A 136,673-nucleotide genomic window follows, 5' to 3' on the forward strand; every position below is an offset into this window, starting at 1 on the left:
ATCAATCGCTACTAAGCCAATTTCTGTTAAATCTATAAAAATGGCAGTACCTATGTTCTTCTTTCACGCAGCACATGTATTACGCTGTTTAAAATCCACTTGCAGGAATCCAGGAGTAATATTTTCAGCAAAATTTATTTCAAACCAGCCCTTGGGGAGATCTTTTTTTTTAACTCCAGGGCTGGGCTCTGGGATCCCCATCGCTCCATACAGGACACCTGAAGGTGGGGGTGGCTGGTGGGGGGCACGGGAGGGAGGGGATCCGGGTGGGATGTGACATGCACCAGCAGCGGCCCGATAATTCAGATCTCTCCCCGCTTCTTCTTTTGCTCCAGGAGACGAGGTGAAGCACCAAGGAGAAGGCGCTGGAGGCAGGACGGGGCTGGGAAGGGCAGAGGGCAGGAGGCTGCCGGCTGGGAGCAGGACAGAGGTTAATGCACCCGCTGGGAATGTTCCTGGAAAGCCCGGCCCTCACCGGAGGCTGCGTCCCCAAGGCCAGAGGATGGGGATCCCTTTCCCTCTGCCTTTTCCCCTTAAACGACACTTCCGCGTGTAACTCGAGACAAGTTAGGGAAGAAAAAAAGAGGAAGGGAAAAAAAAAAAAAAAAGGGAAAAATAGCGCAGTTATTCCCGCCTCCGCCGCCTCCTCCTCCTCCCTCTCCTCCCTGGCCAGCCAGGAGCCACGTCACCGTCACCCAGCGCTGGCTTCGGGGCTGCTCAGCAGGCTCGGCCGGGGGCTCTCCAAGGGACAAACCCCAACTTTCTGCCTGGAGCAGGGAGAGGAAGGCCCTGGGCAGGGGGAAGAGAGAAAATCCACCTTGAGGGGAAAAGTAAGCAAGGGAGACGTCCAGCTTGGGCGCCTGGCAGCGGAAAGGCGCTCGCGGCCAGGAGAGAGAGGAGCCTGAACTTTTCTCCGCCAGAAGAGAGGGCTCCGTACTGAGGGAAAAAGGAAAGTTGAGCCGGAGGAGAGCGTTTGCTCGGCTGAAGCTTGGGGGGAAAAAGCCTCCCTGCCTTCGCCCACTCCGCCTGCAGAAAGTGCTCCACTCCCTTCGCCTCGGAGGAGCCCCCCCCGGCGCCATGAACATCTTCCGCATCCTGGGGGATATCTCCCACTTGCTGGCCATCATCATCCTCCTGGTGAAGATCCACAAGTCCAAGTCCTGCGCCGGTGAGTGCTCCCATGCCCCGAGGAAGGAGGGGGATCCTTCTTGGAGGGCGGCTCAGTGAGGGGTGTGAGGAAAACGGGTACCAAAAAGGCTAGCGATAGCCCATGCAAGCTGGCAGCCCTCCCTGGTGGACTCTTTGAGGGAAGTCAACCCTCTCCAGGAGGTGTCCCTGCCAGAAGGAGAAGGCTGCATTGGAAGGATGTGATGTGGCAAGGCGCAGGGCCTCAGGCAGGTGTTAGTGTCTGGGTGGTGAAGCGAAGGGGAGGGCAGAAAGGCAGGAAGGAGGTCGAAAATGAGTACGAAAAGTTGTGGCGGCACCAAAACAGATGACCTCAAGAGAAAGCTGCTTTAGGTCAGAGGACGTACCTGCGGGCAGGCGGGTACCAGAGGCTGCCCCATCCCTGGGCAAGGAAGTCAGGGCAGCAGCTTCCCGCAGGAGGATTTTGCTCGGAGTTCATGGTTCCCTCCTCAGGAGACTTTGGGGCTGGGCTGCAGCACTGCGGCCATCATCACAGGTAGAGAAATGGGGAGGGTCTCTCTCCCTCTCCCCGCCAGCGGTGATTAAGCTCCACCAGCGTCCCTGGGCTGGTCCCTGATCCCGCAGCTCTTCCCTGGTGCGGCAGATGTCACATCACACAACCCCCCGGCGAGGTGGGCAGGCGAAGAGGGCGAGGGAGGGAAGAGAAAGGCATTTTGATGACAGTAAGGACTGAATTGGACAAAGCAGTGAACGTGCCCGGTCCCTGTGACCCAAGGCAGGGCTCAGGGGCATCAGCAGGATCCTGCCCTGTCACCTGAGAGGCTCCAGCCAGTCCTGGGATAGATCTAGAGCTACCACAGCACCTCCATGCCAGACCAGGCTCACAAAGCGACACGCATCTATACAACCCTTTCCAAAAAGTTATAAGGGGAAACCACCATTAAGGGTCCTTCCTCTCATCCGCCTTACCTTCCTTTCTTCTCCCTACCATGCAGGTATCTCTGGGAAGAGTCAGATTCTTTTCGCCCTCGTCTTCACAACCCGCTATCTGGACCTGTTCACCACCTTCATCTCTGCCTATAACACCGTGATGAAGGTAAGGAGGGCGCAGTGCAAAAGCAGAGGTTCCCCTCACCTCACCACAGGTTCTCAGGGAAGCGAGCGTGCACGGTCAATAAGGTTTTCAGACAGAGGGAAGAAGGGGCAATTCCATCTTCTTCACTTGTCACCAATGCTACAGGGGGTTATACACAGGATAAAGATGCTTCCTTTGGTGTCACTGGCCCTCCATTGACCAAAAAACCCACCACCACAGTCAGTGAGTGAGCTGAGCCTGACACATTTAGTACCACCAAAACCAGAACGAGAGATCATGAATCAAGCCTGGGTGCCCTTGCACAGCAGGAGCATTAAGAGACAGCTGCCACCAAGCCAACCCCTTCACACAGAGCCCTAGAGGGCTCAAGCAAGTGTGATCCTCATGGTGGGGCCATCTTTAGTTGACCGCTGGAGTATCTCCAGCAGAAGTCAATCCAGAAGCCGGCGCAGAAAAAGTGATTACCACTATCTCGCCCTGGCACAGCCCTACTAGAACCGGGTCAAAAGATCTTGACTTTGGCAAAGCCATCCTCTCTTCAAGCACAGAAGGTGTAATCACAGATAAGGTCTTGCCGTTTCCCTTCCCTCCCCCAGGTCATTTTTTTGATATGTGCCTACGTCACCGTGTACATGATCTATGTGAAATTCCGGAAAACCTTTGACAGCGAGAATGACTCCTTTCGCCTCGAGTTCCTGCTGGTCCCCGTCACAGGGCTGTCGTTTCTGGAGAACCACAGCTTCACCCCCTTGGAGGTAAGGAAAACCTGAGGCAGGAAAGGGGAGGGGAAGCAGCTGCCTGACACCAGGCAGCAGAGTTCGCAGCACATTGAATAGCTGAGATTTTTAACAGCAAAAGCTGGCAGGAAAGGCAAGGTTGGCAGGCCTTGAAGACCCTACCATCTATAGGGCAGCTCAGTGCTGTGTCCTCTCAGTCCCAGCAGAGCAGGCTCATTTTCTCCAACTCCAGCAGCACTATCCACCCCCCACTCTCGCATATCAATGCTCTGCAAAATTAAAGCTTTGGCTCTTAACGCGTATAAATCAGCACCAAGACTCTCCACTGCCTTTGTTTCGCATCTCACAGATACTCTGGACCTTCTCCATCTACCTGGAGTCCGTGGCTATCCTTCCTCAGCTCTTCATGATCAGCAAGACGGGGGAAGCGGAGACCATCACGACCCACTACCTTTTCTTCCTGGGCCTCTACCGCGCCCTCTACATTGCCAACTGGGTCTGGCGCTACTACACCGAGAACTTCTACGACCAGATCGCTGTAGTTTCCGGGGTGGTACAAACCATCTTCTACTGCGACTTCTTCTATCTCTACGTTACCAAAGGTAGGTAAAGGGGTTGGTATAAATCCGAATCGTTTATTCGGCACTCATCCAACGTACCGTGGAGCTGCAGCTTGCCTTGTGTTAATCCTTAACATGACTTTATTCTTTGCTGTATCTGCGATGCACACTGTCCACCTAAAACCCAGTTTAAAAAAAGGTATCTGTTGAACGCAAGTGGGCATCTCTGCTCACAAGGCTCTAGATGTGCAAGTGAAACAAAGCAGAAGTTAAACCAGAGCTAAGCCTGGCCTAACCCCACCTCGCAAAGTTAACAATTGAGGTATATTCAATTCTACATGCATTTTGAAAGATTATGAATCACGCAAAAAAATTCTGAGGGGGGGGGGGGGGAAATAGCTGTAGGCAGACAATGCACCTGAGAAGCAACATATGGAAAGATTATTAAGCCTACTTTTTCTTTTGATGGAAAAGACGTAACGTTCCCAAGAACTGATTCCGTAGGAAGACAGGCATCTGCGCGGACAAGACATCCCTTTCTGTTCCCCAAAATCCCCTCCACTTCAGGGCCGTGCTTTTGGTAAACAGCTGTGAACCAGAGCCAACAAGTGCATCAAGGGCATAAAATCTGGTAGAACTTGCTACGGTTTGATGACGATCTAAAACACTTTTCTGTTGGGGAGGATGGAATTTGGTGAAATCTAGCTGAGGGAACAGATATTTTCTTCCTCCTTCACATTCCCAAAGCAGTCTGCCGAAAGCAGGAGCGACGGCCCGGCATTTGATGTTTCAAGGGCTGGATCTCTGGTAGCTTCATGCAATATACCTGCTGATAGAGAGGTGACAGGAGCACTGAGCGGGTGGCTGGCCTGGGCAGATTAAGATTTCCTTCTGTCATTAAAACATTTTTGGAGCCAGAAAAGTACTTTGTAAAACGGCCATCAAGGTGCTCCACGTCAATTGCTTTTTTTTTTTTTTTTTTTAAACTAATTCCCATTTTAGCTTCACTCAATTCATGCATCCCGTGTCCTTCTCTATTTTGTGAGAAATCCGTACCCTTTGTGTTTGCGGATGGTGGAACAAAAAGGGGGGAAAAAAAAACAACTGCTGGCTTTCAGTCTCACATTGCTAGTGATATAACTGCAAAATTTAGACAATACAGGAGGCAGAAGAAAAAACGTTTGTCCCTGGGACATCACAGCAGGAAGAGAATTGCCTTTTTTTTTTTTCTTTTGCACAAATGTTCTGAAAAGGTGACCGAAGATATGCAAATGCTTTGCAGTCATTTATGAAAACCAGCAATATCATAGCAGGTCGCATCTCTCTCACGCTCTCGCAAAAAAAAAAAAACCCATCTTTTCAAAATATTTCTAACACAGAAGAGCTCAGACAAAAGGGCAGCCATGCTGAAAAAAAAAAAGCAAAAAAAAAAGCGAAGAGGTGTTATATAAAGAAATGTATTTAATAACACTTCAGAGCCTACACCGGAGCATCGCAAAGGGATTTTTATAGAATGCAACTTCTCTTTATCTTGTTTTCAAAACTAGACGAGCTCCTTTCTCTTTAACACAAGGACCTGAAAGACATTCCGCGGAAGCTTTCAGCTCCCAAAAGCTTGCATTTCACAGAAGGGCTGAGGTTGGGAGTAACTGGGGGGGGACAAAATCATCTAATCCTGCTCCCAGCAGGGTCACCTAGAGCAGGTTGTTCAAGGTCCTGTCCAGTCAGGTTTCGAGTATCTCCAGGATGGAGGCACCACAGCCTCACTGAGCAACCTGGGCTGGTGTCTGACCACCCTCAGTAAAAAATTGTGATTTTTTTTTTTTCTTATTTATTTCCCATTGCCCCGTCACTGGGCACCACTGAGCAGAGTCTGGCTCTGCCTCCTTTGCCCCCCACATCGGGCATTTATACACACGGAGAAGATCCCCCCCAGCCTTCTCCAGGCTGAGCAGTCTCAGATCTCAGCCTGTGCTCTTACATCAGATGTCCCAGTCCCTTCATCATCCTCGTGGTCGTTCTGGGATTGCTCCAGTATGTCCCCATCTCTTGGAGTGGGGAGCCCAGAGCTGGACCCATCACTCCAGCTGTGGCCTCACCAGGGCCAAGAAGAGAGGAAGGACCACCTCCCTCCCAGCTCAGGAGGCTGTTTGCATTCTTTGCCACAAGGGCACAGTGGTGGCTCATGGTCAACTCCGTGTCCACCAGCACACCCAGGGCCTTTTCTGCCAAGCCGCTTCCCAGCTGGGCAGCCCCCAGCACATACTGGTACATGGGAGCACTCTGCTCCAGGAGCAGGATGTAGAATTTCCCTTTGCTGACTTTCATGAGGACCCTGTCAAGCCCTTTTCTCTGGCCTGTCACGGTCCCTCTGACCCCATCTGGTGTTATCAGCCACTCCCCTTTGTTGCGCATCATCAGCAAATCACTGAGGGCATGTTCTGCCCTTTCCTCAGACACCAAAGACCTTGAGCAGTACTGGCCCCAGTTCCCACCTCAAGGGTAAACATCATAGAATAGCATCATAGAATCTTCATGGTTGGAAAGGACCTTTGAGATCACCGAGTACAACCATACACACACAAAAAACCACCTACAATCTCTGCCACTAGAGCATGCCCTGAAGTGCCACATCTACACTTAAGGTGTTTCTTAAACACCTCTAGGGATGGTGACTCAGCCACCTCCCTGGGCAGGCTGTTCCAGTGCCTGACCACTCTTTCAGTAAAGTAATTCTTCCTAATATCTAATCTAAACCTCCCCTGCCGCGACTTCAGACCATTTCCTCTGGTCCTGTCATTATTCACTTGGGAGAAGAGGCCAACACCCACCTCTCTCCAACCTCCTTTCAGGTAGTTGTAGAGGGCAATGAGGTCTCCTCTCAGCCTCCTCTTCTCCAAGCTAAACATGCCCAGCTCCCTCAGCCTCTCCTCATATGACCTGGTCTCCAGACCCCTCACCAGCCTGGTGGCTCTCCTCTGGACACGCTCCAGCGCTTCAATGTCCCTCTTGCACAGAGGGGGCCAGAACTGAACACAGTACTCAAGGTGGGGCCTCACCAGTGCCAAGTACAGAGGGACGATCACTTCCCTACTGCTGCTGGTCACGCTATTCCTGATACAAGCCAGAATGCTGTTGGCCTTCTTGGCCACCTGGGCACACTGCTGGCTCATGTTAAGCTGGGCGTCCACCAGCACCCCCAGGTCCTTTTCTGCTGGGCAGCTTTCCAGCCACTCTTCCCCAAGCCTGCAGCGTTGCTTTGGGTTGTTGTGACCGAAATGCAGGACCCGGCACTTGGCCTTATTAAACCCCATACACTTGGCCTTGGCCCATGGATCCAGCCTGTCCAGGTCCCTCTGTAGAGCCTTCCTACCCTCAAGCAGATCAACACTCCTACCTACTTTGGTGTCATCTGCAAACTTACTGAGGGTGCACTCAATCCCCTCATATCCAGATCATTGATAAAGATATTAAACAAAACTGGCCCCAAAACTGAGCCCTGAGGGACATCACTGGTGACGGGCCGCCAAGAGAATTTCACCCCATTAATCGCAACTCTCTGGGCACAGCCATCCAGTTTTTAACCCAGCGAAGAGTACACTTGTCTATGCCACAATTCGCCAGCTTCTCCAGGAGAATGCTACGGGGGACGGTGTTAAAGGCCTTACCAAAGTCCAGATAGACAACGTCCACAGCCTTCCCCGCATGCAGAAGGTGGGTCACATGGTCATAGAAAGAGATCAGGTTGGTTAAGCAGGACCTCCCTTTCCTAAACCCACGCTGGCTGGCCCTGATCCCTTGGCTGCCCTGCGCTTGCCGTGAGAGCTCACTCAAGATGATCCTCTCCATGATCTTTCCTGGTATCGAGGTCAGGCTGACAGGCCTGTAGTTCCCCGGATCCTCCTTCCAACCCTTCTTGTAGATGGGCGTCACATTAGCCACCCTCCAGTCATCTGGTACCTCCCCTGTTGACCAAGATCGTTGATAAATGATGGAGGGAGGCTTGGTGAGCTCTTCCGCCAGCTCCCTGAGTACTCTTGGCTGAATCCCATCCGGCCCCATAGACTTATGTGCATCTAGGTGCAGAAGCAGATCATTGACTACTTCCTCCTGGATTATGAGTGGGTTGTTCTGCTCTCCATCCTTATCTTCCAGCTCAGGAGGCTGAACACCCTGGGGATAGCTGGTCTGACTATTGAAGACAGAGGCAAAGAAGGCATTCAGTATCTCAGCCTTCTCCTCGTCCTTGGTTGCAACTTTCCCCCCCGCATCCAGTAAGGGATGGAGATTCTCCCTGGCTCTCTTTTTGTTGATGTATTTATAAAAGCTTTTTTTGTTGTCCTTCATTTAAGTGGCCAAGTTGAGCTCCAGCTAGGCTTTTGCCTTCCTAATTTTCTCTCTGTATAACCTAACGAGATCTCTGTACTCCTCCTGAGTTGCCTGTCCCTTCTTCCAAAGGCAGTAAACCCACCTTTTATTCTTAAGTCCCATCAGAAGTTCCTTATTCATCCAGACTGGCCATTTTCCCCGCCCTTTAGACTTGCGACACTTGGGGACAGCCTGCTCCTGGGCCTTTAAGATTTCCTTCTTGAAGAGCATCCAGCCTTCCTGGACCCCTTTGCCTTCCGGACTATCTCCCAAGGGACTCTCTCAACCAGTGTTCTGAACAAGCCAAAGTCCGCCCTCCGGAAGTCCAAGGCAGAGGTTTTGCTAACCCCCCTCCTTACATCACTATGAATTGAAAACTTGACCATTTCGTGACCACTAAACCCAAGACGACCTTCGACCACCACATCTCCCACTAGTCCTTCACTGTTTGTGAACCACCAGTACCAGGCCACCAGCTGGACTCCACACCGCTAACCACCACACAGCCAGGGCACACACTTCTCCATCCACCTCATCTAAACCTGTGGGCCCCTGGCATATCCAAGAGGCCTCCCATCCCAGCTTCCAGATCAGATAAGGTGGGCCAGTGGTCACAGACCTCTCATTGAGGTCATGTTCTTTATTAAAAGATGCGGAGGTGTGGGGTTGTGCACTGGAGGGTCCACACATTAGAAAGAGTAACCACCAAAGAGAAAACAAGAACATTTTCCTTCAGCGTAAAGGCGAATAAATAGATTTTGGGCATTTCTCCCCTTCAAAGCAATTTTGTAGTGGTTGCCTCCCATCAACGATCACATAAATTCTTCCCTTTTCTCTGGGTTACCCGAAGCCAGCACGGCTCTATTCCTACTAGCCTACAGTCGCACATGGAAGATGCCCAAGGTGACCCATTGGGCTGCCAGATTTGCAAATGGCAATGAAATTACGGCTATCTATCTAGCTCTCTTAATAGCAAGTGCAGAGAAATATTTGTTGAAACAATGACACAGTTTAAATTCCCCCTAAGTTCCTTCATTACCTTCTCTTTCTCTTTGCACAGTCCTAAAAGGAAAGAAGCTAAGTCTTCCCATGCCTGTTTGAAGACATTTCCACAGACAACGCAAGAAATTCTGAAGATGAAGCTCTTAAGATCACAGCTTTCCTTTCCTGGCCCTTTTTGACCAACGGATGGCTCAGACGAGTTTCATTCCTGTGCCAGGAAGACAGTGAGGCCCGGGAAGCTGGTGCGCCTTTCATCTGTACAAGACCTTCCCTCTTTTTATTTTTTTTTGTTTCTTCTTACTTGAATTTGGTGCTAGTAAGTAGTGCTGGCCAATACTGAAGTAGTGCAAAATATTCTCTCCCAGCTCTTCCCAGCATCTACCTCCAAAACACACCTCCTCCACCTTGACCCTAAGACAGCACAAGGAGTGTAAGGGAAACTGTCACTACCTTTAGTCCTTCGGTCCTTTAACGAGTGCCGGTGGTTAAGGGAACATGGGACTATTAAGTCTGGTAACACACACAAAGGCCACTGACCCATTTCACACACGGCCACATCTGGCACAGCAGACGCTACAAATTATTACTTTAACTCTGTATAAACTAATATCCTCCTGAAAGTTAACTCTGCCTGACTCCCATTCTATTCAAGTCCCATAACATTTGGGAAAAATACATTCCCTTCCAATGACATGAATCTTCCAATTCCACAGGTATTCAAACATCCTTCCCCCCCTACTTTCAGTGACAGCAGTTCCTCCTACTCTACAAAGGGGATAATTTCAATTAAAATTCAGTGGGTTGCCAACAGGTGTTTCCAACTCCTTGAATTTGACTTTTTTTTTTTTTTTTTTAAGAACTGGGAAGAACGGGGGCAAAGACAGTTTTACACTCCAAAAATAAAGACAAAGTTCATAATTTATTGACAACAGTGTTTTTATTTATACCTACAAAAGAAAACAAGATGGTATCAAAAGGACAATTTACAAACTAAGAATAGTAACATAGCTTTTAGTATCCTGTGTCTGAACACCACAGATCTATGAATCTCTCAATTCAAGTCTTCGTTAATACAACAGGAATGTGTTCAGAGACCAGCAGGCGTGTGAAACAAGCCGCTGATCCCACACAAAGCCACTAACCCTTCCATCGTTCAGAGAAGTCCAAACAGCAAACTGCTTCGGGAAGTGGGAGGGGAGGAGACACCCAACTCATTCGACACCTCCCACGAACTTTTACAGATTGAAAACAACATGAACAATACTAGATGCTAATGCTTGTATCAACAAGGGCCCTCCGGCTGGTACATGGAACAGAGCGCAGCGAGCACCAGGTGGGACGGGGGCAGCACATGCCACGGTGCGTTTAGGCGTTCAACAGCCTGGTTAACACTCCGAACTGAACCAAGACCCTGGACTTCAGCTGACCTCCACGGCAATAAAGCACTGAAAGACCTGGCACAGATGTTTACGCGTGCACAAGTCCTCCCCAAAAGAAGTGAAAAGCTATAGCAGACTATAAGGCAGCTTTGGCGGCCCAGAGACCCTTTTTAAAGTCAGTCAGTGAGATGTCCTACTCCTACACCCTTTAAACACATTTCTGCATCGAACTCGCAATTTAAAAAAAAAAAAAAAGAAAAAAAAAGAAAAAAGCTCTGCATTTGCTTGCGAGGGAGGCCAAAGACAAATCAGAAGTGCCTGGATAAACGAAATGTTTCTGGCTTTCACTTAACACAAGCAAAGGAACTTCCTGCCCAAGCACTGGAATTAGAAGATGGGACAAGAGAACCAAAGTTCTGGAACATCTCTCCCTTCTCCCTCTGTGTCAGCAACCTACCTGTGTACTGCACACAAAAAAATGCGCATCCATGCCTCAAAATTTTACTCTGGGAAGAAATCAAATTAAAAAAGAAATCACTTCTGTATAAGCAAGCTCTTCCTGGGCTATAAGAAGTTCCACTCTGCTACAAGAGAAGCGGGCTGCCTTGTTCATCCATATGCGAAAACGCCAACAGAAAAAAAAACCCAAAACCCTGCACTCTCATAACGCAAAGATTATGCCTCAGAAACCAGATGTATCCATTGTCATATTATGAAATCAAGAGCAGCCAACTCCTGTTATCATCTACTGTCTCTGAACCGTCTGGTATTAGAAATAACAAGTCAACAACATGCTTTACTAAAGAGAAAACCCCCCTCACACCCACCTTAGCCTGTAAAATAAACAAGTTTTATTTACGTATTTACTAAAAATTTCACTCTTCTCTAACATTTTCTAAAATGCTACCTACCTGCGAGAGCTCAGCTCAAAGGGACCAATGGAGCAGGGAAATGCACTCAAAAGCCAGGAAAAGCAAGTCAGAGCAAGGTACAAAAGAAATAAAGCTTCAGAATCAAGATGCACTAACCAGCTCACGGCTTACCTCATGAAAAGGAGATTCCAGGCAATCTCCTCCTCCACCCCTCCTCCCCTTGCCCTCCCCCCAGCCCACCCTATTCACACCTCTTAAATTTTAGTGTGGAAAACTCTGTCACATTTTATTCAGCGTAGCGGCCTTCAGAACCTTCCCCATGGCAAAAGGTAGCTTGTAGGTGAAGGACAGACAAACGAGATACGCTGCTCATCATCTCGGTTCTGTTTAGTTTCTGGGCTCTCAAATAAGACTTCTCTCAATAAATTCAACAATAGGAATTTGAAAGCAGAAACTAATTTAAGGATACTCCACGCTTTTGCGATGCTGCAATTTAACAATCGTAGGGAAAGAACTTACTTGGCTAAACGTTACAGCAGCGGTACCTACAGCAACTATCTGGTTTTCAGGTATCGAATCCAAGGCAGGTTTGATTTCTGACCCTGGGGCTTTAATCCCAGCTTCCCTACTGCAGGCTGCTACAGGTACCAGAAGATGGAGCAGCTGCTTCCAGAGCTGCAGAAAACATCAACACTTTACCTGGGGCATTACTCTGAACACCGCCCAGCTCAGACAAATGACCAGAGTTTTCCTATAGAATGTCACCTATGATAGATTACAAGCAGTAATAGTGAGCTATTTAAAAAAAAAATAATAATTAAGATTAGGAGAAGTGAGCATTGCTCCCTTGCATTTATCATTTTAAATGAAGTGCTTTTTGGCTCCCCAAAGTTTCCCACCTCTCTTGATACTTCCTGAAATTAAGTTAACATGTTACAGAATAGAAACTTCCTCCCCTCAAAAGCGAATTTTCACACAAACCTTAGACACCAAGATGATCGAGCTGGGACCTATCTGCCTTATACCCATTTCTTTTAGAGAAAATAAAATTTCCGATTTCCTCAACATGCAAGACAAAAAAAATAATAAGTTTTCCAGTCAACTATATATATATCTCTTAAAAAAAAAAAAAAAAAAGAAAAAAAGAGGACAGGGTCAGTAATGTGGACTGGGGGTCATTTTTGCTGGGCTCGAGGGATTCAAATGGTGAATTCTAAGTCTAACCTGCATGAGAGAGACATCACAATGGGAAAGAAGAGAAAGAAAAGGTTCCTTTAAATGCAAGAGGTCTACACTGGTCACCAGCGGGTGAATGGTCTCATTTGCGTGAGGGGGGAGGGGGCGGGGGAGGGGGCGGATACTGGTAGGTGGCAGTCTGTCCCATATAGCCCATCACGTTAGTGGCAGGGGGCTGCGGAAACTGTTGTGACATGAGCGGCTGTGGCTGCTGGCCCGAGCGCCCCACCATCCCTGCATACTGCTGTTGGGTAGTGCTCTGTGAGGTTCTCCCAGCGGTGGCAGCTGTGGTGCTGGCACCATAGCCACTAGCACTGTACTCTGCAGTGCCATAGCCACTCGTGCCATAGGCAGCTGCTCCATAGCTCCCTTGAGTGTAACCATACTGGCTCTGTGCTGCCCCAAAAGCAGAATTTGGGCTCCCGTAGGCACTGCCATAGGTCTTGTTGGCTCCGTTGGCATAACTGTCACCACGCTCACGGTCTCTGAAGCCACCCGAGTCTCTCCGGCCCTCTTTCACTCCCCGGAGCCTCCTGTCACACTCTTCCTGGTACATCAGGTTAGGGTTGTTTACTGAACTGCTCGTTCGGTAACGAGAACGACCTCCTGGCGATGAATATATTAAGATTTAGTACCGTGAACAAGCCTTAAACAATGAACTCTGGTACAATTATGCCACCCTTTCTCCCCCTTCTACATCCACAATTTTGCCCACAAGGAGCAAGTTCTCTTGACTAACTTCCCTGCACAGCTCTGCATGCATCTCTTCATTTTGTTCAAGGTGTAAATACAAAGTTCAAAAGGGGTTCTTAATGCATGTATTTGGAGTCTAAAGAAACTGAAGAAATTCAGGACCAACTTGGAAATGTAACGAAACTTACTATTCCTTCAGGGAATGAGAGAAAAAATAGTTTCAAGCCCCTGAAGGTAAAGTCAGTGTATCCCCTTCAGTGATTTCAATTTTGCATGTGTATGCACACACATCCTGTTACCTGTGCTCAGGTAGGAACTGCAAGGAATTCATTAATTTAAGCAAAATTAGCTCTGTGAGGACCTTATCAGGAGAAAAAAAACCAAACTAATAGCTAAGGTAAAACAGTCAACTCCTCTTTTTCGGACAGGAATACTACAGGTACATAATGTACTGATATCTCAGCTATGAAACGGCTTTATTACCAGTCTACTGTTTGCTATCTTACTACTTCCTGCCCTCTTCCCTCCCTCAAAGTAGGGAACCTATTTCCTGTGTAGCCCTTTTCCCATGTGCCTTTACCTCCACCACCACCTCCTCCTCCTCTGTGGTCCACAAGCTGCATCAGCTTTGGATTGATGGCTTGATTGGCTTCTTCCAACACTTTGATAAGCTCCCTGGCTTGTTTCAGGTTTCCTGGTGTGAAGAAGGTGTAGGCAGTACCTTTGTTGGTACTACGTGCGGTACGGCCAATACGGTGGACATAATCTTCAGAGCTGTTCGGATAGTCGTAGTTTATCACAAATTTAACATCTTCCACATCTTGTGAAGTGCCCAGGTGCGAAGCACAGTGAAGGGGTGGGGTTGAGGAAAGGGGAGAAGAAGAGAGGACGTGCCAACGAAAGGTGGGGAGCACGAATGCAGGTGACAGTAATAAGAAAAAAAAATACAAAGTTAGTAATTGCACGGAATAAATACAAGACAGACTCATCCCAAAAGAGTAGAAGACTCACATTAAAGATTATCAGGAACAAAGATCGCTGTCCTGAAAAGCTGGTAATTTTAAAGCAGTTTTGCCCTGCACTCAAATTCACCCTCCCCGGAATGATTTCTCTGTCTTTATGTGTCAAAGACACTGATGTTTGTGAATGAGCTAACTGAATTTCATCTTTTTTTAAAAAAACAAAACCAAAAACAAAAAACCACCACAAACTGGGAAGTGAAAATGTCGTTATCAGACAGAGCAAACTAGGGTGGAGGAAGGGCAGAACTGCCACAGTAAAGCTTTTACTCTGTTGGGAGAAGTCTAACAAATAGTAACGGTAATGAGATCACTTACCTTCCACTTGGTAACATGAAATAAAAGGCAATCTTAAAAATATTTACTTTTACAGTCCTAATAAAATAGAGCAAACTACTTTCCCTAGCCTAAAGCTTAATATACTCCAGTTACATTAGTATTATTCAGCCAACTTATTAAAAATTACTCAGACCTAGAATATCTTAACTCAGCTTCGTAGTTATCACCAGAATGCATTGCACTAACATTTCACCATGCTGTTCCGTCCAGTTCTGTCAAGCTTTTGTAATTTGGACAATCCTGAAATCCATTAACAATTCCCCACTTCCAGTGTCAGACGGAAATGATCAAAATTGCTTTGTATACAAAATAATATTAAAACTTAGGATATCAGAACTGCATGCCTTACAGGAACTCAAGACTTCATAAACTTATGGGACAGAAACTAAAGTAAATGTTAGTGTAATACTTCAGTGAAAGCACCTCAAGTACCAAAAGCACCTATTTGCTATAGTATACAGTATTTTAAAAAAGCATGGTATTACAATAAGTACCCTAACAGCTCATAAAAAAAATTAAAAATCTGCATTTTAAGAAGAATATTCTGAAAATATCCCAAATAAAACACAGATTTTTGTGATTTCCTTTCCTCTTTTTTTTTTTTTTGTTTTAAAGAGAGAAACATTCTCTGTTTGTTACCAGACCGATGCACACTCCCTCCTCCTGTGGGAAACCGCTGCAGCCGATCCCGTCTCTTTGCCTTTTATTTTTGGCGGCCTCCTTTCGAAAACTCCGCCCTCTGACACGGGACCACTGGAGCGCGGGGAGCATGCATCAAGGGTCCATGGCAGCGAGAAGTCCCCACACACGCTCGCTCTGTGAACTGGCTTAGATGCTTCTCTGTAGCCCCATTTGGTTGTGAAGCGCCGGAGAACCTGGGTTCAGGTAAAAGTTTCAGGTCCTCCAACGCTTTTTGTCCCCTATTCGGGGTTCTTAGGGGCAATTGTCAAAAAAATGAAGATACAAAAATTACATCCAAAGGGTCAGACTGCATCTATTGCCCAGACTGCATCAATTTCAAGGGGGTTGTAGGAAAAATAAAAACAAGAGGGATGTAGTGACAAGAGGGGGACTTTATGTCTGTTTCTTATTACAGCAAAGGGGGGGGCTCCTCAGTCTTTGCTGACTCCAAAGTCCTGAATCACACCAAAAAAAGGGAGTGAGAAGGCAGGTTTCACAGGGGGCTGCGCGAGTCTCCAGCTAGGGTCCTTGATGCAACAGGTTTTTTTTAAAAAGGGGAAAGTGAAGTAAAGAGAGGAGTACGTATGACAGATTGCATCTTCACAGCCAGGGTGTAACTAGTCTGTCAAGCTGCAGGCTACATGATCCTCAGTCAGTCCCGTTTTGCGCATCCATCAGTAGCAAAGCGACTTGGAATTACCACAGAGGATACAAGGACGTGCTTTCCCAGCAGAAAGCACAGGGAATTGTAGCTACCGATGTAGGCGGAACTGACTTCACTGGGGAGGAGCGGGAAGAATGGGAAGGCAGGAAGAGGAAAATGCAAGGGTGTTTTCCAGACTAGAAAGTGGTCCTGGTAGAGCACACAAGCTTGCTGAAGAGAGACCAGAGCAAGTACAAGACTCTGCTTCTCCAGTCTAGCATGCTCCAAAGCGTTTGCGCACGCTCGCAATCTTCCTGCGCTTTTAGAAGATAACGTAGCAGGATCAAGAACTGAAACTGTAATTCATTTTTGACAGCTACCTGGGAAACATTCCCTTTGTGAGACCATCAGAATGGCACAGTCTCCGATTATTAATCGGGAGAGATACAAACTAGCAAACATGCTAGTCTAGAGAGCTGTTGAGACCATCAATGTAGATGTGCCCCCACCCCTGCACTGAGAATGATCTGCAGCTGATATGAAAGCTTCTGTTAAAGAAAACAAAACAAAACAAATTCAATGTTTTTAGTTTAATAGACTGAACAAAAAAATAAAGTAAAAAAAAAAATTAAAAATCAGTGCAGAGAGAGGACCTCACTCCAGGGAATTATCACAAAGAAGTCATTATGGGACTCAGAACTTACCTGGAAGAAGCTTTTTTGAAACCAATGTTCCATTAGGAAGAGGGAAAGCCCTGGTGACTCAGCCAAAAGGCGCGCGCCCCTGTTTTATGTTATTTAGGTAGAAGCCTTCACTTGCCAGGATCTTGGAGGAAGTCGTCCAGAAGTTTGCCAGTTAAGTGACTTATTTTAAGAAGCAGCAAACTCAGGGCCCCAAAATAAGCAGAGATGTTGTTCAGTAACAAGAAACAGACTCTGGTACCTTTCCCCCTTAGCTCAGGTGAAGTGGAGGACAGGAAGTGGGGAGACTGTTTTCTGAAGTGTTATCCAATTGAGTAGTTTTCGGGGGGGAGTGTTTTTTTGAGGGGGGTGAGGTTGTTTTAAATGTCTAGGCAAGATGCACAAAGAAGCTACCAGCACATAGCAAGCCTGTTTAAAAAATGCTGCTAGAGAAAGCAGCTCTCTTTCATACAAACTAGTTTCAGGCCTCAGTCCCTTCTCCCAACAGGCCCAAGTTCTAACTGCACAGGTCCAGACATGACCCTAGAGGGCAGAGACTGAAGTCCATATAATCACCTCTCTGAGGAAGTGTTGGACATTTTTTGAGGGGGGGAGGGGAAGGAGGGGTGAAGGTTGTGTGAACAAAGGCTGCCAAGTCTAGTAATGGTCTGCCTGTATTAAAGTGACCATGTGATGCACAGCACAGCCACCCTTTCAGCATACGAAAAGAGCTCAGACAACTGAGATTTTTTAACAGCTGGAGATTTTTCTGAGCTTCTTCGTAGTGACTTGCAATCATTTTGTCTAAATTTTACTACAATGAGACACGGACTCCCAAGTAGTTTGTCCTCTACCAAACTCAGGGAGGGTGCAATATTCAACGTTCTTTATTAAACTCAGAGCACTTCAGAAGTCATCCTCCTCTTCTAGAGTGGACAGATGTGTAAGAACTGTGCTCAGCACAAAGTGTTTCACCATACAAATACGCTTATTAAAAAAGGGGGCACAACTGATGCATCCAGACAGATCATTTTCATACCGCTAGAATAGAGCTGTGCAATTTTGATTCAATTACACATTTGGGTAACATGATGTTAAAGGCCATATATAATCTCAGTGGTCCTGCCTAGAAGGAACACAGAGGAGGGAAGGTTACATGTCAAGACCAGAGATCCGGAGCAGTGCTTTCTCAGATGCGAATACATCTGTGGGGTAAACATGCGTGTACACTGGGGTTGGTATGTTCGAATCTGTGGTGTGTCATACGGGGAGAATATTAGCTATTCGCTGTTGAAATGCTCTCCCACAGCTTCCTACTTGAACTTTATCTGACACGCTCTGAACTGAGAGCAATCCATCCCTATCACCCAGCAACAAAAGCTGGATTTGGGGGAAGAAGTGAGTGTGGTGGAAGGGTTGGGTTGCATAATTGGACGTCTCTTCTCCCTCTTGGCGATCGATTGGTCATGCCTAGGCCTTGCTGCAGACCAAAGCCTGTTCATTAGGAGCAGGAAGAGACTTTGAATATGAAAGAAAAAAAAAAGATTAATGTTAAAAAACGTATTTCACATGTGGGGGAAAATCACGCTTTGAATTTTTTTTTTTAAAAGAAAACATATTTCAGTCCAAAGAAGAAAAATATGCAGCAGTAGGCAAGAGTGGTCTATGTGTACAAACCTAGCCCACGAGATGCAACGTCGGTAGCAATGAGGATAGGAGCCTTTCCAGAACGAAACTCTGTAAAACAAAGCATGCTATGAAGTAAGACTTTTCAAAAAGATAAAGTTACCTGAACTTGATTTACACTAAATGCTCATTTTCCAGAATCTAGGTAAGAGGGGTCAGTCAATTTCAGAAACCCCAGCAAGTCAGGATATAACGTGTCAAGTATTTTTCAAATTCCAGCTCTTTGGTTTAAGCAATTTTCCCCACTGTGTTCTTGTCATCCCATCCCCCCCCAAAAAAAAAAAAAAACAAAGCCAAGGCACATACAAGCACTGAAATTAACAGTGCAAAGGCAGTTCTTTTGAAATGTATCTATCAGGCAGAGAGAGAAAAAGAAAAAAAAAAAAAAGACAACTGGACAAAAGCACGTTTTGGTAAATTACATACAGCAGCCCGAGTTAGTCTCCCCTCAGCAATGGACTCACCATTAAGCACCCAATCTCTTTCTGGCTGACTCTTGTCTCCATGGATACACATAGCTGGCCAACTGCCAAACAGAGATGCACATTAGTATAGACAGAAAGTACACATATTAAAGGCAACAGGAAGCTTTATTGGCATTTCAGTAAAAAGGAAAAAAAAAAAAAAAAAGACTTGAGAAATATTTTATTTCCTGTCCTCCTATGACCTGTATTTACCTAGCATGTATACTGGTTTGTTTCTTGCATGTTAAACCCACTACCTACATCAACAACCATCTAAGCCAAATCACATTTGCTATATTGACACAATCCCAATCAGCAGATCAGTACTCCGATACACTAAAAGCTGCCAAGCTTACAAATATTCTCTCTCTCCTGCACTAATGCTTTGATGGACTGAAACCTTCTGGGAAACTAAGACTGAATTCAGCCAAGAAACAAATGGATGAGTTGTTCCCAACGACAGCATCATGAACATTTAAACCTTACTGCTTCTGATTACAATTTCTGTTTCCCACTAGAAACAAGGGGAGGGAGGGAGAAGCTAATCACCCATCTCTGCGCATCCTTCGAGTGAGATCATCACATCTCCTCTTTGTCTCCACAAAGATGATAGTCTTGTTCTCCTTCTCTGCCATGATTTCTTCCATCAGTTGTATCAGTCTAAAATAGACACAAGAGCCAAGATGTATATCCACATATACAAGAATATAGGAGCATTTACATTAAGAACATACACAATATGCCTCCCCATAAATAAGTCAGTGTCACTCACACAGAATTTATATGTGTTGTACGACAGTATGGCTAGAATATATGCCATAGACTAGTTAATTACAGGACTTATTTTGTACTATTCAAGGGTTAAATAATACGGCAAGTAACTTCACATATTTGGCTTTCAAAGCAATGTAGATTTTTTAAGCACAACAAAAAAATGAAATGGTAGGAAAATCAACTTACTTGTGGTCTTTCTCGCTTTCCATGCATACATCCACTATCTGCAGGATATTGTGGTTGGCACTCAGCTCTAAGTTTCCCACATTGATCTGAACATAGTCCTGCAGGAAGTCCTCGGCAAGCTGGCGCACTTCTTTTGGCCAGGTGGCACTCCACATCAGAGTCTGTCTGTCAGGCTAAGAAAAAAGGAAAACAGATTTATTTGAGGCACAGGACTTTGAATAGGAAACCGAAGGAGGCTGTCCTTTTAAGAGGTTCACGCACCCTTATCTGGTCCACAATTTTACGAATTTGGGGTTCAAATCCCATGTCCAACATCCTGTCTGCTTCATCCAGCACCAGGTACGTACACCGTCGAAGGTTGGTTTTTCCTGCCTCGAGGAAGTCAATCAAGCGACCTGGTGTAGCAATGCAGATCTCCACACCTTCAAAACAGAATGAGGAAAAAGAGTAAGGCTCTTCATTTGAATGTCAATTGGTATTTTTAGTCAGAATGAATCACCTTCTAGAGCAAAATTGTTAAAAAAAAAAAAAAGCACCACCCTCATTCGTATCCAAGATTGAGTCACTTCAGTAGAAGCCCTAGTTTCAATATTTTTTTTCCATTCTGAAATTACTGTTACAGTGCCATTAGAATAATAAATGCAGTATAGAATCTAAAAGCTTGCTGTCAGAAAACACCAGCAAAGACCTGTCCAAAAATCAGAAGTAAAATAAGCTTCTACTCAAGCCTGACCCACCTACATCCAGAATTATGCAGTCCAAAGAGCTCTGCAGAAAAGTAAAAGCAAACTCCATCTAAACTCCCTATGTTAAGCAAACATTAAGTGCTCCTCTTGCTATACAGGTCAAATTACTTCCACTTACACCATTTTTTTCAAATACGTACCAATAGTGACAGACAACCATCCTGCCCATATCTACTAGCGTAAAAACAGAATTCAAGTATTCATAAACTAGGATCAGTTATGATGCTTTATACATTCCTTAAAAAGAGGAATTGGTTTCCACCGATTCACAAATCTTACAGACAAGTCCTTCAGTGTCACTGAAATGTCCACAGAAGCTAAGTTTAGGTAAGCAGTAAGGTGAAAGAGAGCAAAACCCCAACAGCGTTCTTGATACTGCACTGATAGATGCAGACTATTTCGTGGCAACCCTGACCTTTTTGTCTGTATCAACCTGGACTCCTCAGAGCTGTCAAAGCTGGGCATTCTTTTACTTTCTATAAAGCTCATGCAAGAATTAGATTTCTAATGGAGCCATTAGTCTGCGAGGAAGACTGAAGAAACTGCAATTTCTGTTGTCAAGAATGTACTCCTCCATAGTAAATTCACTAAATATACTGAAAAAAAAAAAATCACAATTGAGAAGAAAAAACCCACGTTTTCTGGACTTTAGCTATTTAACAATCTTTGCTGCAGAAAATACTAAGCAATCATCCAAAGACAGTAACACCTGAAAGGACTGAAAGCACTGAACCCGCTCACATGCTCTAACCAAATGGTTTTCTTCCTAAGCCAGAGAAAACCTGTTTTACAGCACTCCAGAAAGGTGTGAAAAAACCCACCAAGCTCATCCTCCCAAGGTCTCTTCATGTAACCTTTGACTCTTCCATTGAAGATGCTACTTTTGAATTGGAATGCGCTACCATTTTCTTGAAGAGAGCTATCCCACAGCCTTCTACCATGCATACCTTTATTCCGTTACCGCAGTTTTCAATAATGACTCTGCAAACCGCAGTGCTAAGTAAAATTTTCAGGTTTCTTGAGTTGATTTGTGTGTGTGTGTGTGTATATATATATATATATATATATACATATATATATATATATAAAAAGCTTACCTTGAAAATACTTCTTTCATCTTTTCACATAATTCTATTACATTTTTTTAATCTAGTAAAGATGAAAGCCATCAGCACATTCCCGCATTTGAAATTGTACATAACTAGCCCTTGACATGAAAGTTAGGTCACCTGAGCACTACCGTGTTACAGTGCTTGCTGTAGAACCAGGGTTCCTCATCATTCCCCACTCCAGCTCCTTGCTATGTACAGAAAGGCAGTTACAGAACATTATGGGGTTCATGAACAGAAATAGAGCTTAGTGCTTAAGAACAATAAAAAAAAAAACACAAGAAAACCCACTGCATAAAGAAGTTTCTATACATTCAGAAATCCAGTTTGATTATTTGAACATGCCTGTGGAGAAAACTTGCGATCTAGCTTACGAAAAATCCTTCAATACGCTTGCTACTACTGCATTTCCTCAAAATAACCTCTTCTCAAACTGCCAACAGCAATTTTAAAATTACCTCTTTCTAGATCTCTGATCTGGGGACCTTTGGGTGCTCCTCCATATATGCAGGTACTCTTCAGTCTTGAACATTTGCCATAATCATCAGCCACCTGCTGCACTTGCTGGGCCAACTCTCTCGTAGGTGCTAGAACCAGACACTGCAAAAGGAATCGATTCAGGATAGCCAAGCTGCATGTACATCCCTAACTTAAGGGCTCCACATGGATACCATAAGCAAAGCTGGACCATCTGCTCTTTATTAGCTAAAACATTTAAGTATCTTTAGACTATGTCAGCAATTGCACAGCATTTCGACTAATGAGTGGGATGTTCACATTGTGATAGTAAACATTTCTCTACTTACTATTCAGACATACCAATTAAATAAAGTACACATCTCATTAACAACTCCATGCCGCACACAAAAAAAGCAACAGAACTGACAAGCACTTACAATTGGGCCATCTCCTCTCTCCAAATATGGCTGGTGGTTGATGTGAACAATTGCAGGCAACAAGTACTAAAAGAGAAGAACTTCAAGTCAAGACAGAGGACTTCAATATTCGGTGCCAATGATCATCTGCCGTGACAACTGGACCACAGCAAAAGCCCCCTTAGCCTAACATCCCTTCAAGAAGCCAAAACCTCATGTGAAAGACAGCGAGAAACCTTGGCTATATAGTGATCAGGATTATGCAAAATCAGATACTTGTTATCCAACAGAACATAAGATTTTCAGAGCTGCTGACGAGCCATACCTGCTTTGACATGAGCACAAAACACAGGTGCTCAGCACCTCTGAAAGAAAGGCTCGTTTAAATTTGGAATCCAAGTTAGTGGAATTCAGCAATCTTGTCTCTAACCAATGCTTCTCATAAAGGATAAAATTCCTTCTTAACCACTGCAGATAAAATTAATCTATACCTTGAAGACTCAACCTTTACTTATTCTTTACTTTAACTTGCACAGTTAATAAAACAAATATGCTAAAGAGCACATGCTGGTTTTTAAACCACAGTGTAAGCACAGACCAAAGAGAAGCGACTAAGCAACCAAAAAGAAAGGTATGCTGTGAATACAAAATACATGCCTATGAATAAGATAGGCTAGTTGAGACTTAAGTCTCAGCCATGATGCAATAAAGCATGCTTTAAAAACATGTAATCATCTCACTTTATGTTTGCAGTACTGACAAGCCCCAAAATTACTAACACGTAGCCAAGGGTAATTTCTGCAAAGCAACGAGGAAAAGTAACCAAATAAATAAAAGGGAAGAATACATACTGCTAGTGTCTTCCCAGAGCCGGTCTGTGCAATGCCCACCATATCACGACCACTGAGGGCTAGTGGAAAGCCTTGGCACTGAATTGGAGTGGGTTCTGTGAAGTTCTGGTCCATCAAGGCATCCATCACATACTCTTAACAATTTAAGAAAAGAAAAAATTTCTTAAAGGATAACTGAGGCTTCAGAAGACCTTTTAGAAAACAGAACAGGCCTAAACAGTTATTGAGTAATCCTCATTATCTTCAATAATGGCAGAATACTTACGCGGAAAGCTACACTGGTGGAAGGCAAACACAGGCTTGGGGCAGCCCTCCATTCCTCGAATTGTTATCTCTTTCTTTCTTCGCAACTCTTCAACTTCATACTATTTATGTGGCAAAAAATAAAATAATGCAAAGAAAAACGTCAAATGTCAGTACGGACTTAAACTGCGCGCTTCTAACTATTAACTCCTCACCTCTACATAAGAGCTTCGTTAGAGAACTAAAATGAAACAGAGATCTAATAAGGACTGCTTTCTTAAGGATTTTATCTTGAAATTGAGCTATCACATAGCTTCTGCAATATTCAGAGGTATGAGCTCTCTTCTATAGTCTAGAAGGACTAATATCACTCTCTTCTTCCAACCAGCCCTTTTTAATGAAAAGTGTACCAATATAGTATTTTTAAGAATTTCACTCTTCTTCCAGAGGCCAGAAATGATCAACAGCTTCAAAAGTGATTAGAAACAGAGAATCAGATAAGAAACGTGTTTTATGTGGCAGTGCTAAGAACTAAACAAAATAAATGGGCCCTAATGCACTATGAACAAGCAGAAGGCAGGGCAGTCCCCCTCCTTCAATTAACGCATTCCAGAAGTGGTTAAATACAGAGCTCTTGCTGGACAACTTGCAACTCAGAAATGTTGCTTGGAATCTTTTCAGAACCAGATTTTTTTTTCCTGCATGGAAGAAGCCCAGGCAATGTCATAACGATACCCAAAGACCTCACAATTTTTTTTAATAATGGAACTTCCTAAAATATTTCTGAAATGTGTAGATATAAGCTTAATTTTAGGATTAGAAAAAGTGTTTTATTTTTGTCTAGGTTATCTTGCAAATCCAACTGCACTTTGCGACATGCTTCCACAATTCATGACCTTATTCTAACGCTCATTAAAAATCAACAGGAAAACACACAACACCAAACATGCACTTTATCTAAAGCAATAAATGTAATAATTATGGGAACCTCTTGAGCTTGAATGAAAAGGTAAAAAAAAAAGAAAAACTCCTGGGAAAAACGTGAAAATCCTTGTGGTTGGTTAAGGCAAAGACAGCCACAGCAGTTATCGCTAACTGTGGTTCAGTAGTTCCAAGCTGTTGTCTCTTTAAAACGCCAGTGCCTCCTTCAACTCCTTTATGCCTTATAAATAGCTTATGAATATTTCACATGAAGATTTGTAAGTCTATGTAATTGGATAAGAACGTTTTGTTTGTTTGTTTCCTCGTGTTAAGAATGAAATTTCTTAGTTTCTAAATATAAAGAGACATTAAAGAGGGAAAAAATACTTTGGACTCAAGAGGGGTAGGAAGGGGAGATTACTCTATCTACAGAGTAAATACAAAGTGTTCTGCCCAGTTTTGAGCCCCCAATATAAGGAGGACACTGTTTTAACAGGGCATGTCCAATTACGGGGGGAAAGCTAGAGGCTGGAGCACAGGCGGTACAAAGAAAGACTGGGAGCACTAGATTTGTTTAGCTTAGAAAAGAGAAGACTAACAGGGGAATTTAACTGCTACCTTCAACTTCACAATGGGTTGTTAAAGAGAACATGTTGCAAATAATTATTAGGAGGGGAAAAATACCATGAGAAACATTAAGCCCTGGGAGAGACCCCCAGAGAGGATATAAACTCTCTCCACCACTGGGATATTCAAACTCAAAAGGACACGGCACTAAGCAACCTCCTCTAGTTTTGTAGTTAGCCCCGCTCTGAGCAGAGGATTAGACCACATGGCCTCCTTCAGCCTGAGTTATTATTACCATAAAATATTCTTTCAAATGCTTCTCTCATAAAAATAGCCTTTCAAATGTTTCTCTCATATTTCTGCCACTTAGTTCGTTATTTTAGGTTCTTTCGGGGCCTCCCCAGTACTGCAACTGTCAAGCCCTGTACGTTTTATCTGCACTGATGAACAGCTAGACCAGACAAGCATTATGATGAAGAATTACAAATGACCAAACGTAAAATATCTCATATAGAAACAGCTAAGAGCGGAAGCACCACCTTTGCTAATGTTAAATACCAAAGGCAAACAGAACCGGTATCCCGTAGGGTACACACATACCAAACAAGCTTAATGAAAATACAGTTCTATTGCACTGTCCCAGACTTCCTAGGACGAGTCTTTCCACTTGTGACATTTTCTGTTGTAGACAAAATGGAACAGACAGGGTCCAAACACTTACCGGAGTAAGCCTGGCCACTTCCGGATGTTCCACGTAAAAATTCTTCTCAAACTTGGGCAGTTCATTTAAATCCCATTTTTTCTTACGTAAACGTTCCCCCGGATTACCGAATTTCTTTGGAGGAAGAGGACCTCCACGACTTGCTCCAAACCTGGGAACGTCAACATTCGTTATGAACAAGAGTATTTAATTGCTCTGTAATCTGCAGGTTTCTTAAGCATTTTCCACTCTTTTTTTTCTCCCCAAGTTCACATGAACACAACATTCTAGAAAAAGTCACTCCTCCTCTCCATCCCCCAATCACTATGATGGCGTACAACTTCTTGAGATAACATAAACCTGTTCTAAGTCAGTTCTAAACCCAACACCATCTTAAAGTTTCCTTCTAGTACAACCATTTTTAAGTCACTGCCTTAAAGCCCCTCTCTCCAGGTCTACCTCAAGGTTCCCTCCCTCAGGACAAAGCTGCAGGTATACCTATAGCGCTTATCTGTTCTTGAAACATACAGTACACTTAAAACATGTTAGATGAAAGGGAGAAGAAAAATCTCTAACTTTTAAGTTCCTTCTATCTCTCTCAAGGTTAGTTTTATACAAAAATAGCTACTTCACTGTCTCCCCCTCTATGTCTTCTCTCTTATCAAGCGGTATGCCTCGAATGAAAAACAGAAGAACAGAAAGTAAGCAAGTCCAGCCAAGCCTGCAAGTCCATCTGTAATTCTGGAATCAAAGAAATAAAAAAAACCTAGAAAAATCTTTTTAAACCAGAGTCTACCCAGGGGGAAAGTACCTGGGAAAAATCGCATCTCCTCTCTTAAATGCTTTTGAAAAAAACTGAAGAGAGTAAGAAGCTGATGTTTATTCTGCTAAAAAAATTCCTAACTAGCAGAACTACTAAGAAGTTACTCTTCTTTCTCTTGTAAATTTTCTTCACCCAGTTAATTTAATACACTTGAGAATGTTAAGAACTAACTGTAATGACCAACTGATGCATTAGACACCACATGAGCTTCTAGCAATGATCTGTAAGAGTAACTGAAAACTGAGTGGCATAAAATGATTATTTACTGTAAGTATTATAAATTACATATTTTAAAATGCCACAAAAGAAGTCATAGCTCTTTCATTAGTATCATACAAACACAGCAGAGGGTACTTTTCCAAATGCCATCAGGTCAAATTTTGTCCTAATTCAGATTTTGGTCAATAAAGCTACAGCTTTTTGCAAGACACGAACTCATGAGAAATGCTCGTTTAAAACAAGACTTTTATTTAGACAGAAAATCCAAAGCGTCTGCACCTTACCCAGGCAGTCCACTAGTAAATAAAAAACTGTTAATGCAACAAACCAAAAGCAACAAAAATCCCAAAGCAACCTCCTTAGACTAGTAACTGGGGCAGAGAGTTGCTAAAAAATAAAGATCTGAAATAAATTTCTCAGTTCTCTTCAGTACAAGACTATCTGTTCAGTCACTAACTACTTCTGTTCTTTAAATCACTTTCCAATGGAAACTACAAATTACAGTGATTAAGAGACCAAAAATACAGAACTCAAAATCAACATATTAACAGGAAGAAGGGGTTATACTGTTGGAAAAGCTAAGTATAGTACATATAATTTAACTTAAAACCTGCTAAATAAGTTTTAAAATGTTTGCTTTCTTGCAACGGTTTCATTAAGTCTTTTCCCTCTGCTATAAATACCCCTTATTTTCTCACCAGTATGTCCATCAGATCCCCCAGATGACCTGCATAATTATCAATTTTTGTCATATGAAAAGACTGTGAAACACACCTCCAAAAAATTTATTTTAGCACTAAATTTTCTTTCATGATGAAGTAAAAAAAAGTAGTACAGATTTTCATTTACAGGAACATTCACCTTTATTGACTATGTCTGCTACTGATCATGCTAATTTGAGGTCAAAACAACAACTATTTCTGTATCCGAGTAGTTCCAACAAACCCCATAGTCTTGCTGAAGCAGCCAGAGGTTCAAAGGGTCAATGAGTTTCCTTATGAAAGGAAACATACAGAAGAACTGATTGCAAGACTGGAGACTGAAACAGCTCAGTACTGTGAATATTTGCTCCCCAGCTATCCAAAGAGAACAGTCAATACATAATACATTTTACATCGAAGTCTCGCAGTTTAAGTTCTCCATTCACATACACAACATAGCTCTATGCTGTTCTGAAGGAAGCGAGCCCTACAGCAGCCCTTAACACTGCCTCTGCTGAAGTTTATCTGCTAAACTGGCAGTAACTCACACTTTACATTGCGATTACAAGTAAAACGAGTTTCCAATTCCAGTTAAACAGATTTAAACCCAAGATTATACCACTGATTTGCCAACAGTTCTTTTTTCAAGTGTAAATTCAGACTGACCCAAAACATTCTTCTCCAACACTACTGGTGCCATCATTTCTGCGATAGAACCACATGAATTTGTTAAATTCCAGAGCAAAAAAGTACAACTTTGCGTTGTAAGTCACCTATAACTCATTCCTGACAGGAGGAAAACAGAAAGCCTGTATTTGTTTAGCTTATGAAAAGAATCAGCACCAAGAAGGTGATAAGCTTTCAAATGGCACTTAACCAGCATCCTGAGTGGTCCAAAATTTTATAGAGGTTATTTGTGAAGTATGATGGGTGTCAGTGGTTGCAAATATTTTCACACCTTAAATAGACATGTGTAACAAACTGAATCCTGATGCATTAAAGCTTCCAGGACAATATGCCAAGAAAACGATTTTCCATGCAAATGTCCAAAAACTTCACAAAGAAGCATGTAGGCTCTCCTTTTACTTATGTAAAACCCCTGATCTAAGAGAGAAGCATCCGTCTACAACCAAAGTCTTTACACAAAATGAAATTACACAAATTCTAAGGCATGTCAAGTGTCATGACAATGCTTTGGACAGTGTTCTTTTCAGTAACTATAAATCTGCATACTCAAACTCACTCACTAAACTCCAAAAACAGCTGGGGTCTGAACTATCTCAGGCTTGCCAAAGCATTTACTCCAATATCCTTGTGTTAAACTGAGCTGGAAATCTCATAGTGAAAAAACACCAGAACCCTCCTGTCTGTCAAAAAAATGAAAGTATCTTTTAATTTCAGAGTGTGAAATGTGTGTGTAAGATAAAGCAAGGATACAACTATCTCCCTCCACAGCTGACCAGAAGCTAAATATTAAGATGCGTTGCAACACATAAACAAAATATTCCTAAATCTCCCGGGGGAGGACAGAAAACAAGGAGAAAAGGAAGGGGGGAGAGAAGATTCCTTAACTGAGATCTAGTCTACCATATTAAGAAGAACAGGATCCCACATGATATGTTTCTTGTTAATCCTTGAGAGTAGAGGCCTAACTACTTGTGATCTAAAGTACAGAAAATGCCACTCTCCTAAATTAGTTCTAACTTTCTATTTAAAAAGGCCTGGGATGAACATCTTATTACTTTCAACCCTTGAAAATATCCAAGTCTCAAACTAGTTATATACTATAATGCCATTGTATTTATTGCTACCATCCTCGGAAGAAAAAAAAGAAAAAAAAAAATCAAACCCGCAAAAACCTTTTCCAAGCCAACCTTCCTTGAAATAGCAGAATGAAGAGTATCAAGCCCTAGGCCTCTGCAGTGCCACACAGACAACTCCTGTTTGACTGCTACGTAAGCTTGGTCATGCTCATTAAGTGTGATCCAGGGCCATGTTTACCAAGATCACCCTCCCGAGTATGCAAGTCCCCTGCACGGCAGCAGTTTTCAATCTCATTTCCTCTCACGATAAGCCTGGGAGTGCAACTGAGAAAGATCTTTCACCAACTGCCATCTTTCTAAGGAAGTCCAGAAGGAGCAATGACAACCAGAAGGGCAGACGGTCCAACCACCCTTACCAGGACCAAGACCTTCGTGGCTTGCGGGGAGGGGACGATGCGGGGGAAGCAGGGTCAAGGATATGAGGGATAGCAGAAAATAAATTAAGGGCAGAGGAGAAACTGCAAGCAAGACACACACGGTTACATATGAACGACGGAAAAGCTAAGTAAAATAAAATAAACAAACCACAACCCTTTGCTTTCAGAACCGTACTAATAAAGACTCCAGCTCCCCCCCCCACCCTACCCCCCCAACGAGAATTTTTGGGGAAAAGATCTCCCCCCAACCACAAGCTGAACGCGCCCCCCTTGTCCCCACTCCCCTCCCCGACCTTCCTCCCACCAACGCGGGGGACACGGCTCCCTCCACCGCCCCCCATGCCGTGTCGACCCACCGCCACCCGCGCGCCCCCTCCGCCCGGCCCGGCCTGCCCTTCCCCCCCCACCCTTACCCGCCGCGGTCTCGGTCGCGGCCCCGGTCCCCGAAGCCCCTCATCGCCCCCGGAGGGGTGGGAGAAAGGCAACGGAACGCCGGCCGTGGGGACGGCGAGGGACTGGGGGTACGGGGAGAGGGTCCAGCCAGGGGCGGCTGTGTCTCGGAGGAATCGCTTTGCGCCACCTCGCTTCTTTGGTGGGATACAAAAGGAGAAGTGGTCAGTGGGTCAGAGACCCGCTGGACGTCGGCGGACGGAACGGCGGGGCTCTCGGTCGGCTCCAGGGCCCGTGAAGTGTGGAGACACCAGCGTCTTCTTCCTCCGGGCTCCCGGCACAAAATGGCTGCCGCCACCCCAACCCGCTTCAGTTACGTTACGGGCGGTCCGGCGCTGCGCAAATTGCGGCCCTCGAAAATACCTACTCCTATTCCCGCAAGCCAACTACGCCCCGAACTCGCTTAGCTAAACAGTGCTCCGCGCGGCAGGCAGGGTACGAAAGGTACGTAGCGTCCTTTACTTGAGCCAGCCCTCCGCGCGAGGAAGAGAGGGAGGAGAGTAACGCTCTCTCTATTCCTCAAAGTCTGCTACGCACGGAGTAAACCCCTTAACGCGTTCTAGACGGTAGGGAAAACCCAGGCCGAGGCGTACGTTACGTAAGTACACGGCGTACGCAAGCTGCGTAATGCAGGCCGGCGTAGGGCCGGAAGAGCCCATGTGTTTGGCGTAAAATTCTTCCGCGGGTTGTGCAGGCAGGCTTGGCGGAGGGTTAGAGGATTTACGTTGATTCTGTCGCGTAGCCAGGTTTGGAGAATACGGCCTTTCGTCTACTCGCCCGCGGGCCCCGTGGCGGTTGGCAACGGCGTTGAGGAGACAATAACGGCAGCCGCGGCGGTCCGCCCCGCCGGGGGACGAAGTGGCCCCCGGCTCTTCCCGGCGGCGAGTTGGGGTCTTTCCTTGCGGTTTTTTTATGGGGTTTTTTTGTAAGTTTTTTTTTTTTCCCTGGCAGATTAGTAGGGGGACGTCGGCGCAGCGCTGGGGCAGGTGCGGGAGTGACAGCCATGATGCTTGCCTTCGCCTGAGCGCCAGGAGAAAATGGCATCGGCGGCCCTCCTGGTCACACACCACTCTCGGCGGCGACAGGAGGTTCAGGGCAACCTCTCCAGAAAGTAAACTGGTAAACTAAGTCACCGGGTGCTTTCTGGTCTGTCAGATGGTCAAAAATCAGATTGCCAGAAGAGAAAGTCTCTACTTTCAGACCCTTGAAACAAATAACCAGGATGGAGACACAAATCGTTTTCCATTTTAGTTTTACTTGCTGGATGGATGGCATATGTGAGAAAGCAAAAAGCAATCTGGGTGCTTAAAATGGTGGAAGAAATTTGGGCCTGTCTGAGTGGGTGGGAGTCAGGTGACAGTGGTACTTGTGGTACCAGTGGCTGGTGTGGTAACAACTGGCACATGCGAAAAATGAGATACTACCTGAAATAACAATGGCTGATCCATTACTGCTGCCTCAGATCAGCCAACCTTCATTGCCTTTGTCTCTCTAGGGTTCTCTCCACCATAAAAAAAAGTGCTTTACCTCAGGAAAAACAGCAGAGGTCTGTTAAGAAACAACTCAAGGAAGGCATCTAGAGCTCTGTCACAAGGCTACGGAGGATGAATTTATGGTCATCGCTGCCCTTCATGTTATCTTCATGTTATCTTATATGCATTAGTTAATAGAAACAAAAAAAGAAATCTTAGGTTGGTGCAGACAAGCCCTCTAACCGGACACCAAAGTTAGACCCATTCTAATTAGCATTTTTATACAAGAGGACAAAGTAAGGCCTTCCCTTAAAGCATCTAATATATAAATGGTTGAGTTCATTTTAAAACAAGCAATTCCATGAGCATTGGAGGTGAGGCAAACTGAATTGGTACCTCAATCCCCCATTTCACTCTTTACTCACGGCTTCTTCGTTTGCCCCCTGTGAGAAACATCCCTGGCCAGTTTGGAGCGCTGTCTCCCAATATTTAATAACAAAATAAATAATTATTATTTAATAATAATCTTTAGTATTCTTACTTATATTAGTGGACTGACAAGGCAGTTATATAAAGCTTGTTTCTTTACAGAGCTAGACAAAAGGTTTTGAAGTGTTTTGGTTGCTCCAAGTTTATTTCGCTCATGACAGATCAGTGATAGAATACTGAGAGCAAGCTTTGATTCAAAGCACCCAAACATAAGCAGAGTGCTGTTCTAATTCATAGTCTTTATTTTTAACTTTATTAAGAACAGTTTTAAAATATTCTCTCCTGAAAGTAGAAAACGCTAAATAAAAATACAAAAATTATCTAGTCAAGATAAAAATGCCTAAAAATATATTTTTAAAGTAACTTGCTCCTCTACGGTACATGAGAGTCCACCGAGTTCTTGGGCTGCTACTGCCTTTTCCATCTATTTATGTCAATTTTATAACTGAGTTTATTCCAATTCTGTTCCATTTCGCACTATTAAATTCCACCGCATAGACACTCTCTTTGAAAGAAACTAAAAAAGAGTATATTAATCTCATGTGAAAGGACAGCTTTGATTTTCAGAAAATATAGGAAAAGGATTCTTTGAACAATTCACATGCTTATTTCTTAAATCTTGGTCTGCTGAAAGTTTAGTTGAAAAATGAAGATCCCGAATGAACCAAATTCTATTAAGATCAATAAAACCGAACTGTACAGAGTTCATCGCAGTGTTCTCCCAGAATATCTCAAAAAGTTCCCAAAAGATAGAAATGCAGCCAGGTAGTCGGTGACCTTGCACAAATCTTCTTCTGAACTGCCCAGGTGTTTTTGAGCTGTGCATTTACATTGGTTTTCTGCCTATTCTTTGGCATCCCCAATCCCTCCAGCGGTTATTGCAAATGTGGCTTCGTTTTCAGGCATCTCAGGGCTGGGGGGAAAAAAAAACAACACAGAAACAAGGAACTTGTGGTTTTCCCCATGTTAAATGCAGTTGTGAAACAGTCCCCAAAACGTTCTAAGTGTAAGCAACCTGGAATACTTCCACGTCTTTATACTTATATGCAAACCGTAGAACATGATCAACATTCTCAAGATCAGAAAATGTGAAATCCACCTCTTGGAAGATAACAAACACAAGGGAGGGGAATGGAGAAGGTGCAGGAGAAGGAGAGATTCTGTGTGTGCAAACTCTCATTTCAGTTTCTTAGTTCCTGACCAGAAACACTGGTCTCTCCATGCAGTTCCACCAGTACGATTTTTAATGACTTGCGTCTGCCACAGCTTACCTGGTAAAGTGATACTAATTGTGTCAGCAAAATTTAGTAATTTAACAGCTCTGGAATTTGCCTGCCAAGGGACCACCAGTCTTAACAAACCATTTGATAGTCTTTAAGAGATGAGCATCTAGTAGGATTTATGACAAAAGATCATGTAATTTAATGGATGCGATATGAAAGATAACTTTAAGTCTGTTAATTAGCTTGTCCTTTCAGATTTTCTCTCAATTTACCATCCAGAAACGTAGTTAGTTTGGAACCAATACTCAGCTGTCAAGCTATTAAGTTTCAGTACCATGAACTTTGTCACGGTTGCTTGTAACGCAGCTTCCTTCCTGTGAAGGAAAGGTGATTTACCTGTCGTATATCTTTGCAATACGCAGCTCCCCTCTCCCTTTCCTCAGGCTAATCCTGGTAGTCGAAGCATGAGCAAGGATGTGGCCCCCAATGGGCTTTTTTGGGTCCGCCTGAAAGCTAAATTAGCAAGAAAACTGTGATGATTCACTGTGCAAATTCCATGGGCTAATACTGTGATTAACTGTCAGACGAGGCACATTGAACTCAGTAATGAATAATAAATAGGTAAATATATCAAAAAAGGACTTTAACACACTTGCCTCAAGATAGGATGTTCAGATGTTCAAATGTTCAATGCCTGCATAATTTTCCACTCATTAAATTCAAGAGGCTCAAGAAATACATACCTTAAACTTCATATATAAGCTGCTCCAAAAGAAAATGGGGTGATTTTTCAATACTTTTTATGGCTTGTTCTTTGTTCAAGTCACAGTGAAAGGAGCCATCACACCAGGCAGTAGATAAACATTAAAAAAACTCATTACAAAACTGAGAGAAACCTATAGGTGTCATCCATGAATGATTCATCATACTGGAGGGACCAACGACCAATCTGGACCTGCATTTTGGTGCCTCTTCCTCCATACAATCTCATCTCTGTTAAATACGTAATATAAAAGAGAAGACATTTTTTAAAAAAGAGACAGAAAAAATATCTTACGTCATAGTCGCTCCTGGATCAGCAGTCATCTGGTTGGTCACAAACACGGCCACATTATATTCTGCAACAGAAAACAATGCAAAGAAGGTGGACTATATCCAGTAAGAATTCCAAAATATTCTCCCACCCATGACAAAAACAAGGGTGCTGCTGAAGCACTTCAAATTTCAAATGAAAGAGAAGCAAATATTCTTTATGTCTGATGGATGGAGTTAATTGGGAGACAGCCTAAATTTGCTCCTGTGTGACTTCAGCTGTAATACTTACGCCAAAAATTATCACTTTTCAGAATTCCACAGAACAAGTCCTCCTCAGTTCCCATCTTCCCTGTTGGCTCCCTGCCCTCAGCCCCCTTGTCACTTTGCCTTTTCTTTTTTTTAAATTTACTGTATGAAAAAAAACATTTACTCATTCCTCATCAACATTTCTGAGACATTCCAAGGAGGAGGAACCCTATTCATCCTGTCATCATCCCTCAGAGCATTGCAAAGTAGTGGCAATGGGCACAGCTTTTTTTCTCTCTCTCTGCCTTCATCCTTTTTTCTATCCTTCACATTTCTCCTGTACTTAGACTGTCGAAATTTGGGGAAGACAATTTTTCTTACTGGATATTTGTCCAGTTCTACAACCTATTCTCTCATTTAGGTCTTCTCTTATCAGTATTTCTAAGGAAACTCTAAATGTTGAATAGTTCCACAGACTCCTTAGTCTGTCATCTTGAAATAATATATATATATATAAAAATATTATTTTTTTTGGTAACTGACAGAGGTGTAAAGTGAGGAAAGAGTCCTGGGCCAATGCCTGATTGACAATACACTTAGACTACTAGGTGGTCGTGCTACCAACAGCTACTGTTCCAGTAACTCCAGTCCATGTTTTCCAAATTTTGCAATGTTTCCCTTACCTTCTGATATTTTTTGGAGCCTTGACAGCATCTGAGCTAGTTTCTGTTGTCGTTCAGCCAACTCTCCACGACCACTGAAATCCACACGGAAAAGTGCCATTATGGAGTCAATGATCTGCATTGTAATTATGCTAGATAAGTAAGTATTGTGAAAGAAAATAGGAAAACATATTCTGAAAGCAGTAAGCATACAAAAAAAATTAGTCTTGTACCAATAGCTTGAAGATACCAGCTTCCTCATGGAACTTGGCTGCTACATAGTCAAGCAATTCCATCTGATGCTCACCTGGTGGGAAGTACAGTTGCCAAGTGAAATTAGGACCAGAAAGAGCTCTGAAGGAACAAAAGCCTGTATTTTAAAATTCCCTTTAAATGTCTGCACTGTATATTTTCAGTGCCAGGAGTTTTAAATCCAGTGCCCAATAACTTCTTCTGTGGGTTCCAGTTTCCACTTGCCCAGCTAACAAAACTTCTTTGTGAAAAGCTTCACAACAAAACTATGCATGAAGACAACTTCATTGATTGGAAAAGCAGTATCAACATTTGAATATAGTGTTGAATTAAATGACACACAGAAATTGAATTAATCATATTACTCATGTTCATATTGTATTCTCAAAATTCCCATTTAAAACTTCCTTGAAGTTTTAATGCAATGTCTCATTACAGAGTGTTGGAGATGTCCCTATCAAGTTCCATTCACAAGATCATAGGGAATTTCTCAACAGCATTAGCTTACATTCAGGCAATTGTAGTTACATTAACTGGTGCTTCATTTGCTAAGGTGCTACACTGACACTCATCATATACATGGCAGAGTTCACTTAATGTAGCAAACTGCAAAATTTTATTGTTCATGTAGCGCAATGAGCTGGAATACTTAGACTGAACAAGCCTACTCCGTGTACAACACCAGAAACAGAAAATGGAAGCAAGCTTACAGCTTCTTTTGTTAGCAGCAAACATTCTTTATGAGCCTCAGTGGGAAATCTCAGTTAATAAACTGAGAACTATTAAAATGGAAGCCTTAGAGAAAAAACACAGATATCACGCCAGTTGCAACAGTGGTCTTACTGGTATATGCACGTGCGTACAGCACGTTGTCAAGTACTGCATCGTGGTCAACATTGAAGCGATCAGCAATGTCACGAAGACGGTCTGGTCGGCTGATGTTAGTCAAAGTTAAGGATTTCTCTTTGTACAAACCATGCTCTGAAAATAATAAAACTGCATTCCAAAAATAAAACTGTGGGGAAAGAAAGAAGAGTATTTATTTTGATCCTAGAGAAGACTGACTTTTTCTCTTCACACTGTCCTACATACCCTAAAGATAGTTTGGGGCTCATGATGATAAATGTTTCATGTTTAGGGTTTGAGGTGAGGGGAGCTGACATATGGATATGTGTGCTTTAGGAATTTAGCCGTGAGCAAAACCTATTTATACACATCTACAACAGATAAGAAGTGTCAAAAATAGTGTTTAGTACTTAGATGAATTTCTCTTGAAGTAAACAGAAAAGCTTCTATCACCTGTAGAAGGCATATTATATCTCAAAAAAAAAAACCCACACCAAAAAACGAAAAAACAACAATTACTATAAAATCTGTATCCTAACTGTAATTTTTCCAGGTTGGATTCCATCAAATGAGAGAGAAAAAAGTCACTGCCTTCTGGGCCATTGCACACTGTGCTCTCCAGGCTTTCTGTGTCAGTCATAAATACTTTACATGTACGAAGCCGTCTGGAGCCTCCTACTTGCTTCTAACAAAATTAACTGTCTTTCCAGTTCGTTGTACCTGTAGCTTTTAACAGTACAAAAGATACAAAGTGTTTTCAGTATCAATGAAGATAATCTTTCCACCTGTGTAGCCATTTGGTCCAGGAAGCTGAGCTGTCACTGCAATGAATCATAGAAAATCAAAATCAAAAAGCAGGAAAAATATTTTCTTGCTCCCTCTATTATTATTTTTTAATAAAATATCACAAAGAACCACTAGTTTGAATCAATGTGGAAATCAGGAGTATCTCAAGTCTTGCTGCCATCTTAAGAAGAAACCCAAGCCACTTTTCTTGATTTAAGATCAGATGAGATTTAATTAATGGTCTCAAAATTGTGTTTTACTCAGTACCATTACTAAATCTGTGTATTTTATATTGAAAATAGATAAGAATATTATTAATAAGTTCTTATGCACAAAGCATCCTTTTAATCCTCTGCCCAAATTAATGGTATTCATTTAGTAGGGGGGTTTTTTCCAGCTGTAACTCACATGATCACAAATTCTTTGGATATGAATTTTTTCTGATATGCGAATAGTTACTGATTGTGAGTTTAGTCTCTTTGGAGTGGATAAGCTAAAATACTCAATTCAGTTGTAATCATTCATGCAAAAGGGTATGACTGCTAACTGTTAGGCTGTACTAAACAGAAGAGGCCTTATTTTTCCAGAAGGTGCCATAATTCCCTTTATAATATAGGGTTTATTTAAGGGAACATTTGCCGATCCAGTGTCTGATACCTATATTCCAGCAGCATTAATAGTTACATTAGTTGGTATTTACTACTATTTACACATTAAGAGAATATCGCTGGCAAATCAGAGTCCGGCTATATTTGGCACTGCCCGAATACGGTGACTGCCAAAGTTTTTGTTTACCCAGTTACTGTCAGCCAGTAGTATCCTTTCAGTGCCCTTTCAGAATGTCATATTCAGCAGAACCTCTTGAAACCAGGAAATTAAAAGAGTTGCTGAGAAGAATCTTGCCTTTGCCCTTGTCCCCTTGTAACCCATATTTGTGCTCTGCTTTTCTAAGTTGGTCTGTTTCACTGGTTTCTCTAAGACACTCTATTATCTTCTCTCTCCTTATGGCAAAACTTGTATTGATGTGAGCAGTATTATTAAAATGTAATCATTTATATATGAGTTCTCTACTCAAGCACAATTAATGGAGGTAAGAATCACCAAGGTCTGTTTCACTGTGTTTCTAGAGATAAAAGATTCTGACTAGCCTTGATGTGTTTAATTTCGATACAGTTGTAAAGAATGGATTTACTGAGAAGAAACATCTCTCTCTTTTAAGGTATTACACCTACCACAAAGGGTGTGAGATAGCTGTGTTTTGCCTGTCCGGAACTCTGTTAAATAAAGAAAAAGAAAACAAATGGTCAGGGTTTCTTTTTCTGAGTTTGCCAGATTCAGGAGTTACTGCAGGTTGAAACACTTTTACTTAACAAAATTCATCTCTATCTCTACCCTTTTAAATCATTTAACCCCAACTTATAAATCATATTCTGTGCAGTAGAAATGTGTTACATGAAAAGCAAAATCATGCTTGATTGCTAAGGTCATTTATTCTTTTCTGTGTAGAAGTTAAAACCATATGGCACCTGCGCAAAAGTGTTGGGGAGGGGGGAAATGGTTGATTTCACTCACCTGGCCCAGTTTCACTTTCAGTAAAATGATCAAGGAGAAGCTTATGAGTTTACTAATCTCATTATATCAAATCATGTTAGTCTCCAGTTTGTCTTTTCTAAAGGGAAGAGTACTGTGTTTTATGAACTCTTACTGTTCTTGAAGTGTTAACCACTAACTGATCAAATTTACTATAATAGTAACTTAATTGTAGTTTCAAAATCTTACATGAAATGCAATATATCCTAAGTATGCATGAATAAAATATCATTTGTGCCAGTTTTGTTACTGGAAAGGAGCAGAGGTTGCATCAGGGAAATCTTTCCTATATGACATGTTAGTAATAGTATTACTAATGCTGTGTTGTATTGAATCAGCATGCCCCAAGTTTAATGATTACTCAGATCAAACTTAGTCTGCAAGCAAATGAAGAGGAAAATTGGGAAAACACTAAGAGAAGTGGATTCTTTCTTCTTACGCTCATGCAGGCACTCATCTTTATGGCTACAATATGATAAGTTTGATAGAAGTAATCCAGCTTGATTTAAAATCTAAACTAAGCTGCAGTTTGTTCAGTAATACTCATTTAATGTGGTTTTCTCACCTCCAAAGGCCTCAGTGATTGCCATGCTTTCAATCCCACCACCCAGAAGTTTACTGGAGAAAGGGAGAGGATTATGAGATAGTTAAACCCGCACAATCACAAGAGGAAAGTAAAAAAGAGAAATTTTTGCTATGTCAAGAAAAGTTATTTTTGCCCTAAAGCCCCTCACTTGATGCATTAAGTGTAGGGCACTAAATGATCACTGATTCATAAAGAATTAACTCTGTCTCAACCTTTCTTTCTGTGTGTGAGAGAAAGATCCATACAAACTATTACTGGAAAGAAAGAAGAGAGAAAATACCTTTGAAAAGATAACATTTCATAAAAATATCTGAAGGGAGAGATTTATTTGACCTGAGACCTGCAGCTTGTTTTGACTACATGAAAAAATGATGATAAGTTCAGGATTTCTGGATGCAAACTCTGTTTATTTACAAAGACTGCAGAAAACCAGCTGGTTTTGTTGCTTACTGATGCAGACATCTTTGAGCCAGCACTAGCTCCAAATGCAAGGTAACTTAGGTGTCCTAGCTGAATATTTGTACCTTTATATTTTTGTCTCTCATTAAAGACAGTAAATATGATTATTGGAACAATTTGGACTAAGGAAGGATTTAAGTAGAGATAAGCTTACTCAAATTCCTGGCTGCCAGTAGTAATATGAAATACCATCTTACGTTTTTCACTGTACTCAAAGGCAGTGAGGAAGCCTGGTTCCTAAAGAAGACCAAAGAGAACACGAGAGGTTTATTTTAGCTTTAAGCTGAAGGTAAAGTGCAATATCCCACCTAAACATCTTCTCCCCACCCTAGCCTCATTTACGCAGGTTGGGTATGAAAAGCACCACAGCATTTGTCAGTTGTTGTAAAGCATTATCCCTTTAAAGTAATGAGCAGAATAATTATCAAAGTTTTCTTGATGATGTGGTGAAAAAATCTGTTAAGAGAAATGTTGCACAGCATTTTGGAGAGGCCAGCATAAATTCAAACTATCAGGAAAGCGATTGCCTTACAATGAGCTTGTTTGCTGCTTCTTTAATCTTGTCCACTTTGGCTTCTGAAAGCCCTTTTACATTGCACAGTGCCCGTCTTGTGGTCATCTGGATTCCCTTGATAGTGCAGATCCCAACTGACTTCAGTTTTTTAATATCTGCTACGTTCTGTGAAGAAAGTTCCCTTCTGTGAGCACTAATCACAGTTAACTACAAGGCAAAGTAAACCTTTGAAACACATTTTATTATACATTCATATGCCTGTGTATTTTCACCAAGAAACAGATTCACAGTAAACTTTTCATTATATAGTTTATGACATCAACCACAGAAGATTTTGAGTAATATTTGTGTGAGGGATCATGGTGCAGAGACCAGATCCTGGTACTTTTGAGAGAAAGGTGTCTTGGGTCCAGTTGTATTTAGTTGTCCCTGTTTAATGTCAGTCTTTCTAGATCCAAGCTGGTAGTAAGGCAACAGTAGGGATTATTTCAGATAGTATGGAGACGAACTTAGTAAACCCTATAGCCCTCAAACTGTCCTTGGTCCCTTAGCACAGATCATCTGTAAACCTGATAATCTGATCATGGATAATTGGGAGCTGACTCGCATGGATGGTCAGAAGCTGACTCCAACTGCTGTGCTGTTTCTGCATGTTGAAAGTATATCCAGTTTAAAACAAACGTGTCCCCCAGATCTAACCGACACTTTGGGCTGGAATGAGTTTTCATAAATTGGGTACAGCGTGACTTCAGTCAGTGCCCTGCTGACACATTTTGCCTCCTCTCACCTCTTTTTATGATTCTGACATCACTGGAAACTTAAAGGCAAGCAACAGATTACTCACAAGAAAACATACTATGTAAAAGGTCTGGGGTACTTTGATTTACCATTTCCAGCCAAGATTTTTCTTTGGAAAAAAAGTATGAACTGAATCTATTTATCTAGAGCATGTGGGTGCATAGGACGTAAACGGAGCAGGGCTATGTTAGAAATTAGTCATGTTCATTTGGAAGCTTATTTCTCATCCTGTGATGTGTTTTTTGATTATTACATTCATAGAGATGGATGAGGTAAGATCAGTCACGAATAAAAATGACTCTTCCACCTAAAAGAATGTCATAACCAGAAATATAAAAAGGATTGAGCTGTTTTATTGTGGTTTTTTTCTATTAAGACAACAGACTACTGCTGCAAGGATTATTTTTTTTTCTAGACCAAAACCTTAAATGCATTACCCTGCTTCTGCATTTCTTCAGTAGCTTTGTCTTTCTGGTCACATCAAACTTAAGACTGTTCTGCATTACAAGTCTCTGTGTGGTAGACCTGTCTTGTTCTCTCCCACCCAGATAGACCTTTCACCAACATCTTATGTACCAACCGAGGTCCTCGGTTGTACTCCTTGGACTGTGGTTCAATACTACAGAGTGTTGAGCAGTGCTCCTGGCTTAACCTTCTGACACGCCTGTCCCCTTGCACCAGGACCTTGCACCTTGTCCTGATCCTCTACCTTACAATGCAGCCCTGTCCCAGTTGTGTGCCTCTGAGGTGGAAACGCGAGCAGATGAAGAACTTAGAAATAAAAAAACCTAAACCACATTTTTAATTGTGATGATTTTTTGGACTCATTGGCTCACAAATCCAGTTCACAGGGTGGCTAGAAAAGCAGATGTGCCAGAAGGGATAGCATGCTCTAGGAGCAGGAACACTCAGCAAAGGCTGCAGGGTCACAGCACCTTAATTCCTATCAAACACTTCTGAACATCAAACCACAGCCTAGGTTGTGCTAATCGGATTCTCATTGTGGCCACAGACAGATCTAGTAAGTATTTCTCCCTCTCTCCTCCTAGGAAAAAAATTCTAAACCTACAAAAACTATTTCTTTAAGCAAATGAATTTAACAGATATGGGTTACCATATGTTCACACAAAGATTTTAACTGGCACAGCTGAGAACAAAAACTTCCCCTGGGGTGCGGGAATAACCACTTGGAAAGAAAAAAAAAAAAAAAGAAAAGGAGCAGGAAACTCTTATTAAGCCGGAAAGACAGCCTAAGTCATTATTCTTTATTTTCAAGATCTTTCATACCTTAGAATCATTCTCTGCATACCATGCCTCATTTAATATTGACAGGGTAGGACCTTCCAGCTCGTGAGGTCAGCCTCTTTGGTCAACTTGACACATTTTTAACACAAGAATTTGTGTATTTTTCCTATGTTGCCCCATGGTTACAGCTCCCAACCTCATGATCCTTCTTCAAAACTCTCTCTAAAACTGTCAATGAATCGCCAATAAAAAAAGTTGACAACAATTACACTGTTGACATGCTGAGCCCAGTAATTACACTGCTGACTAATGCTGTCTCGTGTCTGTCCTCCCTGTCTGTATCCATTTGTAGTCATTTATCTGAGAGTGAAATTTTACATTTATCATGCAAACTCAACTTTTTATTCTGCTTCTATAACACTCAACGTAATAGGGTTCTGATCCATGAGCCAGTCTCCTGGATAAACATATAATAATAGTAATTCAAATAAATAGATGGTGTTTATGTAATAATGATGATGATGGTGATAACTATTATAGGAATTCATATTTGATGAAGAAAACTAACCACTTTTTTCTCTAGCTAATAATATTTTCCTCACTCCCACTCTACCCCCTTCACCAGCACGCTCAAAATAGTAGAGCAACAATTGTCACAGTGTAATTTCACAGGCACCAAAAATGCAGGAGTAATTACAAAGATTGGCAGGAACAGGAAGTAATCTATCACACAGTTTTCAAATAAATTAGCAAGTAGTTGGTTTTTCAAGAGTGCTGGGTGCTAAATGCTTTGAATATCTTGCCACTTTATTTAGGAATCTGATGGGAATGAGATTTTCTGAAAACCTGTCTTACCACCAAAGGAAAAAATTGTCTTCACATGAATGACTTAGAATTTATTGCAAGGAGGAATTTCAGTTATTTGTATCAATGTGTGTATACGCTTTTGGAAATAACTTTACAATAGCTTTACATAGACGATTCTATGCAGTAAAGTCATTGCTAATACTTACAATTCCGTGCTTCTGTAGCAGGTCAATGTCCTGAAAAAAGGATTCCTAAAAAAATAGCAAAAAGAAAAAAGGTTTTCCTTTTTCTTGTAACTACATCTATCTCACTATGTGTCTGTTTCAAATTTGTAAACATTTAAATGATTTTCCATAATAATACATATCTTGTTGGACTACCCAAATAAGCAAAGCCACCATGAGCCAAGAAGGCCTACACATTTCCTATCACCTTCTTTATACAGTGTATCTTCACAGGAAAGCAATCTTCTGCTCGGCTAATAAAACTTGTATTATGATCATCATCCTGATTTTTTCCATCACAGTTTCTCAGCTTTTCAGACTGATGACCATTCCTTGGAAGCATAAAATTAACTGATAGCCCCCTTGCATTTAATATAGAAGTGCAAAATATAAAGAAATAATGATAATCCCATTAAAAAACGTGCCTAACTTTTGAAAAGTTAATAAAGAGTATTTGAAGAGCAAGGCTGTGCAGGGACTAGGAGAATGAGATTTTCTTGGTATTAGACTGGAACAAAATTTTAAATGCTTTGAACTCCCTAATGGTCTTTGGGAACTTCCTGTCTCTTTGTGGATTTCATAACACTATCAAAATACCTTCAAACAACATTTGCCACACATATTTTTCAATCAACTGTAAATTTACCTCATCATCCTGGTATCCTGGTTCTTCTTGGACTACCTGATCCTCCATGGCCTTCATCATGAAATAGCAGGCAATAAAGTATTGATTACTACTGGGAAATGCAAACAAAGATATTATTTGGGTGCCAATAAATGAATAAATGACTATAAAAGGACTTTTAAAAAGTACCTGAACTACAGAACCTTCTCAGTGTGCCATCACATACAGATTTGTACTCGGATTCTGCTTCCAACTCTTTGTTACCAGACAAGAAAATCTACTGCGTTACTCTCAGATGAACCAGTTTGGTTTGAAAGGGTTTATCAGGTATTAGGAAAAGAGATCTCATTCCCTTGTGAGAATCTTGGGTAAGAGATGAGTTTTTAATTATTTACCATTACTGGAATTTATTCTGGTAAGAAAGTTAGAGGCAGCCTACACTTTCATAGCGAAAGTCAGCAGAGTTGCAGACAGAATGGGTAATGGAAAGGCTAAGCAACATCTCAGCTTCCCCATCTTTAGGTGACAGAAAGCCCACAAAACAGTGCTATTGAGAAGGCTACAACTCTGCAGTCATGTATCTTGAGACTATAAAGCTGCATTTGTTTTCAAGTTCTTGCTGGAGTTCAGAATACCTAATTAATACTGAAGACATGGAAGTAATGCGTTTAAGTAGTATGCTTGCATGAAGAGAATAAAAGAAGGGTAATAAAAATCTGAGGCTTTTATTATGCAAAAGCATACACAGAGAGCTTATTTCATCATTTTTCATGGTTAACTTGCCCCGTCTGTACTCCACCACAGCTTCACTGCCCTCTTTATGTGACTTCCTATAAGCAACACCTAAAGCCAGAGGAGGCACTTATTGATAGCATGGTCAAATAGAAAGCAAAATATTATCCCCTTAAATTTTACGAATGCAAGAAAAATTAATACAAAGTAGTTCTTTAGAAATACGGACTTGTAACCTGCTGTATCATTTTTGTGGTTTTGCAAATGGATATGTTGCTGCTGTTTTGTGAGACATGTATATATGTTTGCTTGCTCATCCTTGTTAATAAAATCATGAAAGCTAAGACAGGTTTATCATGAAACTACAAGATAGGTTACACCTAACAGAGGATGGGATAATTTAGACTAAATCTCTGCAAATAGTTTTTTTCAGCTTCTAAATGGATACTTAAGGTCTGCCTAATTTGCTTGCAAAAATCTTGTGTACAGAGGCTGGGAGAACTAAGAAAGAAAATACAGTTTTAGAATTATCTTATTTGGTTTTGGAGTGAAAACACGATGGAGTCATTTCTGGTAGTATTTAATGGAAATAGTGCTATAAAATCAGTTGTTTCTGAGACTGTCAGGATATATTTAGTTTCTGTGTCAGAACCCTGACAATTATGGAATGAGAAATCATGCCTAATACCAATCATAAAAATAATTACAGTAAAACATTAATTAAAAAATACTTGAAGATATTTTTAAAACCTCTTAGCTTTGAATACTGAAGGAAAAAAAACCAAGTAATGCAAAAAGGCATTACAATTGTATTACAGTCCCCTTCTCCATTAAAAATATCCTCCTGAAATGCACATAACCCTGCGCTCCAAGCACAGCTGAACAGATCATGGGATCGTTCTCCTACTCCCCACCCTTAGGCAACTGGCATCTCACAGCAGAAAAACGAGGCAGACCCAGACCTGTGCCTTCCTGTGGGCTAGGAGGGGAAAGGAAGAAATTATACCACACCCTACTAAAAGCCTGAGGGATGAACAAAATCCTCCTGTTCAGTGGAGGGTCCTCCTGTTGCTGCTGTGTCGGCGCACCAAGGATCCAGAGGATTTCAGCTGCCGCCACCTGGGGTGAAGCAGAGAAAAGGGTCAAAGTGTGAAACAACACAGCAAATCCATGAAGAAACAAGGGTCTTTGTGAGGAAACACAAACATTTGTGCCACCTCGGGTGCCCCAACCCTCCCATTCCCGCCCTGGGAGCTCTTCGTTGGGACGGGTGAGGAAGACCTGCATGCTGCACTCAAGGGACACAGGCTGTCAGTGTGACAGGGACCTGGACCCAGGTGCAGCCTTGGGTTTAGCAGACTGGTTTTAAGCTGACAGAAACATGGCACCCGCCTTGGCTGGTACAGCCTTTGGGCCCCATGTTAGGGGCAGGAGCCACCTGGCCTGGCCTGGCCTGAGGGGCACCACGGTGAAATTCCACATCTATTGACTCAGAGGAAAATAAATGATTAACCGTATATCGACAGACGTATTTATTTGGCTTTTCCTTGCCAGCTGCCTTTTCAGGGGATGTAAATTTCTGCCTCCAAAGGGCAAGGCACCACAGAATTACACACACACCCCGTGGAGCACCAATATTCCCCGTGAAAATTACAACGATAATTAAAACGTAGCTCATCCCCGGGCACCTCCACGGCTGCGAGTGGTTACGGTACCCCAAGTGCGCAGGGACCGGAGCTCCCTACACCAACCCAGCCTGCGCTCACTACCCGCCCGCCCCCGCCTGCTCCTCCTGAGGGAAGGGGCCCGGCGCGTTTCCCGCCGCCCCGCCAAAGCGAGGCTGCCCGCGCGCGTGTCCTCCCGCTCGCGCTGCCGGCCGGCCGCCGCCAGGGCGGCGCGCGGGCCCCTGGCAGGAATGGCGTCTGCCCCGTTCCTCACACCCAGACACCCCCCCGCCACCACCCCGCGCCGAATTGTTGTCTTCGGTGACTTCTAACATGTATCAACTTCTGTATTTGCCATCTCTAAGGAACAGCGTATCGCCCGTATCTTACAGCTGTCAAAGACAGGCCTGGTTATAAGATTTGGAGGGGGTTCAGCTCAGCACAGCTCAGCTTTGTTAGTGGGGTGCCACACGCGCGTCTTCCTCAGCAAGGCACCCGGCGCTTTTGGATCTGGTGGATAAAACCTGTCCAAGAGCATCGGTTTCCAAAAGCTGGAAGAGAAGTGACTTGCCTGAAGTCACAGGCCAAGAAAATGAGGCTGAGTCATACACATGACTGCATCTGCCATTTTAAAAGGATGGAAAAGGTGCTTCTTAGGATACAAAGGTTTCTACAAGTCTCCAGTCTTCTTGGAGACAGTGTTTGGGAAGCAGTCACCCATTTTAGCTCACCTCTGGCCGGACAGTCGGTCCGAGACTGCAGGTAAAGGAGCCGTGGGTGCGCTCCTGAGAGCAGAAGGGGTCGCTGGCTGCCCCTCCAGGTCACTGGGTGGGGGGGTTCAGGAGGCAGAAGGGATGGGAGCAGCATCTCAGCCTGTTTCAAGGTGCTTGTGAAAACTTCACCACCCCTCCGCCCGTGGGAGGTTAATGGCGCACATGGGTGTCATCAGTGCTAGCCAAGTTGGGAAACCAACCAACAAAACCCACAGCCCCTAACCATCATCAGGATGTGCTTGCAGGGTCCCCATTCAAGATATCAAGCGATTTATGTAAATACCAGAAGTCAAATTCTGGATTCCCAAGGCTTTGTCGATACAGAGGAGCTGTCTGGCACTGCTTTTGAAAACTGCATTATTCCGCAAGAGCTATTCCAGAAGAGCACTTAGGCAGACAGCCCTTTAAAGACAAATTCCTTCACAAAGTATGCTTTTATTCCAGAAGAGAATGCACATGCAGGGAGTGATCCTTCTGGTGCTGCTGAACCGTTCTGCAGCAGCTAATGCTTCTGTAAATAACCTTTCCTCCATTATCCTTCTGGTTTGTAAAATAGTTCTCAGAGGGGTCAATGAATGCACAGAATGTGAAGATCATTTCCCAGCCCAAAGTGCTGCTTTGGGCGATAAATTACATTCTACGTCTTCAAAATGTTGTGTGATCATTAACTGCTCATTCAGCTTCCAGCTGGTGTTGTGTAATAAACCCACATATCCCATCACGTTACACACCAGCCAAGTGAGTTGAGGCATCCCAGAGTCTGCTGCCTCGCTCTTACAGGTTTTGCTGCTCACCAGTGCACCTCCAGCTGTGGGTGAGGCGCTGCCAATGAGATACCCTGCTGTGATCTGCATTTCCTCTCCCCTGAGATTTTATACCAGTTTGGACAAGTCAAGACCCAAGTCAAACCGTCACCATAAAAATACTAAGTGTCCAGCTGACTTTTTCATCCTCACAAACCATTTTAATACATACTGGCAGTATGGAAATCATGTGGGGTTTTTTTGGTTGGCTGGTTTTGATTCAGATTTATGTGAATCAAATGGACTACAGTCAAATATGTAAGTTAATGCCTTCTCTGAACTTTCAAGTTGTCAGTTTGCCTGTTCTTAACCAGGACCGAATAATCTGATATTTGGCCTTCCAGAATATAACCCATGAACATTCAGCCTGGGATATGAGTGTACATTTATGTCTGAATTGTTTTGGAAGAACTGTGCCTTCTGGTTTCCATAGGAATGCATTTCACTTACAGTTGGTCTCAGACTAAAACTGTGACACACCTGAAATCTTCTCAGAATTGCAGAATGCTTCTGGGCAAAGATGCTGGGCATTATGCTCTCCCTTATCTAAATGGCTTCGCATTTCTCCTATTTGTATTCATTCTGGTGCTCACTGAAACAGTAAAAAAGAGAAGACGGGATCAGTCAGCTGGGGAAGGGGAGCAGAGACAGAGAAAGACTCCCTGAGCAAGGTGTTGGGGTCAGTTTTGCCATTTGTGGACTCACACCATTCCTGTAGACAGAGGGACTCCTCTGGGACTGAATGTAAATACAGCAGGTAGAATTTGCCTTGTGTCAGCTGTTCACATTGCTGCATGACACAGGCAAAGTGAGAGAAGCAACAGGAGTTACTGCTTTAGGAGGAAGCTGAGGCAGAAAACTTGATTTAACTGCAATAACTCATCAGAATGGGAGTTAAAACAAGAAAATTGCTCACGGATGCACCTGCCATGCTGTAGAACACAGGACTCTGTGTGTATTCTTCACACCAAAGAAATTCTGGCTCCTAATACAAACAAGCTGGAAGTACTGCAAATATTGTCGTAACTGTTGTGGCCAAAAGAGTCAATGCCTCTCTAACTTATTCACACATCAATATTGAAAATTAATCTGAAAAAGACACAAAGCAAAGCCGCTTTATCCACAGAGCATAGGAGAGCAGAGTTTTCAGTGTTACAGCTAAAAAAAGCATAATTCATGGAATGTTTTTTCCCCTCCTCTACTACATTCCAGCTCACAGAAGCTGAGTGCTTCTGTTGTCAAGTACATTGAATAATGACTTTGAGTACACTGCTCTGTTTTATACTCAGGACAGCATTTTCATTGGCATGCTTCAGAAAGAAGAATATACTTAAAGTGCAGCTAACAGAAATTTTTGAATTTCCAGGTGACAGCGGAATTCACTGGTCACATCAAAGAACGGCATTTTACAAGAAAAACATTTTTTAAATTCACACTTGGAAGAGGTTCAGCACTGGTATTCGAGACATTTCTTCACTTAAAAAACCCCAAACTTTGAGGAGCCTCTACTTGAAAGACTAATCATTTTCACAGTGTTTCCACATACCTTATGGATTTGGAAAAGTTAAGGCTTTCTAGCTCAGCCTCTCGGTTAGTAACAGCTTTTCTTTTCAACCAGCCATGCTGCAGAACTGAACATGCTCTTCTTTTGGCCAGTTTTCTACTCCTGGCTTTGCCTGCTGCTTCTGCAAGTGAGTTTGTGTGTAAACCACAGAAAAAAACAATCTTGCTCCATTTGTATTCCGTATGTTTGCCAGGCTAGTGGCCAGAAGAGATCACAAGCAGTTTGTTTTTCAAACCCCAAAACTTGGATAGGCATCGGCTGCATCATCACACAGTTATTTTTAGCTTAGAATAATATTGAAAGCTCTTAGGAGTTGTAATTATCTTTAAAATACTGTGTTCCCTTGATTTTGCTACACATAGAGCCTTAGTTTTCAGTAATGGTCTGGCTAATAATTTTCTTCAATATTGCGCCTTTAAACTTCAGAGATTCATTAACTTGATTATTCTTGTTTTATCCTTTCTTCCCTTTTCCTTGGATTATCATGGTTTCTTTACCAGCCTTACTGTAAGCGCGTCTATTTCTTAAACATTTCTTCTGTTTGTCCCTCTGTACAAGAGGGACATTGAAGCGCTGGAGCGTGTCCAGAGGAGAGCTACCAGGCTGGCGAGGGGTCTGGAGACCAGGTCATATGAGGAGAGGCTGAGGGAGCTGGGCATGTTTAGCTTGGAGAAGAGGAGGCTGAGGGGAGACCTCATTGCCCTCTACAACTACCTGAAAGGAGGTTGGAGAGAGGTGGGTGTTGGCCTCTTCTCCCAAGTGAATAATGACAGGACCAGAGGAAATGGTCTGAAGCTGCGGCAGGGGAGGTTTAGATTAGATATTAGGAAGAATTACTTTACTGAAAGAGTGGTCAGGCACTGGAACAGCCTGCCCAGGGAGGTGGCTGAGTCACCGCCCCTAGAGGTGTTTAAGAAACGTGTAGATGTGGCACTTCAGGGCATGCTCTAGTGGCAGAGATTGTAGGCGTTTTTTCATGTGTGTATGGCTGTACTCGATGATCTCAAAGGTCCTTTCCAACCATGAAGATTCTATGATTCTATGATTCTGTCTGAATAAAGCTTTTAATCTCTCCTCCTGGTGCTTTTTTTGTGTCATTTTGGTAATCATAAGTGACATACAAGTGTCTCTGAAACTCAGTGCAGGTGCACAGCTCCCACTCAGTTCAATATATCCCAGTACTTCCTACTGCAGTCTTTCTTCCTGTTTTGTCTGTCCCTACTGTTATTTTCCCACTGGATTATTAAGGCAGCACTTCCTGCTTTAATATCTAGGCAATCCAAGACAGAGGAATAGGTCAGAGTTTCTGAGACCAAATTTTATACGTGTCACGGTTTAACCCCAGCTAGCAACTAGGAACACGCAGTCACTCGCTGACTCCCTCCACGGTGGGATGGGGAGAGAATCAGAAGTGAGAAAACTCGTGGGTTGAGATAAAGACAGTTTAATAAGTAAAGCAAAAGCCGCGCACAGAAGCAAAGCAAAACAAGGAATTTCATTCACCGCTTCCCCTCGATAGGCAAGTGTTGAGTCATCTCCAGGAAGGCAGGGAGGACTCCATCACATGTAGCGGTTACTTGGGAAGACAAATGCCATCACTCCAAACGTCCCCCCCTTCCTTCTTCTTCCGCCAGCTTTATATACTGAGCATATTGTCACCTGGTATGGAATATCCCTTTGGGCAGTTGGGGTCAGCTGTCCTGGCTGTGTCCCCTCCTGACTTCTTGTGCCCGCCCCAGCTTGCTCGCTGCTGGATCGGTGTGAGGAGCAGAAAAGGCCTTGAGAGCTTAGCAACAACCAAAACCACCAGTGCGCTGTCAACGCTATTTCCCATCCCAAATCCAAAACACAGCACTGTACCAGCTGCTACCAAGGAAGTTAACTCTATCCTAACTGAAACCATAACAACCTGTGACCTCTGTTCTTAGGACGATGAGTATAAGACAAGTAGGAAATCACATGACACTCAAATCTCTGATTTCAAAATAGTATTCAATATTGAACTGCAGCCATGAGATGTTCCTGACTGACCAGCTGCTGTTCCCCACCCCCCAGCTATCACAGTGCTAATGCAGCAAAAGCAAATTGGAGATAAGAAGTTGATGAGAATAACAGCCATCTTTCATCCCAGGCATTTCTGAGGAATGACTGAGTGGCCTTGAAGGAACTCTCTCTAAAGTAAAAGCATCTGCAAATCAGCTCAGGAGTCTGAACTATCTGGGTGGAGGAGTTTTCTGTGTGTTCGTTCAGGAGGAATTCACGTATATTTGATAGGAAAAAAAAGGTAGGGAAGGAAATTCCAGGGACAGCTAGAATAAGTATGTAGTATATAGTTTGTGACCAACACTGTATTAAAGTTCCTGAAGAGCAACTGCTAAAGGAGGCCTGCTGAGAAGCACACAATGCTGCGGACTTCATAAGTGTCATCATTATAAGACTAGAAATATATACAAAGCACAAAGGTTTGGAAGCTGTATTTGTCAATAGCTCAACACAATAGAAGCTGTTTCAGCTCTCTTACAGAGCTTCTGGAGAAAGGAGTAAAGTCACCCATTCTTCTCAGGAAGACAAAAGGTTTTAGCGGGGGCCAGGGAAGGGACCTTACTGGCTTAGGGACAGGATCTGTAGAGAAAAACTGACGAAAAAAAGCAACACTAAGAAGTGCAAAGCAATCCCACTTCCACATTCCCTTTACACGAGCAAGTGCCCTTAAGAATCTTTTCTCTATTGCAGGGCATGTGTGGATGCCAACAAGATCAGCCGTGTCAGCGGGAGAGAAAAAAATTCACTCACTCTATCACGTCATCTTCCGTCCTTCTCCGAACACTGCATCACCTCCCTAGGATGAGGCGCTATTTTTAGTCTTCTAGTTTGAAGCATATGTTGAAACTGCTTCCAAACACTTTGCTTCTTATCCTTTTCAAGCTTTGCATCTTGGGTGTGGAGGTCTGAAATATTAGATTCTAGCAGTCCGTCTTCCCCTTCGCCTCGTCAGGGAATCCAATACCTAAGGAAGTATTTGCACTAATTAAGTACGCACGACAGGATACACACATAAGCTGCTTTGATGGGTTCCAGCTGTCTAGGATTGACAAATATACACGCATATATGTACACACACTCTCCTGCTTCTTGTATGGGGAGCACATATTATAGCACAGCAAAGGCCTTCAGAACAACAAGCCTGCAAAGTCTTAGTAAAATAAATAATATTTTAGCTTTTCTTCTCTGTTCTATACCTGGGAAAAGTCACTGTTTTATATTTTACCTGTTTGGACTTGGAAAACTTTCCTTATTTGGTGAGGTTGGTACTTGCTAGAAGCTTGTCCATGTTTCAGTTCCTTCAAGAAAAATGAAAGGCAGAAAAACTTTGAGTAATTTACCATGTTGGTAGGGTTTATGCCTTATTTCTCATGTATTCTCTTTAAAAGTCTAGCCCACCCACAAGCGAAACATAGCCGTTTCTAGGGCAAAATACAGCAGCCACTAGTGCCAGCAGCACCACATTGCAGTCACGGGAAAAGGGGTAAAAACGTCCTCTCCTGCTGAAATGTCAGGAGACATTTCAGGGTCACAGAAGGCAATTATAGGCTTGCAAAATAGCTATGACACCAGGGTAATGTCCTTATCTAGTGAAAAGTAACTGATGGAAATATTCCATAAAATGCCTAACCAAGTCAGCTGGCTCTCACAGAAGCAAGTTTGGAAGATTTCTTCTCTCAAGATTTATCAACTCCATGAATTGCTTTAACAAAATAAATGCAGCACAGCACACTCACGCACATTTCAATGTGCAGAACTGGATAGAAAAATGGCACTAACATCACATGGTTACTGTTATTTCTCTAAGCCAGTTTTATAAGCAGTGTCTCCCAAATACCCACTCCTGGCATAATTGCTCCATGAAATGTGTTTCTCTCTGGCCACTCCACAGTGACAAAGCAGCACTGGTAAGGGGGCTTTTTCTAACAGCCTGTAATGGCAAGAGCCTGGCTGGGGTGAGAGAAATTGGTATGCTGGCCGTATGGCAGTATCACTTGGGTGGTATTTAAAAATAAGCAAAGACAGGGGTTCCAAAGAATAAAAGTCATCTGTAGGCTGGCAGGATTGCTCTAACAGCGTATATGAAAAGAGAAAATACACCAAACTCCATTTAGCTTGGTCAAGTGAAACAGAAATTGTTGCTTCCACTTGTTGACAGACATGTGACAGCACAGACTTTCATTACAAAAACATGTAGGAATCAGCAAGATGCAAGCTGAGTAAATTGTGTGTTATGCCGAGAAGTAAAATTCCTCAGCAATACAAGTAAATATAAAAGAAAATGCTTGATATACTTAATTTCAGATTTTAAGGAGAATAACTTGATCTTCTGCCAGCTTGTTTTCCAGGACTTTAGGTTTTAACAGTACAGGCAGACCTTATGGCTAATGACCTATTTCTTTCCCCCTCTACAATGTACAATACAGGTAAAAGCCATAAAGCGTATAACAATACACACATCATTCTTTACTTTGATTTAAGAGAAATAGAATTCAATTTATTTCCAAAGCATTTGCAGAGAAATAAATCATCATTACCGACTTTGACTGTTCTCACTGGCCTCTGTGTCAGGTTCCGTGTTCCCAGCCTTGTATTCAATGCAGCTTCTGTGTACATTTACCACTACCATTCCTTCCACCGTTCATACGTTTTTCCATTCTGCTTTGTCCAAATATCCTTCACTTGCTTTTTTCCTTCTGCCTTACTTTCTTCACTCTCTGTGCCTGAAACTTTTCCCTTCTTTGTGTGACAAATAACCATCTTTTCCTTTCTCTTAAAACACTAAAGAAACAATGTCTAATAAAGAACAATGATTTTCTATTAGACATTTCAAAGTAATTTGCTACTCTGCATCCCAGTACGGTGGTAATGCTCTTGCATTATTCTCTCATCCAGGTCATTCAGGTCCCAAGATTTCAAACCAGGAATTCAATCAGAGGTTCAGAATTAAACAGTCAAAGCTTAAGTGCCAGGCACCTGCAGTTCCCATTGACTGCAAAATAAACACCTATAATGGAGCATTTTGGAAGATGTCACTACCTGTCTACGTGACTAAATATCAAATTAGGACATTTGTTTTGGAAACAGCAATCCCCATTTTTTACTGACCTGATTATCTGTATTTGCAGCCTGTTGGCTCAGACTGGCTCACCTGTCTCAATTTGGCTCAGACTGGCTCACCTGTCTCGATTTCGATTACAAGTTTTCCCGTGTTCTACACAAAGCTCGACATACTGACACGATCCCTGACAACAGGTTATCACTACCGGTTGTTTAATCTTGGAATGGATTACTTCAGCAGTAAATGAATGAATGAATTGTGGGAACAGCCTGTCTGCTGACCCATGAAAACAATTTAGCTTTCTTTCAGACTGACAAGATTTAAATCTTCAGAGACTCAGATTTTCATCTGCTTTTATTTCCAAAATGAATCACATTACATAGATGTGTGAGCTGGGAACTAGTTTCTAAATATTACACCCTTTCCCTCCCAGAAACGTTAAAAATACAAAATTCTTCACAATAGTTAAGCACTTGGTGCATAAGTCAAAGTTAATTATCATTTTTCTGTGCCACATTCTTCACTTCTTTTTTAAGGGAAATGCCTGCTGTATCTTGGCTGGAGAGTACAATACAGACAGCGAGTGTTGCCTGTGGAATGATGTCCTGCAATGAGCGAGAATCCATAAACAACAAGGGGAGTGTAGAAGATGCTTGTGGGACACGTGATTGAAATTAGCAAGATCAGACTTAGAAAATGAGAGGACCACTGATGACTTCGAGGAATTCTTTCTGAATGGTTTAGGAAAAACTCCTTTTTCATGTCATCTGACAAATTGTTCAAAAAATCCCAAACTTAACAAACTTGTCAGTAATAGGAACAAGACAAAGAGGTCAGCAATGAATACTTCAAATGAAAGCCATAGTTTCTGTGACACATCCACTTGCTGGCCGCACGTCTTTGTGAACATATTTTTATCTCACATCCTTGTGCAGAGTGCTTACCAGTCTTCTTCAGACTGCTTGTCATTTTGAAGGAATCTGGGGAAGGGAGGCAGAGTGAAAAACACAGTTCGTAAGTTTTGAATCCAAGACATAGAACCAAGTTTATGCAGAGAGAGCACCCTCCATAAGGCTCATTTCGCTTGGGCACTCAATGCAAATTCAAAATCTGTATTTTCAGCGTTCTTTTTTCCCTTGTGAACCAATAAAGATCCTGCTTTACTGCTGTTGAACACACTGGCGCCATCCAGCTACTTATATGACAACTGCTGAGCCATCAAGACCACCTTCTACCTGGTCCTAGTATGTCTCATATTTGCACCCCTTGCTACCCCAGGGAGCAACGCAAAATTAAGGCAGGAAAACAAAACAAAACAACTGGATTTCTCATTTACTGCACTATAGTCCCTGGCCTTCACAGGTCTCATAGGGATGGGTTCTAAATCTCCTGCATGCCCCTGAACAGCTTTTACCCCCAGCTAGTTCAGGCCATGGGTGAGCAGTCATCTCCATACCCCAAAAGCCCAGAAAGCTACCTCATCTGCATATGAGCTTGCAGCGGATACCCAGGACTTTTTTAGCCACGCAGTCCATTCTCATGCCACTGGAGACACCACATCATCTAAAGCCCACATTATTTCCAACTTTTGCCTTTGGTAAAAAGGTCATCCACAGGCATACATTTCTAACACAAAGAATCAGTATAGAGTACGACCAGTAGATTAAGGCATCCTGGGGAGAAAAATGACTACCTGATTCAGATATGACATTCCTATTTAGATTAGCAGGGACTAGGGAGAACTGCTTACACCAGTATTCTTCCAACTATTCCTTTGGTGACAGCAAATTTTCATCTTGAATTTTTCCAGTTCCAACTGGGAATAGTCCCAGCTAGTGTAGCTTCCTGGGGTTGGTAGCGTGCCTAAGTGGAGGGAAAGAAGGAACGGTGAAAGAACACAGAAGAGAAAAGAATACTTGGCTGGCACTTTTCTCCCATCTTCGTAGTGTGCTATACACACTAAGCTTCACATTTTCTTGTGATGCAGTGTCACTTGTTTGTACAGACAAAGCACAGTTGATGCCACACTAAAATAAGCTTAGAAGAGGATTTAGAATGCAGGCCCTGTTTGTCCTCACATATAAACAACACAGCAGCTCAGCCCAAAGGCTGAACGTCTTGTCTCCAGCAGCTGCCAGCTGTGGACCCTTACAACAGAGCATAAGGAACCAACCAATACCAAGTGATCCTTTCCCTGCTATAGCCTCCTTGCATCCGCTAATCGAGAATCTACAGACTGAAGGTTTAATACTTCATCATTTCCTGGAAAGGACATCTTAAGTGACCCACAGAAACAGATGGCTGTGAAAGCAGGAGACAAAGAGAAGAATGAAAAGACAGACATGGAAAACAAGCAAGGAGTAGCCAGGTAATAGGAACAGAATGAAGTAGAGCTTAACGGAAGCTTTCACTGCTGTGTGGATGGCACGTGTCCTCTGAACCTTCAGTCTCCCGGTCACCGAGGACAAACTCCATCAGGAAGCAATGGATTCTATCCAGAGCATGTGAGTGGCAGAACGGCCTGTATATTTGCTTAAACTCTTTAAGGTGAACAGCGTGGCAAGAATGATTGGAAAACCTTTTCAGAGGCCTGGGAACTTTGTATACAACATCATGGACTCAAATCCACTTTTCCTGCTTCTTAGAGCACAGGATATGTGTTTTACACATTAGAACATGTAAGAAATGCCCAAGTAAATAAATGTAAATGTGTGGAATGTATATGTGTGAATTCAGGGAAGGAGGGCAGAAACAGAGTTTGAAAGACAAGGGATAATTCAATTTGCAGCCTACGGCTCGTGCAAGCGGCATTTCCTGACAGGAACAGAGCACTCTCACCTATCATCCATTGTGAAATGGCATTGCAAAGCTGTGTCTTGGACTCATCAGGACTCATCAGTACCGAAACATGATCTTGGGAGACCGGAACAGAATCAGGTACACGAGGCTTGACTCAGCAGTGAAGAGAAAAAAAATGGGGTTTAAGGACAGAAAAATGACACCCCTATATACTTTTTAGTTAAGACATCACAGACACACTGCTCTTCTGAATAACAAAGTCTACATTTCTGCCAAAGGAATGGCTGCAGCTTTGAAAAGCCAGTAATTAAGAAGTGCACTACTTGGCAAAAAAAAAAGGATGAAAACATTTCTACTTCCCTCTTTCTTTAAAGAAGGTCGTGTTATCAAAAGTGAACAATCAGACAGCGTAGATATTTAGAACTTTCAGAAGACAATAAAAACTTGCGTTAAAAATGGCAGAAAATGAAGAACCCAGGAATAAGAAAGTAATGAAAAGGGAGAAGGCAGAGGTGAATTAGGTGAAGGCGTATTCCTTGGGTGAAAGATAGAGGGCAGACGTGAGTGACTAGAAAACAAAACCATGCTTTTCCCCTGTTTTATTATTTTGCTTACGTTATTAAGAGCTTTCCTATCCAGAGGACAAAGGCATGAACTTTCCTGGCTACCACCTGGTGATTCAATGCAGGGACACCACCCATGACACCTCAGTATCCTCAAAAGTTACACTACAACTCGTGGTTGGATGTTAGGATTCCTGCAAGAATTGGATATTAGGATTCCTGCACAGCACTCTGAAAATATCTGTTTATAGGAAAAGTATTAATTTCAGATTACTCCTGTGAGGATGGATTTCTCCACCTCATTTCACTGTCCTTGTGTTTTCTTTGTGTAGCTATAAGCACTTTAATGAGGGCCTCCTGGTGGTGAACTTGAGACAGTCAAGCAGGAGGAAAGCATAATTCTTTGCAATGCGGTGAAACAGCTATTCTTCTGTCTCTTGAGTTGGCCTTAATGAAAAGAAGAAACAAACACAGAAAAAGAGGTGTTTGCTTTGCCAATAAAATGTAGGTGTGATATTCTATTATCTAGGATACTAAAAGAAGGGACATAGTTAACTGCAGAGCACTGAGGCGACAGGAATTCTCTCACTGCTGAAGAAACTAATCAGGCATGGAATTAATTGCAATATGCCAAAAAAAAATTATTTTATAAGTTTTAAACTCAGTCTCATTTAGTACTCTCACCAGTCAATGTAGCAAGTTTCAAGCAGCTATAATTACAATTAATATTCTCTTTGACATCAGCGTAAGCCTAGAGTAAGTCTACTGAATTCACCAGTCAGTGGTGTTTCCCTATAATTATTGATATAACAGAGAACAATGATAATCCCTCAGTATATATGAAAAAAGACAAGAGAAACACTGTGGAGTTAAAAGCGGCTCTGAGCCCATCTAAGCTATAGATTCCGTATCACTTGTGAACTGAAAAAACTGAAGAAGATGCTCCAAATTAGGCTACCAAGAACAGCTTGGGTCTATTCCAAAATTTCCACATTGTCATGTGCTACAGCCCTATCTTTGTCCTGTCACTCTCGCAGCCTTCCACCAGCGTTCCCAAAGATGTCTTCATAAAAAGATATGCAGTTTCCTTATGTGATGACTGCAATATGCAGGTTCCTCACTGTTTAATGAGCTTTTGCAGATCCTAAGTGATATCTCTAGCTATTGTACTAGGGGAGAGAGTGAGCGCTAGGTGTTCGCTTCCCCACAGAGTGGCAGGCACAGAAGGATGCACAGTGCCACACTACAATGCTTTTAACATCACTTAAAATCACAACGTCAAACTACCCGCTGGCAGGAGAACAATGGAATACATTGAGAGGCAATGCTAGAAACAGCAATGGTCGGCTCTTGTCTCAGTATCTACCTGATGTAAGTGGAGAAATAACCCCCAAAAGCTGCTGCCAGAATAGCCTGGAAGGTTGGTGCAGTGAGGAAATTCAACAGCATTTTTTGAGGAAATGGAGTCTGGCAAGAAAGGAAATTTAATAAAACCATGCAAAGCAAGAAAGATTCCTGAAGCAAATCACACCGAAAATCAGACAACTGAACCTCTTTCTCTCGCTCTCGAACTTCTGGCGAAGCTTTCTGAGCTCTCATTCAGAAGCCCTACCGGCTGTGAAACTACTCACATACGTATTAGCATCCGTACACACAGCAATCAGGCACACAGAAGCATGCATTCACCTCGCGCACCAAGGTGGTGGGATGGACTGCTTGGCTTTTTCTGAGACTCCACCTCAGAGAAAGAGGCTGTCAAGAGATTCTCTCTGCCAGAGAATCACCATGAGACAAATGAGATAAATGAGACAGTTTAGTTTTACAATAATTATACTGTGTTGCTACAATACTCATCCTGCTTAGGGCAAGACGAACTCAAGCGCACAACTGTGCTGAAACATACAGGTTTCTTCTAGGAAGGTAAACATCACTGCCCCTGTGTTACTGGCAGGGCACGTCCTCACCAGAGCTTCTTAACATGTATTTTTCCCCGCTCAATAACAAACCCCTGAAGTATTTTTAAAGGAAACATATGCGCCTTTGTCTTTGAACATCTCAGGGATATGCCTCTCTCATCTGCAGCTCTTCTTGTCTGAGTGTTAGTTTGGAAACTCAGAATTTTTCAGTGCATTTAACAACTGAAAAAAAAGGAAACAAGTTTTAAGAGCTCAGTTCCTCACTGTCCTGTATGGTTGTCAACTCTTATAAGCACCTAGGTTAGCTACAGTTTTTTTCAGTTCAAAATTGTAATTCTACATTCTCCCAGCTTTTCTTCCAAGGTTCTTGCCCTCATTTCACTCGGGCCTGTTGTCTTTTCATCTTTCTTATCCAATATATGCACACACACATATGGATGTTAAATGCCATAGGAGCCACAACTATTTTACAAAGCCCTTGTTCAGAACTCCAAGTTTTTGTTCCACTTTTAAGGGTGTTGTGTCGTCCCGCCCCTTCTGTAATCCCTTCTCTTATAAGAAAATCACTAATTTCCAGTGCACAGACTCCAGTACACAGGGTCAGAAGGCAACTGTTTTTATAGCACGCGTACTGCAAGAATCAGATATTGCTTAACTGGGCTACCAGAGGATCCTGCGGCACCAGAGATTTTTCTTGTCTATAGTCACTGGGTTGGCACTGTGATATTTTCCAATTCTTATTCCAAGTGAGCAATTTTCTCGTTGCCTTCAGGCAAGGTGCCAATTAAGGACTCTGAGAATGAAAGTCTGTTAAAGAAAACTTTTTTGTGGAGTATTAATACTTGTACAAACCAAATTAAAAGGTTGGTGATTCTCTTATTTTCTCCTCGCCTTACTGGCACTTCTGTTTCTCTGCCCTCCCTTTTTTTTCACCCTTTTCTTTATTGTTCCCCTTTAACTAAAGTCAGCATCCTAATATCTCATTATTCTAAAATTTTCAGGAAAGCCTCACAAAGCCCTCAACAGAAGCATTTCTAACAATGAAGCAAGTAATTTCAGATCACTAAATTCTAACAGATTGAAGGATTACTTTAAAATTTAGAAAAGGAGTGGTATTTTGCCTCTGCGTTATGAAAAATACTGGGTGATATGTGCTACGTACCCCCGCCGTTCATTCAAAATATTATCCAGACCAGGTACTGAAGCCATCTCCTATGAAACACAACCCAGCGAGTACCGCAGTAAAACTAGATTTATCCCACCACGTGCTGAGGAGGGAGGACTTTGTAACACGCAGAGAAGATCGGAGCACTGGGACGGAGGCCAGCTTATGGAAGAATGGCCTTCTCTTCTCTCTCCATCTTCTAACCCACCGTTCCCTCTACTCCTGCGGTCCAGGACCCCAGGCCGCCTCCGCTTCTCCTCCCCACCTTCCCAAGCAAGGAGGGATTCTCTGCCTCATGGCCCTTCGCTGTTTATCTGCAAAAGCAATTAAAAAGGCTCTTCCAACCAATTCAACCATTTAGGGCGGAAAAAAAAAAAATAATCGCAAGTCTGATCCGGCCCGACCGCGGGAAAAGCCCCATCTCCACAGGGCCAGCCCCTCCGCGTTCCCCCCGCTCCACCGCGGCCAGCGGGGCGGCTCGGGGGACGGAGTGGGCCCCGGGGCCGTCAGCCGAGGCCTCCCTCACCCCGGAGCATCCCTGAGGGCCCGTCCCGGCCGGCAGCCCCGTCCCGCCGCCCCGGCTTGAGGGGAGGAGCAGCGCCGAGCCCCGCCGTCGCCATGGCAACGCGGAGGCCGCAAACCGCTGCCGGGACAGGCGGCGGCGGAGGCCTGCCCCCCCCCAACCATCCCCCGCCATTTAACGCTCTCTGGAGGGGGTGTGTGAGGAGAACGGGTCTGGTTTTAAGTGGAAACCGGGTAACGTCAGTGGAAGTGCCGGAAAACGGGCCGCCGGAGGAAGCCCCGTCCCCGCCGACGCGGTCGCTGCTTCTGGCCTACGGCCCCGGACCGGCCGCGTCCCCGTGCCCCCCCGCCTTGCTCGGCCGTCGGGAGGGCCCGGCCGGCAGCGCGCCATGCCGCTCTTCGGCAGCACCTTCAGCCCGAAGAAGACCCCCCCTAGGAAATGCGCCTCTCTCTCCAACCTGCATCTGGTGAGTGCCCCGCGATTGCGGTGGGAAGGGTCGGTGGGCAAGCAGGGGTGGGCCTGTGTATGCCCGAGCGCCATAGCCCTTAGAAGAGCTCCCTTCCTCCCTTCCTCCTGTGCCTCTTTCCTCACTGGTGGCCAGACACGAATCCCCACAGCATTCTCCTGGAGAAGCTGGCTGCCCATGGCTTGGGTGGGCATATGCTTCGCTGGGTGAAAATCAGGCTGGATGGCCAGGCCCAGAGGGTTGTGGTGCATGGGGTTAAATCCATTTGGCGGCTGGTCACAAGTGATATTCCCCAGGGCTCAGTATTGGGGCTGGTTCTGTTTAATATCTTTATCAACAACCTGGATGAGGGGATGGAGTGCACCCTCAGTAAGTTTGCACCAATTTGGGAGGGAGTGTTGTGTCTGCTTGAGGGTAGGACGGCTCTACAGAGGGATCTGGACAGGCTGGATCAATGGGCCAAGGCCAATGGTATGAGGTTCAACAAGGCCAAGTGCCGAGTCCTGCACTTGTGTCACAACAACCCCATGCAGCGCTACAGGCTTGAGGAAGAGTAGCTAGAGAGCTGCCTGGGGGAAAAGGACCTTGGGGGTGTTCGTCAATTGCCAGCTGAATATGAGCCAGCAGTGTGCCCAGGTGGCCAAGAAGGCCAACAGCATCCAGGCCTGTATCAGGAATAGCATGGCCAGCAGGACAAGGGAAGGGATTGTCCCCCTGTACTCAGCACTGGTGAGGCCACACCTGGAATACTATGTTCAGTTTTGGGCTCCTCACTAGAAGAAAGACATTGAGATGCTGGAGTGTGTCCAGAGAAGGGTAACAAAGCTGGTGAGGGGTCTGGAAAACAAGTCCTGTGAGGAGCGGCTGAGGGAACTGGGGTGGTTCAGCCTGGAGAAAAGGAGGCTGAGGGGAGACCTTATCACTCTCTACAACTACCTGAAAGGAGGCTGTAGCGAAGTGGGGGTTGGTCTCCCAAGTAACAAGTGATAGGACAAGAGTAAATGGCCTCAAGTTGTACCAGGGGAGGTTTAGATTGGATATTAGGAAAAATTTCTTCACGGAAAGGGTTGTCAAGCATTGTAACAGGCTGCCCAGGGAAGTGGTTGAATCCCCATCCCTGGAGGTATTTAAAAGACGGGTAGACGTGGTGCTGAGAGACATGGTTTAGTGGTAGTTTTGGCAATGTTAGGTTAATGGATGGACTCGATGGTCTTAAAGGTCCCTTCCGTAGACGATTCCATGGTTCTATGAAGGTAAAAATGGAATAGCTCAGGGAAGGATCATCATCACCCCACCCACAGCCAAGAACTGTTTCACCTAAAACTTCTCACCAATGGTCTCTCAGCCTGGGGAGATGAGTATATGTTAGGGTGGGAGAAAATGCAGGCATGGTAATGAGAGGAACTGGTCCTCTATTGCAGCAGTTCATGGCTAAAATTAGGGTTTCAGGCTCCAGGACCAGTTGGACCAGCAGCTTCCATTGGAATGCCAGTCAGCAAGAAATGGGAAAGCAGGGGCTGGCTTTGGATTTCTGTCCAGCGCTGAGTGTGATCTCCTCCCTGCAGCTGGATAGATCGACCCGTGAGATTGAGCTGGGCCTGGAGTACGGCATCCCCACCATGAACCTTGCTGGCCAGAGCCTGAAGTTTGAAAACGGCCAGTGGGTGGCAGGTAGAGTGCAGCTCAGCTTGCTTTGATCTGAAGTAGTCACGGTTGGCTGACAGTCCCTATTATGACCTCTTTCCTTTCTTTCCTTCCAGAATCAGGAAGCTTCACGGGGGATCGCAGGGAAATGCAGCGCTTGCGGAAACGAAACCAGCAGCTAGAGGAAGAAAACAACCTCCTTCGGCTGAAAGTGGACATTCTGCTGGACATGGTGAGTCTTTGCCCAACTGCCACCTGCCCGTGGCAGCGGGAATGCCCAAGCAAAGGGTGCTGGGACCGCCAGAGGAGCCCCTTGTCGCTGCATCCCGCTCTTTCCGCTTTACGCTGCTATGCAAGACAAGTGTAACAGCAACGTGACTGTGGGAGTAAAGTCTAAGCTCCTCTGCGAGAAGAGGGGAAGGTTCCCCCCTGCAGCAGAGCTGGGCGTTTGTGAACGCTGTGGCTGATTAGAGAGGAGCCCCTGCAAGTGCCCTGTCTCCTCTTTCCCTTTCTGCCTGGAGTACGGCATTTTTCTTGCCCCTCTGGCCTCTGCCCTAACTCTGAAACCGAGTTACAGTCACCCTCTCTGGTCACAGAAGATTAAAGCTTCCATCTGCTCTGACAAGAGGTGGAACATCTATTCTATGCGTAAACCTATGGATGAGAGAATTCCCAAGCCCTAAGTAAACCGAAATTCAACCTTACCGAGAGATCACAGGTTTCGTGCTTAAAACCTGGAGACACTTTCAGTCTCAGTCTGTCAAGTGGTTTAGCCTTTATGTCAGTCCAAACAAACACTTACTTATTCCTTCATCATTTTCCTTCCTTATGCTCTTCCTGTGTTTTAAAACTGGCTTTTGTGGCTGGAGCCCTTAGCAGAAGCCTCAGCCACTCTCCAGGTTTTCCAGGCGAGCTCAGGGAAGTGCGAAATCTCGGCTTCCCCCTCGCTCAAACAGGAACCAATTCCCTCAGGCCATAAATCTCGGCAACCTCCCTGGAAAGGTTGCGCTGTGAAATTCATAAAGCTTCTGAGGCACAAATGTCACGACACAAGGTGCTTCTCCAGAAGGAGAGCCATCCCTGATCCCTTCTGGGGGCTTTCCTGACCTGCCAGGTGCTCCCAAGGTGTGCGACAGGCTGCGAGGCCAGAGGTCCGGCGTTGGCCCCGCAGCCGTGGCACAGGGGGGAAGCTTTGACATGGTCCCCCACAACATCCTTCTCTCTAAGTTGGAGAGATAACGGATTTGATGGGTGGACTGTTCGGTGGATAAGGAACTGGCTGGATGGTCACAACGTCCAGATGGAGAAGGGTGACAAGTGGTGTCCCTGAGGGATCCGATCCGTATTGGGACCAGTGCTGTTCAATATCTTCATCAATGATTTAGACAGTGGGATCAAGTGCACCCTCAGCAAGTTTGTCGATGACACCAGGCTGAATGGTGCGGTTGATGTGCCAGAGGGACAGGATGTCATCCAGAGGGACCTGGATGAGCTAGAGAGGTGGGCCTAAGCAAACCTTATGAAGTTCAACAAGGCCAAGTGCAAGGTCCTACACTTGGGTCGGGACAATCCTCGTTATCAATACAGGCTGGGGGATGATGTGATAGAGAGCAGCCCTGTGGAAAAGGACTTGGGGGTACTGGTGGATGAAAAGCTGGACATGAGCCAACAATGTGTACTTGCAACCCAGAAGGCCAATGGCATCCTGGGCTGCATCAAAAGAAGCGTGGCCAGCAGATCCAGAGAGGTGATGCTCCCCCTCTGCTCTGCTCTCGTGAGACCCCACCTGGAGTACTATGTCCAGCTCTGGAACCCTCACACAAGAAGGACATGGACCTGTTAGAGCGGGTCCAGAGGAGGGCCATGAAGATGATCTGAGGGCTGGAGCATCTCTCCTGTGAAGACAGGCTAAGAGAGTTGGGTCTGTTCAGCCTGGAGAAGAGAAGGCTCCGGGGAGACCTTATAGCGGCCTCTCAGTACCTGAAGGGGGCCTACAAGAAAGCTGGGGAGGGGCTGTTTGCAAGGGCAGGTAGCGATAGGACGAGGAGCAATGGCTTTAAACTAGAGCAGGGTAGGCTTAGATTAGACATTAGGAAGAAGTTCTTACAATGAGGGTGGTGAGACACTGGAACAATTTGCCCGGAGAGGTGGTGGAGGCCCCATTCCTGGAGACATTCAAGGCCAGGCTTGATGAGGCTCTGGGCAATCTGATCTAGTTAAAGATGTCCCTGCTTACTGCGGGGGGGGTTGGACTAGGTGACCTTTAAAGGTCCCTTCCAACCCAACACATCCTATGATTCTAAGCTGACTCTTGTCATCGCTCGCGGTTGTGTTGCAGCTCTCCGAGACCACGGCCGAGTCCCACCTGATGGAGAAGGAGCTGGAGGAACTGAAGAGCCACAGCCGGAGGAGGAAGTGAAGAAGTGGTGGCCGGAGGATGGGGAAGGCGAGGAGGCCAGCTGGGAGCCCCCTCGCCCTCTTGGTGCTGCGCATAGGTACTTCGTTCCACGGCACCGCCAGGAGCGAGGTGCCTCTGCTGTCGTGTGGTGCTGCAGGTTGGATGCCCCAGCGAGTCACGCCGACACGCTGCTCGTTAACGCTGCCGCCACGCTGCTCATTAATGCTCGCCTTGGTTCTCTTGACCTCGACGCCTTTCCTCACCCCAGCCCGGCAGCCGGTACCCCTTTTCCTAAGGTGGCCTGACAGCAGGCGGTGGGGAAGCTCCATCTGCGGGGCGGGGGGTGGTCGCCTCCCTGCCTGCTCTGCTCCAAAGCACAGGGAGACCCCCGACCCCCACGAATCCCTCCCCTCGGGTGAGCGCGGCGGCTCCTACGAGCTTCCCTGCTCGCCTTTGGCCAGCAGCGTGGCGGGGGCGCTTCTTCTCAAGGGTTTTGCATACTTCACATTAAAAAAAATCTTACATTTTAAACCAGATTCTACGGGTGTTTGTTATGTAAAGGGTCGTCCTGCGAGACGAGGGGGGAACGGGGCGGGGAACAGGGACCTCCCCGCGGAGGGTGGCGGCCGGCGGTCCTCCCGGCCGCTAGAGGGCACTGCCTGCCCCCGAGCCCGGGTGGCGGGAGCACTGCCCCGCTTCCGGCGGCGCTCCGCCCGCCCTTCCGCTTCCGCTGGCTCGCCGCCCCCTCCGTCCCTGTCAGGTGGTGATGGCGGCCGCTGCGTCCCTGTCTCCCGAGGAGCTGCTGCCCAAGGGCGGCGCGGGCAAGGCCGAGGAGCTGGAGGACGAGCTGGAGGAGGAGGAGGATGACGAGGAGGTAGCGGGGCGGCGGGAAGGGCCGGGGGAGGCGGGCCGGGCGGGGTGACCCCGGCGGGGCCGCAGGGGCGGGCCGGGCCTGACGCGCTGCGATGCCGCCCGCAGCTGGACGAGACGCTGGCGGAGCGGCTGTGGGGGCTGACGGAGATGTTCCCCGAGAGCGTCCGCTCGGCGGCCGGAGCCACCTTCGACCTGTCTCTGACGGTAGCGCAGAAGATGTACCGGTGAGGGAGCGGCGGGGCCGGGCCGGGGCGGGCGGGAGTCCCGCGGCAGCGGGGCCCTGTGGGGGCGGGGCGGCTCCGCCGGCTTCCGCTGCGGCTTTGGCCGACGGTAGCGCGGCGAGGGGCGGCGGGGCCGCCGTCTTTGTTCCTCGGCGTGTTCCTCCCCCTAATTCCGAAGGTGGCGGCTCGGGGTTGGAACTGGGGGGAGGCTTTTGTGTGAGGCACGGAGAGAAAACCCGGGAGAAGCCCCGTGCCTTTAAGAAGCAGCTAAGGAACCGTTCCTTATTCCTAATGCGATTTCTCCTGCCTAGATTCTCCAGGGCAGCTCTGTGGATTGGGACCACCTCCTTCATGATTCTGGTTCTTCCTGTCGTCTTCGAAACTGAAAAACTGCAGATGGAGCAACAGCAGCAGCTGCAGCAGCGACAGGTGAGGCGGGAACCCCCCAGCCCTCTCCCACCGCCCTTCAGAGCCAGCTCGGGGTACCTGCACCTACTCCCAGTTACCGGCTGCTGAGGGAGCTTACGGAGCAAAGTGCAATTTGTTATACGTTGTGGCCCCATTCATCCCACTGGATGTTCCAATGGGATGATCCTGCTGATTCCCAGTAACAGGCTGGCAGCAAACTCTGGAGAACGCAACCTGGCTTTCGCTGGGCTGAAATCCACAGCGAGGGCTGCACACAGGCCTCTCGCAGCAATGCCAGCACCCGCCCCGTTTGCATTTGGTGTGGTTGAGCATTAAATTTGGTTGCCACAGCAGGGGAGGAACCGATGTTACAAAATGCTGCCAGTACCTTTGGTGTCCTGCCGAGTAGCGAGGGGAGGGGAGGGCAGGGCAGGGCAGCGCGGGGCAGCTGCCCCGTGTCCTTGCAGCCCCACAACTGACCATTTTCCTTCCAGATCCTCCTCGGACCCAACACGGGGCTCTCGGGGGGAATGCCAGGGGCCCTGCCTCCGCTCTCTGGAAAGATCTAATTTGCAGGAGCTGCGCTGGATTCATATCATGTGGGAAGACCTTGAGATGATGATATATTGAACTATTGATTTGTTGGGTCAGGGCATTTTTTTTTTTTTCCTGTTTGTTTGTTTTTATTTTTGGTTCTCCTTTGGGACACTGACCTGTTCATAACAAGGTGAGGGGAAAGCCTCCCTCTCTGGACCTGATGATGGCTCCTGTCTGCATCCTCCCCCCTGTAGAAGTTGTGAGTTTTTCCTTTTATTCAATCAGTACACCATAACCAGTTAAAGACTTGAACTGGGGGAGTTCCAGCCTCCTTGCTCCTCCACAAAACCACCCCGGGCACAGGTCAGACTTCAAAAGGCAACAGTCAAACAAAACCCAGTCCTTTCCTGGCTGGCTGGGAGCTGAAGGACACCGGCGACTGGAGGAGGACTGACTTTCCCAGCAGGCAAAGGAAAGGAAGGAGGGGTGCGGGTAGCTGTACCCCATGGAAAAACGCGCTCGGGAAAGAGGTGCCTGTGGAAGTACCTTCACTGCGACTTAGTGTGTGTATGGGGGTGTGTGTGTGGGCGCACGCAAGAACGGAGGGAGCAGCAGGCCAGGTTTGAGACGATCACATCCGCGCTGATCCTCTGCCTCATAAAGTAGAGCTTCAGATACCGGCTGCGTAATTTTTTGTATCGAAATATTAAATAAATCCAACCTGAGCAGCGTGGTTTTAATAGATGTCCTTCAGGGAGGCTCGGTCCTTTCAGACCTGTCGGTGGCCTTGCGGGTAGAGACCCTGCCCTTTCATGTGTGGCCGCGGGGGAAGGGAGGGACAGGGCTTCGGCTTCGTTAAGGGGCTGAGCGCTCTGCAGCCCTTAAGGGAGCTCTCAGGGAGGGGATTCTACCTCAGCACCCGTGACCGACTTTGGAGGCTATTAACTCTGAGAAAGGCTGCAGTTTTATAACCAAAGAAAAAAAAAATTTATTTTTCCTTTACATACTTTGTTACAGAACAATTCAGATGAACATACAGAAGTGATAGGACATTTATATGGAAATTTTTTTTTTTCCATTTTTAATATTTGGTTAAACAAAATACATCTCTGTAAACAAACCCAAAGACAAGGCTCTAACAAAACCAAACAAGCAAGAAAACAAAACACGGGCTCCCCACCGCTCCCCAGCAGTGGGACTGGACTCGCCCACCCTCAGGCCCAGCAGCCTCGCCTCCCCCCGGGGTGTGATCGTACACTTTCCCTTTACCTGAGCAGCTGGATCACACTGTTCCCTCCCTCCCCACCCGCCCCCCCACGGGAAAGGTGCTGACATACAAGGAGAGGAAAGTAGCCCCAAAGTATTTTAAAACATCTTTGCATATTGTGCACTGATCCATTGGCTTGCAGTTTCCATGCAAACAGGTTTTTTTTTTTTCTCCAAAGTGCGACTTTAATCAGCATAGAAAAACGTTGCTGTTGAGATTTATTCCCCTCTGCTCCCCCTCTTGAAGAAATGGCTTCAAGTCACGAACAGAACGCCGGCAGGCTGCGCGTCCTGCCTGTAAAGTGTTTAAAAACTCTGCCAGCTGGTATTGGTCATTGGAATGTGTTACGAAATAGGACTTTTAATAGAAACCTCAGGTCTTTAAAACATAAGAGCCGTTTGCCCTTGACTGCGGGAGACTGTGCTCAAAAGACTGCAAAACAGTGATTGCCAGATGTCCAGGGGTCGGTGAACATCATCGTCCCCTCGTCACATGGCCTCTGTTCTCCGTTAGGAAGGTGTGAGTTTGGTGGTCTCTCAGCTTCAAACACCTGCTGATACTTCGTGGAGCTCTCGAGAGGAAAATAACTGAGAACAGGTAGTTATGACCCCACTCCTTTCGCAAGCTCCAACACCAGTAACGAGACTTTCCTGCACGATGGAGTAGGATCCTCCAAGCGCCGTCACGTCCCAGAGATTGCTGTTTAACTGAGACATCCCGTGCATAAAGGAGAGAAGCAAACGGAAGATCAGCCAGGAAGAGCTAAACGCAACAGTCTGTTCCCAATTCAGCATTTCCTCCTCCTGCTGTGGAAGGCATGACTGAGCTACAGCTCGCCCAGGTGACTGGGAAGCAGCTAGTGGAGATTACCCTTAGTGTCTCCATGTCTAGTCACTCTTCCCCACGGAGGGAGAGGAGGAAAAAGAGATTTGTCCATTAATGGAATGTTTGTTGGCCAACACTACAAGAGAAGTTGGTTCAACTACCAGGCCAGGGTCTCTCTAACACCTGAAGGCTCTGGTGGACCCTCTGCATCTCCCACATTACCAGCTAATAACTATAAAAAGGGCAAAACCTGACTATTATAAAGTCTTCCCTCCTCAGATGATTTTTGCTTTGTAACTTTACCTCCTTCTGGGACATTTCACATGACATTCACAACTGTGGGCTTGACTTCTGGAAAGAGGAAAATAAAAGGGAATGAATTCCTCTCAAAACCCCTGCAGTTTTTTTCCTCTCTCCAAGCAGCCCCTAAACTACTGGGTGACCATGCAGAAAACCAAAACAGATTTTAAAAAAGGAAAAAAAAAAAAAAAAAATCAACGTAGCACAAAGAAACTCAAGCAGACTACAACCTCTCTCCACTCCAGAAACTCGATGCTCCTCAATTAGCCTATGCTCGCTGTTTCCACGTTGCCTTAGCCAGCCACATGCTGCTGAACAACCCCTCACCACATACATAAACCCCTGGAGACACTGGGGAAGAATCCTCTAGCTACCTGAAGAATTTTTCTTGAAAGATGACACTGTTTTTATTATTGTTTTCTCATTCCTGGCACAAACCACCCCTCAAGAAGCAGAGGGTCGTGCCAAGCACCGTACCATTCCTAGTGTTTGAGAGCGTCCTGAGAGACCCTTAGGAATTGCAAACATCTTCGTGACAACTTGTTTTGGAGGGAGAGACTTGCAAAGAGGCAGCAGTGTGCTTGGCCCCTGCTCCTTCCTGACAAGCCCCCGAGGGAGCAATGTCCCATGACACACGGCCTTGAACCACGCTGGGAGAGGGAGGCCAGAGGCTTCCAAACACCCTGGCCCCAAAAGCCCAGTTTTAAAGAGCGCAACGCCTTCTAGCTAGCTGAAGGGCACGCAGCTCATCCGTCTTTGCAATTAAAGTGATTGGCTTCCAGTTTCCTCCACTCTGCCCTCAATTCTTCCCCACGCCCAATGTCCTATGCCGTTGCCCTATTGCACCAAGGAAGGAAGAGAAGAGCCTAACAAAGGAAGTTTCAGACAAGAAGAGTCGGGGCACCCATTATCCAGGTTTCAGGACGTCAGGAGTTCAGTAAAAAGGGAAGAGCTGTAGTGGGAGGACAGAGTCAGTCCGGGTCACACATCAGCTCTCCAGCTCTGATGTGCTTCCACCTCTTCTGGCACCACCAGCAGGAGTTCACAGTTCTTTCCTCTCAGCTGGTGTTTCAAAAATTTCCTATCATAAAGGGAAACAGAAGTAAGTGCTACTCGATGTAGAACTCTGTCGTTTTCTACAAGTAAATGCAACTAACTACGCAAACATTACAAGAAATGGGAGGAAATCCACACACGCTGTCTTAAGTTATTTTCTAACAATAAAAAACCCTGCAAACATTAAACTTGCCCCACTAGATTCAACACACCTCTACACAGCAAGTTATTGCAGATTCAGATAGACACAACCTTAACCTCAGCAAAGATATGTCTATATAGATGTCACTTTCCAATTTTCCAAGGTGACAAAAATAGAACTAAAACCAAGCCCAGTTTCTTCACATCTCAGTGATCAAGAATCCCACCGCATTTAAAAAAAATGCCAACAAATCTGGAATACTCATTCCAGATGATGAGATACTCTCAATACAGGTCATAGCAGCAGCATACCACCTGGTCATCTGACACGGTTCTGCAGCCCCTTTCTGCCCATAAGCTTTATCTAATGCCAAACTTGGCTTTTCTCTAATAACTGTGATAGTTAAATCAACGTTTTCTCTGATATCTTTTGGCCCAGATTTCCAAAATTTCCTATATAGGAAGCCTTTATTTATTGCTGAAGAACAGCACACCCAGGATAAACTCCACCAGAAGCTCTGCGCAGCAGTTCCAGAACTGCGTTACTTTACCCCAGAAGTTCACAAAAGGCTGACATTCCCTTTCCAAGACTTTAATGGCACAGTTGGCTCTGCAAATACTGCTCGTGTGCAATCCCTACCTCAGAACAAGGCTAGCTGAGGCAGCAAAGCTGCTAGTAGGCTTTAGAACAGGATGGAATGGGAGCTGAACAGCAACTAAGAGCAGGTGAGACTTCACAGTCCAATTACACCAACCACCTAGCCTTAAGACTTAGGCGGGGAGTCAAGCCAGAAGCGCAGCGTATGCTTATGTAGGCAAGTGATTTCCCAGCAAGCAGCTTTCACCGCTCTCAGGGATAAGGCTGCACTTCTCGTCTGGGAAGCCTTTTGTTAGTAAAATACACACAGATCGCTAGTAAAGAGGCAAAGGAATGCTGATACTCTCACATTTGAGAGACCAAGGAACAGCACATCTCGTTGCAGGTGTCACTCACTAATACCAGACTCGGCCTCTACCTTCATCACTAGCGACAGACCCAGCCATGTAAGAGACGAAGTCGGGCTCTCGAGCTCGCAGAGATAACCAATGCCAAAAGCACTTCATGCAAACAGGGTATAAGTTTTAGTGGAGGCACAAGAACCTTATTCCTCTCCAACTATTGAAGTTCAACCATAAATGTTTCAGTTGCTAACTGCTTAAGGACAGATTCCTCACCTCCAACAGGGAAGGATTTGAGGAGGAAGAGGATACAAAACAATCCTACCTGAGCTCACTTTCACCTCCAATCCACTCGGGCACCTTGAGTTTGGAGTCGAGGTTGTAGTAGGTGCCTCCCACCTCCCGGACGCAGATCCAGTGCTGTCGCTTGAGGGGGAGCTTCAAGGGGCCCCAGCAAAGGCTGGAGGGCAGATTCATGATGAAGCCCATCACGTTAGACAGGGCAATGACATTAACATCCCTGAAAGAGTGCAGAAAACAAGATGGCAATAAGATTATAGTCTGTAGTTTAACTTCATCTCTTTCCTGTTTTTACAAACAGCAGCCATCTCCACAATTACGCAACTTCTCAGTACCTGCGCTTGTCCCACCAAACCGCCTCATAGCCTTTGGTCTGAAGCGCTGCCATGATCACGTTCACATCATAGTTTCCATTTCCCAACATGCTCTTCTTGTGGGGCGTCACCATGGTGTTGGGAGACAGCCTGCAAACACAACAGGAGACCGCTCCAGCAGGCGTTTGCTGAACCTATATTCCACAACTGGAAGGGGCTAGTTGCCGTATAACTTGAAGCCCATTTTCAGGGGTTTTATGTTTAAACACAAACTACTCTGTTCCCCCTTATCACTCAGAGGGGCCGAGAGGGCTAAATAATGCATTAAGAATAACTTTGATGAACAAAGCCTCCCAGGATCATAGCTTTGCTGTGAAAGAGACCGCAAAGCAGGATACCTTTCCCCACCACCACCTCCTTGAACCGGTACTTCTGAAGGAAGGATGCTTCAATTATTTTTCCCCTCAATTCATGACTGGAGTAAAAGCCAGTTTGCCATTTAGAACAGCAGCTCTCACATTTTCAAGAGTTCAACAGTCAACATCAGTCTTTAAAATTGGCTGAGATAACAAGAGGCAGGAAGGGCTGGCTGCAAAAAACGGTTGTTCTCCCTCACCCCCTCACTGGTAAATGACAGAAGTATTTAGACACAAAGCTGTGAAGATATTTGGGTTTGGGAGCTTTCTAAAACACTGCCATTGCTAAAAGATAAAAAAAAAAACCCTCTGTTGTTGTAGGAAACTAAACAGCTAACCTTGTTGCAAACAAATATCTTCAGCTTTAATCCATAAGCTTGCCTAGACATCACTTGCATCACTATAGCATCTAAAAATCCAGAATCACAGTCCATCATGCTACACGCAAAAATATAAGACAGCCTTTAACAAATGCAGGTAATGGATGCAAGGCATAAAACATGCACACTCATAAAAAACAAAGTTAGTAACTTTTATTGTTTTATGGGGTTTTTTCCCCCCAAAATTTTTGTAAGGAGGGGAAACAACGAGGTGGTGAATTATTATGAAGGTGAGAGATGGCCTTCAACAGCTGGAAGGACAAGCACAGGGGGAAACTGGGAGCAGAGAACAGCAAGGTCATGCAACACCAAACCAAAGAAAGTCAAGCCTGAGATCAGTTCCTTTTTGTTGAGTTGCTCTTTTGATTGGTAAGGACTCCATCAGGTCTGCTGGCAAAAGGTTCGGGTATTTCACACCATCCAAATAACCACATTTCACCTGCCTCTCCCTCATGTCAACTCTGTTCCCCCAAACTCCTGATGTTCTTGCATGTTTTTTTGCTCAGGATTTAGCTCAGTGCAACTTCTGCAGGCATATTTCATCCAGTGAAAATCCCTCAGCCCTTCTGCATTCCTTCCCTGACAATATAAGGCATTTCGCAAGAAGAAAGCGGCAGATTGAGTAGGGAGTTTCAGACCAACCAAGGCTAGAGAGGCTACAGACAGGTAGCTTTTTGCATCAGCTGTGGGTTTTCTTGCAGTGGAGCAGACTGCAGCAGAACAACCTGGGAAGTGATTTAATTACAGAAGGGAGAAGAGTCTGAAACAATGTGGTAATGCGAAAAGCTATTAATACCCGCCACCGGGCATTTCCAAGCAGGGCAGTGACATTTTCACAGAATCACAGCTTCCAGTCTCCAAAGCTCTGCTGTATTTTGCTAATCACAGAGATTTAGCTTGTCACAGCTCTTCAGCACCTCCATAAAGCAAGATCACTTGGCTACAAATAATTCCTCAAGATCATTGCTTCAACATATTAACTCTCATTAGTGACAGTGAGCTAGGAAAGCCTTCCAATTAGCAGAGCCCTTTGGGTTGCACAAGCACCCTCTTGTGGCACCGTTTTCCAGAGACAGGCTTGTTTGCGAGCTGAAAGAACACATTTATCTTTGTTCCTTCCAGCAACTTTCAGCGCCCCAGAAATGAGACAAAGAGATCAGCAGAGGTGACACACTCAGAGAACTGGTACCCGTGAGCAAACTTTCACCAAGAATCACCTCAAGGTCTCTACTCACACACACCTAAATAGGGTTCACAATCACCAGATGAAGGATTCTGACTGGACAAGGAATTAAGTTGCCTCCCCAAAGTTGTTTTGAGTTTTTTTTGGTTTTTTGTTTTGTTTTTTTATCTAGACACTAAGCTGAGGAAGACTGACAAAGTTGGACAGAAGTCCAGGTAATAATCCCCCTGAGCTTTCTAAGTCAGAAAATTCCATCAGCATGTTGTCTTAACGAAACGGGCTCCCAAGATTCCTTTATGCAGTAGTTGTCTTTCCTAATCAGGTCTCAATCCACAGACTCCAGTGAAGCGAAGAGATTTTGTTTGTACCTCCATGCAACATTTGGAACATGCCATCTTACTTCCTGCAACAAAAGCCAGAGGTACATAAAAAAAAATACATTTCTTGTATTAGAGGAAAGAGGAGAGGAAGAACTACAAAATCAAGAGGTGAGGTTGGGCCATGTTTTGCCATACGCTTGAGATGACAATCATCAGACTACACTGGCCTAATGCAATGGGATGCAGCAAAAGGTAAACTAGTGATTAAACAATGTGGTTCAATCATTCTTCAAGGGATGTGGTAAAAGCTACAGAAAGCTTAGGCTTATTTGTGATTTCGTTACCTTGTCAACACCGGGTTTAAAAAAGAAACAAAAATGACACCTCATGACATTTTTGTAGCTTATTAAAAGTGTTCATCAGTCGTTTTATCAGAGTCATCAACACAGAAGATGACTAGACACAGGAAAGACATACAGAAAAGTGATATACAAAGGGCAACTAAATCCATACTTAAAGGCAAGTCTAAGAGCTAGACATGAGTAGTAACACAACAGAGATGCAAAGGTAGCGGCAATTCTTATGCATAACTTATAGCTCATCCATTTCCGAGAGGAATTTCCACACTACTGTGGGGCTGAATCAATCTGTGTATCTTGATCTAAATATTAGGATGGAACAATACCAGGCTGGAGTCAAAGACAAATTCTAAATTCTCCCTTCTAGGACAAGAGTTCCAACAAGATTAACATCCCAGCTCTTTCTGAGAGGTTTCATGCTGCACACTAATTCTCTCTCACCAAACCCAATGAAAGCCAACTAATTAGATCATCACAGTCCTTCTACCACATGAACTGCCTTTGTTTGCTTCAGGCCAATAACAACCCATCTGTGATTAAGATTCTGACAATTGCTGCTGTGGAACAAAACAATAGTGTCTTTACAGTGGACAAAGAGTGCCTTGAACCTGCCATGATCAGATCCCCTTCACCAACAGAAATTTTATTTACAACACTATCGTAAATAGCATTTACATCTGATATTTGCTGTTGTCCATCACCACATTTCTTTTGCCAGAGACAAGCATGCGGTTGACGAGTCAAGCATCAGTTCCATAAATCTGCCCATTTTCAGGACAGCAGCAACAGGCATGTAGCTCCCTGCTCATCAGCACAGGGTACCGCAACTGCCTTGTCCAACAATACCTGCGTGACCGCTGTCATGAAGCTCCATTTCCTACCCACCACAAACACAAGATGCCATCAACTGCTGGTAACGGGTATTCAAGCGTAACCTATGCGATAAGTACAACGTCCACAGACTAAGTATCAGAGGAGACCCCCTTTCCTGTTTGATTACTTAGCTTCACCAATGGAAGGTCATCACAATTTCCAAAGGCATGCTCAGGAGAATTTCCACAAAGCATTGAAACAGCATAAAGTAAACATTTAGCAAAACATGAGCTACTGTACAGGCCACATTAATAATTTACATTTATCCCAGTAGAACTCAAAACCACTTTTATTAATTATCTGAAGATGTCAGGAAACATTTAGCAATGCCACAGAAAATGGGGATCTGGCTACTGAAATTAATTCCAGTTTGACAGATTACACAGGGTCTCACTACACAGAAAAAACCCATAATGAACTTCACTTAACCACCTGAATAAGGAGTCACTCCTAATTTCCAAAAGAGCGTTGTGGTACTAAATCAGTAAGTTTTTATGATGATCCATTTGTTATTCCTGCTGCCTTCACTCTCCCAAGCCAATCCCAAAATCCATTATTAACATCAAGATAACAAAGCAACACAAGGCAGGGGCAAAAATATGCAAGACAGGAAGAAGATGCATTAAGGTGGGTGGGGGAGAAGACAGCAGTCCAACTACATGACAGCATCTGCAATAAAGCCCTTGGACCCAAAATTGCCAGCCAGAATAGTTTAAGAATTAGAAAGAGAGAATTTCTGCACGAAGAGATGAAAAATAAGTGGGGAGGGTGGGGTTAAAAAAGAAGCTAGTCAGTTCAAAGCACTGGCATACTCTGAACACCTCCTTTGCTCTATTTTTCCCCCCAAATAAGATCTGAAAATTCCTCCGAGCAACAGAGGACAAGGGGAAGCTAACGCCAGTGTAGAGAGGATCCTACCTCTGAAAAATCTCCTGCAGGGTTTCCCTAGTGAAGGCGTTGCTGTCCTGGAAGACATTGTTGAGAGCATGGAGGGCACACAGCTCCCTACGTTGCTTCTCATGGTAAATATGCAGTGGTGGTGGCTGGGGTGGCTCTGGTGATTCCGACTTGGTCTTGTCGCCTTTCCATGGCACGCAACTCATTTTCTCGCAGGGTGAATGGAGAGTAGGTGGTGAGAAAAGAAGGAGGCTGAAGTTTCGTCCTCCACAGTCACAACAGCAGCTCACTGCCCCTTTCTTTCGTAGGCTAGCGCTGCTTCCAGCTCACAGACCCTCCTCTTGTGCTTCAGTTTGTTCAGTAATTGCCTCTGATGGCTGGTTTTAAAAACCACATAAAGATCTGCAACATATTTTTCCTCCCTCCTCCCATACCCCATAAAATGTCATACTTCCCTCCCCCCCACAGAAAAAAAAAAGTCAAAAGATAGGAATCCCCTTAGTCTCAAGGTACCAGCTGGACTTTTTCACATCGCTCCTTTTCTTCCATCTCCTTTGGTCTATAGTGCCACTAACAAGGTACCCAGAGCAGGTTAACAAAGAGAGGCCCACCCCAAAAGTGCCAAAGTGGAGAAGGCAAAGCCAGCTTCTGGTGCTGCCTATGGAAGCACAGGGTGGCTAAGGACTTATCAGCTGCATTCCTCCATTCCTTCGGGAATGACTGAATCCAGGCAAGAAGATGCCAAAAGCTGGGGAAAGGAAACCGCTTCTTGCTAGGCCACAAAAGAAACAAACCACCAGGTCCAGGCTCCGGGGAAGGCAATTCCTCACGAGTCACCCTGCACTCCGACAAAGGGAAGTCTCCGTTAGCGTTGAGAAGAGGCAGCACAAAGCCCGGGGAGGGGAGGGGGGGGGCGAGGGGAGAGGGAGGCAGGCAGCAGGCGGGCCCAGCCCCAAGGCCTGCCTCGCACCTTCCCACCCCGGCCCTCCCCACATCGAACCCCCCCACCACCACCCACCGGGGGCGGCGGCCGCTTCCCACAGCCAAGGCCCAGCCCCACACACACCCCCCAACGCTGAGGGGAGGCCTAAACCATCCGCCCCCCGCCCCAACCGCCGCCTGGCGGCCTCCCCGCCCCTCGGGGCTCGCCGCTGGGCCGAGGCGCTCGCCCTTCCCCTCAGGAGGAACGCGAGGAGAAGCCTCCGGGAGCCACCAGGCCGGGCCCCGCCACCGCCGCCTCACCCGCTTCTCGGCCCCTGCCGCCCCACACCGGCCGCCGACGGCGCATGCGCGCCAGGCCCGCTCAGCCCCGCTTTTACACACACACCCCCCCCCCATTCCCCCCACCTCCTCCGCCCCGTGACCCCCGCCGCGCGCGTGCCCCGCGGCCCGCCCCGCACGCGCCGACGTCGGGAGCGCGCCCGCCCCCTGACGTCAGAGGGCGGGGCGGCCCGAGGGGAGAGAAGCCGGGGGGGGGGCCAGCGGCGGGGCCGGTGTCCGGCTGCGAACCACCGGCGGCCCTTCGGTTCGCCCCACCCCCAAAAGGGCCCGGGAAGCAGCGAGAGCCAGTGGCCGGAGAGCGGGGCCGGCTGGGTTCGTTCCCGGCCCCCGCGGTTAATTCGCCGCGTAACCCGAGGCGAGTTAATTTCCCTGAGCTGCAATTTCCCCTTCTCGTCTCGTCTCGCTTAATTAGCGAGAGCGAGGAACCTCGTGCCGCGATAAATAACGCCGGGGCGACTGAAGTGGTTTCCCCGCCGGGTGAATAAACATAAACCTAAACCCTCCCCGGCTTCGCTGCGCGCCGACCTGCGCCTGGTGGCGGCGGAGGAGGAACAGGACGGGCGGCTTCCCCGCCGGCCGGCCCGCAAAACCCCTCGGCGGGCGGGGTTTTCCCCGTTCCTCGGCCCCTCAGGGTCCGAACGCCGCGGGCTCGCACGGCCGTGCGGCGGAGGGTTTTTTTTTGTCAGGATCCCGGAGCCTGAGGGGGGCGGCGGCGGGTCCCTCTGCCGACCCCCCACCGGCCCCGGTAGCTGGCGGCTTCACGAGCGAGGCGTGAGCGCTGCCGGGTCCCCCGACGCCCGTTACCTCAGCGGAGCGGCCGGCCGGGACAGCCGAATCGGCCGCTTGAAGGGGCACCCGGCGCGCTCCCTCCCCGTCCCATTGGCTCACACAACTGCCCGTGAAAAATCTCCTCTTTCTCATTGGCTAGCTCCAGATAGTACCCACCCACCAGGGCGGGCCCAGTCCATCCGTGGCAGCGGCTTAGTCCCACCCAGTCGCTAGAGTCTTCTCATTCGATTGGTCTGTAGGACTGTTTGTCAGGAGGGATAGCTCTCAGATTGGGTAGAGAGCACCGGACGCGTCGGGCGGGTTCTGTTGTGTGTGTATATATAGAAAACAAGTCGAGCTGGCAGTGCTTCTCCCATTGGCTTCGCGCGCTTGGTGGGGGCGTGGCCCTTCCTTCATGAATAATAATGACCCCGCCCGCCGTCGTCATGGCTACAGGCTAATCGCCCCCTTCCTCCGCTGTTGATTGGCTAGCGTCTCCTTGGCGGGCCGGGGGCGGGGCCGCCGCACCTCCCGGGGCGGAGGGGCGGGCGCGGGGAGGGAGGAGGGCCGGGGTAGGGAAGATGGCGGCGGCGGAGCGGAGCCGATCCCCGATGGGGGGCTCCCCGGTACCGGCCTGTATGTTCGCCCCGGAGCCGGGTTCCCCGGGCGGGGGGCCTCGCGTAGCGGCGGCCGCCTGTCCCCTCCGCGCCGCCTTCGACGCCGAGGACGGCGAGGCGCTCAACGGCGAGCCCGAGATCGACCTCACCAGTAAGGTAGGCCCGGCGAGGGGGGGGGGCGCGGCGAGCGCCATCATCACCCCTCTGGGCCCTGCGCTGCCCTCTCCCCGGCGGCCGCCTTGCCGGCCGGGCTGCCCCCTGGCCCGGCCGGAGAGGGGCCAGCCCGATAGCCAGGGCCGGCCCAGCTCCCCTCGCCTCAGGAGGGCGAGGGGCCGGGGGGCCGCCGGAGTGGGTGTGTGCGGTGTCCCCTACCGCTCAGCAAGCGCAGGGTTTAAAGCCGGCAGCTGGTTTAACGTCTCAGCAACGTTTCTCCTCGGCGCCGGGTCTCTCTAGTTATCTCTGCCGCCAGTCGCGGTACTTCCCGGGGCTTCCTTCACGATCTTAAAAGCAGGTCACAGCTCGTAACTTTCAGGCACAGGGGCCCAGCGACGGGGCTGCCTTGCGCTCGCAGACCGGGTTACGACGACACAAGAAAAGGTTTGTTCACCGTACGCAGTTCCTTTCTAGGATCCGAGTGACAAAACCGTGTGGTGGTCTTATTTCTGTCAACCTGTTCTTGCTCACATCTTGCAGGAAGGTACATGGTAGTAATACGTGTATGCCAGAGCCCAACACAGGCTACATTAGCTGCCTTTCCACGCTGCCTTCTGTTTCCTCCCAGTTGGCTGGTCTCTTTAACCGTATACTTTTTGCTGCCAAGGGTTTGATGTATTGTGATGCCACCTCCCGCTCTAAAGTCTCCTGACAACTTGGTTCGTTCCGCTTGCGATTATATGATCCAGAAGTCAGCGTAGCTGGTGTTTCCTTCTGTTTTTCTGCCGTCCCCCCTCTTCATACTTGCAGCTGGAGTTGTTCCAAAGTCCTAAATTTTTCTTGCCTTCTGTGGAGAAATGGAGAGAGAGGAATTGTGGTGTGTGAATGTGGAAATGTTTGGTTTTGAGGGAAAGACCAGATATTTTACAATGTAGTACTGTATTAAAACAAATGTTATGAAGATGTCTCATAAAGAAGTAGAGAACAGAAATCAGACCTGCAGTATGTACTGAGCCACCTGTTCGTGCCTTAATGAGCTGGACAAGATTTTGATACAGGATGCCAATATCAATCTGTGCTTTGTCTTGGACGTGGCTGATGTGGAAGAGGGCCCAGGAGGACGCCAAGGGCTGCGTCACTGATTCTTGACAGCCAGGAACCTGACCAAAACTCTGACGAAGAGCGAGGAATGCTTTTCTCCCACAACCTCCATTGTGTTGTCAGCCTGTCTTCCATTCCTAGAAATCTGCAGGCACTATGGAGGTGACAGGTAAGAAATTTTTTGACCTTTATTATGAGTTACTTTTCCATATGGCAGTGTACACCTGCAGTCTTTTCCTTAGACGTTTCATTCATCCCCATCTTGGATGAAAGCTAAGACTATGCCCTGTGCCCCATCTCTCCAAGTTAGTCTCCCGCTATGTCCTCAAAACAAGAGTCCCATATGGTGAGAATGCAGTAGCTAACCTGCCTCCCTGCCCCGATTCCCCCACCTCTTCTGTCTTCCCAGTTGAATTGTTGCCCTCCAATTCCTGCTTAAAATGGTGATTCCCACTGTGGTCAGTTTGCTAGCTGCTACTTCTGTCCTGGTTTGACCCACTCCCTTGCTGTGTTACATACTTTCCTCCTAGTCCTCCCCCAGTGCATTCATTGTAAAGTGTGCTCCTTTTAGAGAGGAACACTTTGGGATTTGGTTATCAAGTGCACCTTGTTAGCTGGTCAAGCAAATACTTCCATTCATCATCACAAATTCATTTTCATGTCGATCTTAATGGGTGATTGTTTTCCCTTCAGTACCAACACACTGCATTAGTAATCGTATTCCAGGTCAAAACCATATCACACAAGGCTATTAGTGAAGCTGATACTTATTAGATTTACATTGACAACAGGACATTAATAGCACTTGAACTATGTATGTCCACACGAAATAGAAAGCAAAATATGACATTACAGAAGGTGCCTTTCCTCTTACTTCCCAATGGCTGATGGCAGCCTTCCAGCCTTGCAAAACGTCAGGCTGTGTTATTCCAATATAGAGCAGCAGTACATACCACATAGTATTTAGTTTCCCCTTAATCTTTATAGTTTGTCCGCCTCATGGATATGGGATGCTTCTTTTGTAAGGACTGCCTGTAGTAGTGCTGATATAACCTTAGCTCAATCTTAACAGTGTCTTGATATTGCTGTTAATTAATTAATATTATGGCCTCTTCCTTGCTGTCGGGCAGTGCAGAATGGCACAGTCCAACTTATCCCCCTGGAGTAAACTCAGAAAGCTGTAGCTATTATCCACCTCTAGTGTATGTTAATCCCAAAACTGATCAGAGGAAAGGTGGGGAAAGCCACCTCTCCCCAGAGATTGTGAAGGGACTTTAGAGATGTCATCTCAGAGGTGTGAGATATATTTCTTTCTGCTGTCATGAGAATAAAACAATAATTGGTGGTTACTTTTTTTGCCCTATAGGAAATCTGAGGTTGATAGACCCACATGGCTCCTACTGTTAACTGCTCAATGCCTGGCAAAGTGGAAAGAACAAAAGTGAAAATTTTTGACTTTGTGAAAACCTCTGGAAAACAAGAATACGTAGTGCAAGCATGGAGGGGATTGCTCAAAGATGAAAAGCAAAAAAAGCTGAGGGGCCAAGATGGAGGGCCTCTCTCCAACCAAGGAGATGGCAAAGAACAGGCTCCTTCTGTCCAGGAAGATAGCTAAAGAGATCTTCAGAACAGCTAGTAAAGTCTTGCAGTGACCTAGGAAACTGCAGAACTGGCTGGGGGCTGCAGAAGCAGCTGTTAGAAATTCTGAACCGTGTTGGAGGTGTGATCCATGAAAGCTGCTATTTGTTCTACACATCGTTCTCTTGATGTCCTGCTATGTCACATCAGCTGTAAGCTTCATCGGCCCCATTGTAGGCTTTGGTGGCAGCCTACCACTGGAACACCCTTCAGCAGCAACTTTGCACAGCAGTGAAAGCAGCAGGGTGGGGGAACAGTGTTTTGAGCTGATGCGTGTGGGTACCGTGCTGTTTGAGCCCCTAGCCCTCCTGTCTGGCACCATGAAGAAAGGCTACAGTGAGCTGCTCAGCTGAAACGTCCCCTGGTACTTTAGACAGCGCCCTGCCCGCTCACACTGCTGAAGCATTTGAACTCGTAGAAAAATGAAGCTGGTGATGAGACTTGAAGAAACTGAAGTTATTGTGCCTCTACGCTGATGGCCCCTGTTATTGATCTTTATGTGTATGACAGCCTGTTTAATAGATCTTCCCAAGTCCCTGACCTGTGTTGGTGCACTACCCTGAACAGTGAGCCTGTCTGCTGGGCTTCTAGGAATTCCTGAAAGCGCTTGCTGGGCAAAACAGGCCCTACACATCAACACACAGCTTTCCACTCCTGCCCTGATCAAGCCTCTGAACAGTTGCTGATTTGCCTCTCAATACATTTACATCCAGTGGTCTCCTTAAGAAGAAAACAAAACCAAAACAACTAATAAAGGCAAAACTCAGTCCTTTATAGTATGAAAGACTATGTGGCCTTCTAGATCACAATGCTTCGCTACCCTTTGCAGACCATGCCATGTAGTTAAAAGGCTTAGGTAGGGCATGTGTCTAAAGAGGCACGTGAAGGTGATTGTCTCTTTTGTAGCTGTCTGGCCCTTGCAAGCACATATGTGCTCTGTGTGACCCTTAACGTTTGAAGAAAGCGTTGCTTTGGCTGCCGAAAACCTTCTAACCAGCACTTGCGGCCTGTGCTTCAGTTTTCCAGATGCATGCACCGCTATGGTTTTGAAAGCTGCTTAAGCGTTATTTGTGGGGTTTTGGGTTCCCTTACACTCTAGATTTCTAATAAACGTCTTCATGAACTAGGTGGTAGTAGTAGTAGGTGGTAAAAGGTAGTTCCTCCTCAAATACACATTGCGTTAGCGGTGCTAGCAAGTCAGGCTGTGTTGGTAGAGAGTGTTGGGCAGGCTTGAAGATGTAATTAATCATTGTGAACTGCTGTAAACCATATGTTGTAGGCAAATCCAGCACAGATTTCGGACTGGCCTTAGTGCATAGTGAAGTACATCTTTCTGGGCATGACTTTGGAATGTGTATGTGAGGACAGCTAGTGGAAGTATGGATTTCATTGGGTGTTGTAGTGTGGCACAGGCGTGCCTACCCATAGGGCTATCGGTAGGTGATAACCTTTACAACTCTTACTAAAAGTACTTTTTTAACAGTAACGCATATCTCAATTGCAACAGTTATTAAGCCACTGTACCAGGATGCTCCACCACCAACAGACTTGTAACCAGCCTCTCTGGAGGCAGCCAGAGAGCAGGTAGCCAATTGGTCTTGAATGGGTGATGAAGGTCTCCTTGATCTGCCACTGCCACACCACCATTGCGGACACTCTGTACGGGTGTCCTCAGCTGTACTGTATGAGTGACACAGGTTTTTGCCAAAAATGATGCTACACCTTTCTGTTCTAAGAAAAATCCTTTCTGAAGCATTGTCGTCTTGTCCTCATTTTCCTATTTGTTTCCGAATGCAGCTCTTCACTGGTGAAATGTCCAAATATGCTCGTACAAACTGCTTTGTATGTCTGCCTGTCAGTGTTGTAGTGTAAAGTACCTAAAGTTTTGTTAGAAGTTTGAAACTAATGCATATTCGTGTTGTCTCCTTCCCCTCTGCCCTCTCAGAAAACAAAAGGGGAGATCAAGTATGAAAGGCTTTTGAGACGCCCTAGGTTTTGGTGTCTAGGTGTGCTCTGCAGTGAGATCTGGCTGGCTTCTTCTGGCTGTCCTGTCATGCTTTGTGGGACCAGCAGCACTCTGTGGAGTACCCAGCTAAGGAATTTCTTTGAAGGAAATAGCTCCTCCCCTTTCTGGTTTCCTTGCATGGAAACATGTATTACACAGAAGGAGAAGTGGGATGTTCACTTAAATGTGGCTTTTAAACATTGGTTACTTCAAAATGGGGTGCTTGGTATTCTTACTTGCTTTGAAGTATATCTTGCAACATAAATGAACTCTGAGCTCAGACAAATAACCTTGTGCAGTGTCACAAGGAAGTAGCTGTCAGCGAAGCTGGTTAAAAAAAAACAAAAACAAACAAACAAAAAAAAAACCCAAACAAAACCAAACAAACCACCAGAAAGCGGTCCTTGAAAAACAGCCTCCTCTTTCAATAAACAACACTGATTGATTGTCCTTACAACTGAAGCTGCTTGTGAAATTGTTTGCTTGATATCTGCAAATTGGATATTTAATCTTTTTTCCAGCTGGTGATGGTGAGTCCAACTTCAGAGCAGTATGACAGTTTGCTCCGGCAGATGTCAGAGAGAATTGATGAGGGATGTGGGGAGACCATCTATGTCATTGGTCAAGGATCAGGTGAGTATAGCTTCCTGAGGAAAACAACAAAGAACATTATAAGAAAAACCTAGTTCATCTAACTGGGCTGCTGCTGAAGGTAGTACTTACTTCTCCAGAATAACTTGGAAACCTTTGTAAAGTATAGTAGAACATGTGGGACAGATTCTTTTATTTTATTCCTGCCAGCAGCTGTCTTATGTAGTGGAGCTAACCGTATTTTTTGTATAAAATCATACAAGTTCTTTTTGTAAATAAGGCATAAGTTGTCTGAGCACACCAGGAAAAGACAAAGGATCTGAAATTACAATAGCAGCTCTAGTACAGATGTCCTTGATATTTGATTGAGGTCTTGGTCTGTCTGGTTTTGTTCACTTCTCCATTGTAAATAGCAATATTTTTACCTGACACGAATGTATTGGAGATGCCTAAAATAGCCAAAATATATGCTGCTTTCTTCGTTAGTGTGTGTCTGTACTATGGAGAGACAGGTTTTCCTTTTCTCAGCATGAGGCCTTTATTGTCACATTAACTCGGGTGTGACTGCAGTCATTTGCCTTTGCAGATTTTAGCAGTTAGCTTGGATTACGTTTTTGTTCTTTTTCACGATGTGAATATTTGCATCTGATGCTGGTAAAATAATATTGAATGTGGTCTTGCTTTGAAACTAAAATTTCTTTTCTGAATGCAAAATATATCTATGGCTATCGTAAGGCTAAAGGCTTGTTTCAAGCATGGTATATATCTGCTGGATATCAAGTTGTTATGATCAGACATTCTACCAGTTACTATGTTTGAGGAAGAATACAAAACCTTGGTCATCAGTGCCACGGTTGGCTGAAATAATGGAGGGAAGAAGTTATGTTACCATAGAACTATGTGCTTTTTGGGTTTTCTTGCTGTGTTGCGAAGCAGCCAACACAGAAGAGAAGCCAGGATTAGGTGGCCATTGGTCATGCAGCCAGGATCACAGGGATAATGCTGTCGTGTCCAAGCGAGCTTCCCACATGTAGTCCGAATCCTTGGTGTTTGGGATAACCACATCTGCAGCGGAGATCTAGCTAGTCGGGCTAGTAACTGCTTTCTCTTCTAGGATACCTTGTAAGGGTGTTAACTGGTGGTTGTTTCAATTATGTACTTAGAAGTGGACGTTTGTTTCTTAAAATAAGACCTAAAACTTCTGACTTCATTTTGGGTTGCTGCATGGTGAAGGAAGATGGGGCTCTCTTCTGTAAATTTGAAACAATAGCCAACAGAAAAAAATCTTGATATCCCTGCCACCGTCCCTCCTTCTCATTCACTTTGAGCGTCTGTGATTTTGATCCAGATGGTTGAGAAGCGAGTGAAGACTCCAGGAAGCTCACTACTTCATCAGTAGTGACCCCTCTCTTCCTCCCTTGGCTCTTACCCTCTCCTGTCCCCTACTTCTCATTCCCTGACTCTGACCCAAGACCCCAACCGTGATGCTTTTTCTTTTCCCCATCGTCTCAACAGCTTCTCAACCAGCTTATGAGCTAGGTTGTAAATCACCCAGCAGCTCTCCTTGTTGGAGAGCTGTGCAGCAGTTAAAATGCTGATTAGTTCGTGCAAACTGCAGTTACTGCTTACCACCTGGTGAGTCAGCTGTATATGTGAATGCACACACAGCAATAGCTTCGGTCATCCAGGTGCTATGTGGCTCTCCACCTTTGTGTGTTGTTTTTTTTACCCACAGAGGAGATTCTGGCCTGAAATCCATGCAGCTTCTCAGTACCTGCATTAAGAGAGCAGCTGAGAGCTGCGGTGGCCTTTAAACTGTCTAGATACTTGCCACCGACTTGGTCTGACTGTCAGCTCTTTGCTTGGGTGGGCTGTTCAGAGGCAGCAGTGCCTCCTGGGTTTTTTCTAGCCTTGTGTACGGTCAACGTTTCTTTCAATTGCCAGGAGGAAGGCAGTGAGACATGCCAAAAACATTGTTTTAACTGGAGTGTGTGGGGGCTAAAGAAATTGCTGTGCAGGCCAGACTTGCAGAAAATGTACGCTTGGGATGTGGTTTTATAAAATAAGCTGATTGTTTAAATTGGTCCCACATTCACTGGTTAATTGTGGTGATATTTCAGTCAGCTTTCCTTTTGTTAATGCTTTTCCCTTTCTTGCAATGCGAGAGGAGATGTTTTATCTGACTGAAGGAAATTGCACGCAAAGTACCTTCAGCGTGTGAAGTAAGGGAATTAGACAGAAATGTGTCTTTCTTGCCAATCCCTAAGTATTTTCTCATAGAAACTGTGAAGAAAACTCCTTTAGATGAAAGATGGTGCTTTTCTAGTATCTTTTAAGACTTAGAGTGAAGACCATCCTTTTTTATTGTGGGCAAAGGGTGCTTATTCTGTTCACATGGCTGGCATCTTCAGTCCACATATAAATCCCCACTGGTGTGAAATTCCCAGGCAGAATGACATTGCTGCTGGCTGTTGCAAGGCGGTGCTCACTGACTGCCCTTTGTCTCCTCAACGTCATACTAGATGGGACTGAATATGGTCTGAGCGAGGCAGACATGGAGGCATCCTATGCCACGTTGAAGAGCATGGCAGAGCAGATCGAGGCCGATGTGATCCTCCTGCGGGAGCACCAGGAGGCAGGGGGCAAGGTGCGCGACTACCTGGTTCGGAAACGTGTGGGTGACAACGACTTCCTGGAGGTCAGGTGAGGAGCTGGGTGGAGACAGGGTTAGTCAGCAGCCCAGCTGCATTTTTACCGTGTGAGCAGTCCACGATGCTGAGCCAGCAACGCTGATTCAAGTCTGGGTGTTGTAGCTACCCAACAGAGGGAAATGAGTTTGACCACTCCTTGCTAATGAAATCGCCTCTTTGTTGTTGCCGTCTCTTTTGTTAACAAACTGTTTGTGAAGATTTGCCTGTTTAGCTGAGGGCTGTTGCGCTCTGGATGACAGCTTCACAGTTTGGGGATCTTTTGTGGGCTAGAATCCCAGTAGGGAGTCACATGTGCGTGTGTGTCTGTACATATGTGCATATACGCACACTGCTGGAATACAATACTTTTGACTAAGGGTTCAATTCTATTCCAAGACTGTGATGATCCAAGTCACCTTTTAGTGGACACCTAATAGCTTGTGTAACATGACTTGAGAGTCTGCCCAGACCTGGATGGAATGGATTTCCACCAACATTTGCCAACAGCCATAATACCCACCTTTATCAGAGACAAGGAAGGAGATTGCTGTAGGAGAGGGTTTTCCTCTAAAGCATTTCGTTGTTGTTTGAGCTTTTCATTTTCTGGGAACAGCAATTTAAATTTCTCTGCTCTCCCTAGTGCCTGGTGCTACTGCAACATGACAAACACGAAAAAGGCAGAGGTATTCTAGACCAAGTTGGGATTTGGACTTTCTTTTGAATTGCCACGTGTATGTGTTGGACAGCATCAAGCAGTGTCAAGTTCAGCTGTCTGTGTTCAGGGCACCAGTGGAATATTTCCACAGTCTCCACATCCCAGTCCCCAGAGTCTGGAATCTTCGCTGTTAACTAACAACTGTGAAAGAATCTTTGCTCTACTTGTGAAGGTCTAACGTTCTTGAATCTCTCTTTGAGGGTTAGGCAGAAAAAGCTATTTTTTTGCAGGAGCAGTGGTGTTTGGTGGTTTGTTTGTTTTATTACTTGTTTGTTTCTTCATGTGTCAGATTTTACCAGGTTCCTTTTTCCTTTCCCTTCCAGGGTAGCAGTGGTTGGCAATGTGGATGCAGGCAAGAGCACGTTGCTAGGTGTCTTGACACATGGTGAACTAGACAATGGCCGAGGCTTTGCTCGGCAAAAGCTCTTCCGCCATAAGCATGAGATTGAGTCAGGCCGCACCAGCAGTGTGGGCAATGACATTCTGGGCTTCGACAGTGAGGGCAACGTGGTGAACAAGCCCGACAGCCACGGTGGCAGCTTGGAATGGACAAAGATCTGTGAGAAATCCACCAAGGTCATTACTTTCATTGACCTGGCTGGTCACGAAAAGTACCTGAAAACCACCGTCTTCGGCATGACCGGCCATTTACCTGACTTCTGCATGCTTATGGTAGGTAGCAAGAAAGATGTACGGTACCAGCAGGAGCGGGCTGTTCACAGCTTTAACAGCCTCAACTTCTTTCCTATTGCAAAGTGCCCGTGGGGCGGTGGAGGAGGCAGCATCTCACAAAGGTGGAGAACAGCACCCACTGTGGATATCTAGCCAGGGCTCTGAGGCAAGCGCCCCAGGACTGTGAGTCTCAGATGGGCCTAAGGTTTATGGTTCTTGAAAACTGAAAGATTCTAAACTTCAGAACACCTTGCTAAAATTGAGGAGCAGTGAGTCCTTAGCCGTTGTCCAACAGCATTTGAAATGAGCTGTGTTTGCTCATACAGGGCAACCTAATCACAGCCTATTGCATGTCTGACACAAGACCTTCTCCTAGCTCACTGCAGGGGGAACGTTTACATCACTGTTTCGTGTATCCCTGCTGTAGGTTGGCAGTAATGCTGGGATTGTTGGAATGACCAAGGAGCACTTGGGCCTGGCGCTTGCACTTAATGTTCCTGTCTTCGTTGTGGTGACCAAGATTGACATGTGCCCTGCCAACATCCTGCAAGGTGAGTCCTATAAGCTCTCTCCAGGGCTGTTTCTTACCTCTGTATGTGCTGTTGTCCTCAGCTTGGGTTGAAGAATTACTGCTGGAGGAAAGCTGCCTTACCTGGTTTTGACTGCATCTTAAACACCTTCCAGAAATCTGTCTTTTTCCCTTGCCCATTTTGTAGGCAGTTCACTCATAGTCACCATTTCAAAATTACCCGAGTTGGGGGACTCAGCTGGGCAACCCAAAAGTGTTTGCTACAGGATTCTGCTTAACCGAGCAATAAGGGGAGAAATTTACGGTTGGGGTTGTGGCTTTACGTTCTCTCTGGGTATTTAAACCTGGAGGGAAAGTCTGGAAGGTCTCTTGAAAGCTGCTTTCCTTCTTGCCCACGGTTTGAGTGTGATCTTAAGCTGTGATCAAACTTGTTCTCTGGCAGCTGTTAGGTGAAGGGGTAGCTGCTTGTTACATCCTGCTCACCTGGGCACTTCTCAGATACGCTGGCATAACTACAGCAGCTCCTTCTCTGAACAACCAACCAACACTTGATAAATCATGGTTCAAAGCAGCTGCATATGTGGGCTGTGGTAGCAGGACTGGACTGGACACAAGTGGGGATGGCAATGAGCAGCAGGGACTAGTGACTTTTTTGCTCAGCAGCAGTTAAAGCAGCCCCTCTACCCCCAGCAGTGGCCCTTTAACTTGACATTTTTTCAGGCCATGACCAACTCGCACCTTTAAAATTCTCTTGATGCATCTCCCACACCTTCAGGAACACGCTGTGGTTAGTTGGAACAATGATTTTTTTGATAATCAGTCCTGAGAATCAGGAAAGTGAATGCTCCCATCACTGTCTGTGGTTAGTTCATTATTGTAAAAATCCTAAATATGTTTCAGGTAAACAGACACATGTGATCAAAAGATAAGTTAAATATCTAAAATATCTGAAAGATAATTTAAATATTCAATAAAGATGTTTGGCAAATAAATGTAAGGCCTGACCATGAGATAATAACTGGGAAGGAAGGAGAAAGCGTGGCTCGGGGTGAGGAGAGGAGAGCTGCTCTTGGGAGAAGCCACTCCTGTGTCATGTTTTGTTTAAATTAAACAGACACAAGATTTGGCTCAATTATATCTGTGAAGAGCAGATGGCATGACTAGATGTTTGTGTTTCTGTATCCAAAACATTACTTTCCCATAGGCCATCATTTGTTCACAAAAACCCATCTAATTGTTTGACAATTGTAGAATATAAATGATTTGCTCTTTTAAGCCCTTACTAGCCTTTTTTTCCCCCCTCGCTTACTGTAAGCCACTTTGCAGGAGGCTGATGCTAGTGCATCAGGTAATGCCCCTGCTGGCTGATAGATATGCAGCTTAGAAAATAAATTTAAAAGAGGCAAAGAGATCAAAGTTGCAAGCCATGAGATTTTCCCCAAAATACTTATTTCTGGATCTTGTCCACCTACACTGTCCTAGTCTGCGATGGCGATCTTTACCTCTTTGACGCTTCTCTAACCTTCTAGGGTAGGTTGGTTGCCAGGCAAAGTGTGTTGAGGTTTGTTTGGTCAAAATTGATTTCTAATTCACGTATTCTCAAATATGTCGCTTCATTGAATTCAATATGAAAAATCCTTTATAGTACTAGGAAATACATTGTAACCGCTTATACCTAATAACAGACACCTATAAAATGTCTACTTCCCAGCATTGCACTTGCAGATGCAAATATGTATGTCTGTTCATGTATGGTGTCGCTTGGCAGCAAGCTAACTGGCATGAAATGGAAGATGGAATGGCTCCTAAGTCCTTCCTGGGCTCCAGCAAACTCATAGTCTTACTCACGCACCTTTAGCCATCTTCTCCTGTCTTATTTGTGGCAAAAGCACCAGTCTCCCTTTGGGGAGAGACCCCACAAAAGCGATTTGTAAAGACGGGAGATGCTGCCCTAACAATATTCATTTCACCCTTTAAGAAACCCTGAAGCTGTTACAGCGACTGCTGAAGTCCCCAGGGTGCAGGAAGATTCCCGTGCTGGTTCAGAGCAAGGATGATGTCATTGTAACAGCCTCCAACTTCAGCTCAGAGAGGTAACGGGAGTAGAGGAGAGTTGTTTCTCTTTCGATCCTATTTGGAGACCGGGTGAGAAGATTCAGAAAGAGAATCCCATTGTCTAGATGTGTGAAGGTTGCATCTGCCCTGTGGTGTGTTGATTCCATAAGAATGTGTTGATTCTGAGATTGACCTGCTTGTGTTCCCCTCTCTGAGACAGAAATGAGAGGCTGCTTCTGGGCAGTCTGCAGAAGATGGCAGGGTATTCGGCTTCCTTCAGTCCTGGAACCTTACACCTATTCCTGAAAGTCATTAGAAGGCAGAGGCAATGTTGCAGGTTTTCAGACATGGGGTGTTGTGCATCTGACTGCTTGCCAGGCTCTCCCTTCCTAGCACTGTGTATTGAATTCAGTCCCAAGATTTTGGATGTCTCCGTACACGTGGAATTCCAGGCAGGGAGGTGAACTAACTCCACTTTCATCAATTTTTCTTTACAGGATGTGCCCAATTTTCCAGATTTCAAATGTCACTGGGGAGAACCTAGATTTGCTGAAGATGTTTCTTAATCTCTTGTCTCCACGGACCAGTTACAGGGAAGAAGAGCCAGCAGAATTCCAGATAGATGATACTTACTCTGTCCCGGTAAGGGGCCTGGTATTTGAAGAATTTTCTGCTCCTTCTTTCAGGTTGAAGAAGGCATCTTCCCTAGAGAGGGGAGTTCTAGGACTCTTCTGATAGTGTGGCTGAGTGACCCCAATTACTGTTTTTTCTTTTTTGGCATAGGGTGTAGGAACAGTTGTGTCTGGGACGACACTGAGAGGCCTAATCAAGCTAAATGACACCCTGCTGCTGGGGCCAGATCCCCTTGGCAACTTCCTACCTATTGCTGTCAAGTCCATCCACCGCAAGAGAATGCCCGTCAAAGAGGTGCGGGGAGGCCAGACCGCCTCCTTTGCTTTGAAAAAGGTGAGATGATCTGCTCTAGACCCCAAGAACGGGAACCATCCTCCTAATTTTAGAGTGCTCTTGGAGTTCAGCTGCAATGAGACTGCTTCTGCAAATCTCAGCTGCCACATTTCACAGCGCATTAAAAATCCCATAGAACCTCTGTGGGTCCTACGTCCCAGTTGTTCCACCTGACAGCAGCGGGACCCAAAGTAATGAAGAATAGTGTTGGAGATGTGTAACAAAGCAGAGGCATTGCAAGAAAAGTTTTCTCTTGTGCTCCAACTGCATTAGTGGCCTAGGCAGGGTATTTACACTATTCCTCTCAATTTGTAGGATCAGCTGCATGATTTGAGGTTTAAAAATCAGCAAAATTTGATGTGATTCCTCTCGTGGAAGGTTTCTGTCAATAGAAGCTGCACTGATTTTAAGGAGATCTAGTTTAAGCTATACCAAACTTCATGTGTTCAGTCTTATCATTTTGTGTTAACAGTCATGCTTTTGGAGAGATCATCTGCTTGAGTAATGTGCAACCAGGATGCATTTTTTGCTTTTAAAGGATCAGTGAGTTAAAACTTCTCTGACAGTGTCCAGCATTCCCAGCACTCTAACTAAAGCTTCCTCAGAAACTTCAGCTGAATTTGATTTTTGCAACCTTTGCATAACATCATTACATACTGCTAAACAGCTCTGGCTTTGCCTTTTGGTGAGCACGAGTTAGTATCTGTGAAATCCCGTAGGATCCTTCTGGATGTAGTCAGCCAGAGAAGCAAATTTCTTCCCTGGAGAATCATGCTACGGGTTTTTTGTGTCTTTGCTTTTCAGATCAAGCGTTCTTCCATCCGAAAAGGCATGGTAATGGTGTCACCCCGCCTGAATCCACAAGCATCGTGGGAGTTTGAAGCAGAGATTCTGGTGCTCCACCATCCCACCACCATCAGCCCACGATATCAGGCCATGGGTATGTGTCTCACCATTGTCTCATCTTTGTTTCCCAGTGGTAATAGTTTGTATCAGCTCTAGCCTGAGATCGTTTTTCTCCTGATGGCTCTGTCAGACTAAATATAAGACATAGTTCCTGGTTTGATCTTTGCCAGCAATGCATCGGGGAGAAGGGAGGGAGCTGACAGAGGAGAGTGGCGAAGGCTGTAAGTAAAAAGGAGATGCGTGACTCCAAGTGTACTTGGAGCTTGCCTGAGCCAGATCTCCATGGTGCAAAGCTTCTTCAGCTTCAAATGCTGACTGAGAGACTCATTTAGGTGCTGCCCTCTAGCCTGGCTGCTTGGCCTGTAAGATTGTATTGAGGATGCTTCAACAAAGTCTCCGTTCGAAGGCAAGTGTTCTAGCTGATATGTGTTTTCTTTTTGAGGACAGAAAAAAGACCCATATAGTCTTTGGTACATAGTGGATTTTTACCTTCCAAACTCAACGCTATTAGCTGTAGGGTAGCGAGAGCTGCCTGAGATGTCTGTCTGAAGCTTATTCCACTAATGGCACTGGCTGTTGAAAGCCTTTGTGCATTACATTCACAGTGCATTGTGGCAGCATCCGTCAGACGGCCACGATTCTCAGCATGGACAAGGACTGCCTGCGGACGGGGGACAAAGCCACAGTGCACTTTCGCTTCATCAAAACCCCGGAATATTTGCATATAGACCAGCGTCTGGTCTTCCGTGAAGGCCGTACCAAAGCTGTGGGTACCATCACTAAGGTAAAGGCTGAAGAGTCCGACTTTTTTTTTGCCCATTAGCTACTTCTGGCACTGAGAAGCCAGCAGGAGAATCCAGATAGCTCTGGAAAATTGAGGAAGAGGCCGTCCTTTGATCACAAACGTCAGCCCTGACAGGGGTTGCAGATGACTGATGTGCTTTGTCGTGTGGTGGGTTTTAACTGGTGTGAATGAGGGAATGCGAAGCAGGGGGTGAGCCAGGTGCCTCTGGTTCTTACGGCTTGGTCTCTTTCTCACAGCTTGTAGCTGGTCCCTTTGAGTCATATTGAGGAGGGCTGAGTGTCACCTCAACTGAGTGGCCCTTTCCACCCTGTAAGGGTTCTTGAGGGCAGCCCAGGGGCCTAGATTTCTTTGAACAGCTGCTGCTGCCTCCTTTTCCCGATGGCTATTGGTATCAATTCTCTCAAAGCTTTTTCTTAAAAAGCAGCATTGAACCTTGCCATATCGGCCTAGCTATTTTAATGCTGATTTTGGCCTCTCCGTTTGTAATTTGCAGTTACTCCAGACCACCAATAACTCGCCAATGAATTCCAAGCCACAGCAGATCAAGATGCAGTCAACCAAGAAGGGAGCTGTTACGAAACGAGAGGATGGTGTTCCCCCAGCTGGGACAGCAGCTGGAGGCCCACCAGCTGGGGACGAGGCCCCCTCAACAGCTGCAGCACCACTGACACCTACTGCCCTGCAACCATTGGTAAGTGAGGAAAATATCACATCTGTCCTAGCTGTTTGCATCCTGGTTCGTCATCTGTTAGAGGAAGGGCACTCTAAAGCACAAGCATTATCCCCTCATACCCTTGAACTCACCTTGGGACTCGGTGTGCAACAGAAACAAATAGAAATATAAGTAGTCTCACAGCAGAAATCGGAATTCTTTGATGGCTGGATGACTCCTCATGACTGACCTTTCAGCAGCTAGCAGCTTAGGGTCCTAGGACAGTTCAGGTTGGACTTCAGGAAGTGTCTAGTCAAACCTTCTGCTCTAAATAGGATTAGCACTGAGGTTAGACCAGGTTGCTCAGGGTTTTATCCAGTCGTGTCTTGAAAAGCTCCAAGGAGGAAGACTGAACAACCTCCCTTGGCAACCTGTTTCACTACTTGACTGTCTCCGTATTCCCAGTAGCTGAACTAATGAAGCATCTAACAACCAGTCACAGAATGGGTCTCTGCTGTTTGAATGAGAAGTAGAACATCCCTACGCTAGAGAATTTACAGCTTAAGTAGTAGTATCAGACACAGGTCGTCTGCCCTGTCAAGGAGAGAGGGTGGAGATATCCAAGGAGGAGGAAAGGCTTATCTTTTTCGAGAGAAATTTATCCAGGTTGTTTTGTTGGTTAGGAGTTCTCAGCTCAGCGTGTCTGAGGATACCTAGCCTCTCTAGTCTGAAAGGAATGGAAACTCAATTCTTACTGCAGGCTTTGTGAGCTATTTATCAGCTTTATTCCATGGGTCTTCTTGCAGCATACTTAACTAGTAAGTGAAAGGTTCAGGAACTGACTCTGTCAAGAGACCTGGTCAGTGTTCCCCCTCTCAGTTTTAGTGGTCTTTGTTGTCCTTGGTCAAATCTCGCCCTCTTGAGCCAGGCTGGCTGCTGAAGGAGGGCCCTCTCCAGGGGTTCTCTCCCTCTGCACATGCCTGTGACTTCTTACAGATCCCCCATCTCTTCCTTGCCTTGTTGTAGCGTTACTGTGGTTGTAAGTAGTTCTCCCAGCTTGCTCTTTGTTTTGTCCCTCCCCCTGAGTGTCTGTGTTGCTTTTGTTCTTGCTTACCTCTGCCTCTCTCTCCTTGCTCCTTCCCCTCAGCCTGCGCTGGATGAGGAGCCCCACATCCGTGAGGGCAATAAGGTATTTGCCTGCTTTAAAAGAACATTTGGCTTGCTGGCCTGAGGTTGGGAACAGAGTCAGGTTAGCAAGAGAGCCCTGGTTGGGGGGCGGGGGGCTCTCATTCCATTCTGCTCAAAGCCAAGGGAGTCTGAGGCTTCGATTCCCCAGATGCCAAGCTCCATGGTACCTGCTGACTCTCACAGGAGTGAAGTGTTCAGAAAATTGGGAAACCAGGTCTTCCCCCGCTTGAAAGGCCGAACTTCATGGTGTATCTGTCTCTCCTCCTTCCTTCGTGGTGCGTCTGTCTGCCTTATCTCCTTCCTGCAGTGGTAGGAAGCTGATCAGTCGCCACTGCCCTCTTGCTGTCTGGACGTGTGTGTAATCCATCTGAAACCCTGCTGTGTCGATATTCTGATTCAGAGATTGCTGCACACTAAAATGTATCTTTTTGTTTTTCAGTCAAAAGTTGGAGGAGGAGGCCGGCGACGTGGGGGTCAGCGCCATAAAGTGAAGTCTCAGGGAGCCTGTGTGACTCCTGCCAGTGGCTGCTGAATTTCTTACTCCTCCTCCCTCTGAGGAATTCCTCCCCTTCCCTTCATTTCTTATCCAAAAGATCCAGAGCAGCTTAAACCAAAACCCATCCCAGCTGATTGGCTGCAGAAGAATCGTCCCTCCTCCCTGAAGGAAGTTTTGGAGAGGAGCATAATTTATAAGCTAATGAAGGTGATAAGACACACAGAACTGAGTAACTGACACCTTCCTCCTCCCCCTGTCAACACATTTTTGTACATCATGGGCTTAGTTTTTATTCTTATTAGTTTTTATTATATTTTGTGTGCATGAAGATGAGGAGAGTCTGGATAGAACTGCGAAGAGCCAGTTAGCTGCCTCCCTCCTCCCTCACCCCATTCTGTCCACAGGACTTGCTGCTCTCCTCCTATTTGCTGTCTCAGATCCAGGGGTTATCAAACACCTGAAATTTCAGACTTGCAAAGGTTAAAACACGTTGCTTAGGATGGCTCCAAGAGGGCATTGTTTCCTCACCACTGTGGCCCTGGGACAAATATGTTTCTGGATTCCCTCCATCTTAAACTATTTCTAAGTGGGTTTAATTTAAAGTTGTAGTGACTGAAGTTTGAAGGTCATTATTTGGAGATCTAAGAAGGACGCAGATTGAAAAGCAGTTCTGGATGTTAAGTTGAGGAATCCTATACTAAATATCCTTCTCAAATACGTTGATAGCACTTAAGATTTAAATTCGAGACAGAATTAAATGGGCAGTCATTTGCCTATCCTGTTCCCCTTCCCATCGTGCTGTTTTTCCTATTGTTTGTTCAGCGCACGTTGGAGCAAATCTGACCTGCCTCTTGTGGCTGCGGCAGCTCAATTGACAGTATTAAGAATATAGTGCAGGAACACTCGGTCCATCCCTTGAGCCAGAGAAAGCCTTCTCGCCTCCATGGACAGAGATCACAGGTGGGAATATACCTTTGGAACGGAGACACCAGGAAAACATGACCTTCCTTTGATTTTATTTACTCCAAGATTTGCCCAGTCTTTTCTGGAACTCACTGGCCAAACTTTGCCATGGCAGAGGTATAATTTATCTTCTCCCCTCTTGGCCGAAGAGGATTAATGATGAATTGGTACCAAATTTATAGAAGTGCTTTCAGGTTTGAAAGTACATGGTAATTTTTCTGACTTTCACTTACTACTTTTTTTTAAGATTGTATTTTTTTGTTTTAATGACAAATTCTAGCCTCTGCAGGAAGGCCCTGCCAGGACGGTCTACGAATTAACTTTATTGTTATCATGTGTTTTTTTTTTTTTTAACCCTGGGTTGCACAAGTGATCAATTCCCTGCTTATTTTCATCTCTCTTCTTCTAACCCTGCCTCTTCGCTTCGCTCCCGTGAGGACAGGAGTTCTCCTCTGCCGGTTTGTGGTGAGCTGTGGGAGCGTGGTAGCATTTTGAGGGAGGAAGTGGCATCCTCAGCAAATCGTTGCTCTCCCCAGCAGGTGCGGTCAGCCGCGGTTTCTTTGAGGGCTTCCTCCTCCAATGAAGGACTTTTCTTTTAATTAGAGGGAGACTGAAAGGTTTCTGTCCCTCCTTAGCGGGTTGTTCCTGTTTCTCACTCTGTGGCACTTGTGTGGAGTTCATTCCAGTTCACCTTGTGATGCGAGGTAGGCTTTCAAGCGGGCTTGGGGGGCGGGGTGGGGGGGGAAGAGCGCATCTCCCGATGCCAGCACCAGCACTCCAAGAGCATTAAGCGGCTTGGGAGAGGTGAGGAATGTGGTTTGGAGATGAGGATACTTTGCCTTAGAGACTGCGGTGCCCTGAGTTGTGGGTGGAAGCGGGGAGGTCAGACGGTCCTTTCCAAGCTATGTGCCTAAATACCAGCACTCCCCTGGTGAGGGAGGAACTATAGGCGGCTACAACACTAATAGCACCCGCATTGTGAGGGGGTGTGAAGTGTGGCTAAGCAGGGCACGGGGGCCTCGTTCATTTGTCTTCTGGCCCTGTAGCAGCATCAAACTGCATCTGATTTCACTGCCCTCTGCTCCCGAGGGGAGCAGGGAGCTCCAGGCGGTTTTCTTTTTTCTCCATTCCTTGTGCTCCAAATGAAGGAGACTGCCAAGACTGGAAGAGGGTTTACTTCAGTTTGTGCAAAGGAGGTGGTGTGATCTCTCTTTTGTGACCAGCATTCAAAGATCACTCAGGCTGGTGTGATCTATAAAATAAATTTTAAAAAAGTTTGTTCCAAGTTAAAGTATGTCTTGTTGCTTTTTTTTGTCCTGACGGAAGACCAGCAGCTGCTGCTTTAATGCCGAAAGCCAGACCAAGCGGGTTTGCCTGGCACCGCTGCTCCTTTGCTGGCTACGAGAGGAGGCTGCGTTTGTAGTGGTGGCAGGGGAGGGCACACTGTGCCGCAGGAGAGCTGCTGCTGAGCCCCGACAGCTTTTCTGCTGCTAAGGTTTAGTGCTTCTCGGTGGCAGAGCGGTGAAATGAGAACGCTTGCATGGGTTGAGCTGTGCTGGGGAGATGCGTATGCATGTGTGTGAAGAGCTGCTATGGCAAATCACTTAGGTCCAACTTCATGGGAGACACGGTGCTAGAGGATGCAGTTTGAACACAGCCCTGCCACTGCCTGCGTAAGCTTGTGCTTCCCCGGGCCCTCGCAGCGATTTGCACCTCACCTGTTTCCGTAAATACAGCGGGACGCTCCAGGGGTTGGAACGGGCCTTTTCCTGCCTCCTCGGTGGATCTCAGAGGTTCGTGAAGGCTTTTCGTGCCCTGCACGCCCCTTTCCTAACACAGGTAAGTGTTGGGCTGGGAGCTGGTCGTAGACTGAGCAAAAGCCCACCAGCCCCTCCACTACTGACACTGCGATGAGTGGAGATGCTGCTGGAGGTGTGCTCACCCCTCTGCTCATGGCTACACTTGAACCTTTGGTCCTGAGCACCTCACGGCCCATCTGTTGTCCATATCAATTTTTCTGTCTGCCACCCTCCCCATTTTTCTGCGTCCCTCCCCAAGATGGGACACTGATAATGTGCCCAGTGTCCCTCTCTCCCCAGGCAAAACCCATGAGGGCAGATCTAGGGCCAGCAGAGAACAAGCCTTTCCCTAGGGTGGCCCTCTGTAAGGGGCTCTTCAACGCAAGCCTGCCTCCAGCCCATCCTGATGAAGCTGATGCCAGTATGACCCTCCCGAAGCTCAAGCCAGTCCCGTTTCCCTTTTTGTAGCCTTTTTTTATTCTCTAGGTTAACTTCCTCAGACCAAGGACAATTAAATATTTCCTTTCTACTTGCTCCTTAGCTGCCTGCTCAGTTAGTTTACAGCCCACGTTAATGAAGAGGCAGCAACGTACAGCTACCCGTAGCTATGATTAGTGTCAGGCTGAGCCTTGTTTGCCATTCCTCCTGGCCGAGGACAGACTGATGCCCAGGGACAGCTTCCAGGCCACTGCAGGATGGACTGAGCACACAGCCATGGTCTGTCACAGCCCTAGACTGCTGGAAGTCATCATCAAAGGCACAGTATTTTGATTTTAATTATCCCGAACTATTCCAAGTCTTTAGGAGCATGGCTTGTTCTCATCATTGCTCCAAGCAGCTTTTGCATCCCAGAGCCTGCTCGATGACAAGGTGAAAACTGCTGACCTTAGAGGGGCTGGAAAATAAGGATTTGCCATGAGAATACATAGACAGAGCTATTCCTGGAGCTCCTCTGTCTGCTAGCTGTGCATCATTCCCACCAGCAACACAAAAAGCTCACAGCAGTTTTGATACAATTTATTTGTCTTGGTCTTTTTTTTTTTTTTTTCCCTTGCATAGGCATAAGTTACAATCTGTTGATTAAGAAATAAAATGAACAAAACAGTGCAGCATTTGCAACAGGCTACAGCATCAAATCCCAACTCGGCTCCTGGCTGTAGCCATCTGTTTCTGCAGGGCTAATTCATAACACGTGTGTAGGGCAAACCGGGAAGGAGGGAGAAGAGAGGAGGGAAAGGGAGTAAATAAGGGAAAAAATCTGCTCTGCCAGCTGTTTCGCGTTTCTCCTGCCTCGCCAGGCTCATCTGCATCAGCACTAGGATTAAATACCCCTGGGCAGAGCTGCGCGGTGCTGACGCAGCAGTTTTATGGGCCCTCTTTTCCCCTTGCAGCTCGGGAAAGCGCTCCAGCGATGCTGGGGGCTGCTGCTGCGAGAGGCAGCCGGTACCCAGCCCCGCTGCAGAATTTTGGGGCGGGGGGGTGAAAAATAGCACGTAACCTCAGCATGCCTTCCTGGGCATCCCCACGCAGTCGGCATGGCGAGGCCTCTCAAACCAGCCCTAGCCTCTAGGGAAGGGCATGACCCCCCCCCAGGGTGAGCTCTCACTGGTGTTTCCAGGGTGTTTTACCCCAGAACAGCAGAGACTTTCATCTCCAAAGGACAGTAAAACCAAATGCTCCCTACTCCCTAACCTGTGGTTAACACCTCCTTGCAAAGAGCAGAGACACCACCGCAACCGCCCCCCCCCCCCCCCCCCAACTCCATTCCTGGGGAAAGAGGTTCCCCTTTCCCACCTCTCGCCAGCATGCTCCATTCACCATGAAGCCATTTTTTTCTTGGGTGAAGGTCCTGTTCGCCCAGCCCAGAGGCCAGGGAGACAGAGGGGAGGTAAGAAAAAGGGGTTTTCCAGCTTTGTGGGTTATGGCATTTGCTCCAGCTGCCAGAGAACCCCCGGGGAAGAGGGAGAGCTTCATCTCTGCTCCCTCTTTATCATTCAATTACATACAGGAGCTGCTCTGCCGAGCCCGGGACAGGTCTAGGCATTCATAAAAGCACAGCTCCGAGCAGGCAGGGCACTCACGGACATGACTCCAAGGCAAGCGGGCAGCTGTAGACAAGCTTAAAATAACTTTGGCTGCAGCTGCCAAGAATTAAGACTACGCTCAATATAGGAGAGAATTTATCGTCACAGGATCTGGCTGCGGGTCTGCTTTCTCCCAGCAGCAGGGCCTCCCAGCTCTGCAGGAGGCTCCACAGGGTAGTTTTAACTTGTTGGGGATAGGGCTGTGCCCTTCGGGCTCGCTCCCCTCACTCGGAGCAAGAAGAGCCCTCGTGCAGGGATGTGCCACCATCGTCCTCAGCCCCTGGGGCTGGCATGGCAGGGGGGGTGGGGGGGGTGGGGGTGCTCAGCACTGCTGATGCACGTCAGGGCATGCTGAAGGGAGAAACCTCTTCAGCTCCATCCCCTCCTCTACACCCCTCACCCTACAGCACTTCAAGCTGAGACAACCAGAGCAGGACTCAAGCCATGGTGCTCCCCGAAAAACTCGCAGCACCGGGGGGGAAGACGATGCCAGCATCGGACAGGACCGAAACGCTAAACGCGGGCCCTTTTAGCTTTTCTTTCAACAAAACGCAAGACCAAAAGGTTGTAAACGCCACCCAAGAACATAAGCCAGACCAAGCGTGCTGCAGGCAGGCGGGAGATGGAGTGGCCAGATAGCCCTGGCGCTCCTCAGCCCGGGGAAGGTCCCCATGCGTCCCTCCTACAGTCCCCGGCCATGGCTGCCCCCATCATGTGGTGGGTACAAGCAGGATTTATGCGCCCAATATATACATGCCCGAGGCAGGCAGGACTCCCCATCCTGCTCCGGCACCATCCTCCGCAGCCAGGGCTGGGGGAGCCAAGCGATGCCAGTGAGGAGAAGGCAGGAGGGAAAGGGAGTCCTTCCAAGAGAAAGGAGGTCAGCCCACGTCAGCCATCTGCCATCGGGGACCGGGAGGTGACAGCGGCAGCCCTGAGCGCCGCAGGAGGGGGGAGGCCCTGCTCCCCCCTCTCTGAGGTGAAGCTGCACGCTGGCACCTACAACCCCTGGGGAAGGAGGTCTCCCCTCCACCCCATCTCCCACCCAACAGCCCACCAAGGCAGGGAGAGAGTCCTGCAGAGCATGGGGGCAGCAGCTCCCTGCGAACAGTCGCCTACGCACAGATGTGGCTACAGGTGAGCGTCCCTGGCCACGCGTTGCAGTCTCGGAGGACATCTCCGGAGCAAGGAGGGCAGGAGTGGCTCCAGCACCCCACCCAGCAGTGGTCCACAGAGGACCTTGTCTCCCAGGTCCAGCTACCAAGCCACCAGCAGCTCGAGGCCCATATTTTCAACAGCTCTGCTCATATTATTCCAGCTTATCCTACTGCGTGCGCTATTCTCCTACTAAAGCAAGCTCTAGCTCTCTCTGCCTCTAAGCCACTTGCCAAAGTGGCACTGTTAACATTCTCAGGTTAAGTAGAAATTGCATGGAAAAACTCTTTTTTTTTTTTTTTTTTTAAACCTCCTTTGTTACTGCAAAAAAAAAAAAAAAAAAAAAAATCCCCCAAGACCCTAACTGGAAAATAGTCCCCGCTCCCCACCCCACCCTAAAAAAAAATAATCCAACAGAACAAACCCAAAAAAGGGGAAGCAGGCAACAGGAGTTTTCAATAGCATCGTCAAGCTTAACACTGAGGAGCCAGCCAGCCCTGGGGAGGGGGGCCGCCGGCATCACCAAGACCCAACACAGCTGCCGGCAGCGGGAGGGCTCGGGGGGGATGGACGGCAGCACTGGGGCAGGCCCCACCACCGCTGCGTGCCGAATTCCCCCCCTCCTGTTGCCCCAAACCATTAGTTTTATGTTAATACTTCATTAATACTGTCTTATTTCCCCTCGGCCGGCCCAGCATCAGAGGCCTGGAGATCTTTACCTAAACCAACGCCGAGGCAGGAGAAATGACCCTGCGTGGAGGGGAGAGACACGGTGGCCATGACCGGTGGGCTCCTACCTACTCTGGTAGCACCGAGCCCGTCACCACGGTCCCACACGCCGTATCGTGCCCAAGCCCGCGCGAAGCGCATCGCAAAGTTACGTACCCCTTTTTCCCCAAGCCCCGGCAACACCAGGCGCGCCGTCAGAAAGCAGCGAGGGAACGGGGACGAGGGGGCTGCGCAGACCAAATTAAAATTAAAAAAAAAAAAAAAAAAAAACAACCCCAAACCAAAAAACTTAGCTTAAAAAGTTAAAATGTCCGGTCCGCACTGAAAACAAGCCAGGCTGCGCTCGGACCCACATGGGGTGCTCTTGCCTCACCACCCACCGGTCCTTGGAAGAGTGAAAGCCTCTCCCCTTCAACGCCAGCTCTTCTGCTCCCCTCAAAGGGAGCAGCTCCCTGGGGCGGCTGCTGGCGCATCCCAGGATTTCTATGTCCAAAGCAGCAAACCAGACGAACCCCCTCCTGCTGTCGGCCCGGCAGCATCCTCATCCCGCGCGGGAGCCGGAGGGGTCAGTGCGCCGGCTCCCCGTGCACACGGAAGCGGTAGATGCAGGTGTATTCGGGGTGGCCCCAATTGCTCAATACCCGGAGCTCCACCAGTTCGTACGTGCCTATGGAATCACCCTTGGAGAGAGGAGGAAGGAAAAACCTGAGCCCTTGAGAGCTCTCAAGGGATCAGAGACCTCAGGAGCCCCTTTTTCTTCTCAGGGGTGGGTGCTCCAAGGGCAAAGCACTTACCTCCAAGTAAAACGTTTGGATGGGGTCGCCGTCATGGTCATAGGTGAACTTCCCCAGGAGAAGGCCCTCCTCCTCTCCCTCCTCCTTCAAGCCCTGTGGAAGGGCAGGGAGGCAGAAAGGGAGAACCAGGGGTGATCAGAGAGGGAGACCGGAGGCGATGAGCGCACCCGGGGGCAGAAGAGGGAGATGGAGCCGCAAGTGCACTTGGCCCCTGCTCCTGCTCTTCCAGGCCAAAACAGACAAATGGGGATGGGAGCCAGCGGGAAAGGATGGGTGGGAAGACCAAGAGTTACATCTACCCAATCCCCCCTCTCCCAGTGTCCCCCAAAACACTTCCCAAAGCCTGGTACTCCCCCTTTCTCCCCCAATACTGCTTCTTCCTCCTCTTCAGGATAACACCCACCCCCCCAGAGCACCCCACAGCCAGATACAGGGCTTGCTAGCCCTCCCCTCCTGCACCGTCCACCACGGCATCCTCCCACCATGTCTCCCTGCTCCCCCCTCAGGCCCAGGCGAGGGCACTCACATAGACAGCGAAGTCCTTGGGGGCGCTGGGGATGGTCCCCTGGGGCGAGAGGGCTTTTGGGATGTGCTCCAGTGTCACGGCCGTGGGGCGGATGATGCTGGAGAGGCGGATGATGGCAAAACCCAGGGACCCACGAAACGCCCAGCAGTTCCCAGGGTTGACATCTGGCTACGAGCGCAGGAACGAGACACCAGCAATGTTATCACCATCGGTGCCATTTTTAACCCCCCAGTATCGGCCTGGCCCTTTGCTTGGAGCAGCAGCAAGAGCCCAATAAAATCCACCCAAGCCCACATGAGAACCAGCCTGGCCGGTCCTGCCCCTTGGTGGGGTCTCGCCCTGAAGGTACCCACCTGCAGGATGACACGGGGGGACTGCGAGTGGTACCACAGCGGGATGCCGAACAAACTCAGCGCCTTCCAGGTCCTGTGGGTCTCAGAGCAGCGGGTGTTGATGACACTGGCCCCTGACACGCAGAGGGGACAGCGGTGGGTAAGCTGCACGCCAGCACCCTGTGGTCCCTTCCCCAGGATGGCTGGCTCATCCCAGGTGGGTGAGGGCTGCCCCCCCCCACCACCACCCACCTGCCGACTCCAAGGCATAGTCGACCATCCCCACACGGTCCTCGCTGTAGCGCTTCAGGGCCTGGTCCACGATGAGATGCACTTGCTGCAGTGGGAGCAGAGGACACAAGAGGGGTGAAGGGCTGGGGTGGGCATTCTGCCCCCCACCCACCTCCACCCTGTGGGGACAGAGAGGGCACAAGGACCTTCCCACAAAACAGCCAGGGGATGAATCACCGTGGCAAAAATGAGGAGACACGCATTTGGCTGGGAAGCCTCGTTAGAGGTTGCTAAAAATACCCCAGAGGAGAGGAGCTGTGCAACGAAGGGGCAGCGCCCAGGCAGGCTGGACTCACCCGTCCCCATCCCAAAAGAAGGGCTGGCCTCAGAGGAGGCGGCGTATACCCCAGTAGGTACCTGACAGCCCACCCAGCCCTCCCCAGCATCTTCTGCCCGGACCCTCACGCCCTGTCTCACAGGATCGATGGGAGCTGCCCCCATCTGGAAAAGGGGGAGCTGGCCGGAGCATCCTTCTGGAGCCAAACTCAGCCCCAGGAGCTGGGACACTGTGGCACCACTGTGGGTCTAAAAACTTTATGGTGCACATGAAGCTTGCGCAGACTGCGGAGGATTGCTAATCCCAGCTTGATCCCTCCCCTCCACTAGTTTTGCAGGGAATTGCCAACAACTTTTTCCAAAGCAAGCAGGCTCATTTTTTCCCCGTGGTGTCATTCTGCCCAAGTGCTTTGCCCCAAATGACTCTGCGGCGCTGCTGAAGGAGGGAAGTAAGCAAGATGCTCAACCCGTGGAAACCTTGCTGGCGCCTGCCCTGCCTGATGGGTGAAAGATGCACAAGCAGAAACTTGGATTTTAAGACGGCACGAGCCTTGCAGGGTGTGGATATCGCCACCTACAACCCCTTCCAGGGCACAGGCACAGCCCAGGGGAGGCTCCAGCAGAGGGGATGGAGGAGTTTCAGGGATGCCCTCACCAGGATCAATGTCCCAGCTCTAAGGGCTGTCCCCACGGCTCTCCCATCTGCCAGGCACACGTGCCAGCCCCCCCCGTACACGCGCAATGGGGCACGGCCCCCAGATCCCACACCGTGGTCAACCACCATGTCCCTGGGGTTCAAGCCAGCACTCACTTCCTCCGTCACCCCCATGGTCCTCCCTTGCTGCAGGGCCACTCCGATACCGGCCTGAGCATCCCGTGCCGACAGCCTCCGGTCCTCTGAGACTTTGGCCAGGATCTTGCGCTCCAGGGCCTGGAGCTCCGCTTGCAAGTCTTCCTGCTGGAGGACACGGCCAGCAGCGCCGTCCTGCCGGGATTGCGACAGGAACCGACTGACCCACGCTGGGAACTGCGCTTCCACCTGAAACGGTGGGGACATTGCTCAGCCCCGGGGCAGGGACCCTCACGCCTCTCTCTGCCGACCAGGGTGAGGACTGGGGACTCACGTCAGCCCGCATGGCCTTCAGCTGCTCCAGCATCCCCTCCATGTGCTTCCCCATCACCTCCTGGTCCAACTTGAGGCCCGCCAGCTCCCTCCTCAGCGCTGACACCTCCTGCTCCAGCTTGTCCACCTCCCCCTGGAAGGTCCCTCGCAGGCCCTCCTGCACCGAGCTGCACCGAGAGAATGGTAACAAAATCATATCATAGATATCAACAATATCATAGAATGGTTTGGGTTGGAAGGGACCTTAAAGGTCATCCAGTGTCACCCCCCTGCCCTGGGCAGGGACATCTCCCACTAGACCAGGTTGCTCAAAGCCGACAGTCCCAGCTCCCCTCTGCGAACCAGGGGAGGAGGTTCATCCCCCACCGCCTACGCTCAACCCCATCTCCAGCCCCAAACAGTTTTAATTCCCACGGCAATGACTTCTTCTACTGCATCCCATGGGAAAGCATCCCCAGCTCGATCCTCAGCCAAAAGGCCACGCTCCCCACGGTGATGCAAAATAACAGTGACGAAGGTCATTTGCTGCAATCGCCCTTTGAGCCAACCGCGGCACTTCCTTGCCGACACACCCATGTATCCATCCTGCCTTTCCACCCAAGATCATACCTCTCAACCTCTCCTTTGCACTGAGCAAACCAGACCTGGAAACCCCTTCCCAAGCCGCGCTGTGGGGATTCCAGTCTGCTACCTGCCCGCCCCTGAACAGAGCGGTGGCTCTGCCCGGGCAGCCAGCCTTACCTCTGCCACTTGGAGTTCAGCTCCAGCAAGCGCGTCTCCATCTCCTGCCAGGACAAGGGGAAGGGGTGAGACCTGTGACGCCGGTGGTGAGGATGTCCCACCTGGGTACCACCGCACGCCCATCCCTGTACCTGAGAGGCTTGTGCCATCTTCCCCAGGCGCCCGTCTAAATCCCTCTGCACCTGGGCTCGGAGAGCATCCAGCTCGCCCTGCAGGGTGAGGAACAACGGAGAACATCAGAGCCCGGCCCCACAAGCCCCCCATATGCCCATGTGCCCGCCACATCCCTCACCTGGAGGTGGCTCGTCACATCAGTGAGGAGATGCTCCTTCAGCCCCGCGTCCCGGCGGCTCACCAGCCCCTCCAGCAGTGCCAGGACATCCCCCGGGGGTGACTCTCCCCCTGCTGCCACCGCTGCTGCCCCCCGCCGCAGCTCCCACTGTGACACCTCGGCCTCCAGTGCCTTGAAGCGCTTCTCCAGGGCCTGGAAGCGAGCCAGGAGACGGTGCTCCCCCTGCAGACCCTGTGGCGGCAAAGGAACATCCCCTGGGAGTGTGCAGACCCCCGGGGCTCTGCCTGCTCCACAGGGACCCCTGTGAAAGGGAATCCAGACCCCCCGGTCCCCAGAGTCAGTCGCATCTTATTCATCTGCTGCTTCACAAGGGAGGGCAGATGTTTCCCTTGCTCCATCCCTGGGACACCCAGAGTGCGAGACAGCCACACGCTGGGGGAACCATGTCCACCAGCATGGAGCCACCATCTGCCCCATCTACCACCACTTCCCAGTTCCCTGGAAGGCCTCTTTCAGCCATGGACCACGCTGTCCTGGCTCTCCCTGCAATGCACCCACCCGGGCCACAATCGCACCTTTGCCGAGGCTTACCTGGTCCAGCGCGGTCAGGTCCCCTGCCCCAGCCATGTCGGAGGAGGAAAGCTTTCCAGCTCCCCACCACGGGAAGGCAGGGATGCTGAGTGTCGACAGCCCGTACGGGTAGAAGTACCAAGCTCCTGGGCACACAGGGGGATGAGATGGTTAAAGTGACAGGTAATGGGCCACAGCAGAGCACAGGGGGGACGTGCAGAGATTCAGCCATCAGCATCTCCTGGGGTCACCAGGAAGTCCCAAGCACAGGGGTGAAGATGCACCAGGATACCAGGAGCCACAAGCACTGAGCTCGGGGCCATCCCATCTTGTCCCATCCCCTCCCCTGGGTACAGCAGTGGGACGCTCTGCACTGCCCCAGATCTCAGGGCAACAGATCGAGCTGGGCTGACTCACCGTAGGCAGCGGCAGCGAGGAGCAGGAGGAGCAGCAGCATAAGCAGGGACCTCTTCAGCCACGGGTAGCGCCTGGAACATGGAGAAGAAAGAGGTGCCTGTAAGACCGCAGACACCTTCCCCCCATCACCACGCTCCTCTGGATGGAAAAGAAAAGCCCAGACGGGCTTCGGCACAAGACACACACACTCCACGCATGCTGGGCACCCCCTCTCTGGGGTCCTGTGGGTTTTCCCCATGCCTCCCCCATCCCGGTGTCCCGCCACCACACTCACCTGGAGAAGGGGACACCAGCCAGGCGAGGAGCTGCGCCGGTGAGGCGGTGCCAGGCAGCTGCCAGCCCTGAGAACAGCCATCCCATGAACCGAACTGCCGGGAGAGAAACCAAGTCACAGGCAGGGTCCCGGCAGAGATGTCCCCTCTGTCCCCGAGGATGCTCCTATGGGGAGATAAAGCCCCTCCACCCCACCAGGGAACAGCAAACATGGCCCGTGGGGAGTGGAGGTGCTGGCAGGGAAGAAAGGTGCTGCTAGAAATGCCCCCACCGTCCCTCCACTCACCCGGGGAGGTGAGCACCTGCCAGAGGAAGGAGCCCACCCGGGAGGCTGCGGTCCTCAGCCCCGACCTGGAGCTACTCTGGCCTGAGTAGAAGTGACCTGGAAAGGAAGCAGCAAGGCAGCAAGTCACCAAACGGAACCTGCATCCCTGTGCACCGTCGATGGTGAAGGCTTTGCATGGGGGGTGGCGTGCAGGAGAGTGGGGGCTGGCAGCATCCTGGGCACAGCCAGGCCGTGGGATGGTCCCCCTGGTCTCCCCCAACATCCCTGCCACTGCAGAGCAGCTGGTGCATCCCTACCGGCATAGTCATCTTCCGAGGAGTACCCAGACGAAGAGGCATAGGTGTCGTACATCTTGCTCTCCAGCAGCCCGTTGATCTTACTGGACTCCGTGTCCCCTGTGCCTCTTCTCCTCCTGGTGGAGAGCTCGCCACCTGCCCCCAAAACACAGAGCCCCCCTTAAGAAACCACCCACCACCACCACAGGGGGCAACCCATTCAGCTGGCTTGGGGGACTGCCCCAACACCCCCTACTGGTGCTCAGGGAGGTCCCCAGCTGCCATGGGAAGGAGGAAAGGAGGGAGGGAGGGAGGGAGGGAGGGAGTGCTCACCCCAGTAGGTGCTGCTGTCCAGGGCATCGTCCAGCACGGAGCTGCCCAAGGCGGCGAGACCCCGGCTGCCTCCCAGGTAGGACTCGCTCACCATGGACTCGCTGTAGTAGGAGGTTTGGGTGCTGGGGGCAGGAGAGAGGCGCTTCGTGCTGCTCGATTTTCTCCTGGTCATCCTGCCAGGGGGAGCAAGAATGCGCTCATCAGCCATGTGTGGCTTTTGGGGGGGGGTGTGTGTGTGTGCGTGTGTCATAGTGCACCCATGCAGGAGGAATGGGGAATTCACTCCAATCTCTCAACTGGCATCACTTCCCTCACCACCCCCCCCCCCACTGTACCGGATGGCGGCAGGTTTCGGAAGGTGCAACTGCTGCTTTGCGAAAGTCCCTCCCGCCCGTGGCCAGGCGGCTGCTGGCTCCGCTTCCGCTCGCACGGCTGCGGTTTTCCGGCCCGGCAATCGCAGCGCACCTCCCTCCCGCCATCACGCCGGAGGCGGCTGCGGCTGGGAGGAGGCAGGCATCCCCTCCAACCCTGAGCCACCCATGGCGGCCTCCTGCGCCAGGGGACGCGGAGGTGCCAGGGGTGGGGGGCACCGGGCTTTCCCCGGAGCGGGGGCACAGCCAGTGCCAAGGCAGCCGGCGGCCATGCCGAAACGCAGCGAGCTCGCCATCATGCTCCCTTCAAGCCACCCTGATGCCAGTCCGTGGCGCAGGATGGAGTGCCCTGGCCATGTTTGGGAGGGGGGGGGAACCCCCCTGGACCCCCCCACCCCTGCACCCCACTAACCGGCTGGTGCTCTCCTTGAAGGGCAGCTGCTGCCCCCCCAGCAGGGAGCTGCTGCTGCTGCTGGTGGTGGCATCGTCGTCCCCGGGGTAATAGCGGGTGGTGACGAGGCGCTGGCTGCGGCGGGACATGGCGGCGGCACGGGGGGTGTGGGTATGTGGGGGTCACGGTTCACCTGGGGGGGTCGAGAAGGGAGGAAAGTGTCAGCGAGAAGGGACCCGCCTGGAGCTGCAGGCGTGGGGTCCCGCCACACAGCGAAACCCCTCCCGTGCGGGCGGGGGGTGCCCGGTGCGGCCGGGGGGGTGGTGGTGGGGGGGTGGGTTCTGAGCCCGCCGAGGGGCACCTGCTGCCCCGGGCCTCCCCCGCCGCCGGGACCGGGACCGGGACCGGGACCGGGACCGAGCCGCCCGTCCCACCGCCAGCGCCGCCGCCGCCTCCCCTTATAGGGTTATAAACCCCTTCGCTTCCCCTCCCACGGGCCACCCACGCCAGAACCCACCCGCGGAGCCGCTGCCCCCTCCCTCCCTCGACCCCGGTACGAACCGACCCACCCGCAACTTCCCCCCCCCCCCCCCGCCGCCCCGCCAAAACCCGCCGTGCCCCCGCCCCACGCAAACCCACCGGCGAGTCGCGCAGGGCAGAGAGGGAACCCGCACCAGCCCCGCTCGCTGCCGCCACCGCTCCGCTCCCTTTTGTTTTGCAGGGGAAGGCGGCCCCGGACCCAGCCCCGGTCCCCGCCTCCGCCCCTCCCCGGCCCCGGCTCCCCCCCCCCCCCCCCGGCCGCCGCCGCCAGCGCCCCGCCCCGCGCGCGCGCCCGCCGGGGCCACCGCCCCCCCCCCCCCCGCCTTTTCGGTGTCCCCTCTATCATTATTATAATATTATTATTATCACCCTCATCATCATCACTATTTTAATATTTTTATTTTGTTTTATTTTACATTATTTTATTATTTTATTTTATCTCATTTCATTATTTCATTTTATTATTATCATAATCATTGCGGGGGGTGGGAAGGGGGAGCGATGGAGAGGGCCCATCCCCACCCCCCGCCTCGCCCACAGGGAGCTGGTCACCAGACCCCTCAGCGCTGGGGTTTCCCCCCCCCCCCGCCCCAAGCCCCCACCCCAAGCCCGCGCCCCAAGCCCCCACCCAGGCAAGGGCAGCCCCCCCCCAGGCAGGTCCCATGGGTGACAGCGGCCCAAAATGGGGGCTCCCGGGCACAGGGCTACGCCCCGGCCCCATTTGGGTTTTGCTGGGGCGGCCGGTTTGCCAGCCCCGGTGGGGTGGGAAATACTCGCCCCCACTCCCGTTTTCCCGCCCCACGCACCAGCCGGCACGGCCGAACCCGTCCCCGCGGCGTGGGCAGCCCCGCTCGACGCCCCGTGTGCCCACACCGCCTCGACCGGGCAGGCAGGTTCTGCTGGTCCCCGGGCCCGTGGCCGCAGACACCCCGTTACCAGCCCACTCCCTCCACGGGCGGCCGGGCCGGCTCGGCGGGCGATGGCTTGCCAGCCAAACCCAGCTGCTCCCGTGGGACCCTGAACACGCGACGGCGCAGCCGGGACCTTCAGCAAACTCGCCGGGCTGAGAAAACAGCCGCCCTCCCACGCCCCGGCTTCTACATCTGACGGCGCCTCATAAAAAGATTTGCGTTGGGCGGGGGGGGGAAGACTCAGGGAGGAAGGCGGGAACCGGCCACCCGTGTCCGGACACGGTCGTGGGGCTGCGTCCGTGGGGCACGGGGTTGGGAACGGCCCCGCCGGCTTTGGATACGGCAATAAAAAGGTGTTTATAGCAAAGGATTAAAAAATATGAAGTGGGCAGAAGGGGAGTAACCTGTTGCAAAACAGCCCCAAAACCTTTTCCTCCCCGCGCCGGGGTTGGGTGCGCAAGCTGGGGCACGGGCCGGAGGACGTGCCACAGCTTGGGGGACACACACACCACAACAAACCCCCATTCAGAGTCCCTGGCCCCGTTGTGTAACACGGACAGATCCTCTTTGTTTCCTTTTTTTTTTTTCCCCTCTTCTTTTTTCTCTCCTTTTTCGAGCCCATTTTTTTGTTCCAGCCTAAATCTCCGCCTGGCTTTTCCAGGGCAGCTCCGTCCCCCTCTGTGCCAGCCGCCCTTTTTCACCCTCTCCTGTGGCTTCCCACGGGTGACCGGCCGGGCTGGGGGACATCTCTCTCCTCCCTGGTGGCACCTTTATCTCTGGCCATTCCGACACCAACCCTGTGCCCCATCCTGGGGACAGCAATAGTGGCCCAAGCCGTGGCACCTGCCCTGGCTGACGTAACCCTGCTGTGGATTAACCCCCCCGGGAGGCTCAGGGGATAAGCTGGGTGCTGAGCCACTGGGCACTAAATAGGGTGCACGGCCCTGGGTCAATCCGTCTCCTCCTGAGAGCCACTTTTTTCGGGCAGGGAGGGAGCCGGCAGCAGTTCCCGGGGGATTTAGGGGGATGTTGTGGTGGTGGTGGGGAGTGGGGCTTGTCCCCCCCTTGCTGCACCCCTGGTGCGGAGGCAGTGGTGGCGATGCCAGAGCCGTAGGGAATTTCGTGTGGGCGTGGGAAGAGCTGGGCAGGGATAACCGGCGAGCGGCTGGGAGCTTGTGCCTCAGTTTCCCCACACCGGCGGTGGGGAGCCTCAGCTCTCTTTTTGGGGGTCACCAGGGCATTGCCATGCTGGGGAAGGGCGGGGGAAGAATGAGCTTTCCAACTGCTCGAGCTTGGCAGCCCTTGCTGGGGAAAGGCAGGAAAAATCCCTACCCTTTCCTAAAAGGCTTTGGAGGGCTGAAGTGACTCGTGCAGGCACGCAAGGACAGGCCAGGGCTGGGAAAGCAGCCCCGGTGGGGGGGATCTCAGCTCGTGTCTTCCCCACTAGGCCAACATTTTTATTTAAATACCCTCCCCATCCCGGCTATCCTTACAGCCCGCTTTCCCGGTGCATCGCGCCGCTGGCTCCGGTGCCGCCGAAAGCCGATGCCACATGGAGTCAGAGCTGTGTGACGGTCCAAAACACCCCAACCCAGCGGGGTACCGAGTCCCCACCCCCCCACACCCATCACACCCGTGACCCCACATCATCCACCACCACCTCCTCCGGGCGGGCCGCCCCGGCCAGGCAGCGTCCCACCGCCTCCAGCACCTTCCCCAGGCGCCGGTCCAGCGCCCGCAGGTGGGGCTCGGCCAGGACGGGGGCCAGAGGGTCAGTGGCCAGCGCTTCCCGCAGCAGGTCGCTCAGGCGGTAGGGCTGGGTGGCCAGCAGCTGCAGCCGCAGGTAGGTCGACTTCTTGATGCTGATGAAGATGAGGAAGGAGAGGTCTCAGCCTGGGGAGCCTCTCCGCGATGGCAGCTCCCAGGTGGGCGGCCAGAGCCCCTTACCTGCAGCACTGCCGGAGGGGGGCCAGGATGGACAATTCATCGCGTGAGTGCGTGCCGAAGCTGTGGGGGGGAAAGCCCATCGGTGGGCATCAGGGCGGCATCGCCACACGGCTCAGAGCCCAACGCGGGGCGCATTTCGGCAAGACCCGCGGTCTCCCCCCACCCTTGTGCCGGGATTGCTTCCCCCCGACACACACACTTTACCCACGGCCGTTGTCCAGGTGGAGCAGGAAAGTGTCGTTCCCAAATTTCTCAAAGGTCTCGTAGTGGTGCCGGTCCATGTTGCCTGCGGTGGGGCAACAAATTATCCATCGCGTGGTGGGCCGGGAAGCAGGAGCAGGGACACGGAGCACCCTCCCGGCGCGAGACCGAGACACAGAAGCTGGGGAAAAGGGCTGGGGGCACCTCTGAGGTGCCCATCTGGTGGCTGTGGCTGTGGGGGGGACCCGAGAAGAGCCCCCATGGCCTCCAGGCCCCTTCTCATCCCAGCAGCCCCGTGGAGGGACAACAGTGACAAATGGAGCAGAAGTAATGGCAAAGGCACAGCTGGGCGGCCGGGGACGAGGAGACGGGAAGCTCTCCAAGTCAGATGATGGCAGGGGGACAGTGTGGGGAGGAAGGAGCGGCCCCGGGGATGGGAAGAGGCAGCACAAGCCCTGGGGAGCATCACCGACATCCTCAGCTCTCCGGGGGCTGCGTGTGGGAGCTTGCCAGGAGACGCTTCCCGTGCCCGGGATGTTCAGCCGGGATCTCCCTGGCATCTCTCATCCTTTGGCTTCTGCCCGGGATGTGCCCGAACGGCACAGCCCTTTGCTCTGGTTTTTGGGTAAGAGCACAGCCCTTTGCAGCCTGAGCAATGGTTTGGCCAACAAACCTCGCAGGGGCACGGTACCACGGGGCACAGAGTCCTTTGGGGGACCCGAGGGGCCCCCGCAGCCCCCAGCGCCGGCACGGTGGGGCTCACCCATGAGGAAATCAAGGATCGTCATGTCAATGAGGTCGAGGAGGCGATGGCCCCTGTCGTAGGGCGGCGTCTCTCGCACCTGAGCGCAGTAGTTGGGGTTCAGCTCCCACCTGCGGGCAGAGGCCGGGGAGGGGGTACGGGACCGTGAGAGCGGCCATGGGGCGGCCGCCTCCCGTCCCACGGCTCTGCTGCGCCGTGTCCCCCCTGTCCCCTCTGCCCCAGCTCACTCAGCCTTCTTGCTCTTGTGGTAGGAGCGGCGCCAGGGGCTGCGCCAGGAGCGGCGTTTGGCCAAGGTCTTGTCAGGCAGCAGGGCGGCCATGGAGCCCTCCAGCCGGTCCGGCTTGCCACAGAGGGCGTGCTCGGTGGAGCAGTAGTAGGAGCACTCCCCGTAGAAGCAGACGTTGCCCGCTGGCCATGGGGACAAAGCCAAAGTTGACAAAAAGCAGGAGGGCAGCCAGGCTGCTACCCCCATGCAGGGTGGTCCAGCAAGCGGACGAGTAAGGATGCTCCATGCACCGTGGCCACGTGCCACCAGCAAAGCAATGACAAGGAAAGCCTTGAGGAGCAGAGCCCTGCGGCCGGGGACCAGGCGGGAGCTTGAGCAGCCCCCAAAGGGACAGTTTGCCCCAGCAGAGGAAGAGCCAGGGCAGGAGCAGCTGGCTCCAGATGAGCTCCACATGGGCAGCCACGCAAGAGAATGGATGGCAGTGAGAGCTCACCTGGGGAGATGAAGAAAGTCTTGGCCAGTTTCTTGTCCGTTGTGATGTCGCGAATCTCCTTTGTTATATTGACCAAACGGCCAGAAACTGGGGGAATTCGCCGGAAATCCAGGATCCTGAAATGCAGAACTTGAAACAGTTTCTTGCCAACCCAGACCGGTTTCCACGGCGAGTCATTAAAACCGCCGTAAGACACAGGTATCCCTCGCAATGGGGAGGAAGAGGTGGGATGAAGAAGCAGGTTCTCTCAACAGCCGCTTCACTGTGGCAGGAGGGCAGGGTCAGATGCAAAGCTTGCGCTCACCTGTCCAGGTGGAAGGCTGCAATCTCCGCATTGTGCCGCTCAAAGTCTGAGAAGTAGAAGAAGTCGATGGGTGTCTCCTGGTCCCGGGTCTGCCTGGGAGGAGAGGGGAGGGTGGGGGCGATGGCCAAGGACGGAGCACCCTGATTGTGGGCTTGACTCCAAACCACCCCTCACCTTGTGTCCATGGTGCCACTGGAGACACAACCAGAACCAGTCTCCTCCAGACACACTCTGCTGGGTGGTGCGGTCCCAAATCGCCCAGCCACGTCCCCATGCACCCCACACACACACACTCTTAACCCAAGAGTTGTGAAGCCCTCATGGACTGGAGGGTCCTGGATGGTCCTCATGGACAATCTTCTTCTTTCCACCACTGGAGGTCACTACCCCATCACAAGCTGCGCCCAGCCTGCTGCAAGCACCACCAGGGAAGGCGAGGGGAAGGGGACACACCGCTCGCCTCAATTTTGGGGTAGGAGTGGGCTTGAAGCGAGGGAGCAAACACAGCATTTCTCCATTTCTCCCTCCATGGTCTCCTCCGGCTGCTCCTTGCCACCTAACAGGACCATGCGGGTGGGGTGTGGGGTTGTCCCTGGCTCTACTCACTTCATGGGCTTGAAGAGGGCCTGCCCATAGTTTGGGAACGTCATGATGAGCTTGAGCTGGGTCCCGCCGGACTTCTGGACTGAAATGGGGCACACAGGGATGAGGGAGGCTGGCAGCAGGCAGCGGGGCAGGGGTGTGGGCAGGGGTGCAGGCAGGGAGGTGGTACCCGAGCTGATGATCCTCTGTGTGGCCAAGTCCCGGAGAAGGGTGGGCATCAGGGGGTCTCGGCGGGGGTACAGCTCATAGCGGTTGATGCCGACGTGGAATTTGAGCCAGGTGGGGTAGGTGTCGTAGGCCGTCTTCCCTGTCGGGAGGACCGTCTCGGCTTTACTGCTGCTGACCCTGCAGCACGACAGCCACCACCACCCCGATAACAATGACAGCATTTAGTTGGGGTGGGACGGGTCCCACGTCCCCAGGCCCTTCCCAGGATCCAGCACATGGAGGGCGAGGCGGGGAGAAGGCCCAGCACAAGCCCTGGATGGTGGCAAAACCCCCTGCCCCATGGGCCTTCCTTGGGGCTCCTGGCAGCTGGGCTGATCCCACCCACGGCTGGTGGCCAGGGAGACCCGCCAGCACGGCCAGAGGGGGCTCTGTGGCTTCCCCATGGAAAAGCCCTGGGCTGATTCTGCTCCTCTCATCCGTGCCTCTATTCCCCTGCCAGAGCAGTTCGTCTTGTCATATTTCCCAAAGGGATTAGCTCCTGGGAATACAACTGGCTACACGCGCCCATGTGCTCACTGGGGACACACATGCGTCCATAAAACAGGGGTGGAGCATCAGGGGCTTCCCAGCTATCCCCAGCACCGACCTGAACTCCCACCCCCAACATCCAGTTCCCCTTGGATGGGTTTAGCACACACCCCTGATTTCCCTGGGGAGGATGAGTTTGGATTAGCAACACCCCTGTCACTCTGCCTCCTGCAAATTTGCAGTTGGCTGGCATTCAAGGGGAGCTCCTGGGGGGTATCTGCCCCTCCTCTGCACCAGCACCCACCGGCACTGCGATGGGACAGTCCCGCCCAGGGCATCTATAACCCAAATCCACGTCTCTCTCTCTCTAGGAAAATGCTGACTGTGCCCCAATTTCATCAAATCAGACCCATCTCCCATGGTCATCCATAGGCGAGGTGGTCCTCAGAGACAAGGCAAATACCCATTTGTGGAAACCAGCTCTTAAACCAGCTTTTATTCTCTCCCAATTTTAGCAGTCGCTATGTTTGGAAGGTGTGCTTTCCATAAGGAAGCTGCTACGTGTTATCGACGTTAAAGCTTTTAATATCTTCCCTCCTAATTAGAGGTTAGTAGTCCAGAGATAAAAATAGGCAGCCGGCAATGGTGAGCTCACCGTACGGCTGAGCCTAAAGAGGTCAGGCGATGTCCTGCGAAATGCGGGACAGGAACGGTCTCATGGTTAGAGTAACCTACATTGCAGGCTTTGCATCTCCAACATGTCAGGAGAGGGGGATAAAACTGGATAGAAATCTGGAGCGGGGACTTCCTCATATATATAGAGAGAGAGACCAAAGGCTATTCTGCATTGGGGAAAGAAAGGAGATGAGGAGGTCACCTAAAGGTACCCTACATATTACTGTCAATAATTCGAGTCTGCTTTGGCTTTGCTGTATGCTACAGGCTCCTGGGTAGCAGCCCAGAAATTCAGGGTTAAGAGAAGATTTGAGGCACAAGAAGAGCGTGCTCAGCAATCAGGGCCCCTCCGGGGTAGGATGCTGATCTACGCAGGGAAACGACATGTTTGGTCCCTGTCGCTTGTCCCCTCAAACCCCCGTCTCCCCCAAAAGCAAGCCAGGGCTGAGCTCGCTCCTCACCATTCGTCACTCCCGCTGCTGCGCAGGCTGAACTTCTCCATGGGGTTGACAACAAACAGCTTGTCTTTCTCCGTCACCTCTGGGATTGGGATGTTGTAAAGAGGATGATCGAAGAGCGCTGCCAGCTTCGATCCCTCGGTCCTCCCCGCATTCCCCTCTCCGCTCTGTCGCCGGATCCCTGGCTCTCCAGCCCTTGTGTGCAGCCCCGCTCCCTGCGGACGGGAGCTTTTCTCCAAAGAGCCATTGCTGCCGCTGAAATCCTGAAGGATTCGCAGGCTCAGCTTTTTGGGGCCGGCCAGCACGGGGCTGCCTGACGGGATGCCTGAGGCTTTTGGTGCTTTCGCATCGCAGCCGCAGGGCCCGGGGGCTGTGGAAAGAGCCAAATCCATCGCCAGGTGCACCAGGAGGGCCAAGAGCAGAAGAAAGAGGAGGGTGATTTTAAATTTCCTTTGGAAAAGCGTTTGGAGCCGGCGCCACATCCTTCCTCCCTTGAGATGCTCAGCAAGGGGTGGGCACCCACCCGGGGCTAATAGAGAGTTGGTGCGGCCACAGCCTCTGGGCAAAACCAGGAGCCAGATGTCTTGGATTTAGAGCATCGCATCCGAAGAGCAGCCGGTGCACAGGCAGAGCCGCAGGAAAGATCTGTCACCGCGGCACCTCGCGGGGTGACACCTCCAGGCCGGCAGCGGGATGGGGTGGGAGGTTGCGGGGGGGTTTATCAGCGCTGATAAGGGGCGAGCTGGCACCGCCAAGGTTAGCGTGAATGGGGCAAGTTCCAAATCAATAGCCACAAGGCTGGCTCGGGGACAGCGATGGCTGTAGATAACCCCTGCGCCATCCTGTCCCTCCGTGCTGTCACCCGCACGGGACTGCAGGACATTTCTTGGTATACAGGGCATTAAAGCGGTTCTGCCACCCAGCACTATGCAGCCCCCTGCCCTGTGTCCATCACACCCGCGCACTCGTAATCCAGGAGAATTTTTCTCCTGCTGCTCAACCAGAGCAATTTTATCACCCCACCCCATCTATTCAAAATGTTTTGTACACAAACCCCCTTTCAGAGAACACTCAAATTAGGTAAAACGAAGGGGATGTGAGCATTAGCACCGCTGGGGAGGAGAAAAGTTGGGCTGTCAGCCTAAGGAATGGCTGCCAGGCAGGTGAGGGGCACGGACAGGGATGCTCCCAGGGCCTCTGAAGCAGACAGGGGAGGCGGGCAGGCAGGAGCAGGGATGCTGCCCGCTGCCCCAAGCATTGGCACAGAGGGGCAGCGGGACCCACCGAGTGCCGGGGAAGGGAAGGGCAGCCCATTTTTACAAGAAATTCACTTTTCCAGTGACACCCAGGGACACAGAGCTGGGTTGCGTGGGCAAAAAGAGTTGGTGACTTGTAGGGAGGGAGCTTTGGATTTGTTAAGGGACAGAGAAGCACAGGAACACCCGGAACAAGCCTGGGGGCTTGGGTACAGAGTCCGGAGCGATGTTTTTCCTCTTTTCGATTCCCCAAAGGATGCAGGGGGCACATGAAATACTGTACATCACACGGTCCTTCCTCGCTGTGTGATGTACTAGCAGCCAGCTTGGACATCCTCGCTCCAAGACAGGGAGGGTATGGCGAGCGGTGGGCAGGAGGGGGTACGTTGGAGCACCCCTCCTCCGTTGCCATCCCTGCACTACCCTCTCGCTCGCGCTGCCCTCTCCGCATCATCCCGTGCCGGCTCCATCCGTGCCGGGCTCGGCCCCCTCCCAGGCGGTGCAGCGAGAACGCAGTGTTCCTGGTGTTCTTGGCTCGCCGTGTCCCACGGCGCGACAGTTGCCTGGAAACCGCCTCCGGCTGACACCATCAGCCGCCCCAGATTCAGCCGGCCCCGCGTTCCTTTCCCTGCGCCTTGCTCTAACAAGATGGCCGATGGGAGCTGGGGTGAACGGGGAGGAGGAGGAGGAAAGCTTTCCAACCCGGCTGGCGAGCTCGAAGCCCTGCAGAAGGAGCCGGGCGGAGGGGAGCAGATGGCTTCCCCGGGGAAGGGAACACGGCGTCTTGCTCCGGGAGGTTTGCTGGATCCAGTCCGGACGTACGGTTTGGAAAGAAGGCGCCTAGGAGGGGCTGTAGCTGGAACACAGGATCGTTAGGTCATTGCTTAAGCAAAAAAAAAAAACACCAACAGAAAACATGTGCTAACCGCTTGCATCAAAGGAGCTGGGCTCAGCTCCCGGAGCAGGGCCACAGATTTCTTTATTCCAGAGCCAGCCCTGGGAGAGGGAGGGGAGAGGGAGACCCTCCTTCTTCCAGAGCCCCAGATCAGCTCCAAACCAGGCTCGGGGGGATAGAAACCTCCCTCCCACGTCGTTCCTAGACCCAGATGGGGACAGGGACCCTACGGTCTGAAGCCACCCCACTGGCCAGGAGTCCCATCCCCAGGCTAGGGGAGCTTGCAATCCTAGCCCCCACCCCGATTTAGCATCCCATTGGGAAGTGGAGGCAGAGGGATCGGGTGGAGCACTCACCACCCTTAGCACTTCAACACTGGCCGGCATTAAATATTAACCAAAAGATTTTTCAGCGAGTCAGACACGAGCCCGCAGCAACGAGGAAGAGCTGCAGAGCTTCAAAGCCTGCCCCGACTGCCTGACAGCATCTCCACGTACCCCGTTGCCATGACATCATCGCAGAGAAGCGGTTGAGTTTGCACCTCTTTCTTCCTGTCTCCCTCCCCCGCCACCCCCCCCTCTCCCAAGCTCTTCCTCCATCTTCCCATCGCCTTCCCCTCTTCCCAGCGGGTTCCAGTCACCCTTGGGCGCGGAGGAGGAGCCCTACATCCGAGGACATTTCCACTGCTGGCACCCAGTCAGGACTCCCCGGCAGCTGATAATGATGTTGCCCATCACCCCTCAGCGGGGAGGGATGAAGTCATGAAGCACAGCCATCGGAGCTGCTATCGCAGCTTTCCGGGCCAGGAGGATAGAAAGGGTCGTATCGGCTGGCACTGATGAATCACTCCGCGTTTTTCATCTCCTTTTCTACATCTGACTCAGCCTGGTGCTTTGATGGGTAATGGCAGCCATTTGCAGGGGGCAAGAAATGAGAGGGAGAGAAGAACACAATAGCAAGCCACCTGTTGCAAACTTCCCCAGCTTTCTGCTGAAAATTTGGAAGGTAAAAATCCTTTGGCGAGAGATTGCAGTTTTATAGTCAAAAGCAGATAGGCCCTAGAGGCTCCAAAAGCGTCAGCTGCAGAGGGGTCTCTTGCAGGAAAACACAGGACAAGGGACCATCTCTGATCTATGAACCATACTCCCCTGACGGTCACGGGCGCGCCCGAAAATGTGCCAGTTCCACAGGAAAAGGAGGACGAAAGTCTTTCTTCTAACACACATGGGCCAGAACGCTTGCCTGGGAGCAGGGGCCTTGACACGCACAGCTGAATTTTGGGAAGCTGAGGTTTGTGCTTTCGCGTAGAGTGCCGATGACGGGCACGCAAACTAGCTAAGACAGGTTTGGCTTCTTGGTGGTGAGTTCTTGTGGGAAAGCTGTTACCCTTGGAAACAAAAATAGCCCGCTGCTCTCCTGCGAGCCACCTTGCGCTTACCTTGGGGGAGGTACAGTGTGGGAGCTGACTCGCTGCAAATTCACACCTAGCTCACCTCAATCTGTTTGCACCCTCGTGCTTCGAGAAGGCTGGGGAGCTGGTCAACGTTCACCCATCACCGAGGCAGGTCACAGAGACATTAGCTTTGGTCAGCTGGTGGCCAAAGAGATAACAGATTGGCAGTGAGGCCAAAAGATTGTGTGCTGAGGTAAGAGCTCCCTATGATCACCTGCAGGTCACCACGACCCTGCAGAGATGCCCATGACCAGCGTGTCTGTGCATATGCACACAGCAGTTAATTATTCATTAGTATGAAAGGGGCACGATTAAAGAGACTATGGTATGGCTGGAGGTATCATCATGCTCCAATGCTGGGCATTCCAAAGACTCTGGCTTTACCTTTTCCCCTGAATCGAGAGGAGAAAGTAAGTTGTGGAAGAGAAAAATAATCTTTTCCACCTGCCAGCTGCAGAAAGCGCCAGTCAACAGTGCTATATCTTCACGTAAAGGCAGCCAGCTGGAGTGAGACAGAGCAACCACACCAAGAGACAGCTCAAAGGATTTGGACCCTTCTACACCACACAGGGCAGGTATCATGGTACCAACTACCTTATGATACCAGTTACGTGTGTCCCCACCCACCTTGCAATTCCCTTCCACCTGATCAATAAGGAATTATGCAAGAGGACAGTGGGCCCAACCAGCACAGGCCGTCTAAATTTGAAATAATTTCTAGTTGTCTTCACATTACTCTAATTTCTGGCTTATAGGAGAGCTTCTGACATGATGAAATGGAGGAAGGATATCTCTAGCATCACACTGAGGTTCAGAGAAGGAACAAAAGGCATTGTAAGACCCTCCACCAGTTTGATCCACCGCAGGCACTAATGCAGAAAGGTCCTTCGGAATTGAACTAGGGAGTAGAGTGTGGCCTCTCATAAAACACGAGGTGTCAATGGTACTGCTGGCACTGTTCTGAGAGGAAAGTCTGAAAACTCAAGGAAGCCACAAATGCAAGACCCTGAAGGTCGGAGCAGAGCCACACTGGCTGGGCAGAGGACACGGGTACCCTCCTTTGCTGCTACTGCTTGGACAGCTGTGTGGATTGAGGACTTCAGCCAGTAGCACTGTGGGCCTGGCAACCTTCCTCAGCATTGTGGCTTGCACTGGTGAAAGGAACTGAACAGGGAGGATGAGAGCGTGTCTCGTACCAAGTCACCTGGGAAACATGCCGGATGGAGACCTGTCACTGCCCTCCACCTGAACTACACCATTGCTTGCTTACTCCCATGTTTCCTGAACTACTTTTCCTTCTCGTCCTCTACTTTGGGATTTTCATTTTAGAACACACAGAGAAAAGGACATTTTACTAAATTTTTATTGTAAAAACACGGTTCCCCAGATTTATATAAATATGCCATATACGTAACATACAATTACGTTCATTCCATCCTCCAACATTGACAGCTTTAGAAAAAAGAAACAGGCAAAAAGAACGCTAGTCCAAAAAGACGTGAGGTTTCTGATGACCAAGTGATATCTCACATGGAGCCTCCTTCCTCTGCCAGCCTCCAAACAAGATGCTGAGAGTACACAGCACTTGCAACACCCCCAAAAACTGACAGGGAGGCATTTGAGCCTTATGAATAGTTCTCACCCACTCCCCAGGCGTCGTCAGCCGCCCGTGTTTTCATGCTATCTCAGTGTGCAGTGGGTGAGAAAGGAGGGGGCAGTTTGCATAGCAACCTCCTACACCCAGGCAGCTCAGCTGTTGTACCCTCCCCAAAAGACGCGGGGAAGGGCAAGCCAAGTCTGCTTCCCTGTGGCTAACACCTCCACGGGCAGCCCGAAATGAGACCCTTGGCACCGCCAGTTCTGTACGGAATCTTAGAAGGGTGGGGGACGAAGGTGTTCTTGGCATTCAGAGAGCGGAGAGACAGGTGCTGGTCAGAGCCATAACACGCAGTAGTGGAGAAGGCAGAGAAGAGAGGACACGACGTGGAACAAGTGGGAGGGAAAAAACCAACACAGGGCTAGACAGAACGTTTTCTCTTTCGCTTCCCCCTCCTAGTGCTGCTGTACGGCTCCGCAGCATGTCGTGAGGTTACCTGTTCCCCACCTCCTTCCTGCTTCGGCTCAAACACCGAGGAAAGAGCCACAGACAGATGAGAAATCCCACGAGCAAGGACAGGACTGCTTAGCAAGTTTATACGCACACACACACCAACTATATGTATCCCACGTAACCGTTACATCAGTACAAAAAAAAAATAATCTTGACGTTTAACTATTAAAAATAAAGCCCCACCTCCAGATTGTACAAAACCTGTTAAAAGAAGGAAGAAATCTCTTGTATGCAGCAAGTCTGGGACCCGGACAGACGTCAGGAGCACTTCCAGACACACACAGCCAGGCTGCCACCAAAGAACATGTACAGCAGATTCTTCACCTCATGAGTGATCTCAAAGCCAAAGCCTTCCCCAATCACCACATGCCAGGAGGACCCAAATTTCTTGTCCATCATCTCTTTGATCATCTTGGCAGCGCTCTGGAGAATGTTAAGGAGGAGAGTGTAGGGTGAGACAGAGCAAGCAGTGAGTTTTTATGCAAACATCCCCCTAGTCATCTTCTCTCTTTAATAGACTGCTCAAGCCATGGGCAACAGGTACAGCAGCTGCACTGCAGGAACCAGGAGCTCCCCAGAGCTGCGCTCAAGGGTAAAACAGGTCTCTCTGCTTTCAGCAGCCTTCAACACAGCAGCTAGGAGAAATTAAAGTTGAACTGCATCTAGCAATCACTTCTCTTATTCACAGTCTGAAGCAAGAGTTCTGGTTTAGATGCTGATGGAGCTATGCTGGGTGCAGCGAGTGTGAGAGGAGATTCAGGTCACTAAGCTGCAGCTATTTTTACAGGAGTCCATTTTTTTTTTTCCAGCTAATTACCAAAACACTGAAACTAGGCTGACTTTTAAAAGGCTCTCTTCTTCCAGATCACACCCTGCTTGATCTAAAAAAGGAGAGAGGAAGATTTTGCAGTGACATGTGGTGTTATCATGCAGGATGGGACAGAAGCAATCTCTGGCTTCATAGCTTTGCCTTGCTCCAACACAACACTGCTCCAGCAACAAGCAGTCTGTGCCCTGCCCATGGAGCCACGTGTGTTCTCCTCTTTGGCTCTCAAAGCTAAGGGCAACCTTTCCAAAAACCATAACTTCTGCATCACCCCTCATTTATATGGTCTCAGTAATTTCATTCAAGAGGCTGAAAGCCAAGAGGGAAGACTTAACAGACTGTACTTGAAGGTTCGAAGACTTTCACATACTCATCCCCAAAACAAGAGTCTCTTCCCCACTCTGGTGGGGATGACCTTGCTCCACACTGAAGAACAGATGGGAAGGGCCTGTCTCCACAGAGCTCTGAACCAAGCCCTCAGGACACAGGGCATTTTATGAACAGAGTGGAAGCATGTTGCAGGCAAGGCAGGATGAGGAAGGAGGTAAGGTTTGGGATGCAGCATCGCTACTAATCTCTGCTTCCTGCAAGAACGCAAAGGGCTATTATAGATCTTGCTGACAAAGGGAACTGAATTTGAGATTTAGCCAAGCTCTTTGCTGCCTTCTATGCTTGCTCTCTGCAGAAAGAGAGTCACAGGATGTCAGGAACTGACTCCACTCTGCCCACACCCTTAGCCCTGCTCCTGCAGGTTCTCTGAGCTGCAGCAACTGAAGGCTGGCCATTTTGGGATTTGGCTAGTACCTCGTTGTTGGTAGCATATTTCTCACACGCCGTGACACACAGCTCCATGGCCTCTACACGCATCTCCTCCGGCATGTCTGTATGCTGGCAAGAGCAAACAAACAAGAAGAACTAAGCAGAAAAATAAGAGCTAGACACAAGACAACAGTAAGGAACCCTTACTTTTGCACAGGCTATAGTGGGAGCCTAGACTGCTGGGCATGGGCAAAAGGCAGCTAGTCCCTGTGATTTTTAACGCTTGCTTCAAGGTGGGGGGCATCACCAGCAACATGGGCTTGTCCGTACACCAAGAATTTCCAGTGTTTCAGAGAAGGGTAAATATGAAAACAGCTTATTGCATTACAAGTGATCCATTCGTTCCTTTGTCCCAGCCAATGCAGAATTCTTCTCTACCTAACATTAAGACTAGCACTAAGTAAGCACAGCTTAAAGGAGGAGATAAATACATTTGTCAGTTTTTCTGTTCTAAGATTAAGGGAAAGTATGTTAATACTGCTCAACCACAGTCCTTAATTATTGCTATAAGCATAACCGAGAATTCTAAATTACACAGCCTTTTCTTCCTCTTCTGCTATCTGGCTGGCTAACAAGACCTTTTACTTCAGCTCCCATAGGAAAAAAAGCAAGCTGCATCCAGAACACAGGAAAGGACTCCAAAGGCAGCATCTTCATTCTGTTAGACATAGATCACTTTGTCCCAGGCTTCCCCTGGCTGATGGGGGAACAATGATGATAATAAATTTCCCTGACAGAGGTCAGGGACAGGGAGAAACCAGCAGTGACAACCAGGACCCCTCCACAGGACCACCAGTACACACATTCTCACAGCAACAACTCTGTGGGAGAAATGCTAGTTTAGAAGGTTGCTAAGAACAAAGGTAGAATTTTATATCTGTAGCACTGGTAAATACATAATCCAGCCCTCTTCTTACCCTAATCAGTGGAAAGCTGTGAAGTCTTTTATAGTCAGCCTCCTCTTTTTTCCCCTCCCCGGTGTCTGCCATGGTCCTTCCACAGTGACCCCGGGAAGGGGCGGAGGGGCTGTGTGGAGTTCAGCAAGGTGCTGCAGCACAAACAGCCGAGAGGAACACGGCTCTGTGAACACGGGCAGAGCAGCTTCAGCAGAAGGGGAAATGGCTCACAGGACACTGCTTGAACAAAAACAAACACAGGAAAGAGAAAGAAAGTTTTGAATTAAAATGCAAGGCCAATAAAACCGTTATGAGAATATTGTCCCATCTCAGTTGCTTGCTATTTCTCAGTACCATCTTTACACACCACACACTTAGAGTGTTATCTTACAGACTATTAATGCAAACAAATCCAAAAAATGTATCCCTTTCCACAAATGAGGCTTCAAGAGCACAGCACTTCCCAGAAGCACCAATTGAGCTTGAGGGAAGAGCCAAGTGAGTGTACAGCCTTTGACAAGGGAGGAGAGAACAATGCATCAGCCACTATATCTATTGATTAATTCCAAAAGGATTTTCCCAGGACACTATTATCCATGAGGGTTTCAAACTGCGCATGACAAGCAAAGGGTAAGAGTATTTTAGGAACAGGATCAATGTACGTGTCTGGACGGAAATGTTTAATGGGAACATCTTGGTCTGGTTTGTGCACTTGCTCCTCACATCCCCAAGCATTTGTCAGCTGGGGAGGACCATACGGGAAAACACTGGACCATGCCTGTGGGCATAATTAACCAACTAGCTTCTGGGACAATGCAGAGGCACAGCACTGTCTGACTGGCAGATTCAGAACATTTCACCGTCATCTTCCCTCTGGTTCTCTCACCCAGAACAAAGCACCTTCCTTTCCTACCCAGAGGAAGCAAGGGTGACCCCATATTAAAGGGAAAACAAAAAAAACCCCACAGTGTCAGGCAACACCACACAGGCCAAGCATTTATGCCAAGTGTGTAGAGCTGCTGGCTAAAGCACCAAAGCTAACTGACTACAAGCTCTCACACAAAGGACCGTGGGACCTTTAGATGTCCCCATCACAACCTCCACAGGACAGAACAGCCACTTGGCTGGCACCAGCCTCCCACAACGGGGCAAACCCCGGGACCCACTTTCAATACCCAGCTTTTAACAGAGACGTGCCCGGGGCCACAGACCGAGGCAGGTCGCCGGGGGCTGCCCCGCGGGCCGGCGGCGGTTTCCCCGGGGAGGAGCAGCCGACGGGCGGCTGCACCGGTTAAAAGACAGGACAGGGAAGCGGCCTGGGGGCAGCCCGCCAGCCGTGTGTCCGGAAAAGCACGCCACAGCCCCGGCGGCGGGAGGGGGAGCAGCCGGGATCGGAGCCACCGGGGCAGGGGGGCCCCTCCGCGCCCGGCGCAGCACCACCCAGGCGTGCGGGGTGGCAGCAGAACACGGTCCGAGCAGGCCTCACACCCGAAGCAGCCCACTCACGCCGACCCGCCGCCCTCAGCCCCATGAGACGGGAAGGGAGGAGGGGAGAACTCGGCAAGCGGCCTCAGACGCGGCAGGGGCAAGGGGACGAAGGGGCTCCGGGCACAGCCTCACCTCCACCGCCGCCGCGGCCCGCACCACCGCCCCAGCGCCGGTTGCTAAGGAAGAGCAGTGCTTGTCGTAGCAACCGGCGCAGGAAGTCCCACCTACCTCGCCGTCCATTGGCTGTGAGCACGCCGCCCGGCGCGTCTGATTGGTGGTCTGCCTTGCCGGCTACCGCGCGGGGGCTTGTGGGCGGTGGCGGGGGGCTCGTTTTGCGTTGACTTCCACTGCGGTTCGGTGTCCCCGCGAGGGTGGCGGCGCTCGCGGCTCGCTGCCCCTGCCAGGAGGGAGCGGGGGGAGCGCCTGGGGCCGGGGAGGGGCCGGGGAGGGGCCGGGGAGGGGCCGGCAGCACCGCGGAGGGGCCTCGTTAAACACCCCTGCCGTGGAAAGACCCGCGGAAAAGCTCGCGGCCGCGGTCCTGCGTGGCCGCAGGAGACACAGCTGCCCTGTGAGTGCCAGGCCCGGCCCTGTGCGCTTCCCCTCCGTGGGACGGCTCCGGGGCTGGCTCAGGAGCTGCTGGGAGGGGAAGGCCGTCTCCCGGCAGCCAGGAGGAGCCGTGTCTCCGCTGGCCTGAGCTTGGAAAAGGGGCTTCCATGAGGCTCCCGGCCTTCCCATCCTTTCCATATGAAGGTTTCTGGGTGGGTTTCGGCTAGGCAGGCTTCAGCAACAGGCTCGGAGCCGCACGCACAGCCAAGCTGCCTGGTATCTGGAGACTTAATATTCTTCTGACTTAAAACCCCTTTGAGGCCTAGTTCTACCTTTCGGCTTAAACAGCAAGGATATTGCTCCAGTATGGAGCAATTTTGACAGGCTGAGAGAGTTGGGGTTGTTCAGCCTGGAGAAGAGAAGGCTCTGAGGAGACCTTATAGCGGCCTTCCAGTACCTAAAGGGGGCCTACAGAAAGGATGGGGAGGGACTCTTTATCAGCGAGTGTAGTGATAGGATGAGGGGTAACGGCTTCAGACTGAAAGAGGGAGATTTAGATTGGATATTAGGATGAAATTCTTTACTGTGAGGGTGGTGAGGCACTGGAACAGGTTGCCCAGGGAGGTTGTGGATGCCCCAACCATGGAAGTGTTCAAGGCCAGGCTGGATGGGGCTTTGAGCAGCCTGGTCCAGTGGGAGGTGTCCCTGCCCATGGCAGGGGGGCTGGAACTAGATGATCTTTAAGGTCCCACCCAACCCGAACCATTCTGTGAATATGGGACAATTCAGGGATTTTTAATGTGTTTTCATTGAATGGGAGAGGCAACCACTCATGTTTGCATGTTGATGCAACTGGAAAGGAGAAAATGACCCCGGGAGGGGGGGGATAGGTCATGGTTTTGCAAGCAGCTCCTGTAACACTAACCTCCATCCTCATGGATGGAGGCCCATCGGCCCCTTCCCACCCTCCGTGTCCTTTATGTCTGTAATGTCTGTTTGCTTTGAGGTTTTTCTTGTCTCTCAGCTCTCTAGGAAACCTGCGTTGTCTCTGCATCTTGCTAGCCAAACACTGATTGCGTCTAAATCAGGGCTTGAACAGTTTCCTGGAGGTCTAGGATTGTATTTGTCTGAAATAAATACAGGTGGAGAAGCAGCAAGCTCCAGGATAATATCGAGGGGAAAGACTTCTGTGCAAAGCCCCGGCTGCTGGGCGTCATGCCTGGGTTTACATCAGGGCCCATCCTTGTCCAGGGTCAGACCTTCTGTGCGGTCTTCTGGCTGGCGTGTATTTGAAGCATCCTCATTGCTGGCTGTCTGCTGAAAGACGAGTTGCTTTCTAGCTGTCTGAGAAGGAAAAGAGTGGGGGAGGAACAAGCTGGGCACTCTTCTGCCCCTGCCAGCTTGTGAAGAAGTCTTCATCCCTCACCATATTCTCCTATAGCTGTAGGGAGGACATCTTGTTGCCTCTTTCGCTGGTGTAGCAATGAATCAGACCTCCTGGTTGTCATTTGCCTGACAAAGCAGTGGTGGAAGCGGTGGAGCCGTCTCTGGGCTCAGAAAGAATGTTGCAGCGATCATTTGTCTTTCCCTTTGCCTTCGCTGCCGCTGGTGACAGGAATGAAGCACTGCCTCCTGTCCCCCTCGTCCTCCTGCCGCTCTTACCTCCTGCGCCGATTCCTTCTCCTTCCTCCTTTCAGCAAGCATCAGTCTCTTCCAACAACGCAGGCACGGAGCTAAAATTGTCAAGAGACAGATAAAAGCTGGGAGATCATGCTTTTTTTTTTTTTTCAGGGGAGATAATTAGGAGTAGAACCTCTGTGAGGAAGAAGGTCTTTCCATCATCATTACTTTATCTCCAGGCAGCTACTCTAATCTCTCTGGGGACACAGCACTTTCAAGCATCGTATTCTTGCTGTGGTTTTTTTAGTGCTTGAATCCCTATGTAGTTCACCCACTTTTGCTACTAAGCCGCAAGTCAGCGCGAGCTGGTGTGTTTGTGTGCGTATGCCTCTGTTCACGTGTGTGGGGGGGGAGCACGCATGCATGTGCGATTCTGGGTTCAATTAAATGTGCTTTGGTTTTGATCAATGTGTCCCCAGGGAGTGTTTCCCTCGGGAAATGCTGGGACTGGTTGTAAGGATTATTCACCGGCAGCTCCTAGGTGAAAAGCTAAGGAAAAATGGCCAAACCCCTAACTGCAGAGGGCTCAAAGTTAGGAATGCTATATTTTTTTGTGATTGTGGTGGGTGATACAGCGGGGCTACAAGGTTGAAATGCCTCCTGAGGAAGGAGAGCATCCCGCTGGCCTGTCCTCATCTGCCATGGCTTAGCAGAATGCAGGCAGCTTCATTTCTTGGCCCTTGGGCACAGGGTTTCCTGCAAGCTGCCTCTCTACAACATCACAAGCCAGTCAAAACCTTGTTGGGTCCCTTAGCTGCTAGCCCAAAAGGCAGATATGCAGCTGGCTTCACGTCACCTGGTCTTCAGTGTCTATACTGAGTGATGAGGAGCCCATCTGTAGGTGAAGGCAAGTCCAGAGCAAGGGTCCGATTCGCCCCTCCGGATCTGTGAGGAAACACAATAGTTACTCTGCTCTGGCTGGTCTTTTCTTATTCACCACTAATTGCAGGTGGAAACTCTTTCAGCCCTTTGCCTTCGGCAGACATGGTGAAATGCATTAAAACAAAGAAGTGCCATTTGCCATCTGATATTAAATTGTGTTGTACTCGTTAGCTGAGAAACAGAAATGTAACTGCTGGCTGCAAAATACATATATGTATAGTATATGTCTATATACACCACCCCTTGCATTCTTTTAGCCGTCTCCATCGCTGATGGAAGGAGGATGGACGCAGGCTGACTCCTCGGCAGGCAGAGGGGATCCGCAGACTCTCTCTGGCCAAGTTTTGGGCCCCCCACCCCACATCATCCCCACGGGCAGCAGGTTGGAGATAGCTGTCCTGCCTGTCGGCCGCAGCCCAGGGACTGGGCACTGCTCCACACCGCCTTGGGTGGTACCGGAGGACCTTCGGCTGGGGACGTGGGGCATGCTGAGGTCTGTCCTGCAGCTGCTCTGGGGTGGGTTAAGATGGTTGTGGCTCTCTGGAGGCAGGAGGATTGCTCAGGAGGCCCCATGGGAATGTTGAAGCTGCATTTTGCTGGGATCAGAGCCCCACCACGTTGCATTGAGCTGAGGGAAGGCAGAGACGGGGATGCTGGTGTGTGGGAACGTGTGGCAGCTGAAAGCAGCCAAGCCCTCTGCTCCGGAGGAGAGAGGAACCTGCTTTGGACAGCTAGATCCCCATGTCTGCTGGGCAAGGCAGTGCCCCACGCATGATCGCTTAGCTGCTACCTCAGGTAATGGTGCTGCTGCAGTGCCAGCAGCCATGCGGGGGCCGTTCCTGTGCCAGATGCTCTGGAAGCATGGCACGTTCCCCGTGCAAACACCGCACGAGCCTTAATGAGCCTGCCTGGCTCCGGGAGGGAGCGGAAGAGGCTCCTGGCAGGATGGAGAGGTGCGGGGAGGCAATTAAGGCAGTCTCCCATTGCTAGGGCAGCACTGGTAACGGGGGTTCGGAAGTGTCACCTCCCCAGGGATGAAGAACAGGCTGTGTTGACCTGTTTCGGGGGGACTGGGAGGTTGACATGCGGCAGAACTGCAACCTGCGAGCCCTAAGCTGAGGCTGTGGCTGTCGGGGAGCACAGGAGTTCCCCAAAGCCCCCCCTGAGGCATGTCCCCAGGGAGGCAGAGCCTGCACCGCTGGCAGTGCCCTCTGGAAAGCTGGGTAAGGGCTGGAGGAGTTTGGGAATTGCAGTGTTTTCTTCTCAAACCCTATAATTAATAGCTGTCAGGCCTGAAGGTTTCCAGTTGCCCTGTTTGACCTGGTCTTCTTGTTCACTGCAGGACCAAGCCCTTTTTGGCAGGGGTTGTTTGAGTCTGGCTAAGCCCTTGGCGCATGGGAAGCCCTGCAGCAGCAAGTCTCACGGATTAGGAGGGGAAATAGCAGCCCCTTTCTGCCCCTCGAAATGTGTTAACAACCCCTCGGTGGGGGAATAGAGGAGAGCATACAGATGGTCTTCATTGCATCCGTCCGTCTGTCTGTCCCACCATCTCCTCTTATGCCACCCCCCGGTGAACCACCGTAGCCCAACAGTGCCTCTGCTCTGCCCACATCTTGGGTTTCCTCCATTTCTTTCCCTCTTTTATTTTTTCCCCCTCCCATCTTAGGTATCTGGACACAGCACAGTGTCCCAGCTGAGTGCACCTACCCCAACCGCAAAAACTTCTCTGCACCCTTGTTAAAAATTTCCTTCTTTAACCTCCCCTAAAGGGTGACTTTGTTGTTCTTTGTCTCTTCTGCATGCGGCATGTTGTTTTCCAACCGGCTGCCCTTAGAGAGAAGCGGGGCTTCTCCTGAGTGCTCTTGGTTAATTTAGAAGCAAGCAATATGTGTAAGTCATTGTAATTACTCCTTCCAGCCAGCAACGCCATTGATTTGTTGTCTCCTCCACCTTTTAAGCCCTGTCGCAGGTTTGCAGCTCTTGCAAGGCTCGGCTTACCAAAAACAAATGGGCCTTTCTTGCTCTCCTCCTCCCCAGACGGGTGAGAAGCAGCCGCTGCTTCCTGCAGAGAGTCAGGGCAGGATGGAAATCAAATATTTATTCCTACTCTTGATTTTCTGTCTCCCAACCAGTTTCTAATCTCCCCGTAATGCCTTCGGTTCCTGAAGAGCATTATACAGATTTTGCTGTAAGCTTTTAAAATGTCTGGATAAATTATATCAAATTTTCCTGCGTCCTCCCTGGTCTGCCCAACTGGCTGTGACCCTCTGGGCGGAGAGGAGGTTGCCCTGCAGAAGCCATGCCACCGGGCTCCCCCCATTCTTCCATCCCAGAAGTGACAGATCTGTGTGTCCCAGGGACATGGCTGGGGTTGGGATTGCGACAGCATAGTCTGGCGGGGAGGCGGAGGGCAGCACCCAAGTCCCTGCCCAAGCATCTCCTGGTCTCCCTTTGGTTCTGCTTTTCTGAGGGAGAGAGCTCACACAGATTTTGGCGTGGGCTGGGTTTCCGGGCTCCGGAGGAACAGGTTTTGTACCAACACCCTACACCAGTGGCCAGGCTGTTTCCATCCTCGTTCATCCTCCTGCAGGTCTTCTGCCTTGGCCGGCAGCCCCAAAAGTGCTCTAGTAGGGCTCCTGCAGTTTAAATAGGAGGGTCTTCTGGACCAGTTCCCCCCTTATTTCACCTCTTCCTAAGTTTGTGACCCCAGCGATGGTTTTGGACGTTTCCTGCTCCGACAGTTGCTGTCCTTCCTAATTCTGCTGCTGTTATTTGGGCATGCAAGCAGAGGTCACCTGTTGAACATCCTCCTCTTGGTGATGTGGGGGTCAGCCTCCAGCTCAACAAAGCCCTTGAGTGTATGCTCCAGCTGACATATGTACTCGGAGCTATTTTTTTCTTCAAAAAAACCCTCAACTTTGAGGAGATGTGCTGAAGGTGAGAGCCCCAGACTTTGCTTTATGGCATTAAATACCCCACAGAAGGAGAAGTGGGAGCCGGAGGGGGTGGTTCTGGCTCAGTGAGGAGACCCCACTGGCAGACCAGCAATGGCAAGGCCCTGGGGAAAAGTGAGTCTCTGGTTTCCCCAAATATCGGTGAGGTTGTGCCTTTCCTGGGAGGGATGGGACCCACCAAGGGGCAACAGCATCATGCATGCCTGGCCGTGGGTTGCTCTAGAATAGGTGGCTCCAAGAGCCATGCCGAGGGCAAACCAGCTCGTGCCTAGCTAGGTCAGGAACTCATTACTAGTACTTAATTAGATTTATACCCCATGTGAGCTCCTCACCATCATGGTCTGACCTGGAGGCCGTGATTTCCCACTGGTTTCTGCTTCCCAGTAGTGGGGATGGGATTTCCTCCTCCATGGAGTGGTGCTTCCCCCCAGCAGCAGCTGTGCTGCTCCATGACAGGGTAGATGAAGGGTGTCCAAACTGTGACACGTCCCCCCCTCCCAAGGCAACGATACCCAGGTGCTCACGATAATATTTCTGTAATGCAGCTGCGGGCCCCAGGGATGCAGCTGTCTCCTTCCAGGGATGCCACCCTGAGCATCCTGGCAAAGGACACCTCGGCTGGGGCCGGCTCGTCCCCTCCATCCCCGCACGGAGCTCGCGCCCCCGTGGGAGGCTCGAACAGAAAACATCACGTTTATTGTCCACAATCAGCTTTACAAAAGAAACGTCCCAACACAGGCGCGCGTCAGGGGCCCCTTTCACAAACGTGCATTAGAGAAAGCGCGCGAGCGAGCGAGGAAGAGGAGGCAGCTCGTCGGGGTGCACGAAGGTCACAGTGTTTCCCACTTGGCACGAGGGCTGTCCCCCAGCCCCACCATGTCCCCCTGGTGGGCTGAGCTGCCCTGTCACCAGCGGGGACCCTGGGGGGAAGGTGATGCTGGGTGGTGGGACTGTCCCCTCTGCCCGCTTCGCCTCCCCCAGGCTGGGGGACAGCCATCGCCAAAAGCGCAAAGTGGGACTTGGGGTAGGAGGGAGCATTGGAAGCTGGACACCGCATTGAGCAACCATGAGACCCCCGAAATAACCCTCCCACCCCTCCCAGACACACACACACTCACACTCATGTATCAAGACGTCAGTGACTACGCGGCGTGGAAACGGCGTATTCTCAGGCACTCCACGGGGAAAATACCAGCCCACCCCACCACCCTCCCCAGTTTCAAGGCCGGCGGCAGCCCCGTCCCTGGCCAGGGGCAGCTCAAAGCAGGGGACCCAGGCAGAGGTGAGGGCAGCAACCCCATTCCATACCCAAAAGGCCGGGAGGTGGATGCCAGGGCTCCTCTGGCCACCATCATCCTCTCTCTCATTTTTTTTCCTTGTTCTTGTTCCCTTTGATGGCAGAGCTGTGCTCCCTCCTCCTCCTTGGCCAGGGCTGGGAGAGATGCTTTGCCCCTTTCTCCCCATTCCCTCGATGGCCGACCGATCCCCCCAAAATGGGGGATTTCCGCTCTGCTTCCCTGTGCCTCGAAAACTGGACTCCTCTCGGGCAGCCCTGCTTGAACAGGCAGTGGAGGCAGGGGAAGGGGCATGGAGGGGGGAGCGCTGCCCCAGTGACCCTCTGACATTCCTTCCTTCCGGGGGCCATGCTTGAAAA

General features: G+C 48.6%; 11 protein-coding genes across 25 annotated transcripts in view; 4 read left to right on the plus strand and 7 right to left on the minus strand.

Annotated features, from left to right (window-relative positions):
• The first annotated feature begins 679 nt into the window (after window positions 1-679).
• Window positions 680-9,809, plus strand: KDELR3 (KDEL endoplasmic reticulum protein retention receptor 3). Its single transcript, XM_054188793.1, has 5 exons — window positions 680-1,168; window positions 2,142-2,242; window positions 2,839-2,997; window positions 3,329-3,581; window positions 8,968-9,809. Exons 1-5 carry the CDS (start codon window positions 1,078-1,080, stop codon window positions 9,006-9,008), a joined length of 645 nt encoding a protein of 214 aa, XP_054044768.1. The 5' UTR covers window positions 680-1,077; the 3' UTR covers window positions 9,009-9,809.
• Window positions 9,810-9,827: 18 nt separating this feature from the next.
• On the minus strand, window positions 9,828-30,252 carry DDX17 (DEAD-box helicase 17). The gene is made up of 13 exons (XM_054188740.1): window positions 29,930-30,252; window positions 25,595-25,745; window positions 23,408-23,507; window positions 23,143-23,276; window positions 22,313-22,378; window positions 21,875-22,016; window positions 19,823-19,983; window positions 19,562-19,734; window positions 19,151-19,261; window positions 18,602-18,663; window positions 18,129-18,188; window positions 13,670-13,909; window positions 9,828-13,002 (listed from the first exon to the last, which is right to left on the minus strand). The coding sequence occupies exons 1-13, from the start codon at window positions 29,971-29,973 to the stop codon at window positions 12,479-12,481; spliced, it is 1,968 nt and encodes a 655-aa protein (XP_054044715.1). The 5' UTR covers window positions 29,974-30,252; the 3' UTR covers window positions 9,828-12,478.
• Window positions 30,253-32,151: 1,899 nt separating this feature from the next.
• DMC1 (DNA meiotic recombinase 1) lies at window positions 32,152-52,838 on the minus strand. Of its 4 annotated transcripts, none has more exons than XM_054188770.1 (16): window positions 52,630-52,838; window positions 52,155-52,368; window positions 45,569-45,676; window positions 43,847-43,934; window positions 43,183-43,227; window positions 40,145-40,291; window positions 39,767-39,849; window positions 39,133-39,185; window positions 38,210-38,251; window positions 36,940-37,012; window positions 36,189-36,280; window positions 35,327-35,400; window positions 35,115-35,229; window positions 34,208-34,268; window positions 33,547-33,663; window positions 32,152-32,840 (listed from the first exon to the last, which is right to left on the minus strand). In XM_054188770.1, exons 4-16 carry the CDS (start codon window positions 43,904-43,906, stop codon window positions 32,771-32,773), a joined length of 1,032 nt encoding a protein of 343 aa, XP_054044745.1. In that variant the 5' UTR covers window positions 43,907-43,934; window positions 45,569-45,676; window positions 52,155-52,368; window positions 52,630-52,838; the 3' UTR covers window positions 32,152-32,770. The 4 variants fall into 4 exon arrangements, with proteins under 4 accessions (XP_054044745.1, XP_054044755.1, XP_054044728.1 ...); XM_054188780.1 differs by having other exon boundaries at window positions 43,847-43,937; XM_054188753.1 differs by lacking the exons at window positions 52,155-52,368; window positions 52,630-52,838 and adding an exon at window positions 45,839-46,030 and having other exon boundaries at window positions 43,847-43,897.
• Window positions 52,839-61,521: 8,683 nt separating this feature from the next.
• Window positions 61,522-66,469, plus strand: CBY1 (chibby family member 1, beta catenin antagonist). The gene is made up of 4 exons (XM_054219479.1): window positions 61,522-61,897; window positions 63,463-63,568; window positions 63,658-63,773; window positions 65,880-66,469. The coding sequence occupies exons 1-4, from the start codon at window positions 61,820-61,822 to the stop codon at window positions 65,958-65,960; spliced, it is 381 nt and encodes a 126-aa protein (XP_054075454.1). The 5' UTR covers window positions 61,522-61,819; the 3' UTR covers window positions 65,961-66,469.
• A 187-nt stretch (window positions 66,470-66,656) lies between these two features.
• TOMM22 (translocase of outer mitochondrial membrane 22) lies at window positions 66,657-68,703 on the plus strand. Its single transcript, XM_054213566.1, has 4 exons — window positions 66,657-66,813; window positions 66,918-67,036; window positions 67,345-67,462; window positions 67,936-68,703. Exons 1-4 carry the CDS (start codon window positions 66,706-66,708, stop codon window positions 68,008-68,010), a joined length of 420 nt encoding a protein of 139 aa, XP_054069541.1. The 5' UTR covers window positions 66,657-66,705; the 3' UTR covers window positions 68,011-68,703.
• Window positions 68,704-69,020: 317 nt separating this feature from the next.
• On the minus strand, window positions 69,021-79,717 carry JOSD1 (Josephin domain containing 1). Of its 6 annotated transcripts, none has more exons than XM_054213515.1 (5): window positions 79,634-79,717; window positions 77,570-78,386; window positions 73,142-73,270; window positions 72,832-73,026; window positions 69,021-71,451 (listed from the first exon to the last, which is right to left on the minus strand). In XM_054213515.1, exons 2-5 carry the CDS (start codon window positions 77,752-77,754, stop codon window positions 71,352-71,354), a joined length of 609 nt encoding a protein of 202 aa, XP_054069490.1. In that variant the 5' UTR covers window positions 77,755-78,386; window positions 79,634-79,717; the 3' UTR covers window positions 69,021-71,351. The 6 variants fall into 6 exon arrangements, with proteins under 6 accessions (XP_054069490.1, XP_054069510.1, XP_054069499.1 ...); XM_054213535.1 differs by lacking the exon at window positions 79,634-79,717 and adding an exon at window positions 79,355-79,455; XM_054213524.1 differs by lacking the exon at window positions 79,634-79,717 and adding an exon at window positions 78,896-78,914.
• Window positions 79,718-80,143: 426 nt separating this feature from the next.
• Window positions 80,144-99,617, plus strand: GTPBP1 (GTP binding protein 1). Of its 5 annotated transcripts, none has more exons than XM_054203873.1 (12): window positions 80,144-80,370; window positions 85,633-85,744; window positions 88,225-88,405; window positions 89,431-89,779; window positions 90,207-90,330; window positions 92,287-92,401; window positions 92,861-93,005; window positions 93,147-93,329; window positions 94,134-94,269; window positions 94,841-95,019; window positions 95,534-95,731; window positions 97,320-99,617. In XM_054203873.1, exons 1-12 carry the CDS (start codon window positions 80,179-80,181, stop codon window positions 97,410-97,412), a joined length of 2,007 nt encoding a protein of 668 aa, XP_054059848.1. In that variant the 5' UTR covers window positions 80,144-80,178; the 3' UTR covers window positions 97,413-99,617. The 5 variants fall into 5 exon arrangements, with proteins under 5 accessions (XP_054059848.1, XP_054059883.1, XP_054059877.1 ...); XM_054203902.1 differs by lacking the exon at window positions 80,144-80,370 and adding an exon at window positions 80,448-81,637; XM_054203892.1 differs by lacking the exon at window positions 80,144-80,370 and adding an exon at window positions 83,619-83,862.
• Window positions 99,618-103,735: 4,118 nt separating this feature from the next.
• Window positions 103,736-112,153, minus strand: SUN2 (Sad1 and UNC84 domain containing 2). 2 transcript variants are annotated; one of them, XM_054203858.1, is made up of 18 exons: window positions 112,037-112,153; window positions 111,419-111,590; window positions 110,636-110,808; window positions 110,324-110,458; window positions 110,028-110,123; window positions 109,743-109,836; window positions 109,469-109,539; window positions 109,073-109,197; window positions 108,482-108,712; window positions 108,321-108,398; window positions 108,190-108,233; window positions 107,450-107,615; window positions 107,137-107,364; window positions 106,011-106,095; window positions 105,780-105,892; window positions 105,427-105,594; window positions 104,901-104,993; window positions 103,736-104,786 (listed from the first exon to the last, which is right to left on the minus strand). In XM_054203858.1, exons 2-18 carry the CDS (start codon window positions 111,544-111,546, stop codon window positions 104,673-104,675), a joined length of 2,142 nt encoding a protein of 713 aa, XP_054059833.1. In that variant the 5' UTR covers window positions 111,547-111,590; window positions 112,037-112,153; the 3' UTR covers window positions 103,736-104,672. The 2 variants fall into 2 exon arrangements, 1 of the variants encoding a protein (XP_054059833.1); XR_008466748.1 differs by lacking the exon at window positions 103,736-104,786 and having other exon boundaries at window positions 105,427-105,590.
• Window positions 112,154-114,475: 2,322 nt separating this feature from the next.
• Window positions 114,476-121,337, minus strand: LOC128904466 (extracellular serine/threonine protein kinase FAM20C-like). Its single transcript, XM_054188859.1, has 10 exons — window positions 119,218-121,337; window positions 117,555-117,730; window positions 117,389-117,467; window positions 116,783-116,875; window positions 116,479-116,594; window positions 115,987-116,167; window positions 115,760-115,869; window positions 115,000-115,081; window positions 114,796-114,855; window positions 114,476-114,710 (listed from the first exon to the last, which is right to left on the minus strand). The coding sequence occupies exons 1-10, from the start codon at window positions 119,694-119,696 to the stop codon at window positions 114,476-114,478; spliced, it is 1,611 nt and encodes a 536-aa protein (XP_054044834.1). The 5' UTR covers window positions 119,697-121,337.
• Window positions 121,338-124,995: 3,658 nt separating this feature from the next.
• Window positions 124,996-129,153, minus strand: DNAL4 (dynein axonemal light chain 4). Of its 2 annotated transcripts, none has more exons than XM_054188336.1 (4): window positions 129,090-129,153; window positions 127,491-127,709; window positions 126,559-126,642; window positions 124,996-125,351 (listed from the first exon to the last, which is right to left on the minus strand). In XM_054188336.1, the coding sequence occupies exons 2-4, from the start codon at window positions 127,560-127,562 to the stop codon at window positions 125,187-125,189; spliced, it is 321 nt and encodes a 106-aa protein (XP_054044311.1). In that variant the 5' UTR covers window positions 127,563-127,709; window positions 129,090-129,153; the 3' UTR covers window positions 124,996-125,186. The 2 variants fall into 2 exon arrangements, with proteins under 2 accessions (XP_054044311.1, XP_054044310.1); XM_054188335.1 differs by having other exon boundaries at window positions 127,491-127,706; window positions 129,090-129,151.
• Window positions 129,154-136,266: 7,113 nt separating this feature from the next.
• The window catches only part of NPTXR (neuronal pentraxin receptor), a 10,168-nt gene continuing 9,761 nt past the window's right edge, over window positions 136,267-136,673 (minus strand). The window contains exon 5 of the mRNA XM_054219004.1: window positions 136,267-136,673. This exon is cut by the window's right edge and continues 749 nt beyond it. The gene's annotated coding sequence lies outside the window, so the exon portion shown is untranslated.

This window comes from Rissa tridactyla, chromosome 1 (genome assembly GCF_028500815.1).
Source record: "Rissa tridactyla isolate bRisTri1 chromosome 1, bRisTri1.patW.cur.20221130, whole genome shotgun sequence".
Classification (NCBI taxonomy): Eukaryota; Metazoa; Chordata; class Aves; order Charadriiformes; family Laridae; genus Rissa; species Rissa tridactyla.

Bases quoted from the DNA above. Each gene is read 5' to 3' on its own strand.
- SUN2 (XM_054203858.1), bottom strand. From the start codon at position 111,546: ATGTCCCGCCGCAGCCAGCGCCTCGTCACCACCCGCTATTACCCCGGG. The intron at 105,595-105,779 runs GTGGGTACCTTC...CTGCGCTCGTAG, and splicing joins CCCCCCGTGTCATCCTGCAG to CCAGATGTCAACCCTGGGAA. The intron at 104,994-105,426 runs GTGAGTGCCCTC...GCCCTTCCACAG, and splicing joins CCAAGGACTTCGCTGTCTAT to GGCTTGAAGGAGGAGGGAGA.
- GTPBP1 (XM_054203873.1), top strand. From the start codon at position 80,179: ATGGCGGCGGCGGAGCGGAGCCGATCCCCGATGGGGGGCTCCCCGGTA. The intron at 80,371-85,632 runs GTAGGCCCGGCG...TCTTTTTTCCAG, and splicing joins AGATCGACCTCACCAGTAAG to CTGGTGATGGTGAGTCCAAC. The intron at 85,745-88,224 runs GTGAGTATAGCT...ACGTCATACTAG, and splicing joins TGTCATTGGTCAAGGATCAG to ATGGGACTGAATATGGTCTG.
- DMC1 (XM_054188753.1), bottom strand. The intron at 39,186-39,766 runs GTAAGCTTATCT...CCCTTTCTCCAG, and splicing joins ACTGGCAGCCAGGAATTTGA to TAAACTTCTGGGTGGTGGGA. The intron at 35,230-35,326 runs GTACAAGACTAA...ATTACAATGCAG, and splicing joins CTGGTATCTTCAAGCTATTG to ATCATTGACTCCATAATGGC.
- DDX17 (XM_054188740.1), bottom strand. From the start codon at position 29,973: ATGAGGGGCTTCGGGGACCGGGGCCGCGACCGAGACCGCGGCGG. The intron at 19,262-19,561 runs GTAAGTTGATTT...TGTCTATTTTAG, and splicing joins GAAAGCGAGAAAGACCACAA to ACTGATACAACTGATGGAAG. The intron at 13,003-13,669 runs GTAAAGGCACAT...ATTCATCGCCAG, and splicing joins AGGAGGAGGTGGTGGTGGAG to GAGGTCGTTCTCGTTACCGA.
- CBY1 (XM_054219479.1), top strand. From the start codon at position 61,820: ATGCCGCTCTTCGGCAGCACCTTCAGCCCGAAGAAGACCCCCCCTAGG. The intron at 61,898-63,462 runs GTGAGTGCCCCG...TCCTCCCTGCAG, and splicing joins CTCTCTCCAACCTGCATCTG to CTGGATAGATCGACCCGTGA. The intron at 63,569-63,657 runs GTAGAGTGCAGC...CTTTCCTTCCAG, and splicing joins AAACGGCCAGTGGGTGGCAG to AATCAGGAAGCTTCACGGGG.
- TOMM22 (XM_054213566.1), top strand. From the start codon at position 66,706: ATGGCGGCCGCTGCGTCCCTGTCTCCCGAGGAGCTGCTGCCCAAGGGC. The intron at 66,814-66,917 runs GTAGCGGGGCGG...TGCCGCCCGCAG, and splicing joins AGGAGGAGGATGACGAGGAG to CTGGACGAGACGCTGGCGGA. The intron at 67,463-67,935 runs GTGAGGCGGGAA...TTTTCCTTCCAG, and splicing joins AGCAGCTGCAGCAGCGACAG to ATCCTCCTCGGACCCAACAC.
- LOC128904466 (XM_054188859.1), bottom strand. From the start codon at position 119,696: ATGTGGCGCCGGCTCCAAACGCTTTTCCAAAGGAAATTTAAAATCACC. The intron at 115,082-115,759 runs GTGAGCCCCACC...GCCCCACCGCAG, and splicing joins GATCCTTGATTTCCTCATGG to GCAACATGGACCGGCACCAC. The intron at 114,711-114,795 runs GTAAGGGGCTCT...CATCTTCATCAG, and splicing joins CCCCTCCGGCAGTGCTGCAG to CATCAAGAAGTCGACCTACC.
- JOSD1 (XM_054213515.1), bottom strand. From the start codon at position 77,754: ATGAGTTGCGTGCCATGGAAAGGCGACAAGACCAAGTCGGAATCACCA. The intron at 73,271-77,569 runs GTAGGATCCTCT...TTGTGTTTGCAG, and splicing joins CTGCAGGAGATTTTTCAGAG to GCTGTCTCCCAACACCATGG. The intron at 73,027-73,141 runs GTACTGAGAAGT...GCACTCTTTCAG, and splicing joins GTTTGGTGGGACAAGCGCAG to GGATGTTAATGTCATTGCCC.
- KDELR3 (XM_054188793.1), top strand. From the start codon at position 1,078: ATGAACATCTTCCGCATCCTGGGGGATATCTCCCACTTGCTGGCCATC. The intron at 2,243-2,838 runs GTAAGGAGGGCG...TCCCTCCCCCAG, and splicing joins CCTATAACACCGTGATGAAG to GTCATTTTTTTGATATGTGC. The intron at 2,998-3,328 runs GTAAGGAAAACC...CGCATCTCACAG, and splicing joins ACAGCTTCACCCCCTTGGAG to ATACTCTGGACCTTCTCCAT.
- DNAL4 (XM_054188336.1), bottom strand. From the start codon at position 127,562: ATGGCAGACACCGGGGAGGGGAAAAAAGAGGAGGCTGACTATAAAAGA. The intron at 126,643-127,490 runs GTAAGAAGAGGG...TGCTCTTGCCAG, and splicing joins ACAGCTTTCCACTGATTAGG to CATACAGACATGCCGGAGGA. The intron at 125,352-126,558 runs GTACTAGCCAAA...AACATTCTCCAG, and splicing joins AATATGCTACCAACAACGAG to AGCGCTGCCAAGATGATCAA.